The sequence below is a fragment of the Brassica napus genome, chromosome C9 (assembly GCF_020379485.1).
Source record: "Brassica napus cultivar Da-Ae chromosome C9, Da-Ae, whole genome shotgun sequence".
Lineage (NCBI taxonomy): Eukaryota > Viridiplantae > Streptophyta > Magnoliopsida > Brassicales > Brassicaceae > Brassica > Brassica napus.
In genome coordinates this window covers 43,868,080-44,010,074 of record NC_063452.1, presented here as the reverse complement: position 1 = coordinate 44,010,074, position 141,995 = coordinate 43,868,080, and the positions used below count along the sequence as shown (strand labels likewise).

At 35.5% G+C, this 141,995-nt stretch overlaps 13 protein-coding genes, 2 long non-coding RNA genes and 1 other non-coding gene across 23 annotated transcripts; 10 read left to right on the top strand and 6 right to left on the bottom strand.

The window, feature by feature from the left end:
* Positions 1-1,319: 1,319 nt before the first annotated feature.
* LOC111212721 (alpha-L-arabinofuranosidase 1-like) lies at positions 1,320-4,957 on the top strand. The gene is made up of 7 exons (XM_022714302.2): positions 1,320-1,680; positions 3,142-3,388; positions 3,476-3,530; positions 3,867-4,069; positions 4,140-4,261; positions 4,340-4,493; positions 4,561-4,957. The coding sequence occupies exons 4-7, from the start codon at positions 3,995-3,997 to the stop codon at positions 4,639-4,641; spliced, it is 432 nt and encodes a 143-aa protein (XP_022570023.1). The 5' UTR covers positions 1,320-1,680; positions 3,142-3,388; positions 3,476-3,530; positions 3,867-3,994; the 3' UTR covers positions 4,642-4,957.
* Positions 4,958-11,359: 6,402 nt separating this feature from the next.
* On the bottom strand, positions 11,360-12,844 carry LOC106423163. Its single transcript, XR_001284583.3, has 3 exons — positions 12,579-12,844; positions 12,306-12,418; positions 11,360-12,148 (listed from the first exon to the last, which is right to left on the bottom strand). It is a non-coding gene; the product is annotated as an uncharacterized LOC106423163 (long non-coding RNA).
* A 16,470-nt stretch (positions 12,845-29,314) lies between these two features.
* On the top strand, positions 29,315-36,921 carry LOC106423175 (trafficking protein particle complex II-specific subunit 130 homolog). 2 transcript variants are annotated; one of them, XM_013863955.3, is made up of 21 exons: positions 29,315-29,520; positions 29,860-30,089; positions 30,194-30,375; positions 30,704-30,887; positions 31,156-31,246; positions 31,464-31,624; positions 31,717-31,806; positions 31,903-32,064; positions 32,302-32,363; positions 32,532-32,622; positions 32,853-33,016; positions 33,179-33,392; positions 33,500-34,045; positions 34,139-34,351; positions 34,498-34,888; positions 34,977-35,067; positions 35,195-35,279; positions 35,383-35,569; positions 35,863-36,161; positions 36,247-36,337; positions 36,420-36,921. In XM_013863955.3, exons 1-21 carry the CDS (start codon positions 29,457-29,459, stop codon positions 36,596-36,598), a joined length of 3,777 nt encoding a protein of 1,258 aa, XP_013719409.1. In that variant the 5' UTR covers positions 29,315-29,456; the 3' UTR covers positions 36,599-36,921. The 2 variants fall into 2 exon arrangements, with proteins under 2 accessions (XP_013719409.1, XP_048624402.1); XM_048768445.1 differs by lacking the exon at positions 29,315-29,520 and having other exon boundaries at positions 29,905-30,089; positions 30,174-30,375.
* A 98-nt stretch (positions 36,922-37,019) lies between these two features.
* Positions 37,020-39,408, bottom strand: LOC106345789 (PAP-specific phosphatase HAL2-like). The gene is made up of 3 exons (XM_013784970.3): positions 39,082-39,408; positions 37,976-38,624; positions 37,020-37,655 (listed from the first exon to the last, which is right to left on the bottom strand). The coding sequence occupies exons 1-3, from the start codon at positions 39,254-39,256 to the stop codon at positions 37,352-37,354; spliced, it is 1,128 nt and encodes a 375-aa protein (XP_013640424.1). The 5' UTR covers positions 39,257-39,408; the 3' UTR covers positions 37,020-37,351.
* Positions 39,409-44,169: 4,761 nt separating this feature from the next.
* Positions 44,170-46,239, top strand: LOC106345790 (protein arginine N-methyltransferase PRMT10). Of its 2 annotated transcripts, none has more exons than XM_013784971.3 (7): positions 44,170-44,519; positions 44,593-44,785; positions 44,868-44,973; positions 45,061-45,250; positions 45,342-45,527; positions 45,623-45,706; positions 45,829-46,239. In XM_013784971.3, exons 1-7 carry the CDS (start codon positions 44,301-44,303, stop codon positions 46,003-46,005), a joined length of 1,155 nt encoding a protein of 384 aa, XP_013640425.2. In that variant the 5' UTR covers positions 44,170-44,300; the 3' UTR covers positions 46,006-46,239. The 2 variants fall into 2 exon arrangements, with proteins under 2 accessions (XP_013640425.2, XP_048624401.1); XM_048768444.1 differs by having other exon boundaries at positions 44,261-44,519; positions 44,615-44,785.
* Positions 46,240-49,363: 3,124 nt separating this feature from the next.
* Positions 49,364-50,579, bottom strand: LOC106350993. The gene is made up of 2 exons (XR_001271177.3): positions 50,064-50,579; positions 49,364-49,866 (listed from the first exon to the last, which is right to left on the bottom strand). It is a non-coding gene; the product is annotated as an uncharacterized LOC106350993 (long non-coding RNA).
* Positions 50,580-59,513: 8,934 nt separating this feature from the next.
* Positions 59,514-62,696, top strand: LOC111213977 (receptor-like protein kinase THESEUS 1). Its single transcript, XM_048768443.1, has one exon. The coding sequence runs from the start codon at positions 59,884-59,886 to the stop codon at positions 62,458-62,460; it is 2,577 nt and encodes an 858-aa protein (XP_048624400.1). The 5' UTR covers positions 59,514-59,883; the 3' UTR covers positions 62,461-62,696.
* A 1,484-nt stretch (positions 62,697-64,180) lies between these two features.
* On the top strand, positions 64,181-65,173 carry LOC106423158. The gene has a single exon (XM_013863937.1). The coding sequence runs from the start codon at positions 64,181-64,183 to the stop codon at positions 65,171-65,173; it is 993 nt and encodes a 330-aa protein (XP_013719391.1).
* A 1,722-nt stretch (positions 65,174-66,895) lies between these two features.
* On the bottom strand, positions 66,896-66,968 carry TRNAF-GAA. Its single transcript has one exon. It is a non-coding gene; the product is annotated as a tRNA-Phe (tRNA).
* Positions 66,969-67,107: 139 nt separating this feature from the next.
* On the bottom strand, positions 67,108-69,156 carry BNACNNG43430D. 3 transcript variants are annotated; one of them, XM_022711002.2, is made up of 4 exons: positions 68,971-69,156; positions 68,266-68,419; positions 67,830-68,166; positions 67,108-67,749 (listed from the first exon to the last, which is right to left on the bottom strand). In XM_022711002.2, the coding sequence occupies exons 1-4, from the start codon at positions 69,007-69,009 to the stop codon at positions 67,296-67,298; spliced, it is 984 nt and encodes a 327-aa protein (XP_022566723.1). In that variant the 5' UTR covers positions 69,010-69,156; the 3' UTR covers positions 67,108-67,295. The 3 variants fall into 3 exon arrangements, with proteins under 3 accessions (XP_022566723.1, XP_013719360.1, XP_013719359.1); XM_013863906.3 differs by having other exon boundaries at positions 68,266-68,460; positions 68,971-69,153; XM_013863905.3 differs by having other exon boundaries at positions 68,266-68,496; positions 68,971-69,078.
* LOC106423172 (fimbrin-1-like) lies at positions 69,083-72,132 on the top strand. 3 transcript variants are annotated; one of them, XR_007328568.1, is made up of 7 exons: positions 69,133-69,435; positions 69,532-69,791; positions 70,123-71,181; positions 71,279-71,377; positions 71,488-71,571; positions 71,657-71,742; positions 71,817-72,132. XR_007328568.1 is itself a non-coding variant. In XM_013863907.3 (3 exons), the coding sequence occupies exons 1-3, from the start codon at positions 69,349-69,351 to the stop codon at positions 70,240-70,242; spliced, it is 381 nt and encodes a 126-aa protein (XP_013719361.1). In that variant the 5' UTR covers positions 69,083-69,348; the 3' UTR covers positions 70,243-70,397. The 3 variants fall into 3 exon arrangements, 1 of the variants encoding a protein (XP_013719361.1); XR_007328567.1 differs by having other exon boundaries at positions 69,532-71,181; XM_013863907.3 differs by lacking the exons at positions 71,279-71,377; positions 71,488-71,571; positions 71,657-71,742; positions 71,817-72,132 and having other exon boundaries at positions 69,083-69,435; positions 69,532-69,705; positions 70,123-70,397.
* An 11,675-nt stretch (positions 72,133-83,807) lies between these two features.
* Positions 83,808-88,042, top strand: LOC106423185 (ADP-ribosylation factor GTPase-activating protein AGD5). The gene is made up of 11 exons (XM_013863965.3): positions 83,808-84,061; positions 84,716-84,774; positions 84,867-84,957; positions 85,375-85,429; positions 85,525-85,615; positions 85,719-85,950; positions 86,222-86,420; positions 86,579-86,748; positions 87,017-87,256; positions 87,370-87,458; positions 87,658-88,042. The coding sequence occupies exons 1-11, from the start codon at positions 84,011-84,013 to the stop codon at positions 87,827-87,829; spliced, it is 1,449 nt and encodes a 482-aa protein (XP_013719419.2). The 5' UTR covers positions 83,808-84,010; the 3' UTR covers positions 87,830-88,042.
* Positions 88,043-88,823: 781 nt separating this feature from the next.
* Positions 88,824-90,350, top strand: LOC106423159. The gene has a single exon (XM_013863938.2). The coding sequence runs from the start codon at positions 88,824-88,826 to the stop codon at positions 90,348-90,350; it is 1,527 nt and encodes a 508-aa protein (XP_013719392.2).
* Positions 90,351-98,761: 8,411 nt separating this feature from the next.
* On the bottom strand, positions 98,762-99,604 carry LOC106423160 (glutathione S-transferase T2-like). Its single transcript, XM_013863939.1, has one exon. The coding sequence runs from the start codon at positions 99,602-99,604 to the stop codon at positions 98,762-98,764; it is 843 nt and encodes a 280-aa protein (XP_013719393.1).
* Positions 99,605-101,894: 2,290 nt separating this feature from the next.
* LOC106423166 lies at positions 101,895-103,907 on the top strand. 2 transcript variants are annotated; one of them, XM_048768442.1, is made up of 2 exons: positions 101,895-103,290; positions 103,382-103,907. In XM_048768442.1, the coding sequence occupies exons 1-2, from the start codon at positions 102,759-102,761 to the stop codon at positions 103,729-103,731; spliced, it is 882 nt and encodes a 293-aa protein (XP_048624399.1). In that variant the 5' UTR covers positions 101,895-102,758; the 3' UTR covers positions 103,732-103,907. The 2 variants fall into 2 exon arrangements, with proteins under 2 accessions (XP_048624399.1, XP_048624398.1); XM_048768441.1 differs by having other exon boundaries at positions 101,900-103,290; positions 103,379-103,907.
* A 6,185-nt stretch (positions 103,908-110,092) lies between these two features.
* On the top strand, positions 110,093-111,962 carry LOC111210540 (outer mitochondrial transmembrane helix translocase-like). Its single transcript, XM_048768440.1, has 3 exons — positions 110,093-111,211; positions 111,517-111,595; positions 111,697-111,962. The coding sequence occupies exons 1-3, from the start codon at positions 111,095-111,097 to the stop codon at positions 111,768-111,770; spliced, it is 270 nt and encodes an 89-aa protein (XP_048624397.1). The 5' UTR covers positions 110,093-111,094; the 3' UTR covers positions 111,771-111,962.
* The last annotated feature ends 30,033 nt before the right edge of the window (positions 111,963-141,995 follow it).

The window sequence follows — 141,995 nt, the reverse complement described above, 5'->3', positions numbered from 1 at the left end:
ACTTTCTAGAAGTTTCTACACATTCTTTCTAAACTTACTATCTAACCAACTTCACTGTCATGTATTCTACAACTCTCCATAACATTTTAGATTATTCTTAAATATTTTACAAAATTTTTAACACTTCAGTAAAGTATGCTTAAACCTCTTTGGAATTGGCCTATTTGTACTCGACTGGAATGAGTCGTGACATACCCATTTACTTTGTCGCATGGGGTCCATCCAAGCTTGTTGATCATTTCGTTTATTTTCATTAGATAATTGAACTGGAAAATCAAAGCTGGAAAGTTTATGAATAACATTGTTGTTTTCTCCATTTGATTATCCATCATATACATTGCTTACTCTTTCTTTACCCTGCAGGCATCCTTCTGCAAGCAATCCCTCACAACAATTTAGTGTTTTGAGTACTTTTAATGTATGTATTAAGAAACATAATCTATAGATATTGTTTAGCATTTCGGAGCTCTCTGTTCTGTTCTGATTACTGGCTGCTTCCTTCTTGTATAACAAGACATCTACACTCTCTTTTAAATTTCTTTCTTTATTATATTTACTATTGTCGAACTTTGAGTTAATCTTAACCAATCTTTGATGATGGCGTTTCCTCCTGCTGAACCAAATTGTTCAAAAGAAATTGGAATTAGGTTCTTAGGTGAGACCTTTTTATTGAAAAATTCTTCTACGTTTAATGAGAAACAAAGAACATTGAGTCCAACAAGTTTCTCTTTGAAGAAAGCAACATTTATAACTTAATACTTTTTCTATGAGCAAAACAATCAGAGGCGTTCGACCAAAAAAAAAAAAAAAAAAACAATCAGAGGTTGGGGTCTGACTTGGTGAGACAAGACCAGGACAGGACATGCCAGCTATGAACCAATTTTCTTAATGTGAGCCATGAATTGTTTCTCTTCTCTTCTTCCTCCCATACACCTTCCGCTCAAAGATCTCAAGGTGAGACAACAAGCACACAGATGCAGAACTCGGTTGGTTCCACAAAGGTGGATAGTAAACTGTACAACCAGCAAAAACATAAGTGACTCTAAGTCTCTAACCATTCATAATCTCGACTCTCAGTAATATGGATGGAGACAGCTTCGATTCTATCAGTCAGAAAGAAGTTCATCCCACTACTAAAAGCAGCCTAAAATTAAATAAAACAGAACAAAATCAAAGCTTGGAGTTTTCATCTGATAACCAAACAAATAATATTCTTTTTAAAAAATCTATTATAATCAGATTCAAATGAAGCACATATATATTGACAGACAATGTAGCACTTCAAATTACAAACTACAACTCGTATCATTTAAGCAAAATAGTAACTTTTTTTTTTGTTAATTGACATGAATGTCTAATCGTACTATAAACATCACTAAAGAAAAATGTCATTGGGAAAATTCATCGTTATCGAAAAACAAAAACAGAAACAAGAAAAAAAAGGAGATGAGCAGGTGGGTTAAAATTCAGTAGTAGTCGCTTCTAATCAACATCTACTTCCACGAAAACAAGCAATTCCATCAAACGTGAAAGCAAGTTTTCCTTAATATTTTGATCCTCACTCTTAAGCAAAATATCTCGACACCTACCACAAAGCAGACATTCTTTATACTTACATCCCCTCTTCTGTCTGATCCTCAACCCATTTCTTGTCTAGATCAATCCGTTGATTTTTTCCAGGTTTGTTTCCGTTGTTCATTCACTGTTTATGTTATGGTTATACTATTCTACCACACAAAGGCTCTGACTTTCTTAACAATGAGATTTCAAAAAGAACTGAACTTTCAGTTTCTGAAGCCAATTTGATTCAATTTCAGAATATTTGAATCTTTCAGCTGAGAGATCGAAGCCACTCTTGATCTGTAACAAGCTTTTATCAAATCATTTCAAGAAAAAAATTTCTTTTTTAAAAAAAATGAAAAAGTCTCCTTGTTTTGTAATTAGCTAATGTGGCATTATTAGTCAACAAAACTTAGTTTCACCATCCTAGTATGAACCTTTAAATTCACCCCACCTTTTATGATCAATTAAAGTAACACATAGATTATTAATTAAAAATATTAAATTAAATAAAAAATAGCTACAAAAAATAAAAACGCTAATTTTAATGACGCTAACGCTTCCAGCGAAACCCTAAACCCTAAATCTTAAATTCTAAACCCTATATCCTAAATTTTAAACCCAAATCCAAATTCATAAACTAAAACCCTATATCCTAAACCCTAATCCTAGACCGTAAACCCAAATTATATACCTTAAACCCAAAAATAGATTATAAACCTAAACCCTATACCCTAAACCCAAGTCTTAGACCCTAAACCCAAACCGTAAACCTTAACCCAAACCCTATAGCATCTAAGTTTGGGGTTTGGGTTTAGGGTTTACCGTTTGGGTTTTAGGTCTATGATTTGGGTTTAGGGTATAGGTTTTGGGTTTAGGATTTACGGTTTGGATTTAGGATTTACCGTTCGGACTTATGGTTAAGGTTTTGGGTTTAGGGTATATAATTTGGGTTTAAGGTTTACGGTTTGAGTTTAGGGTCTAGGACTTGGGTTTAGGGTATATAGTTTAGGTTTATAGTCTAGTTTTTTGGTTTTTAGGGTATATAATTTGGGTTTAGGGTCTAGGATTAGGGTTTAGGGTATAGGGTTTGGGTTTAGGGGTGTGGATTTGGGTTTAGAATTTAGGGTGTAGGGTTTAAAATTTAAGATTTAGGGTTTAGGGTTTAGCTGGAAGCGTTAGCGTCGTTAAAATTAGCATTTTTATTTTTTGTAATTATTTTTTATTTAATTTAATGTTTTTAATTAATAATCTATGTGTCACTTTGATTGGTTCTAAAGGGTGAGGCGAATTTAAAGGTTCTGTTCTTGTTAGTTATGGCTTTGATATTATCTTATGCATGTATGATCCCAATTTATTGCAGTTCCAATGATGACAAAGAAAAGAAAGATTAGTGATCATATAATATTATATTATCCTAATGTGATTATCTTCCTTTGGTTGGAGACAAACTGATAAGTCTAAGCAAAAGAGAGAATCTTTTCTACTTGTAGCTCTTACCTTACTTTGAGGCTTTTTTTCTTTTCTTTTATATATAAACCAACGGCCTGAGCTGATAAGAATCCAACCTTTCTCTTATAGGAAGCTAGCTACACTTGGTTTCATTTTGCATGTGGTGAATAATGGATACTGAGTCTTGGAAGTTTCTCAGAAGTGTTTGCATACTTTCTTTCCTCCTCGGCTCTTGCTTTGTCTATCAAAGCCTCCATGTTGTTGTTATTGCTGCTCAAGAACAACAAGATACACAACCATCCGTGACTCTGCAAGTTAATGCTTCCAAAGTAGCTGGACGACTCATTCCTGATACTCTCTCGGAATTTTCTTTGAGGTTTGCTACCATAACATAACACATCAAGTTATGGTTTGGACTTTTGAGTTTTTTTTTCAATGCTAATATGGTTCAAATCATTTGCAGGAGATAAACCATGCTGGTGCTGGTGGATTATTGGCTGAACTTGTTAGCAACAGAGGTTAGAATCTTTAGCTAACTAATCGCGAGAAGCTATATCCAATGTATTTTGCTATGTTGTTCTCTAAAATAGAGAATCTCTATAGTAGAGACGGAGTCTCAATTTATTTATCTATAATAGCATTGTTCGAAATATAGAGTAGAAAATAAAGATTTTTATAATAGAGGAAAAAATAAAAAATAACAATCTCTATTCTAGAAAAAGAAATAGTAAAGGGTTCGAGTGAATTTGCTTCTAAATGATATTATTATAGATGCAGAAATAGCAATGGGTTGGGTTGAAGATGCTCTAAGCTTGGATTATTTACTTTCAGTAAAAACTTTTTGGTTTTTACAGGGTTTGAAGTTGGCGGGCAGAACACACCGTCTAACATATGGCCTTGGTCCATTGTTGGTGATCAGTCATCTATATATGTAGCTACGGACCGTTCATCACCCTTTGAACGGAATAAAATCGCTTTGAGAATGGATGTGATCTGTGATAGCAATGGCTGTCCTTCAGGAGGTGTTGGAGTTTATAACCCTGGTTACTGGGGAATGGTGAGTCTCTCTATTGTGTCAAGAGTATGAGTTAAGTTTGTTGACTTTTATATTTTCTATCTTCTCTTAGAATATTGAAGAAGGAAAGAAGTACAAGGTGGCGTTTTATGTGCGTTCGACTGGTGATATTGATCTCTCTGTGTCGTTGACAAGCTCTGATGGGTCGTTGACTCTTGCTTCTGAGAAGATCATGTGAGAAAACGCTTGCATGAGTACGTTTCTGTTGTTGTTGTTGTTGTTGTTTTTTATCTTACGTTTGTTTGAATGTAGAGCATCTACTTCTGATGTTTCGAAGTGGACTAAGAAGGAGGTTGTTTTGGAGGCGAAAGGGACGGATCATGGTGCAAGGCTTCAGTTAACAACAACCAAGAAAGGGTCACTATGGATTGATCAAGTCTCTGCCATGCCAGTGGATACTTACAAGGTTCTTTCTAATGAGATTGCCGATAAAGAAAAGAATACAAATATTCAATCTCTTTGGTTGATTGCAGGGACATGGATTTAGAAACGATCTTTACCAAATGATGGTTGATATAACACCTCGCTTCATCCGTTTCCCAGGTAAAGTTTAAGCCTAGAAAACTATATATATACATATATAAGTTATTTAATTCTAAAAATATGCCATTAATTAATGTCACTACCACTTGAGGACATATTTCTACACCACATTTATATGTAAACTAGATTAAGATCCGCGCCTTGCGCGGAATAAACATTATATATATAAATTATTTTATGTATTATATGTTCTTACATATTATGAAATAATAAATATATATTGAATAATTAAAAGTTAGTAACTATTACATATATAATTAAATTGGTGCGAACGTATAAATCAATTTTATTAATCCAAACATTTAAAAAAAAAATTGATAGGATATGTAATTAAATTTAAATGATATTAACATACATAGTATATTTTTAATATTAATGTCTATTATTTATTCAATATGGTTTATAGTTTAATTTAGAATGATAAATATACATATATATTTTAAATCTTAATGATTAATTAAATTAGACTTTTATTTATATGATTTTGTAATCATTTGTATTTTGTCATAACAAAAATTTTAAACCATGAATCGCAAAATTTGAATGTGAGACTTTTAATAGTTTTAGTAATTTATAGTCATTTTTTTTAATTCAAAATATAAAATATACAGAAAAATCTAAATTTTTATAATATGGTTATTGTGTTTTTTTAAAAATTATTTTAATAGTTTTAAATTAATAGAAGATACATTTTTTTATCAGATCTTTATTATTCAAAATCATTAATTGTCATATATACTTTACCCACATTAGGCAATTCCGTAATCTTTATTTAAGGAAATAATAATTAATAATGAATTTATGGTTAGTTTAATAAAAAGCTTATTATATAATTAGATGGACCAACCTATTTTTCTAATAATTCTAAGAATCATCCTATTGATGACATGTGGCTACAAAAAGAAGTTGTAATGTTTTCAAATTCATTAATTGTCATATATACTTTACCCACATTAGGCAATTCCGTAATCTTTATTTAATGAAATAATAAAAGACATTAATAATGAATTTATGGTTAGTTTAATAAAAAGCTTATTATATAATTAGATGGACCAACCTATTTTTCTAATAATTCTAAGAATCATCCTATTGATGACATGTGGCTATAAAAAGAAGTTGTAATGTTTCACAAATAATATATAGGGGATATTCTCTTATAGTAAGATGGTCTAGCAACTCGGATTTTTTAGCTAGAAAATCACGTAAACAGGTGTTATTGGTTTATATATTTTGATTGATTTAGAAATCCATATAGTATTTATAAATCTAAGTAAAATATGCATATCTGGAGGTTTTCCCTCGGATTTGAGTCTTTGTATTTTTAACTAAAAAATCCAAACAAATCCATTCAAATCCATTATAAAATCAAATACATTAGTAAATCCGTACGATTGAATAACACTTGATTTGATACAGAATTTATGAATCATTAAACCAATAACACATGATTTTAATACAGATTTGAAAATCATAGAACCAATAACACTAGATTTAGTTCGAATTTTCAAATCCATTAAAATACAACAACCAATAACCCCTAAATAACCAAAAAAATCTCACTTAGTATCAAATTAAACCATTTTATATATAGAAAGAAAATCAGTCACATAGCTTAATACTAGGTAATAACCCGCGCCTTGCGCGGATTGTGATTATTAGTTTCGTTATTTTTAATAAAAACACAATAAATCTGTTTAATCTGGATATCAGTATGGTTTTAAGTTATTTTTTGGTTTTTAATCTCCTAGAATATAACTATTATTTTAAATTAATTTTTATTTTGGTTTATTCGCTTAGAATGTTTGATTTTTTTAGTTTTTTTTTGTAAACACCAAAAATTACTATTATTTATTTATTTTTATGTTACGAATTTTAGATATTCGTCATGTCGAACCAATGGTTTCATATCATAGTTTGTAAATGGATAATAGTTTAAGGAAAAGAAAAAAAAATTATTAAGACAAATAATTTCACTACAATTTGGTCGGTAGTGAAAGAAGCATTAAGAAAAAAAATTTCAACTTCCAAAAAAAAATAGATATTTCGGTTGTGGTAAATACTTAGTTACAAGGTGCTCACATCAAGGTGCACATGTATGTGTAGGTAAAAGTATATAAAAATAGTTGACAAATATATAAAGATATTTTTAATTAATATTAAATTACATTTTTGTTCTAAATAATACATGAAAAATAAAATTAAAATTAATTAAAAATTAAAAAGCCCTTGACATTACTGAATTTTTTTCATATAAAGAAAAATCAATTGTATCCGTAAATACATGTTGGCACAGATCAAATATCCGGGTATTTGGAGGCATTCATGTCGATTCAATCTTTAGCTACATGGATAATCGGTGACTCTCATATCCGAAATGATTTAGAATTTTAAAGAATATCGGATTTGATCCGTAAATAAAATAAAATTTAAAAAATAATTGAAAATTTTAATAATAACATTTTATTACAAAATAAAATATTATTTAACTTTTAAAATTTTAATACCTAATATAATAAATTTAATTCATAAAAATATTGTAAAACTTATATAAACTATAATATATATATAACATATATATATGTATATATATAATTCTGTGCATATATGTATATATATGCATATAACTGATCGAATTTGATATCCGTTCCTAAAAATATTGGTATTTGTGATTTGCTTTTTTTATTGTATTTTAGTAATTGATTTGCTTTGTAGAGTTACGGATATCCATATTTTTTTGTTCAAATCAAAATGGATAACGAATCGAATCAAAATTTATAAATATTTTGTTCAACTTTATCCGTAAAAAATAAAAATAATATATATAGTTTAGTTTTTGATTCGTTATTTGTTTTGATTCGAACCGAAAAATTCAAAGTTTTATCGGAACCTTGCATGTGAGTTTTATATTAAAAAATACAAAATATATAGTGTGAATACATTTATGAATATAGTGTGAACGCGTTGGTGTGAATGTATTTATTACAATGGTTCTCCTTTAATAAATAAGGGATAGGATTTAGTATACATAAAATACAAATAAATATGCAGAACATATTATAAACATTTTAAAGTATCGATCTAAATTATATAAATGACTAGTATTGACCCCATGCTATGCATGGGAATTTTCTTTTTGTTAAAAAATAACATTGCATATAACTAAAATTACCTTTATAACATTACAGTCATTTATCAGAGAGAAAGATGAATATACATAAACAATGGATTAACACATGTTTATCAGTGTTAAAAAAAAATCACACACACATTTATGATTCATTAACCACAAACATATAAAATTGTACATGATTAATTTGGAAATGTGATTAACATCCCAAAATTTCATTTCATAATTCTTTTCTAATTTTTGGAGATGTCGTGAACATAGTTTCTGAGCTTGTTTTATCAAAAAAAGTTTCTTTGAATTATTTTTTTTTTGAAAAGAAATCTTTGAATTATTGTTTTTGAAAAAAAATCTTTGAATAATTTTTTTTTGAAAAAAAAATATTTGAATTATTTTTCTTAGAAAAAAAATTCTTTGAATTATTAATTAAAGTTTCACGGGAAAAGTGTGTTATCTAAACATATTAACTTTTTTTTGTTTTCAGATAGTTATTAAAAAACCTTGTAAATTTGTAAAACAAATCTTTGAGAAATTTTAAAATTAGTTACAGAAAACGATTAGACATTTGTTAAAAAAAATTGTAAAGACTTTAGTAAACAAAATTATCGTTTACCTGAAATATGAATGGTCAAACATTCTGCAACTCTCTCTACTCCATTCCTCTTCAACCTTTGCCAACTTTACTCAGAACATATCTCATCCAACCTTTTCTTTGATTGCTCATCTTCTTCTTGTACAGTTGTACTTTTGATTTCTCATACATGTTTGCAGCAAACTAAATTAGTTTCAACAACTGAATAATACAAAGATTGATATCTTATATTTTTTTGGTAAAAGATGTCTTATGTTTTTGTTTACTCAGATTTTGCAAACTCTTTATGAAATCTAGTGAAACTCCCGTCTCACAAAGTAATCTACGCAATGAATGATAAAGTTTCATAGAAAAAAAAAAGAAGATATGAAGAAACTGTCTGGACGATGACTGTTTTAAAAAAAAAAATTATTTGTTGAAATGATTAAAAAATTCAGTGCACAAAAAGAGATGATTTACGTGCAAAATGTTGGGGATCGTGGCTTTGATAGTGGAACAATTTACAAACCTATGCAACTTTATTTATTTCGGATGGAAATCTTAACTATATTAATAATGTATTTAATTTTGATTTTAAAATTAAATTGAAGCACAAGCCATGTGTCACAACTTTATTGGTCATGTGACTTGTGCTTTAGTATATAAAGGATTGTTTGAAAATATGTTAAACTAAAATAAAGTTTGTTTGGAATATACACATAAATTTTAAAAAATTTATAGATTTCAAAATAGTTAATCTTTCAAGTAAAAGCATTATAATTATTATCGTGACTTCATACTATCATAAAAACAACTAAATTTATAAAACAATATTAGTTAGTTTAAAATATAGAAATAAAGCACTAGAATATATAAAATATTCATCATACCAAATTAAAAGTAAACGGAGTTCAACGACATGGAAGAAAAAATAATTGATATCTATCTTCATCATTTTTATTGTTAGTTGAATATTTTTTGGTTCCATAAAATATAACCTTATTTAAAAAAAAAAATCTACATTTTACAAGAAAACATTAAAATAATTTTGTTCATTTACAAAAACTACAAAATACTCAATTAAAACTGTAAAAATTAAGAAACTAATAGAAAATTAAAAAATAAACTAAACTATTTACATAATAGTAAACAAATATAACAGAGCTTGAGAAGACATAGATTATTTATGCATCAAAGGTATCTCCTTTACACCTACACAACGACCTTAAACGAATTGAAGTATTTGAAATGGAATTTCATAATTACATTTTAATTGTTAATTTATAATATAAATAACTAGATTTATTCTTTCACTATTTTACTCGGTTCTTAAATATCATGTTCAGCCTAACATATACTGTAACGAAATGTAATCATGTTTACCACAATCCATTCATGATAATCATGAAAACAACAAGAATATTCTTAAGGATCTAAAATATAGCAAGATACAATTAGCCAACCAATTTTGGATTCAAAATTATCAAAAAAAAACATACAACGAGAGCACACCTACACATTATCCACCCAATATAATATGTTATACGTCGCGATCTATTAATAAATATACAAATATCGAAATCAAACATTATTAGTTTTAACATATACTAGACTTTGACCCGCGCGGGCGCGCGGGTGTATTTTTATTTTATAATAATAAATTTTGTGATTATTTTACAGTTTTTTAAATGTTTGAATATGTCTCGGTTGTTCATATTATTTTTGAATGTTAAACTAATCAAAATGATATGTTGTATGTACTATTTTATTGTATTTATTTACAAATCTAACTATTTAGTATGGTTGTATATATATTAATAAGTCTGTTTTTTAAACAATTGTTTCATAGCGAAATAATACGCTATGAGTTTCAAAGTTATATGAAGCAATTTAGTTTATATACAAAATAATTTAACCAAGTCGCTTTGGCCCTACTGGTAAAAGAGCTGCAGGTGGAGCTTCCGTCCTGGGTTCGAGTAGCATTGGCCCTTTAGGATCCTAATGGTTATAAAAAAAAAGTTAACACTTCGAATATTTAAGAAAAATATCAATAAAACTTAAAATATAGGTAACCGTACAATCCTTGTAAGCACAGTATAAAATCTATAAATTAATACTTGATAAATTAATAAACACTATAAATTAGTAAATTTCTTCGGTCCCTAGTTGGGTCGGTTCAAAATATGAAACAAATCAATAAAATGATAATATTATAATTTTTAGAAAATCCTATATAAATATATGGTCCCATTAAAATCATAAATTAATAATCTATCTATATACACCTTTTATATAAGTACAAACTAAACATTATATTGTTGGTTTTATATTTACAATGAAAGTGTCTCTATTTTTCTTAAAATTTCAATATATTTTGATAATGTTTAGTAAAATTATATCTAAAACCACATTAAATTCTATGAAACATAAATATATACACCAAATAATATAACAAAACAATATGAAAGTATAATTTTTAAAATGTAATTAATGTATATATGGTAAAATCGACTATTTTCTTATTTTATAAATAAAAATATTCAAAATTAGGAAAAATATAAAAAAAGAAACTTTTTGTAAATGAATAACCCTATAAATTAATAAAATACCATAGTCCCAACATTATTAATTTATCGAGCTTTTATTGTAATTTAATAAAAAATATTTGTTTATTTTTATAATTTCGAATAGTTAGTTTATACAACAAAATGATAAAATATATTGTTTATAATTTGATAATATGTATAGTGTACTTCTAAAATATTCTTGTTTTGCCGTTGTTCAACATTATTATTATTTAATGATTATGTTTTAAAATTTAACTACTTTGTTATTAGGGCGGCCGCAGCCATGTAATATATTTTGAAGTATTATTTCGTACCACGTGGCCAATTAATGAATAACGTCTATTTTTGTAAGATTTAGTTAAATACCTTTTAATTTGAAATAACAAAAAACACTTAAGATAAAAACTATTTCTTAGTTTGAAATAACAAATTATAAAAACATTTCAATATAAAAATGATTTCTAATATTGTTCGAATATAGTTTATTTTATTTTTTATATATTGCAATACATTCCATATGTTATAAACTTTCGAATTATAAGACCACGAGCAATCAGGTACACCAATTAAAAAAACCATAGCGATATTGCAGCAGAAAGAAAACAATTTTCTTCCAAATTTGAGCCTTTAAATGAAACATGATGAGTTTTGAAGAGACCTTTAGCCAAAGAACCATACTCGTGTATATCTTCAATCTAGAAACATATACTGATGAGAGACCTTCACCAAACACCATCCTCAAACGATTCTTATGACCGTCACGTTAAGAACAAACTCGCTGATTTGAGAGTTCTTTTTCATTCTCTAGATCTTACCATTCTTCTGATCATAACAACTACCAGCGAGTTCACTTTTCCAGGATCTAGAATGGTAAGATCTAGTTACTGATTTAATATACCAAATCAGAAATCCTCTGTTCCCATTGGATCTGACTTCGTGTATCTTCTTTCTCCAGCGTTGGTGTCTTCTACCAAGAAAAACCATCATCTTCATCTTCCTTGTGTGATGTTACAATTGCTGAGAATTTCTGCTTCTCCTTCAAATCTGGGAGTTCTTGAATTACTGAAACTAAGACTGTTGCAATACACCAATGATATCCTATGATTCTTCTCAACTTGCACTTCCTCTATCTTTCTCCAGTGAAATCAAAGAGCCAAAGCCCTGTGAATCCTCTTGTTGTGCCTTAAGATCGATTATTACGACAATAACTTGTGGGTCTTCTATCTTATGCCTCGTTAATCATGCCAAGACCGATCCTACGAAAAGGGAGACAATGTTAGAGATGAAGTGCATAAGATCAAACTTTAATCTAGACATATAGTCGATCCACAAGAAAAAAACTGCAGCCATTGACAATCAAATAACTTTCAATGTGAAGATAGAATGTAAACATAAAAGAAGAATCTTTCCAACCTTTCCTTGACGCTTCTTCTATAAAGCTCCATTGGTTAGAGCTTTGCAGCACTATTTGCCACACATCCATCAATGATTCTATATAGATACACCATTGGTGTGCCTCCAATCATCTACGATCAAAATCAAAACTACAGATCTTTAACAATAAGGACTAATCTTTCTATTAGAAAATTGTGTTTTTGCCCAATAAAGTCAAATCCTTTGGTGAAAACTACAATTGGATTCAGTAAAATCAAAATAGAAAAAATATGCGAAGTCGAATTAACAAACCGATTCTAATTAGGTTATGGCAAAGAGAGTTTTGCAGCATAGAGAGACGTTGATCCTCGATTCCAATCCCGTCGCCAAAAGTTCTGTTCAGTCAGGGATGGTGGCAACTGACCGTATCACGAGAGTGGAGATGGGAGCTGGCGATCCCTATTATCGGAAGCATCGATCTCTATCAATTTTTTTCTTCCTTTTCATTGGACACGGATTTTGGATCAGGCTGTAAAAATACGACGATGTTTAGATGAGAAAAGCCAAGCAACATGTTTAGTTTAATGATTAGGTCAAATATATGGTAAAAGATAAAATTGCTTCAGCAGCATTAGATTGTAATTATTTAGAAAAAATCAGGGTTAATACAATTGTGTACTCCTGTTTTAATAGATTAGATAATCTCTTCAAAGTCACACCCTAACATTATTATATACTTATCTTGCAAAAGCTTACATAAAACACAAAAAAAAAATACAATTACATACTTATATATATCACATGTAAATGATATTCCGCGCGTAGCACAGACCGACTCTAGTGATAATATAAATGAGTATTATAGGTTTGGTGAAGATGTGAGTATGTAGAGTGTAGACAATTTATCAGTGTTTGGTTTTCTTTGACTGTTCACTAATGATAAATAGTATAACAGTTTTGAAGTAATGTGTTCTTGATAATTATTAAAAACGTGATTATAGTGGCAAAGTAATGACAAAATATGTTGCTAATTTGTGACTAATTACCTTGTGGATGATCCAAAAATAATTATGCTTATTAATATGTAGCAAATTTTACAACTTTCTATTACCATTGAGAACTGATTGTTTTTGATGAATCATTAAATTATAAATACCATTTAAACTATTTTTCTTGAATAAGTTTTTGTAAGAAACAAATGCAAACCTACTAATCTCGTGTGGAATATAAGTCTTTAAACCAGTAATTTGCCACTAAAATACAACTCTTTTTTTTATTAGAGTCACAAAAAGTTGCAATAATATAGTCACTATTTTGCAACTGCACTATTTAAGTTACTAGGATCGGCCCGGGATTTACTTTACTTGTAAATGGATATAAGTAAACGGGCGGGGTTTACTTTACTTGTAAACTCGAATTTTTTTTTTTTTTGTATGATTTGGTGGGTTGTGTTTTAGGTTTACATTTGCAAGAAATGTGTATAATAGTGTTTATTGTCTAGTAGGAAATTTTAAGTGATGAAGGACATTATATCCATTTACTTAACGTTTGATGTTTTCTTATTTTTGTCACTTGTTTTTGTTTTTTTTACTATTTGTTTTCAAATATGTTTTTTTGACATTATATTATTTTTAGTTATATTTTTTTTTTGTTATGTTTTATAATGAGAACACATTTTATATCATCTTTGCATATGTCTAACTAAAATTATTTATTTTTATTATTATTATTAGAGATTATAAGGTTGTATTAGCATGATATCATTTTCATGATTGAAATGATATACTAAAAGTATTTCTGTCCTACGTGGCGCAAGCAGGAAATAGTTTTTATTTTATTTTATTTTTTGTTACGTTTTATAATGAGAACACATTTTATATCATCTTTGCATATGTCTAACTAAAATTATTTATTATTTATTATTATTGTTAGAGGTTATAAGGTTGTATAAATGATATGATTTTTATGTTTGAAATGGTATACATTTGTTAAATGTTTGCTCAAATTTTTTATATAGAGTAAGTATATTCGAGTTTTTATTGTTGTGGTTGGGTTTAGTACTCAAGACATCGATTATTTTACATTTTGTATATATTGAATTTACTTGTATTTTTAATAAAATTTTATTATTCAGTTTCAGTGTATAATTAGTGGCTGTTTTACTTATTCTATTACCTCTTATATTGTTTTCATTTGCTATACCGAGTAATACATTATTTTAATTTTAAATTTACTATAAATTTATTATGGGACAGAAAAAAACATAATATAATATATGCATTAGTTAAAAATTTAATTGAAATTCTTCGCTTGTTAACATGTTTTTGATGCTGAAAGAGAGCGAGAATGATTTCTTTCTTGAAGGGTAAGGCTAATGAAAAATAAAATTTCCTTCTATCTACTTCATGCGTCTTTTAATATGTCAGCCTCCCCGCCCATTTAAGTCGGATGGGATCGACCCGGATGATTCAAGTCGGGTGTTTTTCACCGCTCGCTACAGAAACCTAAACGCAACGTTTCAATAGCACTATTGAATTTTTTTTAGGGAAGAAGGGAAGAGAAGAGAAGAACAGAAGCATCACCCTTGGGTCCCTCTCTCTCTCTAATCATCGTCTCTATTTTCTCTTCGCTCGTGCATCTCAATCAGTTGGTATACTTGGTTCCGTGTAGAAAAGTGTTTGTGATAGATAACATCTAAGAAAAAAAGGTTTTCGGAGTTCAAGTGTAAGATTTGATTGAATGGCTATGCTCACTGAAATCGCCACCCTTGAGGAGAAGTATGTTTTGATTTTTTTTTTTGTTTCTCATCTTTTTTTGCTTGTGTCTAATCTTTTGAATTAATACAGAAAAAAGTTGAGATGTGATATTGTCTGAAACCTGACATGGAAGTCGATGAGCTCTTCCTTTTTCTCTGATTTTGATTTGGATGAACGAAATTATATACTCTTTTTGCAATGAATTTAGACTGCGCTTGATTCAGTGTTTTAGTTTGGTGTTCTTTGTCTGAATATCTGCCTTGTTCGTTGATTAAGGATCAGTTTTGATTCTGTTATATATTTTTTTGCTCTAAGGAATTAAAAAAGGAACGTTTTTTTTAAGTCTTCTTCTTTTACTTGGGGGTGAACATATCTGCTTCAGGGTGCTTTCTGGATCAGATTAATTTTTTGAATTCTGGTAATTTGGTTTAGTCTTGGATCATAGATCTCTTGATTGAAGTTAAGTAGGATTCTTAATAAGCTACAATGTGTTTATATTTGGTTTTAGGTATATCGAATTGTGTAAGAAGCATGGAACCGTACCCAACACTTCCATTTTATTTGCCTTCTTTGAGGTTTGCTTACCTTATTCTTTTACATATGATATATGTATTGCTTCTGTTTCACTGTTACTCTGTGTTAACCTTACAATTGAATCCAATCAAATGAACTTTTCAGGCGGAGGATAAAAAGTCAAGGAATCAAAGATGCACCATGAACCTTTTAGTTGACAGAGTGATGTACGATGACTTTCACCCGCTGCTTGAGTTATGCAATGAGATCAACGCATTTGAGGTAGAAGGAATAGATCTCTCTGTGAGATCCTCTTGTTCTCTGGAAGATCAGTACGTATTGTCCTTGATAAGTTCTGTCAATCAAAAACTTCATCTTGTTGATGTACACGATTGTTTTGGGAAAACCTTATGGCGGTAAGCAATAGACTTTTGTCTTCTCCTTTTCTTTTTGCATTATTTCTTAAGCTTTTATTGTTTTTTTTTCAGGGATGTCTTCTCTCAAGGCTTGAGCTGCAAAGTTTTGAATGTGAGGTCTTTGCATTTCCGTAAGCTTAACATCGTTGGAGAGTTCGCACAGCTGGACACCCTTATACTCGATTCCAACCGTGTGACTGGTTTTGGTGAAAGCTGTTTTTCTTGCATGCCGAACTTGACTTGTCTTTCGATGTGTGACACTGTTGTCTCTGATCTTTGGACAGCAAGCGCTGCTCTCTTGAAACTCCCTTCTCTGGTTTCAGATTTGGATTGGTTGCAGTGAATCTTCTACCGGTGGTGGTGGTGGCTCTTCCGCCCCCCCCCCCCCCCACGACAGAGGAATACTACCAGCATCAAGGCGGCCGCCGCGATTGGAATGCAGCCTGTAACGGTGTAAGAAATCAGAAGTTGAAGAACTCATGTACCCTAGATATCGATTCTAGAAGACGAAGACGAAATATATTAAGAAAATTAGCCCACTTAAAACGACCCGTTGACTTACTCTTTCTCATGATGGGCTTAACACAGAAACCGTGTTGAATTAAAAGCCCAAACAAATTTAAAACGTAAATAAATGAAACACAGAGTTTTGGTGAAGGGGACACGTATCGCGCTGTCAGGAGCCGACTTAATGACGTGACGTCCTACGTGGATACCCCAGGAGTGAAGCAAACATATTTTTATATATATAGATATATATATAGATAGATACTGAGACTATTTTGTAACTATTTATTTGCAACAGTAGTTTTAGTTACAAATGCGTCGTTCTTTTTATCAGTATTTTGCTATTACACTATTTAGTTGCAATCGAGTCACAAATAAGTCTAGAATAAGCAACCAATTTACTACCACAAGTTTTGGTCACAAAACTACGACCCTCTTTCAATAGTCACTTAGTAGTTGCAATTTCATTTGAATTTAGTCACAAGAGTTTGCAACTACTGATTGTGGTTTCAGATGTACGGGTCCGATTGTCACAAAGGCTGTTGAGACTTTAGAGGATTTAACAGTCCTCAAAGTTAATTTTTCTCCAATCAGGCTTTTCCTAAAATTTTGTGACTTAAAGTCTTCAAAGCCTGTAACTGTTTTTATTTCTCTCTTTTCGTTTGTTTTCTAACAGCCTAGGAATCATGACTTTTAAAGGACTGAGAAAAACTTAACTCTCTTTTTTTTTTTTCTCATTCCCAGAAAAGTGAAAGAGCATATCTACATCATTTATGTTTCATCGCAAGAAATAAATTCATTAGTACACAATTACTCTTTGATTTCTTAGTTTTTTTTTTTTTTTTTTTGACATCGAAAGTTCCATATCTTATTAAGTAACTACCAAGAGGTTGGTCTCATGAACCATCCAGCTTGGGAGTTGAGAGTTTACATGGGAAAAAATAAGACCTCGAGACCGAGCATCTTTTGCAAGGCGGTCGGCTCGGAAGTTCAGGGATCGAGGAAGAAAAGATATAGAGCAAAAGTTAAACATAGAACGAATAAGATGAAACTCATCAAACTCAGCCAACGGAGATGGCCAATTGTCTTTGTCGTCTTCTTCAAGTAGTCTGACCAGTTGGAGACAGTCCGTCTTGAAGGTCATTGTACTGTGGTCTAACTGAATAGAGGATTTCATGGCCCACAGCAGGGTTTGGAACTCTGCGTGTAGGGGGGTTAAGACTCGGTTACTAGCGAATGAACCATAAGTCATCATCCCATCCTCGTTAGTTAGAACCATTCCTCCTCCATAAAAATTATCATCTTTGTGCCAGGAGGCGTCTAGTGTGCAGGTGGGGCCCCGATCGTCGTCTTGAGGCAAAGGAGCAAGGGGGGTTTCCTCGGTATCGTCTTCTTGGGTCTGCTCGACGGCCTGAGCAGCATTCCAGCTCTCTGCTTCTGCTCGGGCAATTTGGACGATCTCTAACGGGGAGACATCCTTACCATTGAAAGCCTTGTCGTTGCGAGCTTTCCAAATGTACCATATTAAACATGGTACTGCTGCACTTATAGCATCTGGAATTGCATAGTCCTTTGCGCGCCATAGGACATGGTTCAGGTTACTATATATCGAGTCACACGGGAATAGCCCCGGAAAGTACGGTACGTCCGCTAAAGCCCAAGCTTGGACAGATGGTGGGCACTCAAAAAGCAAGTGATTGCTGGTTTCTTCTTCCGCTCCGCATCTCGGGCAGTGACGATCTGTTCCGCAGTGGCGATCAGCTAGCGAACTGCAGACCGGTAAACAGTTTGAGATCGTTTGCCAAATGAAGTGCTTGATTTTTTGAGTAGTCTTGAGCTTCCATACTTTGGCTTGAAGCACTAATATACTAGGCTCGAGGACCGTGTCTGTTCCGGAGAACTCCATTGTCTCCATGGCGAGGGAATATCCCGTTTTTAATGAGTATACACCTGTTTTGGTGTGGATCCAGCAGTAGCCGATGGCACGGGGAGAACGCATAGGCTTGAGGCTTTGGATGTACGGGATGTCGCCGTGGGCTATCAATTCGCGCAAGAGGTCGGGCTTCCAATCATTTGTAAGTGGGTTGATCAGGTCACTGACCCGTAGCGAGGGATTGAAAGTAGGGCCGCGGGGTATGGCTGGGCGCGCTGGTGTCGTTGGGATCCATGTGTTTACCCAAACCAGGGTGTTGTGTCCCGCACCAATTGATTTGCGTAAGCCAGATTTCAGGAGGGGTTGAGCAGCCATGAGACTTCTCCATACATAGGACGGGTTGCTCGCCTTTTTGACATCAATTGGGTTTGAGTTTCGATAATATCTTCCTTTGAGGACTCGTGCCAGAAGGGAGTTGGGATACTGGATGAGTCTCCAGAGTTGCTTCGCAAGCAGTGCGAGATTAAAATTTTTAAAATCGCGGAATCCGAGGCCTCCACTATCTTTTGGAGTACATATTTTCTTCCATGCTATCCAATGGAGGCCGCGATTCTCATTTTTGGTGCTCCACCAGAAGCGGGAAATAGCGCTTGTGAGTTTCCGAATGATGTCCTGGGGAAGCAGAAAGCATGACATAACGTAGGTCGGGAGAGCTTGTGCCACTGATTTAATCAGGACCTCTTTTCCACCCTTTGAAAGCAACTTTGCCAACCAGGAGTTTATACGATTCTGTAATCGGTCTTGGATGAATGCGAATGCTTGTTTCTTGCTTCCACAAATTTTCTCGGGTAAGCCGAGATATACTCCCATGCCACCCTCCTTTGTAATGCCCAGTGCCTGCTTGATTGCCGTTTTTAAGTCTGGTGGGACCTTGTTACCAAACAGAATAGATGATTTATCTATATTTAGTTGTTGTCCCGAGGAGCATCCATATGTATTTATGATTTTCATAAGCTCCGTGCATTGTGCAACTTCTGCTTTACAGAAGAAGAGGCTATCATCCGCAAACAGGAGGTGAGAGATAGGTGGGCTACCTCTTGCGATCTTCAGACCTGTGAGTGTGCCTTCCCTTTCAGCTCCTTGGATTTGAGAGATAAGCACTTCTGTGAGGAGTATGAAAAGGAAAGGGGAGAGTGGATCGCCCTGACGAATGCCTCTTGATGGGGAAATGCTGCCCTTTGGTTCTCCGTTTATGAGTACTTGGTACGATACCGAGGAGATACAGATTTTTATCCAAGATACCCATTGAGACGAGAAACCGAGTTTGAGTATCAGAGAGGGAAGCAAATTAATTAGTTTAGTTACTCACAACCCAAAACAGCAATCAAATTGTTAATGAGATATAACACAAAAAAATTTCTTGATAAATTGATTTTAATAATTTACTCAAAAAATTGATTATAATAAAAATACCACATGTATACAATAACTGAAAATATGTTATTAATAGTCAGAACTTCTAAAGTTTTTTTCGGTAGCAATCAAACTTTTACAAATATTAAAAGTGACAGTGATAGTCTTTAAAACCAAAATCTCTACATTCAAAATTTTAAAGCCAAAAGCCTAAAGCGTAGTCGTTAATAATATTTTGTTTAGGTTAATAAATTTTAATCTTATATAAAATTTAATAAAAACATAAATTTGTTGTTTCGATTTTTATTTTTATTTTTATTTTTACAATAAATAAATAAAATATGTTGTTGATAAATTTTGATCGATTTCTTGTTTTAAACTACCCAATATATTTTATGAACTTGAATAAATAAATAAAAAAGTAGATTTGCAATAAATATGTAATACATTTGGAAATGAATCATAATATACATTTATACCAGTCACAACTTCTAAAGCTTTTGATGACAATCAAGTTTTTAATTTTTTTTTTCTAAAGCAACAATTACAGTTTTTAAAGCCAAAATCTCCAAAGACATAATTCTAAAGTCAAAGCCTAAAGCGAAAGTCATTCACTACAAGAAAACATATTTTTTACTAGGGCAGTATTCGTTGTAAATTCGTCGTAAACGGGGTGTTACGACGAATTAACGTCGAAAGACGTTTCGTTGTTAAACGTCCGTCGTAACGGAGCTTTCGTCGTAAACGACTCGTTACGTTTACGACGAAATATATTCCTCGTAAAGCGCAGGGAAAGGATTCGTCGTAAACGCCACGTAAGTCTTCGTCGTAAAGCCCACGTAATTATTTCGATGTAAAGCACACGTAAATACTTTCGTTGTAAATCACTCGTAAACATTTCGATGTAAAACCGTCGTAAATATTTCGATGTTAATCACTCGTAAACATTCGATGTAAACTCCATGTAATGTTTACGAGGAGTTTACATCGTTTCTTATTATATTATTATTAATTAGTATATAATAGATTTTAATTTATATTTAATATTCAGAATTTAAAATAATTTAAATTTTAAAACGAAATATGAAATTGGAAAACATATTTTAAAAAGTCATACAATAATATTTAAATTCATAATACAAACAGAAAAATAAAAAAAACTACATATTGTCGAAGTAGTTGGTGGGGTTGCTCGGCTGTTGACGGGTTGGATCGGACTCTTGGGGATCTCGTGGTGGCATTCCAAGAGCGGCTCGTCTCTCACTCAACATTCTCTGCATAACCGGGTTTCCCACGGCCATCACGTCTAGCAAATCCTCAAGAGAGTCTAAACGAACCTGCTGGCTATCCATTTGAGCCTTCTGGCTATCCATTTGAGCCTTCATCTGAGCAGTCTCTTCATCCCGTCTCGAAGTGTATGACGAAGTTGCCCTTGCAACTTCGTTAACAGAGCCTATACCGACTATCCGTCCCTTCTTTTTAGGAGCCACCTATAAAATCAAAACATATATTAATATAGTTAATTATGTTAAAATATTTAAAATAATGTAAACAAAAATTTTAAGTTACCTCTTCGAAGATTCTGTCGACCTCTTCGGTGGACAATGTGACTGGTAATCCATCGGGAGACTCCTGGCTTAGTTGCGTCTCCCGTTCTTCAATTCGACCAGGCACTGTTCCGAAGAGTTTCTCAGATGCAGGATCCACAAAAACTCCGTCGGATGTGGCGTGAGTCATCTTGAATAGGTCAGACAGAGAAGGTAAGACTCCCGTCTTCTCGAACTACAAAAAAATTAAATTAAATATTATAAATTATATTAATTGAATATTTTAAAATATATATTTAAAACAAAACTTACAGCTTCTAGACGGACTCCTGCATGAGGTTTTTGTCTGGTTCTGTGAAGCATGGGCAAATGACCATCTTTATCCTTCGTCCTTCGAGAAGCCGAGCACGAATTGTCCTTTTTGATCGAAGAGGGGTGCTCCCAATAGGCGATGAGGCCATCCCACACATCCATCGTGAGCTCAGTGGGCTTTCCCTCATACCCGTAGATCTCCCACTTGTCCTTCCAATCAGAGACTGTGTTGCAGAGGCGTATCTTTGCCTTTGCAACGAATTCCGCCTTCACCCTCTCGGTGATTCCCAAAAACCAATGCCACTTTTGCTGAAACATAAAAATTTTGAAAAAATTACAATTAATAATAAATATTAAAAATATATATATATATATATTTAAAAGTGAAAATTTAATTAAATTTAAAAATCTTACCGCAAAACATTTAAACCACGTGATCTTAACGTGATTTGGTGTCTTGCTCCAGTTCGGGTATGCCCCGTCGTAGTAACCCTTAATCGTCGCCGAAACGCTCCGGCTAACACGGTTGTTAGCCCCAAACCTGAAAAAAAACAATTTAACCGTTACAAAATAAAAATTAATTAAATTTTAAAGTAATAAAAATTAATAACTTACCAATAAGTTCCTCGGGGTCTATCGGGGTCTAGAACATCCAAACCCTCCCGTCCAGGCTGGGCAAGCAAATCCTCCACCGTATATCTCGTGAAGGGAGCATATGAAGGCACCCGCAAATCCGGATGAACTGCACCTTCTGGGACAGGCTCAGGTGCAGCCGCTGGAGGAGGAGGTGGAGGCATCTGCGGTGGAAGAGGAGGACTCGAAAAAACTCTCTGAGAAGTCTGAGAGTCTGGAACTGCATCGGAAGACGATGGACCGGAAGAAGATGTACCAGAACCATCGCCAAACAATTGAGCATAAGTAGGTGCTGCTGGTTTCCTTCTAGGAGCCATCTAAAAAAATTTAAATAAATTTAATCAATTATGACGACATAATTAAAAAATTATTCCGTTACCTAACTAATCACCTAAACTATAGGATTCCGTCATCTAACTAATCACCTAAACTAATTATCTAAATAATCACCTAAACTAATTACCTAACTAATTAATAACCTAAACTAACTTAAAAAAAAAAAAGAGGAAAGAGAATGTACCTTAGAGGGAGAGGAGAGGAGTTTGGGAGGAATGGACGAGGCAGCCTCGTCTCGGCGTCCCAATATATAGAAAATGTTTCGTCGTAAACGCGACGTAATATTACGACGAAGTTACCAGGCCCGCGTTTTTTCATTTACGACGAAGTTACCAGGCCCGCGTTTTTCGATTTACGACGAAATTACGTCGAAACATCGGTTTACGACGAATTTACAAGACCCACGTTTACGACGAAGTTACCAGGCCCGCGTTTTTCCATTTACGACGAAATTACGTGGAATAGATAACCATTTACGACGATTTTACAACGCTTAACCCTAAACACCGAGAATGAAATCCCTAAACCCCAAAGTCACATATCATCTAACATCATATCTCTTCTCTACTACTTTGTGCTCTTTCTCCAACTTAAACTCTAAAACCCTAAAACTCCAAATAATTTTTTTAAAATTAACACAAATACATATTATATAAAACAACATTTGTTACACATACATTAGGATGGTAAAAAAATAATATTTCTTTAAACATACGTTACAATAGAGAAATACAACATCAGAGACATATATTACATCACTCTAAATCGTTTTCGTTCTCATCAATATTACATCACTCTAAATCGTTTTCGTTCTCATCACTATCATTACAATCATCATCATCGCTTCTCTCGAACTCGTCTTCACGTGCTTCATCTGTCGCATCTTCGGGAATATCTTCGTATTGAAAGTTTTGCGGGTCGATCAAAAGGATTTCATCAGTTGGTTGTTCTGGTACCTCAACTTCATTGATAGCGTCTCCTTCTTGCAAGGGCGGTTCTTCTCCAGCGACAATGCGTCCACGAGGTGTAATTTTGATAGCAGCTAACCAGTTTATCCCGGAAGTTCGAAGCCGAGGATAAGGAAGGAAGCTTACTTGCTCGGCTTGTGAAGCTAAAATGAAATGCTCAAATTTGTTGTATCTTCTCCCAAAATTGACATCCACAACACCAAATTTGTTATACCGAATCCCTCGGTTCACAACAGGATCGAACCATTCACATTTGAAGAGGACGCATTTTAGCTTCAATAACCCCGGAAATTCCACTTCAATAATCTCCTGCAAGATCCCGTAAAAGTCCGTTTCACCTTTCACACATATTCCGTAGTTACTCGTTGCCCGATGTCTCCCATACTCGTATGTGTGAAAGGTAAATCCTCGTGTGAAATACATAGGTGATGTGGTGACCTTTGCAACTGGACCTTGAACCAATTCGTGAAACCATACGGGATAATAAGGATCGTCATAATCAACCTGCAAAAAGCAGTTATTCTTAATTAATATTGAAGTATCAAAACACTTACTTAATTAATCAATGTATGAGATATATTACGTACCTGTGATTTTAACCACTTGACAAAGTACTTATCTTTACGTGTGTCCACATCAGTTGCAGATATTCCTGGTATTGCTTCTTCAACTTGAGATACAAACATGCTGCAAATTAAACAAATAATCAAGTCATACATAATCAACTACAATTCATATAATTAACATTCATAAAAATATTTACCTTTCAAAGTAACGGGTCACTGCATCCTCGCAGTTGAGCAGAATATAAGTGTGGGCACTATGTTTATCCTCTTCACAACTCCGCCCATGCATCCATGCAATTTTCAGGTAAATTATGATCCGTTTTAATATTCATCATCCTAGCTGCTAGAGACAATTTAGAGAGACCTTCTCTACAACCAGTGTAGATTGGTTGATTTGCAGCATCTAGCATTTCATAAAACATTTTTGCATCCAAATTAGGTTCTTCTACATTTCCAGTTCCATCAGCTATTGTTGTAGTTGTTTCTAAAAATGCATCACTAATCATATCTTGAACCCTATCATGATCTACCATCTGCTCATGATCTTGATGATAATTATATTCATTATGCAAATGATTCGGTTCTTCACTATGATGACCATCCTCAAAATTATTATTACTACTACTAGCTTCATTTCCCCCATAACCCTCTCCATGTTGATACCAAATGTAGTACTGTGGTGTAAATCCTTTATTTACTAAATGCTTCCATACAGTTTCACTACGTGCAAATTTTGAATTCTTGCATTTCCGACAGGGGCAGAACATCTTACCGCTTTCCTGTGTGATCGGTGTACAGCCCGCATGGTGCATGAATGTCTCTAGCCCGCTCAGAAATGCGTTCGTCACCCTCCCGTCGGAATCTTTGTGCAAATACATCCAACTCCGTAACTCGTAAATACTACCGCCACCGGCCATTTTTTTCTTAGATTTTTTTTTGAAATCTTTTTTTTCTGATTTTTTTTTCTGATTTTTTTTTCTCCCGTTTGTGTGTTGTGAGGAAGAGAGTTGTGGGAAATGACATATATATAGAGAAATTTTCGAGTTGGGTAGTTGAAATATAACAACGATTTTACAAGGAATATTTTACATGGATTTTACATGGTTTTAACATATTATTTACAACGATTTTACGACGAAATTAGGTAAGTTAAAGCACATTGAATACACGTTTTCACCTAAATATAACGGTAACATGCTTCGTTGTAATGTTGATGTAATGATTACGACGTATTTCTCATTCCACGTACATTCGTCGTAAACTTACATGGAGTTTACGACGAAATCTAGTCGTCGTAAATTTACATGGCGTTTACGACGAAAGTTAGATTCCGCGTAATTTCGTTGTAAACACCATGTAAATTTACGACGAAATATTTTCGTCGTAAATGTTCGTTGTTATGGGTACGTTTTCTTGTAGTGATTACCAATCGGACCCGTAGTTACTAAATTGATGTTTTGTGTATATATTATTTCATTGTTGATCAACGGCATTGGTCTCAGTACCGGTAGGATTGCAATTTCTTAAGGTATATGTATAATGTTTTTGATGAAACTCGACTTTAATAAATCTACTGACTAGTTATGTCCCACATGTACATGTAGGTGCACTTAAGAATTAAAAAAACGTGGTGGATTTCCTGATATTGTTTTTGCTAATTGATATGTTGTGTTTTTGACATATTGTACGTACGTTTTCTAAATCGTTTTAGAGTCTATCGACTCAAAAACGAACGGAGCAGTCTAATGAGTGATTATGAGCGGAGCAGCAGCTCAACTGCTCCCGATATTTAAGGAAACCAAGATATTATTTCGGGATTTCTCTACTTCCTCTATCTTTTCACCCTAGCTGACGACGCCCCCACATATATATTCTATCTATTTTTTTTATCTTTTATACTAGTTATGTTTACGCAAGAAACCAGACTCTATATTTTGAGATTTGCGATTTGTTACTTTGTAAGGGAGAAGGCTTCATCTCTCTCACCTTATAGAAGATTATCATGAACCATGTTTTAATTGCATGATATATTATTCAGAATTGATCTATGTGTTTTCTTGCTTCATGGCTGAGTAGTCAGCTTGTTTAGTCTAGGGTGCTAGATCCGTGAGGTAAACATAAATAAGTAATAATTTGATTGTCTTCATTCATTGTTGTTATTAAGACTTGCATTAATCTGATCATTTAGTGCATGAACCTAGGTTAACTTGTTCATCAAAAGTGTAATAGGTTGCTAGACATAATTTGAATGAGCATTGCATCCCTAACCTAATCTTTAATGATTGTAATCACATCTTGATCCAAGCGAGAGCTTAAGTATCAAGATCGATTTACAAAAGGAGAAGTTCCATGAGAGTTGAGCTGATCTATCTAAAGTGATACGAGTTCTAGACTTGTTTTAACTGATCTTGAATAATTGTTTGGCTCACAAGTGTTTGACACCAGATGAAGTGACGCTAAGCTAGCATTTTTAGCATTTTAATCATCTGAAAACATAAACCAATTGTGTTGCTTGTTCTTTATGCAATTCTAGTTTTAAAATCACCAGATTGTTTTACCTTGATATTGATCTCATAAAAATAAAGTGTAAATTGATCCTCTCGAATTGAATCTAGAAATATTACAACAACAATGCTAACTTCACAGTAGCAAAAAGCCAATTTTAGTGTATCACTAATCTTTTTGAGTTCTATAGTTATTTGGGACTTTTTAAAATAACTTCATAGGATGATAAATTGAGTTTACTTCATGAACTTTACAGAATGATATCTGTGTTGACGAAAAAGGATTGCAACTCTATATCTTGAATATCACAATTCAAAATGGAGAAGAAATTCACAAATCAATAGATTAGAAGAAAAAACAATTTTTGAACATCTTAATGCTTGGTGAATATATATCTTCTAGTTGCTATGTGATGAAAAACAGCTTTATATCTTCTTTTATAGTTTTTTTGTGTTATAGTTTTTTGTTTTGTTTGCCAAAGAAAAAAAAAGAATCGTATACCAATGGAATAGTTTTTTTTTTTGCGTGTGTTTGGTTACCGATCAAATTTAAAACAATTGTTAAAACATGATGGAAAAACAGTTTGACCAAGAAAAAAAACCAAACACATGATAAACTCACAGACATATTTTTTGAAAAATTCGTCGACGTAAGTTTAAAAATATAAATTTGTAGAGTTATGAAAATTAGAAGGAGAAAGCGAAAATAGACAAAAACATTTGTTTATCCAGAGCTCACCTAGAATGTCTATGTCTCTGGGTCTGCCAAAAAATAATTCACTATAATCTTAATTAAAAACAAAGATTAAGCACATATCTCTCAAGCTTACAATTCGGCTTACTTACATTAAAAAAAAAGAGACCACACGAGCTTCTTTTATATATAATTTTTTTATTACATATTAACTTAGTTGGATTAGATCATTCTCCCATTTCTATAATCCTATTAGGAATATTTCCTAAATATTTTCAATTTCTATAACTTCATGGAAGTAATATTTCCAAGATCCTATCAACTTTCATAACACCATAAAAAAATATTTCATTTTCCTAACATGACGTATTTGTCTTGTTATCTGAAGCAAATGTGATGAACAAGGTCATAATGCACTTTAAAGATTAAGATCTTCCTTCTTCAATGTTTCTTAAGCTTTCTCTCTCTTTGTCTCTTGAAAAACAAAGAAAACGTTTTTCAAAAAGAGTTTTTGTAAATTCATTGGAAGTGTTCTTGTGGGAATGGATAAAGTGGTTGCTGCAAAGAACCCGCCGGATGAATGTTGGATTTGCTGGGACCTCAAGTTTTTTTTTTTGTGGTGAAAAATAAGATTAAAGTGTATTGGGTTTGTCTATGTAATAAGTTCACTAATTGTTTTTATTGGATATAGATGTTTATCATAGATTTCTAATTTGAATAATAGAATCTATGATTGATATAAAACATTCTAGAAATTTTTCTCGCTTTATCATGTTCACCTCAACTTCCACAATCAATTTGAATGAAGTTTTCCATTGATTAATAATTCAGTAGTCGTTTATTATTATTCCTGAAAACTTCTTATGCTTGTATATATTTTTCTACTCTGGTTAATTAGGACAACCTGTTAGCTTACCTATTTCATTTCACTTGTGGTGGATTTCATTCTTGTTAAGGTTGAAAAAATTTTGAGCAAAAATGTACACTTATTACCAAAACTAAATATCTAAGTACTATAACATGCATTGTTTTGGTTTTAGAATCGTTGAGTTCTAAACTTTGTTCGATATACATATCAAAATACCACAGATAGATCGTTGGGTATCAAAAATGGCTAAGAAGATGGTCTTCATCAAATCTCAGCAGAAATAAGGAAAACATAATTTTGTTGTTGATTAAAGCATGGCTAAATAAGATGGTTTTGATCAAATCTCAACAAAAATAAGGAAAATGTAATTTTGACATGGTTGTTGATTAAAACATATAACTAAAACCTATCATTTTCCATACTAAACTGAGTCATTTTATAATAGAATAAGGTGAGTCAGAATATGACTAAAACGACAATACGATTATTCTACGAACCATTTCATTTCATGAAAAATACAATAAAATAAAAAGAATTGACACAAACCAAATCAAATTAGATAACAGACTTTGTAAGTAAACCACCATCCAATACTTGGTATATTTGAAGATGGAAATCTCTTTTGTTACTGTAAAGTGTATAAAAATGAATAAGAGAATGCACTTATGGACGCAAATTTGATTCTTTAATCATAAGACTAGTGGAAGCCCATTTGGTCCAGTGGTTTGATCAAGGGTTCATTAATGCTCCAGTGGTTTGACCAAGGGTTCATTAATGCTTCCACACCAGGAGGTTTGAGTTTCAATTCTCGGAGAATGCGGAATTATGTGAATTAAAGGAGAAAAAGCTTACAAGAGATCTACAACATGGCGAAAAGAGTACCGTCAAGCGTGGATCCGATAAGGCGGTTTAGGTGATGCAGTCAGACGTGAATCTTCATACGGCAGGTAGAATTGTCGGTTGTAAAATCGTGTGTAATATTTCTCATAGTTGTAATATCATAATTATCTAAAGTTTAAAAAAAAATGATAAGACTATGAGGTTCAACGAAATTTTGGACTGTTAAGTATGGGCTGTGATTGGGCCTGCAAGATTGAAGCCCACATTATTAACATTAACGGCAACATCTCGCACGTTTGTTAATGGGATTATAATGATGATAACTGTATTTGATTTCAGTAGTAGCTTTCTCGTCGAATCTGCTTCACCCTCCTCTCTGTCTATGTTCTCAAGCTAAGATCGATTCCGGATCTTATCAAAGATTCTGGCGTCGTGCAATTTCAGATGGCGAACTATTTGGCTCAGTTCCAGACGGTTAAGACTTCCTGCGATCGCATCGTTGCCGCCGGTAAACTTCTCCGATCTGAGTTTTTGCTGCTTTCTACCACTTAGCCATTTAGGATCGCTATTTTATTTCTCCTTTTACACATTTTGCGCTCTGATAATTTGCCACAATGTAGTTGAAGTCCGATAAAGAGCTGTAAATGACAATGTGATCTTAGATTCTGCGTTTTGAATTCTTTTGGGGCTTAGCGATTGACAAAATTATTGCGAATTGAGTTGTTTGGCTTCTGTGTTATGCTGAGGGCTGAGTCATGACTAGAGATTCCATGGATTATGCGTTTTTGTTTTCTCTCATTTTGATTCCGGTACCTGTGGATCCTACTTAGCTTCCCGTTTGTTACAGTCGAAGATGTGAGTGATCTGTGGCCCACGGTTAAAGGTTTGTTTGAAGAACATCAGCCATTAAAAAGAGCCTTCTTGACAAACAGGACTCGTAATCCCGTGCTCGTTGAGAACTTGCCCGTTGAGTTTATATTAACTACAGACGCCAGACTTCGGAGTCGATCTCCGCAGGAACAGTATTTGTTCTGGTTCCGAGAACCATATGCAACTATAGTTCTTGTGACCTGCGAGGTACTTGTCTTGTTATTATCTTTTGTTATGTATCCTCTCTCTTTCTTTGCTGTATTGGTCAGTATTATTACTTATTTGGTTAAGTTGTGTCTTTGACATTGCAGGATCTTGATGAGTTTAAAAACATTCTTAAGCCACGTCTGAAATTAATTGTTCAGAACGATGAGAGGGAATGGTTTATTGTATTTGTATCTAAGGTTCACCCAAGTAATGACCAAGCAACTAAATCTGTCAAGAAAGTATATGCCAAGCTTGAAGTTGATTTCAGTTCTAAAAAGAGAGAAAGGTTAGGATTGCTATTTGGGCAGTGTTTTTTTTTTTTTTTTTTTTAATACATGTGGCCAAGAAGCAAAGTTAAACCTTGCCAGATTCTCAAAGAGGCTTGATTGCTCATACTGAAATATGATTCTAACAAAAGTAGATTAGGATAAACAGTTGCAAAATAACTCTTCTCCTTCGCTAGATGCATAAACTAAACCCATTTAGCAGTAGTCACTCACGGGAATGAAGTTATCTGTAGATTAGTTACTTAAGATAATGCAGAAGGGGTAGATACTACGGCACATTTTCACCTGCTTGATCAGATTTATAATAATTTTTTCCATACTTTTAAGGTGCTGTAAGCTGGATATACATGGCCCCAATGCACATTTTTGGGAGGATCTAGAATTAAAGATTACCGAGTGCATCAGGAATACCTTGGATAGGCGCGTTCTATTCTACGAGGATGAGATACGCAAGCTCACCGAGCAGCGGTTTATGCCAATATGGAACTTTTGTAACTTCTTCATCCTGAAGGTTTTCTCTCTCTCTCTCCAATGTGACTGCTATGCAGATGATTAAATGGTTCAAAATCATGCTTCTTCCTTTCTGTAATGTGATTTTATACGGTTTTGGTAAAGTCTCTGAGATGGAGAATTATGGGCCACTTCTGTTATCTTCCATAGAAGTATGAGAAGAATTCTCATCTGCTAAGCTTAGAAATACCATCTTCGGTCCTTGCAGTCGCATTTGATGAAACTTTTCTCATTCTCTTCCAAGGTCATAATGTTCTATTCTGTCTCAGGAGAGTTTGGCTTTTATATTTGAGATGGCTCATCTTCATGAAGATGCATTACGTGAATATGATGAGTTAGAGCTCTGCTATTTGGAAACAGGTTATTTTCCTACACCTGTGTCTCTCTCTTGCTTATCCGTGGCAATAAAAATCCACGATTTTGTCTATTTGGTATATTTATTAGTGTTCTGCATTCGACAAACCATACATCTATCTTTATCTTTTAAAGCATTTGGGATCATCCGACAGACTTATTTCCTTTTCCGATCTTTTTTCCTGAAAAAGAAATAATTTGTTATGCATTCACTACGATGCAGTTAATATGCTCGGAAAACAGAGGGAATTTGGTGGATTCGATAGTGAAGATGACCAAGCTACGCTGCTGAAACCAGGAAGCAAACCATTGACACAGATTGTGCAAGATGATTCTTTTAGAGAATTCGATTTTAGACAGTATCTCTTTGCCTGTCAATCCAGGGTTAGTGTACACAAGAGCCATCATATTGATCAGTGTCCTTTATTTGCGTATCAACATTTTCATCAGCTTACTTGCATGTGTTTTTATTGCAGCTGTTGTTCAAGTTGAATCGTCCTTCTGAAGTTTCATCCAGGGGTTACTCTTTTGTTATCAGTTTTGCAAAGGCGTTGACCCTCCATGAGGTAGCCTATACTGTACTAAAGAAAAGCCTATTATCATAACTCTGATTTGTTGATTTGACCAACCTCATTTTTCCTCATCTTTCTATATTTTTGTAGAGTGTGCTGCCCTTCTGTTTGCGGGAAGTTTGGGTAATTACTGCGTGTTTAGCGCTGCTCGATGCAACTGCTTCTCATCACCATGATGGAATTGTTGCACCTAATATTGAGAAGGAATTATACCGTCTTCAGGGTGATCTCTATTCCCTCGCACGGGTTAAGGTAAAACTCTTCTTGCTTTCAAAATCCGGGGAATGAATACAACCCTTGTTTCTCAATTTGAATGGAGTTCGCCGTTGATATTTATGTTGTGAGGTGGTATAGGGTTTGTCTATGTAGTAGTTTGTTTTGTGTGATGTCCAAGCACTGTTTTGTTGTTTTGTTGGTCGAATACGAATTTAATAAGACACCTATTTTCAAGTGTTTATACCCATTGAGATGTCTTTATGTTCATTGCAGTTCATGAGACTTGGATATTTGATAGGATATGGAACAGACATAGAAAAAAGTCCACTAAACAGGTACCAGTCTATTTCTGTTATAGTATGTTCATTTTCTTGTTAATTAGAAAAATTCCTTCTCAACGACTTCTTGTGAAGAAAGGGTTAACCAGTTAGTCACTTTACCAAAACAAAGCAAGTCTTCGTTTGCTTGAACTATGTAGTGACTTCTACACAATTTTTGGGCAGTGCTTGTCTCAGTATGCTGCCTTGGCCAAAACCTGCGGTCTGGCCATCTCTTCCACCAGATGCTTCCTCTGAGGTGCTTGAAAAAGAAAAGGTATACGCTACATATTATGTTGCTTGATTGTGTTATCTGATAGCATTCTTATTGAAGCCAATCATTCTTTAGATTCAGGCTAAGAGTTAGTTGTGTTTGCATAGCCTCTCTTCAAACAGACATTATTTTGTTTTACCAGTGTATTGTAGTGGACATGAGATCTAGGTCTCCGTAACTATATTTACCATCTGTTTTTTTTTTGGAATGCTGATCTCCTAGTTTTGGTACAGACTATTCTTCAAGCAACTTCAAGGACCAAGCACTTTGGTATTCAACGGAAACCTTTACCCCTTGAACCATCTGTCCTTCTACGTGTGGCTAACAGAAGAAGGGCTTCTCTTTCTACTGGAAATATTCCTGAAATATTTGATGGCCGCACAGGCTTTACTGAAGGGTAATGATTTGCTTTTTAAATCATGTCCTTTTAGCTCTTATTGTTTTCAAATGTGTTAGCACTTGTTCTCAAATGTTTTTGAAATTCCCAGGAAGTATTGGAAATCATCACCTTTTGTTATTCTTTGAGGAACTGAAATGATATGTTTATATATTCCGACAGATCAGGTTTAGAAGCGTCTCCGAGAACACCTTCATCACGTAAAGTACAAGCACCTCCCATGTCAAGAACAAATTCTTCACCTGGAAATTTTGAAAGTCCGCTAGATAGGCCTATGAGGCTTGCTGAAATTTTTGTTGCCGCTGAGCATGCTCTGCGGCTTACCATTTCAGATCATGACTTGTTGAAGGCATTGTCATCTACTCAGGATTTCGAGGTAGCGTAAGTTCAAATGCGCAAGCCATTTACATAAGGATGGTGAAGCTTCTGATTTAAATTCATCTCTTTTTTCTATCTTCTCATGTATAAATTTTGTTGTGGCAGCATAAGTATCTTAATCTAACTAAAGGTGCTGCCGAAAATTATCATCGCTCTTGGTGGAAGAGACATGGAGTCGTTCTTGATGGTGAAATCGCAGCTGTCTGCTTCAAGCACGGGAAATATGATTTGGCTGCAAACTCTTATGAAAAAGTTTGTGCTCTTTATGCGGGTGAAAGATGGCAAGATTTACTGGCAGAAGTCTTGCCCAATCTAGCCGAATGTCAAAAGAATCTTAATGATCACGCTGGATACATGTCATCTTGTGTTAGGCTACTTTCGTTGGATAAGGGTTTATTCTCCCCCAAGGAGCGGCAAGCTTTTCAGATCGAGGTTGTCAATCTTGCACACAGTGAAATGGAAAACCCAGTTCCCTTAGATGTGTCGTCATTGATCACATTTTCTGGAAGTACTGGCCCTCCGCTTCAGTTGTGCGATGGAGACCCTGGAACTCTATTAGTTACTGTGTGGAGTGGCTTTCCTGATGATATCACCCTTGATTCGCTTAGTCTTACCTTAGTAGCCACCAACAACACCGACGAAGGCGGCCAGGTTTGCCTCCATTAGACATGAAAGTTCTCGTCCTTTTCTTTTATGAATTTCACGTTCTTAAGAACTACTGTATGTATTTGAATTGGGTTTCAGGCTTTAAAGAGTTCTGCTGCAACTGTGCTAAAGCCCGGAAGGAATACCATCACATTTGATCTGCCTCCACAAAAACCTGGTTCATATGTCTTGGGAGTTGTTACTGGTCAGATTGGGCGCTTGAGATTCAGGTCTCACAGCTTTTCGAAAGGTGGTCCTGCAGATACTGATGACTTCATGAGTTATGAAAAGCCAACCAGACCTATCCTGAAGGTAAACGATCTCCCAATATTAAGAAAATTTATTACGGATTGTGGAATAGTAGAAAATCATTAATTATACATGCATGAGTAATGATACTCTTATGCACATTTGTTTCCTTGGTTGATACTTGATACGATAGACATCTTATTCTTTAGGTTTCCAAACCAAGAGCTCTGGTTGATCTTGCTTCAGCAGTATCTTCTGCGCTGCTTATAAATGAAGCACAGTGGATTGGTATCATAGTACATCCTATAAATTACTCACTGAAAGGCGCCATCTTGCACATTGATACTGGTCCGGGGCTAAAGATTGAAGACTCATACGGCATTGAGATGGAGAGATACGTGGAAATAGATTGTGATGCTGGTGCATCAAAAGCTGAAGTTTCTGTAGAAGATAGCCCTGTCTCTCCAAAACAGGATTCAGAGGTACTTAACCTCTGCGATGGTAAAATAGTTTTCTCAGAATGGGCAAGCAATGTCAGTTCTATTCTGTGGGTCCCTGTTCGTGCGTTGAGTGAGAAGCTTGCCAGAGGTTCATCTTCAGGTTTGCAGCAATAAACTACTTTTCTGATTATCACATGTCTCTTGTCACATCCTCTTGCTAAATATATTTATTTATTTTGCGTTAACAGTCACTCCGCTGAAACAAGATATTCTAGAGGGAATGAGAACTGTAGCTTTAAAACTTGAATTTGGGATGCATCATAACCAGATATTTGAGAGGTATTGTATTTATTTCTTGTTATGACAAATCTGATCATATTTTTTTCTTGTTCCACATCAGCGGTTTGGCTCCCAAAACAGTTCCATTTCCTGATCAGTTTTCCCTCTGATTTTGTTATGTGAGCAGAACCGTAGCGGCACATTTTACCGACCCTTTTGACGTGACTACAAGGGTGGTAAACAAATGCAACGATGGCACGATGGTCTTGCAGGTAACCAACTTGAGCTCGTTTAAATTGATTTTGTTATTCTTAACCTCTCAGTCCTCTCATCACGTCAATTCAAGGTTATTAATCAAGTAATTCCTAATTACAGGTTATGCTACACTCCCTTGTCAAGGTCAACTTGATAGTTCTTGATGCTTGGCTTGATCTTCAAGAAGGATTTGTTCATGGAAAAAGTGAGGGAAGACCTACATCAACATTCTTTCCGCTTGTTGTGTCTCCAGGGTCTAGAGCAGCCGTTGTGTTCAGTATATCCCTAGAGAAGACGATGTCCTCAGGTATTCCTATTCTTCCGAATAACTATTAATTTTACTCAGTTTCTTACTTTAGATTTTACTTCTTCTCAAACACAGTTTTAACGCATCTGAAACTTGGAAGCTATTTCTGGTTTCAGAATATTACCAAGAAAGTGTGATAAAAGATACTGTAACATAGAGTCTATAGGAAGATTCACACCGTGTCAAAACTCTTGTTCTTTTCCTCCAGAAGTCATTTATGCATGTTAGCATACAAAATGACATTCGCGTACTTGTATTAACTGCGAACTGACTAATTGTTTGCACAACATAAGGGAAAGATTTGCAACTACCAGAGAGCATCCTGAATATCAAATATGAAATCAATGGTGATAGAGCCGCTGGAGCACACAAACCAGTGGATGCAGATCACTCTGGATCTGATTCTGAAAGGAGAGCTTTGGTGTTCAAGAGTGCTATCGTTTTGCAGCGTCCAGTGCTTGATCCTTGCCTTACAGTTGGATTTCTCCAACTTCCTTCTGATGGTCTTAGGGTGGGGAAACTTATTACCATACAGTGGAGAGTCGAGAGGCTGAAAGAACTCAAGGGAAGTGAAGCCGTAGAACAACAACATGTAAGTCATATCCAGATTGAGCTAGTTAATGTAGCTTCCCGTAAAAAATATCGGCTCATCAACTGTTATTGTTTATTTACACAAGGATGAAGTGTTATATGAAGTCAATGCAAATTCGGAGAATTGGATGATTGCGGGTAGGAAGAGAGGCCATGTGTCTCTCTCAGAAGAGAAAGGTAAATAATATTTCTTCTTCTCAGTTTTTTTATTTTCAAGAAATACAAATGATGATATGTTGTTTCCTTTGCTGGCTTACAGGTTCAAGAGTAGTAATTTCGATACTGTGTGTCCCATTAGTAGCGGGTTATGTCCGTCCCCCTCAGCTCAGTTTGCCGAACGTGGAAGAAGAAAACGTAAGAAGCAATCCACCGGGTCCTCACTTAGTGTGTGTCTTGCCTCCACTTCTCAGTTCTTCCTATTGCGTCCCTGTTAAGTAGAGAAGGTGGTTCATTTTTATCTTATCCGTACTCAACTCGAAGTTTCATTAGAGTATCTGCTACAACCAATATCAAAGGCGACGTATTTTATATCATTAGAGTATCTGCTACAACCAATATCAAAGGCGACGTATTTTATATTTGTATTTTTTTTTTTTGATGGTTTGCGATCTCATAGAAATATGAGAGGATTGAGTTGATGTCAATGAGGTTGGTTTTTTCTTGTATTTAAACCATGTTTGTATATGTCGATTACTGAGTTGGTCATTAGTGATCGACCTGTCGTTTCTTCTAGTAGTAACGACACTAATGATTTGATTACACGTTTAGGTAGTATTATAGGATCAGGTTATTAAAAGAACTATTTCAAAAGGTCAGGTAATATAAATCATATTGAAAAGATAAGAATCATCCCATCAAAAGTTTATTAGCAAAATTTATTGAATGAAAATCAGTACATCCAGTTTTTCATACACGAACTTATAGATCATGTTTAAATATTACAAGTAATGGATTTTTAAATTTAAGGTATACACTATTAAGGTCAACACTTAAGAAAAAATTCTCATAGCTTATGTAATAATCTAGAGAGCGTAAAATCAGAACCAGTGGAAGCAATGATGAAGGCAAACCAAAAGAGCTGATCAAAGTGAAAACTGTTTAGGATAAGGAGATCAGTTTCTTCTTTACATTTGCTTTAAGAACGTAGGCTAGATGATTCTGCATCAAACTGAGGAACGTGGCTAAGCTTATTCAGAGACTAGAAGATTCCCAACTAGCATAAACAGCACCTATAATCTTATCATGCAAAACTGTATTAGAACACGCAATGATTCCTCTGTCAAGACCTTCCAAGTAAACTCCTTTTGAGAAGTCTAACTTTCTCCCGCCCGCATCAGTCACCACACCACCAGCTTCTTCCACAATCACAACTCCAGCTGCGTGATCCCATATCTTCTCCTTGTAACTCGACTGCGCAAACTTCATGAACACTTCAGCGTCTCCACATGCAATCGCTGCATACTTCACCATGCTGTACACTCTCATAGGCTGTTTCCTGAAGAGAAGATTCGTTGGAAATGTAATATATAGAGAGACTTTTGAAAATAAAATAAAATAAACAAATACTCCCTCCGTTTCTAATTGTAAGTAGTTTTGCTTAAAAGCACGAATATTTAGAAAATTATTATTTAAAAGAATATATCATTTAAGCAATTAATTCAACCAATTATTAAAAACCTAACATTATTTCATTGGTCACACAATATCCAATAAATGAAAAAGATGCATTGAAATATGTAAACTAACTTATATTGTGAAACAAACTTTTTTTGCTAAAACTACTTACATTTAGAAACGGAGGGAGTATTAGTTTACCTAACTCCCATGCTATTGGCAAGTCCTGCGGTGAACAAGTGGTTAGAGTTTGCTCTCTCCACTGGCTCACAAACCGTAGCTAAAACCGGATCATCAACTGTCGAAGCCTTAAGAAGCGTTGCAGATTCCGGATATCCATTAGGGAGTAACGGTTGCATCCAGGCTTGACCACTACCTCTCTTTGCGTACATGACACACCCTTTCGAGACTGATCCAGCTCCAGATTGGTTGCAACCGTTACTTAAGCCCTCTTTCTTGACCGGATAATTAGGACATCCTAGTACCCCCAAAAGGACCTTACCGTCCTCAATCAGAGCCAAAGCAACCGCGTACTGATCGCCACGAACAAAACCTAACGTCCCATCTACGGGATCAAGAACCCAGTGTCTTCCCTTTGGACCTCCAGTGGAGTTGCATCGACCAATAGCTTTTAGAATGTCATCCGATCCCAAGGGCTCGTCTGGCTTTGTAAGACCGTATTTGGTAGCTTCAGACAATGCTTCATTGACTGCGTTAGAGACAGCTCCCAAAAGAGCTAAAGACTCGGCCTTGGAGAGGGAATCAGTGTCCTCTTCAGCTACAATAGAAAGGTTCTGAGTACCAAAAACCTCAGCTAAAACCCAGCTCACAATAGCTTGAACACCCCAATCTGTTAACACAACAAAGCCAAGAAACCAATATTTTCACTCTTGCACTCTGTCAGATGACACACACTTTCTCACAACTAAATTTGGCAATGTCGGTAGGAACAAACAAAACTAAGCAACAATGGACACAGAGAGCCTTCATTGAAAAATACAACAAAAATATATTTTTCGACTATTAAACTACTAATAATGCAAACAGTTTATTTGTTCAGACCTGATTACATTAGCACTACTAAACAACATAAAGTGTGGACTTTTTTTGGAACATTGGGTTTCATGTTCAATGAACAAGGGACACGTGTGAGTACGGTTATGCGTTTTAGGCTCAGTTTGGGGATAAAGATTCGCAAACATTAAGAAAATCTAGTATCGCATATTGGTTAATAACCACCCCAGAAGAACTCAAACGAATCTCGAAAACACATGACATCACGATGAATAATAAATGAAAATTTAGACCTGCGACGGTGACAGGGGAATCATCATCCTTGGACTTAACGTGGCCACCGTTACCGTTACCGTTAATGGAGGAAGGAAGACGAAGCTTCTCCTGAACTTTTACACACAGAGAAGAAGCCAGGTGCACCACACGCACCGCCGTCTCCATCTCCCTCGCTAAGGATTCCACCTCCATCGCTGGCGCAATCTGAAATTAAAGGACGGAGGAGGAGGAGGAGATAAAATTATCAAAAAGATCTCCTCCACCTTCTTCACATGCTCTCTCTCTCTCTCTCTCTCTCTATCTCCCACTACCTCTTTCTTCTCTCTTCTCCTTTTGTTTTCACAAAATAATAACTTTATCTTGTTACAAAAAAAAAAAAAAAAAAAAAACTTTATCTTTTATACTTTTTGTGGCTTTTTATAAAAACTCAAGTTCTCTTTGTCTCGTTTGAATAAAATAATAGTCTTACATATTCCGGGATTAAAACACACAATTATGTGAAGATTAAAAAAAAAAGTAACAAGAATTTTAAATTATTAGACATTTTTCATGTTTGATAAATGCCAAAGACAATAAATAATGGTGTACACATAAAAAACGCTTCTTATGGGTTACAGAAAATCTTAACTTCTGATGGGGTTTGTACTTTGCGGACTTGACTTAAAGTTAGTCATCATAGGTGAATAAAGGAACACGTGGGGATTTTTTTTTTTAAAAGTTCGAAATACTAGCCTACGAAATACCATATTTAAATACGTATCCAAAATTAACCCTTTTCATATAATTTATCTTTTCTCGTATTCGTCCATTTTCGTTTTTTTTAAATTGCATGATCTGTGTAACCTGATAATAAAGTAAACAAGTTGCTGATAAACAGACTTGGACGGCTTTTTTTCTTCTCGTCACTTCGGCTTAATAAATAGAGAAAAATATATAACTGAAGACGTCAAATGTATTCAGGCCGTAAAGTTGGAACTGTGCATGCGGACAGGGAACTCATGTGTTTTTTTTTTTTTGCTAAAAGTGTAAATATCATTAACTTGAACGAAGGTCTAATCACAATACAAATTGAAATCTGATCTGCTCGAAAGCTAATTCAGATTCTATTGGCCGCAAAAATATAAAAAACCCGTAGAACCTAGAGAGAACTAAGAGTGTTCAGAGGTGAACAACACTTAAAACTAAGATTATTGCAACAAACATTAGCTATTAGAACCTTACACAAGCATTTCTTGTACCTGAGGCTGAGCCTTAAGCATCGAAGAGTAGGCTAAAACGGTGTTGAAATGCCGACGACAAACCCGGAGATTCTCTCAAGCTGCGACGACGGAGGGCCGGCAACACCCAATCCGGTGCAAGCTGAGGTGGGCTTCGTTGAAGACAACACCAATAACCGCTCGGGAAGCTCACAACCTGACTATCAAAGCTGACCACACTTGTTTTGAAACTCAGGTATCATGGTCAAGCGCAGGCGGTCTTAAGTCCGGCCACGCGACCCAGAGATTAAGTGCAGACAACAAATCAGTCAAGATAAGCATCCCGGAGCATTGCGAAGGAGATGAAGATCTGGAGAAGTCAGTAGACACCTCAAAAACAGATGAATCCAAGTGTGAGCGAGGCTCTAGCATCATGACCTGGAGGGAACACGGCGGGACTGTCCTCGAAGAACCCTGAGTATTCAACCACCAAAGAACAATAGAAAGAGACACAAGCCACAACACAGGGACAAACCATGGAAGCTAACACTTGAAGCAAAGGAAAGAGGCCCTCAACGGAGAGCCACGGCTCCGCCATACTCAGAGAAAACGAATTCTCGAGGAGAGGCTCTAAAAAACCTTGAAGCTACTAGACCCTTGAACCGTCGGGAGGCAAGGCAGCAATGAGAAGAGAGGTAGCTACGCTCTCGAAAAGTCACCACTCTTGAGATTAAGATCTGACCCAGATCTTACGCCGACAGTCGGAGGAGGCAGAGAATCAAGGCCACCGAGAATCGCACCACCATCACACCCTCGTCTGTACTCCAGAGAAGAGAGGCACACGCCTCTAGCTTTCGATTAGATCCACCGAAGAAGAAATCCAGAGTAGCTCGACAAAGAGGAGGTAACGGCGGTCGATGGGATCGATGAAAGTGGCTGAGACGAGCAAAATAGAGGCGGAGGAGGAGACCGGCGGCGACAAGTGCCTTCGATCCCCTCAAAAACAAGATCGATTTGGTGGGATTAGGGTTTGACGGCGTCTGGGTGGAGAGACACTCGAGAGAAAACCTTTCTCTCTCTCTCTCTTGTTTTCGAATCGAATTGATACTTGGGGAACTCATGTGTTGCTGTCCATGACCATGTATAGCTATAATTAAAAAAAAAAAAAAGAAGTAAACCGCTCCCCGGCCAGAGAGAATGTTAAATCACCGGTAGCTACACGTTAGGAATATTTGAGTGTAGTTGGATTTGAACTCTGTCCGCTTAACGACGCTGGAACGCCATACTACCACATGGCGACTAATGTGTGGTTTGTATAACTATAATTAATCAGCCTGGAATTAATTTATGTAAGTAAAAACCTACTAAAAGCTCATGAACCGTCCAAATAATCGACTAATCGTACATTGGATTCTCGTTGTGGTTGGGGTCCTGGGGAACGAATGGTTCATAAACAAAATAGGATTTTTCGTTTTTTTAAGCAAGAAAAAAAAAAGATTTTCGTTATCAAGTTACTTTTTTCATTTTTAGACGTGAGAATTACAGAAGACAAAATATGTTTGGGTTGGAGATGCATTTTTTGCTCAAAAAAGTAGAAGTTCACTTTTAATGAGTGCTAGAAATGTTTTTTTTTTCTTTTTCCTTTTAATTTAAAATAGCAAAGTTGAAAATCACGATTTCTATTTAAAAATATTGGAAAAAATAAGATAAATCCCAAAAATGTTTAGATTTTAAGAATATTGCCAAGATGTTTACGGATGCTAAAGTGCAGTGAAACTTCAATTGTATCAACTATCGAGTGTTAAAAATTCTATAGCACATTTTACTGTATATATATAACTCACTTGTGGTTTAAATTTATGTTTATTAATTAAAAGAGTTCTAATTAAAGATGCTGACGCATATTTGTTGTGATTTTGTGATAAACATGGAAGGGATAAGTTAATGATTTTTAAATATTAAATGTTACTTAAAAAACCTAGTTAAGATACACCAACATTTTTGTGTTCCAATGGAGTCTCTTATTTAGGGGTTTTAAAAAAAAAATTAAACATTGTTTAATTAAAGATAAAATTTATTTATTAAACATTGTTTAATTAAACATTGAGGTCAGATTAATGAGATTCCCAAAATATTTTCAATTTCAAATTGTTTTGTGAAAAACAGCAAACATGAAAAAGCGTAAACTATCTCTATGTATGCATGAAATTCGTTTCCTAGTTTTGCAAGAACATTATTTTGATTAATGTTAATGGGAAAAATCATACAGCAGAAAGAAGCATCCAACACAAAGAAACCAAAAACAAAACAAAAAACATAATGCAGAGAGTGAAGAAACAAAAGGAGATTGACAAAGAGATACCTAACAAATATGTCCATTGCTGTAAATATGCGGATGTAGCGGCGCCGGTGGAACAAAAATAACATGCTCAACATATCCAACACACACAAGAAATTACCAAACAAATCACAACTCTAAATCCAACACTAAGCCCTTAATCACACAATTAAGAAACTTGGAGGAGAGGCCCTTAAGGTAGAAACTACAAACACTAATCACGATTTGATTGCCAGTAAGAGCATTAAAAAAAAAACTTAATGTAAATTCCAAAAAGGAGATTAGAAAACCTGTTGCTCCTGTTACCTCTATTATCCATCTTTACAATTACAGAATCAAAATCTAATACAGAGACATGTAATTGCCAGTTTACCACAACCACAAAACTGCTGAAAACAGCTTCCAAAGTTAGCCAATAATAGAACAAGCTTGTATCGTCTACCAATCTACCCCATAAGAACATATATAAGGACTAACAAGACAGTAGCAGGATGGCTTAAAATGAAATAAGTTCACATGAAGATCATCTTAATAACAACTTTATGTACAATGATCAAGAAACTATGTGAAACGTTGAATACAAATTCATACATAGACAAGATGAATGCAAAGATTCCCAATAGTTAGAGCCACGAAACAAAGCTGCAAAAGTGGCCAACACCTTTGAGTGGGGAAGCGAATCGATGGGATTTATAACGAAGCTATTAATTATAAGACCGTTTCATGTCGTGAGAAGAAGCGCAGAGGTCACCATCTCGGCCGCCGCACGATCAGGAGAGTCGAACTTCCTGTATTTGATCAGTAGTATTAGGGTTAGAGACGACTTCAACTTAAGCGGGCAGGGTAAATCTCACAAATTCGGAGTCCAAGCCCACCAATACGCGGTCCAAGCCCACAATCGCTTAAATGAAGCTGTGCGTTCAGAGGCGCTGGACACGTGTCATCCTCTCGTTCAATGACTTTCCTAGGTGGAATCCTACGTGGCGCAAAGAGGAGAGAGCAAACAGTTCTTTATAATAATAGATTATTACAATCAAATTACGAAGTTTCATTATAATCTATTTAGCTAATCTATTTTTTATCACTAAGTAACACATTAAATCATCATATAATCTTTAACTCTATTACATATGATAACTAACTAACTACAACATATGTGATAATGATAAACAGCTCCACGGATAATGATTACACGATGAAGTTCTCCCTAAAACACTTGGATCAACGGATGGTTATGTATGTACGACATCTTTGATGGACTTGCTCTCTCCGTAACAAACGAGCTCTGCCTACGGTACTTTGGAAATTCTGATAAGCTTCACATCATATAATCATATAATCCGTAAGAAATTGCATAGTCCGGAAGCTTTTGAACTTGTTTATAATCGATCTGTTTGGTATATATATATATATATATATATAGTAATGGGCTTCTTATGAATCTTTTTTTGGTTTTGGATCAGAAAAGAAGCCCAAAAGGCCCATAACTAAGTTGATGGTGCTTATGAATATCACTAGGATTGAATAGCATCGTCCAATAGAGTGATTTAAAAGAAAAAAAAAAGAAGAAGATAATTTAGACAATGATGACGTGTCAAAGTGGTAACAGAAACCCACTAGAAGACCAAAACCCAGCCTGCCGAATCATCAGTTTGCCCTAAAACCTTCCCAAATCGCTTGACCTCCTCACTAACGACGGACAATGAGGAGCGCATACAACGGCGGCGCAATGGGCGGACGTGCTGCCGGAACCGGTGGCGGAGTAAAATCGTCAGCTCCAGTAGACAAAGAAGTAGACTACGCTAATTACTTCTGCACATACTCGTTCCTCTACCACCAGAAAGACATGCTCTCCGATCGTGTCCGTATGGACGCGTACTTCAACGCCGTCTTCGAGAACAAGCATCACTTCGCCGGCAAGGTATGAAACCTTTTGGACTTTCTATATACAACAAGTCATTGGTCTCTCTCTCTCTCTCTCTGTGTAATGGAAGACGGTGTTGGACGTTGGAACAGGGAGTGGGATTCTCGCGATTTGGTCAGCTCAAGCTGGTGCTAGGAAAGTTTATGCCGTTGAAGCTACTTCAATGGCTGATCATGCTCGTGCTCTTGTCAAAGCTAACAATCTTGAACATGTTGTTGAAGTCATTCAAGGTTCTGTCGAAGATATCTCTTTGCCTGAGAAAGGTATTGTTTTTAATTTTGGTTTTGAGTATTATACATTACATGAATCTGATATGTTGTTATATGTATTCAATTTGACGGGCAGTTGATGTGATTATCTCGGAGTGGATGGGATACTTCCTTCTTCGTGAGTCCATGTTTGATTCTGTGATTTGTGCTCGTGACCGTTGGTTGAAGCCCACCGGTGTCATGTAAGTTGATTTCTGTTATTTGAAATATGCATCATAGTTTGGTTTGGGTTTGTTGTTATTGTAAACTAATAATGTTGTTACCAATAGGTACCCTAGTCATGCTCGCATGTGGTTTGCACCTATCAAGTCTAACATGGCAGATCGGAAGAAGAGTGATTTGGATGGGGCAATGGCGGATTGGGATAACTTTTCAGATGAGATCAAAACCTACTACGGCGTTGATATGAGCGTTTTAACAAAGCCTTTTGCTGAAGAGCAAGAAAAGTATTTCATACAGGTAGGTCACTTGAACCTTTTTGCTCTGTAATTTGAATGAAAACTCTTTTTTTTTTTTTTTTTTTTTTTTTTTTTTTGGGGGGGGGGGGCAGACGGGAATGTGGAATGACTTGAATCCACTTCAAGTGATAGGCACACCTACAATTGTCAAAGAGATGGATTGTTTGACAGCTACCGTCAGTGAGATCGAGGAAGTCAAATGTAATGTAACCTCAGTCATCAATGGACAGAACACAAGGCTATGTGGTTTTGGTGGATGGTTTGATGTTCACTTCCGGGTTAGTTCATTTACAGATTCTTTGTGTTGCATCATATTGGTGTGTTGTGTTGAAGAAACTCTTACACTTTGCTGTTACTTGTTTTTTTTTTTCAGGGGAGAAAAGAAGATCCAGCGCAGCAAGAAATCGAGTTGACAACAGCTCCAAGTGAACAGCATTGCACGCATTGGGGACAACAGGTACATACATACATACATACTCGGTCGAATTGTTTCGTTTGTTCAATGCAAAGTTATGCGTTTTCTCTTTCTGTTTGGCGAGAATCGAACTGATAGACTTTGGAATGATCGGAATGTGGCAGGTTTTCATTATGGCTGATCCTATAAATGTTGGGGAAGGTGATCATCTGAACCTTGGTTTGGTGATGAGCCGGTCAAAGGAAAACCACAGACTAATGGAGGTGGAGCTTGAATGTGAGATAAAAGAGGCTTCTGGCAACCCTAAGGAGTCTTTCAAGAAGACCTATTTCATAGAATGATCATTACAGAAACTCCCGTGATGAGCTCTTTTGGTGTTCTTGTATCCAATGCATGAACCCGCATGTAATGTTGTTATACTATTTGCTTCTAACTTTTTTTATGTAACGAGCAATTTACATTGGTAACTTAAAACTGTCTTTACAAGGCTGGCTGTTTTTTTAAAACAGATTTTGATAGTTTAGTAAAACTTGCTTGATTGTTAGCTTTGATTCAATCCATTTTTTTTTGTGTTTGCAGTGTTTCAAAAGACAATGATATGTATTTCATGTTTATTTACCATTGTTGATGCAAAACATTGTTTTTAGGAATTCAAGTTGATTCTCTAGTTCAGCTGCTCGGGTAAAAAAGCTAATCAAAAGTTGATTTGGGATCTGACGTTTCGACCAAAAGAAAGGGAATATGAGAGTAGTAGTTAGAGATAGAAAGAAAGAAAGAAAGAGTGGTTAGCTATATATTATTATTTTTCTTCTTACAAAAATGCTAAAGAACGAAACGCGGCCAATTAAGATTCACGGTTTCGACGTGATTGACGGTTTCGGCGTAACTAACGTTTCATTTCATTTTCTTTTAACTGAGAATTGCAATTTAATCATTTGTATCAATCAGTGTTTTAGGTATGCCGATTCAAATAGAATTTTGATAATGTATTTGTAAGTTGTTAAGCCAATAATTTTCTTACAAGTTTTACATACAATTTTTTTTATTAAATGTAAAATTGATTACAAATGTTTTACAACAAAAGTGCAATATGTTTTTGAATGTAGACACGTTTCCTAAATATTACAAAGAGAAAGTTGAAAATTTGAAATAGCTTTAGCTTCGTGTTTCAGACCAACTTTTAAATAGAGTATATATTTGTGTCTCCCATAGCTCAAGGTAGACTAGTAGAGGCGACTTCATCCGGATGTTCATTAAAATCACCAAATAAAATCATTTAAAAAAAAAAAATAGAACAATTATGGTTACTGCGAACATTTTCTCACAGTTCTCTTCTTTCCTCTACAGTTTCTTTATATTCTTTATCAAAGAATTCATATATATACCCTTCAATTTTATTATATTCATAGTTTGATAGTATCGACTATTTCTGAATACCAAATCACTAAGCTTTTCTATTTTTTTTTTCATTTTTCTTGTTTTTCTAGAACACAGAATTTTATAGATGTATTAGTACCAATTTAGCAATGAATAATGAAGTATTTTTTTGATTTGTAACATTCCAGAAAATATTAGACATATAAATATTTTCTGGTCCTTTTACTTGTTTCATCAAATTAATAATTCTTGATGTTTTAAATGTTCTGAGTCTGTTGGCTGCTTGCAGAAGAGAAGTTCGAATTCCTGGCTCCCTAGGTTTAATTACTTTTGAGAACAATATTAAATTGGAAGCACTTTCATTTTCTATCGCTTATCAAATTAACTATATGCTGCTACATATATTAGTGTTTCGATTTTTGTTTTCACATTTTAAAGAACTAGACACAATAATCAATATTACATATTCATATTGGCTTTTGAAACATATATTAAATGAAATTGATGATTTTGGAAGTGGGTCTAACATTCCGGTGAGAGCGATTATTTTTAACTAAACAAACTAGGTATGGACATAAAATTCGGAACCCGAAATCCGAACTGAATCCGAACCGAAAAACCTGATCCGTTATCTGACCTGAAACGTAAAAATACCCTAACGGATCTTGTAGGATGGTACAAAAAATATTCGAACCCGAAGTGTTATTAACCGAACCCGAACGGATAACCCGAAAAATCCGAAATTAATAGTCAATATATATATTTTGAAATATATATAAGTATTCCAATTATTAAATTCAATATTTGTGGTAATATTATATATAATAATAAATATTAAAATTCTAATAAATGCTTTAAGTACACAATTAGTTATAAATAAGTATTTTATAATTTGTTCATTGAAATAAAAAGTTTACTCTGTATAAGACAATACATATTGTTTACAAATGATGTTTGTTTTCATGATTGATTTAACATTTTATTGTTATTTTATATGTGATAGATTAATTTTTATTTAATTTAGATGTTTTTCTTTATGTTTTACTTCAAAAATTTTGTTTTTTACTTTGATTATATCAAAACCGAACTGATATAACCCGAATCCGTACGATATATGATTACTTTATGGATTTTATGATGTAATACAATTTTGAACCGAACCCGAAGTGTTATTATCCGAACCGGACCCGTACTAATAAAATTTTAGTATGAGACCTATAAGCGTAAACCCGAAAATCCGAAAACCCGAAAAATCCGATCTGAATACCAACGGGTATCCGAACGTCCAGACCTAGAACAAACCGGATATTACGTAATATATTTTCCCCGAAAATGACACATATTATCATGTTTGTCCATCGTGATTTATAGAAGCTAACAACCCACAGAATAGAGAGAAGATATCATAGAAAACTTTGATTTAATTCTGCGATACAAACTAAGCGTATAATTACTAAATAATATTTTCGACCTACTCTAAAATTAATATATGTCATAGATAGACATTTCCAATCGATTTATCCTACTAGAAGACGTTGGACCATTGTCTTTTTTTTTTTTGGAAACACCGTTGGACCATTGTCTAATCATCGAATTTATACATAATTAATGAATCTTATGAAAGATAAATTACTATAATCACACCTTACAAATAATTTCAACGCGTCTGAATATGATATTAACTTTATGTGCCGTTAAGGCCAGAAAGTTATATAATAAACGAATCTGATTTAAAAGTCTAAAAGTTAGTACGTAGTCGTCTTCTAAATTCCAGCATTCGAACAATAATAAGTTAAAAACTTTTTAAAGTAAATAATAAAGATTGTTATAGGAATCATGTGGTTCGATATAGGAACGCATGTGCAAGCACATGGTGCGACCTAACGCCTTCATCCTCTCCACTAGCATAGTATTATTTTTCTCCGGATATATATTATAGTTTTTTTTTTGACTAAAATATATATTATACTTTATTCGGCTGTGTATGCCATATGAGAACGAAAATTTTACGTCGTGTTATGATTCACAAACCCCACCCCACCCCACCCAAAAGGCTCACATGAGTACCTCCTGAGTTGATTACTTAATAGGCCGCATTTTGAGTTTAGTTTGCACTCAGAGTCACTTCTCGCTTGTGCTATACTTTCACAAAAACTGAGGCTGTTTGTTGACGAAATTGTCTTTAATGAAGAGAACCGGAAGTATGATTTTGGTTGGCGAATTGTTACGATGTAAATAGAGTTGTTTGTTGGTTTAGTTTAGTTATATTTATTTGCATTTATTAGATTTGATGTCTTGGCTTTTGTGTTACATTAATAGCCATAAGATGAAAAATAATTTTTTAATCTGACGGCTGATGTTAAAAATAAGCTTGGCATTACATGACGACAATGACATGAAATTCTTCGTCTCGTATGTGAGGAAGCTCTAGACTCTCTTTGTGACAGATTAAGTTTAGAGCGTTACTATCATACAAAGTATAACATGTTGGATGAGGTGGAGAGTCCTGCAGATTTAGCCTATGAGCGCTACTATAGTACAAAGCAGAATATGGTTGAGGAGATGCAGGAGCACACACAGCGGAAAGGTGTTCGGTGGAATTGTAGACGGGATAGTCGTGGACGAGTGAGGTGTGGACGAGTGGTGTGTGGACAGAAGAGTTGAAGACGGGAGAGTTGTGGACGTGTGAGTTGTGGACGGCTAGCCATGTAAGGGGAGTTGTGGACGTAATGTAGTGTGCCGTATTGGCTGACCACAAGGGAGACGGTTGTGGTCAGTCGCAAACATCATCGGTGGGAGACGGTTGTCAGGAATTTTTTGTCCTGCTGTGAAATCCAAAGGGTAATATGAATCTCAGAGACCGTAATCGAACAATCTAATTTATAAAACTCGAAATCAATGGCAGAATCCAGATCTAAACAATCTTAATGCTAAAAACAATACAAAATCCAACAAAAAAAAAGCAACCGGACAAATATCCCACTTTTTACTTTTCAGATAATCAAACAAACACGAACTGGACCTCAAAGTTCTAAGAAGAACATGCATCTCGAGAGGTGGTGACTTTGATAGAAATACGCAAGAATCCTACGCAAGTTTCTGGAAGAATGAATTTGAGGGATTAGAGTTTTTGAATTGGTAAAGTAAAAATATAGAAGAAGAAAGGGTCACGTGTTGTTTTGATTAACCGATTAAGAAAATGAGAAGATAGAGAAAAGAAAGAAGTAAAGTTGGTTCTCCTTTAGTTAAAGGGCAATATGGTCTTTCATACACTATAATGTGTGTTTCAAGTGGGATGTGGCTTGTGGCGTAATTCGAAAGCGAGAAAGTGACTGAGAGCATAAATTTTTCCCCGCCAAAAGCAAATAAATGCATGTTACGTTTTATATTAATAATTTTACTAGCAACACTGCTGACCGATGAAATCACGAAAATAGAGAAAACGTGTGTGTTTTTTTCTTATGGAATGGAAATATGGAACCATAATATTAATAACTTTATTTAGCTGCAAAAGTATAAAAGTAGTATTTTTTTCTATCAGAATTGCTATTTTTATATCTGGTCTTAAATAAACTTATTAAACATCAGTTTTACTTATCAAAATTTATACGTTTTTTTTAACACCAAATTTTTTATACAAGTTAAAGATCAAAATACTAAGGCACATATATTATGGATAATTTTGTTTTTCATGTTTTTGACGAATAATTACATAGAACTGGCTATGAATATTCTACTAAATTACAGAATGATTTCGCATGTTTGTAGGGGTTAAATAATCTATTTTGCAACTTTTAGTTGTTTTTAATAAAAAAAATTCTTACTGATAATCGCGAAAAGTAGCAATTTATAATAATAATATTATGTGTAACAAATTAAAATGTGTTATTACGTTAAATATTTGTTCTCTATGTGCGTCCTTGTTTCCGTTAAGACACAAAGTCACTCGTCACAGTTCTGGTTTCGTCACTCGTGTAATGTTTTGTTTTGGTAACGCAAATGCAAACGGTGCGACGCACCGTCGGTTGTGGCGCCGTCATCTATGTCTCTACCCCCTTCTTCCAAAAGCCGCGTTTGTGGGCTCCGCTCAAATTTTGAGTTTCTTTATTTATTTTAGAGTTTCTTTATAGGTACCACTGCTTGATAAGGATGTATGCGTACTAGTATTATACTCCTTTTGTAGTGTTACTTTTACGTATTAATTAACTCATTTAATCCGCTTGGTTTAGAAGGCAATTGAAGCCATAAATAGATGAGTTGAATTAACTTATTCATTCATCCGCGATAAATTTTATAGTTGAGAAACTGGCTGGTTTGACCTATTTAAACAGTTATAACTTGCTGGTTTTACTTGTACCTCTGCTACCAATTTTTAAAAAGCTATATATGTATATTATTGGGAAATCTGTTTTTTTAGAGCAAAAAAATGGTAACTATGTCCCTTTAGACTAAATTATACTACTTTATGTCATATTAGACTAATTTTTTCCAAAATGGCAGTAATGCCCTTAAAATTGTAATTTTTTAAAAAAAGATATATATTGAGTTCGACAAGGGGGATCGATCGATCCCACTTTACAAGTTATAGTGGATCGATCGATCCCGATCATTATTCAGAACAAAAAAAAACGCGAAATATATACTGATCGACCTGGTCCATTTCACTCGATCGGCGAAGGTCGATTTACACCGATCGACCGATCTGTAAGAATAGATCGATCGATCCCGTGCCGAGGAAAGAATCCCAAATCGATTTTTTTGGTTTTGTATGATTATATCCGGATTGATTCCCACTTGATTTGAACCGACCAAGCATGATTTCAACTCTTTAAACTCGATTTCTCTGGGATGAAAGTGAATATTCTCAAATATTCTCAAATATTTGAATTTCTAAAGATAGGAATTTGAATTTCTAAAAATAGGACACGCCTCTTCAAGAATTTTCCATCGACAACAACCAGTAGCACCCCTTTAAATTTGAATTTCTAAAAATAGGATATTTTTCTTTGGGATGAAAGTGAATATTCTCAAATCGATTTGTCGCTTTTTTTTGTTCCTTTTTCGTTTTTTTTTTTAAATCGATTTTTAAAAAAAATATAAAAGTGAATATTCTCAAATATTTTGTTTCCATATTTTTAGAAACTAATTTTGTATCCGTAGAATACAACTAATATGTAGAAATCAGTTTCTACAGTTTTTTTAGAATTATAGTAATGTTTAGAATTTGATTTCTACATGTTTTAGATTTATAGTAAATCTGTAGAAGTCGGTTTCTACATGTTTTAGAATTAGATTAATGTGTAGATTTTGATTTCTAAGAATTTTAGAATGGTAGGTTAAGCGCGGAATGTGTATTCTACATATTTGTAGAATACTCCTATTTACGTAGATCACGTATTCTAAGCATTGTAGATTCAATGAAAAAAGTAGATTTCGTTTTCTACTTCGTAGAATGTCATTTCTACTTCTTTTAGAACATGATCTGAAATTTATAATTTTAACTTTTTTATAACTGGAAAATATACCATTAAGTTCATATAGGTATTTTAACAAATGTTACTATTTTTCCAAATTTTTTTTGTTTGTAAAACTATTTAATAAAATTATTTTCATAAATATTAAAGGGTATTATAGGAAAATATGACACAAAATATAGATTAGTGTAAAAGGATATAGTTACTATTTTTTTGCTCTAAAAAAACAGTTTTCCCATTATTATTTTAGTATATGCTAACAAATGCATTTAACTTACTAGTTGAAACGTATATATAGTTGACAAAAAAAAAAGTTGAAACATATATAAGACGAATTTCTTTTTATCATTAATGCAAACGTTCGACTTTGATATGGTTAGAGCATCATCATTAGTTGGATATTTTAACCAAGTTCTTTCCATAAATATATATGAAAAAAGGGTGAATTTGCGAAATAGCTAAGTTTGGGAAGATAATTAAGTGCATGTCACTGATTTTGACATAATTAGGTAACTAACAATTGTGTCTCTTTTGATCCGGTTTTAACCATTTTCGTACAAGTAGCAGGTGAAAGGGAAAAAGGTAAGATGACGTAGACAAAAAAAAAAAATATGGCTAGTATTATAACAAATAATATATGGCCAGGAGTGGAGAAAAAAGAGACATCCAAGTTACATATTTATTGACCACATATGTATGTACTGAATGTTATATTCCACATTACACGAAGTAGTATAAGAGGACTAAAACCACATCCATAATCCTTAAATACTAAACACTATCTCAACTCCAAAATATTGAATCATAAATCCTAATCCAAATATAAACTATATTTAGGTGACTGAATGACAGTAAAATGAATAGATAAAATATAAGACTTTTCAATAAAGAATGCATTCCATATTAACCCAATACACAACTTTTAAATACTAAACTCAAACCAAATTTTAAAATACTAAACCCAAATATAAACCTTAATTATCAACCCTAAACCCAATTATCAAAATATGAAAATAATATAATATTAAACTAAATTCAGGCCTAGCTTTTAAATAGTATAGGGCTCTAAGACCATCTCCAAAGAAACTCTATTTTTTTCTCTATAAATTTACACCAAAATAGAGTAACTCTATTATAGTGTAACTTTTTCTCCAATAGTGTTATTCTATAATATAGTTACTCTATTATAGAGTGAAATATAGAGGAATGTCACTTTTCCACTCCATTGGAGCAAAAGTTACACTATAATAGAGTTACTCTATTTTGGTGTAAATTATGGAGGAAAAAATAGAGTGTCATTGGAGATGCCCTAGCCCAACACACAACTTCTAAATCCTAATTACAGACATAACTTTTGAATACTAAACCCTAAACTGCTATCACTAAACCCAAACCTCAACTTCTATTTTTCAAATACTAAACCCTAAATCCTAATCAATAAACTCTAACCCAAATAGAATGGAACAAAATACATAATATAGTACATATTGGTAAACAAAATAGAACATTATTTACTAATCATCAAATGGAACGATAATGATAGGGTCACTAAACTCAAACCTCAACCCTACCTTCCAAATACTAAACCCTAAATCTTAATCATTAAACCCTAAACTCAAGTATAAACCCTAAACCCTAAACCCAAATAGAATGGAACAAAATATCATATTTCTCAAATGTTGATATGGCTATGCCTTCATGGAAGGTGGTAATGTTTGCTTCAATGTCAATCTCAATCGTACATAAACTAAACCCAATCAACAAATCACTAATCAATAAATAGAATAGTACAAACTGATGAAATTATGAAATGTTTATGATTGCATGTAAGAAGTTAATGATGATCCCAACCCCAACTACCAACTACTAAATACTAAACTCTAAACTCTAAATCCTAATTACTAAACCCTAAACCTAAATAAATAGATTAAGCTAAACCCTAATCAAGGAAGTATAAACTCAAATAGAATGTATATAATATGGTTTACTATACCCAAACATTTACTTAGTAAATTTAAACCCTAGGCAGGAACCTATAAACTCAAATACAATCTATAAATTGTTTTCCAATATTAAACACTTGAAAGCACATTTACTTGGTTAGCATGTTGCATATCTTATATTCCATATAGTCTAGGTAGTATAGTAAACGAATGTTCCAAATAATCAAATTTGTCCAACACTCGAAAAATGAATTTCATATTACAATCAATCACACAAAATGACAAAGAACAGACCTATCAAATTAAAAAAACATGACATATTATTACATTTTTAAGGAGTAGTATATAAATATGTCTCAAATAGTATGGTAACCGTACATAGGTAGCTATACTTAAGAATATATACTATACTATTCATTTCACCGAATATAGTATAGACAACGAGTTCATCTTCTTCAATTCTTCTTTTTTTAGACAGGTTGATACACATTTATTTCGTTCACCATCATTATTCTTCACCACCATATAGAGATCGTCTTCATCTCCTCTCTTTTTCCCGACACGACGATGCTTTTGCCGACTCGCCGTCGTTGTTCTTCACCACTGAATCTGTAAAACAAAAACATAAACGAAAACAGAGTATGGAAACAAAAGCATGATTGTGAGAGTCAATTGTTTTGAGAAAAAAAAGAAAAAAAATGAAAGAGTTGTTGTGGGTGCTCACCGTCTACGCTTTCATCGTTGTATGTACTTCACCACTGGATCTGTAAAACAAAAACAGAAACAAAAACAGAGTATGAAAACAAAAGCATGATTGTGAGAATCAACTGATTTAAGAAAAAAAGGAAAAAAAATGAAAGAGTTGTTGTGTGTGCTCATCGCCTATGACTTCATCGTTGTCTCTTCTTTAGAACAATTGATTGTTCTTTTGATGAGAAGAAATTCAATTCAAAAAGATGTGTGAGTAGTGAAAGACCACGTTTTACTTTTTACAGTTACAAATTATTAATGAAATTTTGTTTTCTCTGTGCAGGTTTCACCGGTTGTATACAAGGGTATAATGGCATTATTATACAAAAGACACAATACATATTTGCAAACTAGGTCTTTTTGTCATACAATGAATTATAATTTGTTTGAAAGTTATACAGCTCAATCCCCCTAAAAAAATAACAGAGAGGTGAAAAACTTTTTCTCGAATGATAGACTCGACATTTGTAGAGTCTATATGAATCACTCGATATTTTTTTTTAGAAACTCCTTTAAAAAACTTTCAATTTTTATTGGTTTATTTTTTCATATAATTAGAATTTACCTAGATTTATCATAAAACAAATTAAACTAATATAATATTATGCGAGTTCTTTTGCAAGAGTTACGAATGTTTTTTTTTTTTGGGTCTAAATGTTAAAATTTATACCATTTTTTAAGAGTTTAAAATGTTGCGAAAAACACAACTTTTTAAGAGTTATGAATATTGATGCTCTTTCTTAGGTTTCTTCTACCTGCTGTCAACCATTTTTATTGACAAAAACATTGAAATCATGTTTTGGTATACGAAATCTAACTTACTAGCATTCCCTAGTTGATATTGAATATCATGACTTCTACACTAACAAGTAGACCTCCAGTATATATATGCTTGTTTCGTCAATTAACTAAGAAACAACAACAAAGTTCAGTTTCTAGCTATCATATGTACATGCTTCATTGCATTGCCACAGTAAGTTTATATAGTTACTATTTATAAGTTGAGTTTGTTAAAATGCTAAACCCATCATCAAATGTGCTATATAAAACTGTTGTTGATGATGTGGTATGTGATAACGACGTATCAAACTTTATCATATGACAAAATATATGACTAGATGTTTAACATGTATATATCAAACTGATCCAATCCAAACTTCACCACAATCACATAATATACTTTGCAAAACATTACATATAAAACACTTGTAATAAAGATGGATAATTTATTCACAAATAAATACAATTATCAAACCCAGTATGATTGAGAGAGTATGCGAGATAACAAGTTAAGTCCCGCATTGGAAATTAGACAAAGAAAAAGTCTAATATATAAAGAGATATCCAACTCTATTAGTACGAGGTCTTTTGGGAAGGAGCCCAAAAGTAAATCCATGCGGACCAGTCTCTTAGGTCCAAAGTGGACAATATCGTACTAATCGGATAATATAGAGTTGGATATGGGCTCACACAATTCCATCAATTGGTATCAGAGCACCAGGTTTGACGAAGATCGATAAGAAGACCAAAATACCCTTTAAGTAAGGACGGGACCCTTCAAGATGGAAGAAGAAGTCTGTGGAAGAGATCTAGTTAGAAGATCATGGAACCTGTGATGTTGTGGGACAAACATCTTCAAAGGAACGAGAGATGTTGTGGAGACGCATTCTCAAGGAAGAAAAAACACACGAGAAGAGTGTGACCTTTAGTTTGAGGGGGAGAATGTGAAATATCAAACAAAGTCCCACATTGGATATTAGACGAAAGAATGTCTAATATATAAAGAGATGTCCAACTCTAATTAGTACGAGACATTTTGGGAAAGAAATCAAAAGTAAATCCATGCGGGTTTGCCTAAGGCCCAAAGTGGACAATATCGTAATAATCAGATAATATAGAGTTGAACATGGATTTAATAAATCCCAACAATTGGTATCAAAGCACCAGGTTTGACGAAGATCTGCAAAAAGACCAAAATACCCTTTAAATAAGAATGAGATCCTTTAAGGTAGAAAAATGAGGTTTGGCAGAGATTAGTCAGAAGATCATGAAACCTGTGATGTAGTGGGAGAAACATTCTCAAAGGAAGCCCTGCGATTACTGGTACAAGGTGGTACCGAAGATAATTTGCCGAAGGAAACATACGAGATGAATGTGGTCCTTACCTTGACGGGGAGAATGTGAGATAACAAGTTAAGTCCCACATTGGAAATTATACAAATAAAAAGTCTAATATATAAAGAGATATCCAACTCTAATAGTACGAGACCTTTTGGGAAAGAGCCCAAAAGTAAATCCATGCGGTTTAGGTCCAAAATAGACAATATCGTACTAATAGGATAATATATAGTTGGATATGGGCTCACACAATTCCATCAGAGTAAATCCCCTCAAATCTCATATATCTAAACTTTTGTTTTTTGAATTACATGAAGTTCGGGCTGAAGCCCTAATTTCCAAGACCGAAACCACAACATATAATATTAGTTTCGTCTAAGTGGATATTCGAACTGGAGACCTCTAACACAATGGCCAGGGTCATTTGTAGTTGAGCTAATGACCTCTGGTATATATCTAATTTTTTCTAAGCTAAAATTTTGTATTCGCAATTGATTTGAGTTATAAAAAATGCTCTAATGGATCATGTAAGTGATATAAAATATATTCAAATCCGAAGTATTATTAACCAAATATGAACATGTAAAAAAATTGAAATTAAAAAAACACATTCAAAATAAGTACTTTAAATATAAAAAACTTTAAATATTCAATTACATGTACATTTTGATATGATATCTTAAAATATAAGAATTCCAAAATGTTATTAACCAAAAAGTTTGAATCCGAAATAATTATTAGTTAAAATCATAAATTATACTAAGACTTAAAATATTATTAATTAAAGGAAAATTGCCAAAAATACCACATTCATAATACTATTTTTCACGTTTATACTAACCACTTTTATCTTTACTTTTAAAGAGGAAAAAAAACATTTATAACCTTAGGGTTAACTAATCTACTTAGGGTTTAGAGTTGAGGGGTAGGTTTTTGGAATATGAAATTTATGATTTTAATAAATATATAAATAAATACTTAAAAAATATAGTGTTTTTTAAATAGATTCAAAAATAGTTTTCAATTTTCAAAAAGAAATTTTGAAAAAAAGAATTCAAGAAAAAAATTTATAAAAAGTTTGAATTTGAAAAAGTATAATTCGAAAACATAAAAAAATATTTCTATTTATTTAAATAATTATTTATCATATATATATATAAGAAGGGTATAAAAATCTTTTTGCCTCTTAATGATGATAATATTTTTGAAAATGCCTTAGTGGTAAATATGAAGCTTTAACAGGCTAAACAAAAAATCTGAATTAAAACGGGCATCCGATCAGAATTCAACATAAAACACAATGGATTGAAACAAGCGGTGGTGATAATAGTGACCCACATATACTTCAACTAGAACCAAAAGACGTACGTTTCCATTCAATATTCTTCTTATCTTTTTGGAAAAAGACTACAAAACTATAAAAATTAACAGCTAATACCCGCCGCGATTTGATGGAAGTATACAACAGACAAGAAGATAAGTTTAATCAATAATCATTATTAAACTTGAGAAGCACAAAACTAACCTTATTATTAATTCTTTAACCCTAATTTTCTATTTAATTAGTTAGGAGTCTCTCTCTCTCTCTCACACACCTCCTTTTGTGTAGGCCTAGGCCTGGGATTTTTATCCATAACCGAATATCCGAACCGGAACCGACCCGAAATGGACCGGTTCGGTTCGGTTTCGGTTCTAGGCAATTTTTCCGATGGGTATTAGTGTTAATTATCCATGGGTATCGGTTCGGTTCCGGTTTTTACCCGAAACCGAACGGATACCCGTTTAACCCGAATTCTATGCTTAAAAAACATAGATTTGTATCTTTCGAGGGTTGAACCCGGGTTGGATAGGCAAAGCAACAACTGCAATACCACTAGACTAGTTCAACTTCGTTGTATTTAATACATATTACTAATATATATACGATTTCTATTAACTTTTTTTTAAAAAATAAAATAAATAAATAAAAAACTGGTATATAATTATTTTATTTTGTAAATATTTATATAATTCACATAAGAAACGGGTACCCGGAACCGACCCGAAACCTGTAGTACCCGATCCGAAACCCGAACCGAAATTTACTAAGTACCCATTGGGTATAGAATTCATTTATCCGAAAAACCCGGACCCGATCGGATCTTATCCGAACCCGAACCGAATATCCGAAGTACCAGCCCTATGTAGGCCCTTGTGAAGGCCTCCTCCCATTTGAGTTGCTTCTCCACTGTAAGATGACAGCATAATAATCAAACCAGCCTGTAAAGAGCTATAGAGAGAGAGAGAGGGGAGAAACTTGCAGAAAGTACCACTTGAAAAGTCTCTGCCTTTTCCTTTTCTGTTCTTTGCTCTCTAGAGTTCTTGATTGGTTCCTGCTTCGTCCCAAAACACACACATTCTTGAACTGGGTTTTCCGCCATGTGAATCCAAACCCAAAGCTTTTAATCAAATACATCCACATTCTTTTGCTGCCTCTTCAAAAGCAATCTCAAAAAAAAAACAGCTCTTCTTTTTTTTGGCTTTAAGGTACTCTCACCAAAGCTACAAGATCTACAAAATGGTGTTCATCATTACAAAACCATTTCTTGTCCTCCTTCTTCTTCTTTTGTTCCTTTCTTGTTATACTTCATCTGCTTTGTTCACTCCGCCTGACAACTACTTGATTTCTTGCGGCTCATCGCAAAACATAACCTACCAAGGCAGAACCTTTGTTCCAGATTCTCTCCACCCATCTCTCGTCCTCAAAACCGGAAACTCCTCCGTAGCAACAACATCCAGCTCCAACGCCAGCATCTCGATCTACCAAACCGCTCGCGTCTTCTCCGGTTTAGCCTCGTACCGGTTCAAAATCACATCATTGGGTCGACATTGGATCCGTCTCCATTTCTCACCAATCAACTGGAACTTGAACTCCGCGTCAATCACAGTCGTAACAGACGACTTCGTCCTCCTGAACAACTTCTCATTCAAGAGCCACAACGGGTCCTACATCTTCAAAGAGTACGCAGTCAACGTCACTTCAGATCTCTTGACCTTGACTTTCATCCCTTGGAACGGTTCGGTAGTGTTCGTCAACGCGATTGAAGTCGTCTCTGTTCCGGACAGCCTCATCCCCGACCAAGCTCTGGCTCTAAACCCTTCCTCTCCTTTCAGCGGTCTCTCCCACCTCGCGTTCGAAACAGTCTACAGATTAAACATGGGAGGACCGTTGTTGACTTCGGAGAACGACACTCTGGGGAGACAATGGGAGAACGACGCCAAGTATCTCCACGTGAACAGCTCCGTTCTCGTCGTGACGGCGAACCCTTCTTCGATCAAGTACTCTGCTTCCGTGACGCAAGAGACAGCTCCCAACATGGTTTACGCTACCGCTGACACGATGGGCGAAGAAGCGAACGTAGCGAGCCCGAGCTTCAACGTGACTTGGGTTCTCCCTGTGGAGCCAGAGTTCAGGTACTTTGTCCGTGTTCATTTCTGCGATGTCGTGAGCCAAGCTCTGAACACGCTCGTCTTCAATCTTTATGTTAACGATGATCTTGCTCTCGGAAGCCTTGATTTGTCCACGTTGACTAATGGTCTTAACGTTCCTTACTTTAAAGACTTTATCTCCAACGCTTCCGTTGAGTCTCCCCGTGTGTTGACCGTTAGCGTTGGTCCTGATTCTCAAGCTGATATCACCAACGCCACTATGAATGGGTTAGAGGTTTTGAAGATTTGTAACGAAGCTAAGAGCTTAAGCGGTTTGTCTTCAGTTAAGTCTCTCCTCCCTGGAGGATCAGATTCCAAGAAAACGGAAGTGATCATCGGTTCCGCGGTTGGCGCGTTTGCAGCGGTTCTGCTAATCGCGGTTTGTTGCTACTGCTGTTTAGCCGCTTCGAGGAAGAAACGTTTGACGAGTCCTCAAGAAGGCGGTAACGGTAACGGTAACGGTAACGGACATCCGTGGTTGCCTTTGCCGTTATACGGACTCTCTCAGACTCTCACCAAATCAACAGCTTCTCACAAGAGCAACACCGCGAGCTGCATCTCCCTAGCTTCGACTCATCTCGGCCGTGTCTTTATGTTTCAAGAAATCATGGACGCTACCAACAAGTTCGACGAGAGCTCGCTGCTCGGTGTCGGCGGGTTCGGTCGCGTCTACAAAGGGACGTTAGAGGACGGGACTAAAGTCGCGGTTAAGAGAGGGAACCCGAGGTCTGAGCAAGGCATGGCTGAGTTCAGAACCGAGATCGAAATGCTGTCCAAACTCAGACACAGACACCTAGTATCCCTGATTGGTTACTGCGACGAGAGGTCGGAGATGATTCTTGTCTACGAGTACATGGCCAATGGACCGTTGAGGAGTCATCTCTACGGAGCTGAGCTTCCTCCGTTGTCGTGGAAACAAAGACTAGAGATCTGCATCGGCGCGGCGAGAGGGCTGCATTACCTACACACCGGCGCGTCGCAGAGCATCATACACCGCGACGTGAAGACAACAAACATCTTACTAGATGAGAACTTAGTGGCGAAAGTCGCGGACTTTGGTCTGTCCAAAACCGGACCTTCGCTCGACCAAACCCATGTGAGCACTGCGGTTAAAGGAAGCTTCGGGTATCTCGACCCGGAGTACTTCAGGAGACAGCAGTTAACCGAGAAGTCAGACGTGTACTCGTTCGGGGTTGTTTTGATGGAAGTGCTCTGCTGCAGACCGGCTTTAAACCCGGTTTTGCCTAGGGAGCAAGTGAACATAGCTGAATGGGCCATGGCGTGGCAGAAGAAGGGTCTTCTCGATCAGATCATGGACAGTTACTTAACAGGGAAAGTGAACCCTGCGTCGCTTAAGAAGTTTGGTGAAACTGCGGAGAAGTGTTTGGCGGAGTACGGTGTTGATAGGCCGTCCATGGGAGATGTGTTGTGGAACTTGGAGTACGCGTTGCAGCTTGAAGAGACGTCGTCGGCTTTGATGGAGGCTGATGATAATAGTACGAACCATATCCCTGGGATACCGATGGCGCCAATGGAGCCGTTTGATAATAGTATGAGTATGATGGAGAGAGGAGGAGGTAACTCCGGGACGGGGACTGATGATGATGCGGAAGATGCTACTACGAGTGCTGTGTTTTCGCAGCTTGTTCATCCTCGTGGAAGGTAGAAGATGAATGATACAACATTTGGTGAAAAAATGCAGAGACAGACATTGTTTGTTTTTGAAATTTTACAGGAAAGAAAGAGATTTATAAAAAGACTTGATTCATTCAGATGATTTATTTCGAATTTCATATAATTTGTTATGTAATATAGTGAGTGTTGATGTTTTTAAAGCAATCAAGAATCAGAATGTGATTATTTATATTTAACTGTTTTAAAGTTATTTGAATTCGTTTATCATTTTGGTGTATAACGCAATATACAAACATTCCGTTTATATTCTTTATTCTTTATGAACCTCATTCTCTCTATTAAGAGCATTGCATAAATCGTTCGACTGTGTTCAATTAGCGATGACGTCGTTCAGACTTTTAGGTACACCGTACACACGCGTGGCACGTTTGATGTATGCAGAAAATGGGCGTCAAAATGAGTTACCTCGCTCAAATTAGCTCAGTTCATGGTGAGCTCGAATTCTTTATGAGTTATCTTAGCTAAATTTATTTATTATATAAATTTCAATATTAAACTTCAACTCAGATCATCTACATCATGAATTAAATAAAGTAATTTGCGATCTAATATAATAAAAATAGAAAATAATTATAAAATTTAAATTAGAAGAATTTCAATTATATAACTCGAAATTTAAATATTAAAAACTCCAAAACATTAATATTAAATAAAAAATAAAGTCAACACTTAAAAATCAATTAAATTAAAAATAAATGATGATCCAAAAATCTAATTCGCTTGAAAGTTTTCAGATGATTCATGTTCAAGGTTTTCGTCTATTCAAATCATAAAAAAAAAATTTAGGAATATTTCATGTTAAACGATAATAACAAAATGTAGATAAATATTTTTGAGATATAAAATACATGGATAAATTTCCTAAGATAGACTTATTTAGTTTATTTTCACAAAACAACCCCCAAAAAATGACCAAAAGAAATTTATTTAAAGGGTAAATATACTTTTATACCCTTAAGGTTAATTAATCTTAGATTTGTGGTTTACAATTAAAGAGTGAGTTTTAGGCATGGGGTTTAAAATTCAAAAAATTAAAAAATTAAATATTAAAAAATAAAATTTTTTAAAATAGTTCCAAAAAGCAAATTTGGAAAAAAATTGATAAGAAAATTTCTGATTTTTTTTATAAAATTTCGAATTTGAAAACATATAGTTCAAAATTATAAAAATAAATATTATTTTCTTATATTTATATATCCATAAAGTAAATGGTAGAAAAGTCTTTTGACTATTTAATGAAATCTCTAGTGGTCAGTTTTTTTTGTTCTTTTGATGACAAAAACTTGAAAAATATTAGTTGAGAAAATTGCCCTTATACATTATCACTGTCGTTGGTCATAAAACCAAACAACCAAAATCGGGTACAGTTCATATTTATCTATAACTTTTTGGTTTTATATTTTAAATATAGGGAATAAATATCACTAATATAGAAATTATCTTTTTGCATAAGAAAAATAGAACTTATCCACGTATGTATAATAAATATAAAAACGACCAAACTCATGAATTAGTAATGTTCATTAAATATTGTTAATGTAATTCGTGATCTAAATTTACTAAGAGATACACATGTGTGGACTGATAAGTGGATTTTGGATGAAGTTCCTCGAAGACCGGTGAACAAATAACCATGTTTTGATGTCAACCTGAGAGTTTCTGAGCTCATAGGTGAAGATGGAAAATGGAAAATGGAATTACTGCAGCAGCTCTTCCCACCAAATGAGGTGGATCGAATCAAACAGATTGGTGTTGGCAGAGTGAAAGACAGAGAGATATGGGCTTTCAACAAGTCAGGTGACTACACAGTTAAAAGTGGGTGCTGGCTCCTTACAAGCGTAACGTCAAACCGTGGAGACGATCACAGGGTAGAAGATCAGGCGGTAATTGAAATAAAGAAGCTTATTTGGAAGCTACCGACGATACCAAAGATTCGTATGTTTTGGTGGCGGGCGGTGTCTGGGGCTCTAGCTGTTGCAGAACGCCTTACAGCTCATGGTATGCATGTGGAACAAACATGTAAGTTGTGTAATCAAGATGTGGAGACAATACAACACGTTCTCTTCCACTGCAGTAAGGCACAAGAACTTTGGAGAGAGTTCCGTTTACCTCTGGATTATGTCTTTCAAGACGTTTCTTTGATTGAACTCTTTGGTAGCTGTTTGAAGTTCATGGAAGCGAGTACTTTTAATCAGGAACGGCGACAAGCAATCCCCTGGATCCTCTGGACGATATGGAAGAACAGAAACAGCTTGTTATATGCGGAGACACAAGAATCGCCATCCCTGTTGGTTCAGAGAACGCTAGAGGAAGCAGCTTTATGGAATAAACTGAACAAGGCGGAGAGTAATGGAGGGCAGGTGCAGGCTGATATGGGCATGCCAAAGTACTGGTTTCCGCCAACACAAGGTATGATAAAATGCAACCTTCATGCTAGCTGGAGAAGTGATAAACAATTCATAGGAGTAGCTTGGATCACACGAAATCATCGAGGAGATGTGTGTATGCATGCAAGAGACGCACTCGTACCTACCTCGGACAAACTGGCGGCTGAAATGGAGTGTCTATTGTGGGTACTTCGAAGCCTAAGGGATCTGAGAATAGAAGAGGCCAGTATTGGAACTGAATCTCAAAAGCTGATAGATGCAATAAAAACTCCTGCTCGCTGGCCAAGATATAGGTGATTACTTCGACAGATAGAGACAGTTTGCTTGGAGTTTACTGTTATCGAGTTTGAAGTAGAGTCACGGGAGTCTAATAAGGTGGCAAGAAAGATATCTACAAGTGTTCTCCGTGATGGACGACTACGTTCGTACCTTGCCTTGGGAGGACCGGCGTGGCTTCATGATCTCATCCAGACTGAGGTTATTGGTGAACTTTGAAATCCTTCCTTTAGGATGAGTTAACCTTGGTCTTCATTGTCAGTGATGCTTATGTTTTTGATTTGTTTTCTTTAACCAGTTCTACTGGTCTGCCATGTTTGCAAACTTGAGCTAAGTTCTCATGTTCTTTGAGTTAAAAAAAAAAAAAATTAAACTCGATCATTAAATCTAATCTATTAATTTAGAATCCTATTTTATCTGCTTGTAAATGTTGTCATTAAATTTTTGGAGTCTTTCATAACTTATCCGTTCATATAGACGCTCGCCCAACATAAATTATCCTTTCATATATAACTTATCATGTTATTACGTTTTGGATTAATGGTTCAAAGAGATTATGTATCGAGATGTTTGTATTAGGTTATATTGACCTATTCCCTTCACGAACTATATACATAATACATACATATTTCATTTATGGTTAAACAAAGTTCCAAGTCGGTTGACATAGAAAACATTTAATACCAAACGATTAGTGTTCTGCATATTTCATAGAGTCTCCATTTTATTTCGGTTTACTGCTTTATATATGAATCTATTAATTATTATGACATAAATATTCATATGTTTTATGTAAATTGAATTTATATCATATGAAATCGTTTTGATTGTGTGACACCATTTTATTCCCAATTTACTTCTTTAATAAACCGGATCTAACATATTTCCAGCAAAAATATCAGTTTATAATTATAGTCTGTTTGATATGTTGCCATATCTTAAAATGATAAGAATCATTAATTCAAAACATATAGTTAGACTTTAACCTATTTTCGTTTGATAAGTTATTTAAAGAGTTATTCTTTGCAAATATTACTATTTTTTATTTTTTATTTTAAAAACATAATATAACTTGAAAATATATTATTTCTGTTTTAAAAAAATACTGAATATTAAATAGCATAATGCTATTGGTTGGTGAACCTAAGAATAACTCGAACCAGATTATACTAACACGTAATATAAAATATGTAACAAATTTATAGTTATACATAAAATATTATGTTATAGATTCTACTTACCTGTTTTGCTAACAAAAATTGAAAAAGTTTAGGAAATGTTAATTATAGCTGATTTAATTATGTTCCACGATTATTCGGTTAAATTAATTATAGCAAAATATGGTCAATATTTATCTTTGTTATTTCCCTTTAATGATTAATAAAAAATAAAACTAATCAAATATAAATCCTAACAAATCAATCTATCGGTAGCATATAAAGTTAGAAGCCATTTAAAATTTAAGATTCTGAGCATGATATGTTTATATTATGTTTTTGACAAGATTTAATGGAAAAAAAATTCTAATATTTATATAAGAAAAAGATAAAATTTACTAATTAACAAACAAATAAGTAACCGAACTACAAGCTACACATTCTAAATCGAACTCATTTTAAAATTTAATAAAATCGTAAACACTTCTAACATCATTTCATAAAAATAATCCCGCATTTTAATGCGGGTTAGAATCTAGTTCATTTATTAAATGAACCTAAAATAAAATGCATGCTCATAAAAAATTGCGGTGAGCGTGGATCGAACACGCGACCTTCAGATCTTCAGTCTGACGCTCTCCCAACTGAGCTATCCCCGCTTTTGTTTATGTTGAATTAAATAACCAAATATGGTTATTGATTTTTGGTTTATTTCTTATTAACCCTTCATGAACTTGTTGATATGCATGGATTGGTACATTAAGCAGTGTTTATTAGGTTACATATCATTAACAATGATTAGGTTAAAAAAATAATTGAAATTATAATACATGGTGGATGATACAATATACAAAAATACATTTCATAGTAATAATACAACATATGTCATCTTCACTTAGTTATTATACTTTGTAACATCGCCAACAAAAGCTATTGCTCTCTGACATTATTCTTTTTAAGCCAAATTTTGTTTTCATATGATTTCTTTACTTTCTGCAGACGATCCCGTATCCAGAAGACGCTCCACTGGTACAATCCAAGGTAGCATACACAATCTCTGACTTAACGATATCAATCTCTGCCTGTGATTCAGAGAAAATGCAAGTTTTACAGTCATTGGAGAGTAGAGACGAGGTCTTGAAGCTGTCTTCGCCACCAACCACTGGCATTGCGACTCCAGACTTAGCTGGATTCTGGAAATCTGGTTTGTAGGTTCGTCCCAAGATTCCGTCGACATTTGGTGAAAGGTTGAAGAATTTGAACTGAACTTCGAGATGTGCAAAACAGTCATCTGATGGTACTTTGTAGTCATGGATTCTGTCGTCTTCTTTTGTCACTGGAACGACATTGACCATGATCTCGGCTTTGTCTTTGATTGTCACGATCGCGCTGTTTCTCATAGTCACTCTCTCAATCTTGATGTCCTTGTTTGGTGAGTACCTGTTATAAAAGAAAACACATATTGGTTTCAAGAATCTTAAAAACATGTTTTATAACTCATTTTTATATCAAATACTAACCAGGTGAAGAGAGTTTCTTCCGGAACAGATAAGTCTTGACCATCGAAAGTGAACCTGAGATGATCGACGTCGTTGTTCCATGAGGCTGAATTTGCTGCTTCAAGAGAGAATTTGTGGGAGTTGAAGAGGAAGCCAAGAGCTTGGATCCATGTGAAGTCTCTGTCGCGACCAGCTGGTCTGTGACCGATGAACCTACCATTGATCTGAAGGTCAGAGTCAGAGACGAGGCTGAACTCTTCATTGCTCTTTCCATGGAAGTAGAACACAATGCCGTCTCCTCCAATGAACCTAGGGTCATAACAAGCTGATCCAGGTCTGTTGCAATTCGGTTTCCTCACTATACAAAAAACATATGATTCAGTACTTGAGAAATACAAAAGAGAGTGCACAAAAACATGTGTGGAAAACTTGTATGTCAAGGAACTGAAAAGCTTACTGCGGCATTGGGATTTGCAAGGGGGTCTGTCGCAATCGGCGTAGCACACTTTGTTGTTGGAGTTCATGGCGGTTGTGCTTGGACATTCCTCTGGACATTGAATGTACTCGCGATAACATCGAGTATAACGGTTGCTACAGTACACTCCAGCTGCCTTGGTTTGCAAGAATAAAGTTGCAGCTACGAGAGAAATCACTAGCAAAAGGGTTTTTGAGATCTCCATCTTTGTATCTTTTTTTTGTTTTTGATTAGAAATGGTGAGAGTTTATTGTATTAGTGATGATGATTGATGAGGGTTGGATTGTTGATTGTGAATTTATAGGAGTGAAAAGTCAAATTGCTTGCTTGAGAAAGGGGCTATTATTTTAATTAATTATACAGGTCAATGTTTAGGGAAGTGTGTGCCTTTGGACGAACTTCGCGGTGACACCATTAAACAATTGCACTTAACGTTTTAAACTTCGTTTCAAAGTAAAAGTGTGACTATTTCTCCAACTTAAGCATCGTTTGAAATTACTTTTGTTATGACTTTTTTAAGATAGGTTTTGTAGAGATGTAATGAAGACAAAACTTTAATATGTATACCTATATATAAATCTTAAAGGTAACAAAAGAAGTAATCTAACTGTTAGAAAAGAAAGTATAGACCGATCCACATTTCACGGCTTAGTTAATTGCACACACGAAGTAGAAAAAAAATCGTACCTTTCTCTCTGTTCCTTCATCTTCTTTAGGTTGCTTCATGTGAACAAAGTTTGTCTCTTTTAAACTTTGTCTCCCCGCATCGATTTCAATGTCGTTTGGGACTATCTTTGATCTCTCGAGATCATCTTTTTAGATTTTGTGATGGAGTTGTATTTGTTCTTATCTAAACCAAGAAAATGGTCGGTTCACCGAGTTTTGTCTTGTTGTAATGGTCACGTTTTCTTTGCTATATTAAGGACAAAATTTCGAATCGGTGCTTTTTTTGTTTCTTTTTTTCTTAGCCACAAAGATCAATCCTTTCAACTAGTCATGTGAAGCGTACGATGATCCGTTTACAGGGAGAATCTAAACAGAGGACTCTATGGTGATCAAAGGGAGATGTCTGGGTTCGTGGGTGTTGTCGTTTCGGATCCATGGTTACAGAGTCAGTTCACACGAGTCGAGCTTCGTACTCTCAATTCCGAGGTCTCTTCTCTTTCTCTTTCATCTTCTTCCTATACCTTACATGGATGCAATCTAGACGATGGATGATACTCATCAATCTTGGTTTTTGTGGTGTAGTTTGTATCGTTGAAGAATTCAAGTGGAAACATAACCATAGAAGATCTCCCTTCTCTATTGTCAAAGTTAAAGTCAATTAGTGCAACGTTTAAGGAGGACGAAATCAGACAGATACTGCAAGAACATGCTTCTGATAATACAAGCAGTGATGTGGGTTTTGAAGAGTTTCTCAAGGTAATATGGAGTTTCTTGGTGAACCAAGTTTCACATTGACTATGAATGTTGTTAATATTGAGACACAGGACCTGGCTGAAGGACGGGTATGTTTTGTCTGCTCACTGTTCAACACACATTAACCATTGTAATTTACTTTTTTTACTTGATCTATTGGGTAAGCAATGTTCTGACCATAGAGGTTTTTATGATGTTTTGTAGACTCTGTTTTAGCTTCTAAACTTTATGTTGCTTTTATAACATCTGAGGATTCTGAGCTAATTAGAAATGTGATTATTTTTGTGAGGATTGTTGATGCTCAGGAAGTGGTAAATCTGGATTACACAATGATGTGGGATTAATTTATTATGAGTTTACTCTTGTTTCTTTTTATCTTTGTCTGATTCTTACAATCGTGGAGCTGTTTTGTTCCTAAAGGAGGAGATGCTTCTCACGAAAACAAGCCTTCTAATGGGAAAATATCAGGTGATTCCGCTACTCCAAAGCCGTTTGGTCTTAACACAGATTGGAGAGAGTTCAGAGCAAACTTGTTTATGAAAGAGCAGGTGATATCTTGATACTTGAGGTTTGGCATCATCAACACATTCTTGGGAAGTTATGTTTATGTATGAGTCAAATGTTTTAATGGGATTTTTGTGATAATTAAAAGATGAATTTTTGCATTGGACCACATAAATGTTTGGATTTCTTAATGTTGTCTCTTAACTCACATTTACTACTTAAAAATATTAAAAAAAAAACAAGATAACCATTCTCTTAGAATTTGTTGGTTTTCATCCACGTTCAGAAAAAAGGAAAAATCATGACAACGCAAAAATTAATCAGAATACCAAGTAACGAATTAAAACGAATATATGGGACAACTTTTATCTGACAAAACAATAACTACACTAGGGTAACATGAATTTGCTAGAGAATTTATTAGCCGGCCAAATATTATGCTTATAACTCCGGAGATCTTGTGAATTATATAATAAAAATTAAAATATAATGAAAATTTAAACAAGTCAAACTTTGTATAATTTAATTCATGCATTTAGCACATGGAAAAAAATATATTGATGAATGATTTGGGTATCGTAAGAATAAAAGTGTTAGTACTATTTAAATATCTAAATTCTCCAGAATATTATGAAAATTTGTAAAATAAAAGTAAATAAGCTTTGATGGGGTCTTTCATGTTTTCCTCTGACTTTTTTCTTCCAGCTTCGTTTTCTGTGACCACAACGCGAAAATCTGATCCAAACATGTTTAAAATTGTAACAGAGAAGTGTCATCTCTTTATCAAGGAGTTTAGTGCCTTGACCGATAATGCAGAACATGTTTTTTGGAGATCATTCACCAAAGAGGACCGTGCAAAAAAATGCATGTGGGTCGGTCGATTCTAGTTTGCAGTTGAGGGGACTCGCAAACACGTTGCAAAGCAAAATATTTTCGTTGTTGACACGAAACAAAAAAATTAAGATCATACTTGGGGTTTGTATGCAGTTAATTAAACTTTTAGTTAATGTTTACAAATTCCGTTCTATTTAATTTTTAACTTTGATGTTTGATATTTCTCTGAAATTTGAAGATTTCTACAAAAGAAGAGGATTATTTAGTGGGCGCAATTGCACTTCATGATGAAACGGCACTTCTTCGTCCTGTTTTCTATGTTCCTAGGATTTGCAAGGTAATCTTTCTTCAGATATTTCATAATTTCAGATATCTCATATATCTTGTCAAATAATCTAACCCCAATTATTCTTATTTGAATATTAAATGTGTGATTTGTGCTTCTAGGTGTTTCATGGGGATCAAAATGATGTTACTTGGCTACAAAGGGATTTCCATATCTATTTGGCCAATCTCTTTGATACCTACACGGTATACACTTTTTGTGTTCATTATTTATTCGGTAAATAATGTATGCATCTATGTTGTTTCTCTGTTTTCTAAATTGGTTTTACAGGTTTGTTTGGTATTGGAAAAGCCTCAAAAGTCACTTAAGGGTTTACTACGAACTATTTTCAAAGTAAACACGGACAAGTAATACATGTGAGTGTACTTTGTGTGTGTGTGTTTTTTGTGCAGTCTCTTCTTTCTTATATATGCCAAACTTTTCATTGCAGCTTCAAGACTGGACAAAACGACCACTCTCACAAATTATGTTGCGATATGCGAGAAGCGATACACAATATTTGCTTGAGATCACAAATGTTTTGACAGCTGAGCTCAAAGAAGGTAAAAAGTATGACGAGGCTATTAGGCGGTCCAACAAAATGTGTTTAACACTATACACAAAAGGACAAGAAGATTTCAAATTAGTTAAAACAGGTTAAACTTTGTATAATTCAATTCATGCAAAAATTATATTGATGAATGATTTGGATATCGTAAGAATAAAAGTGTTAGTACTATATAATTATCTATTTTTTTTCCAAAATATTATGAAAATTTGTAAAAAAGTTCAAGAAAAGAAGCATTGATGGCCACAACGTGAAACTCTGATCCAAACATGAAACTCTGATCCAAAATATTCAATTCCTTTGTGTGTGACTGTTTCTTCCAGCTTTGTTCTCTGGCCACAACGTGAAACTCTGATCCAAACATGTCCTATATGTCTATATTTTTGGTGTTGCTTTAGTGAACACTTAGCAGTTTCCATTATCAGTTTTATTGTCACTGTGAAGCCTATATTACATATGCCCACATGGCATAATGGCATTCCATGTTCTCATAATGTTTTGTTGTGTCTCAAATGTAGATATAGCTTTGTTATTTTCATGTGTTCTTGGTAGAGGATGAGATCATCTCATCACTTAAATTTATAGGATTTATGTCTCGGATTTGTTCCCCTACCCAGATGAAGCCATTGCAGCTGAGAATCTATTCCATCTCTAGACAATCTATGTAATGAAAGTAAGCTTTAACCAAGTAAGAATCAATTATTGAGAGTGATTGGTTGAGCTGCAACCGTAGAAATTTACTTTAGAATTTAGACTTTAAGATTTTTTTATTTAGTTTAAAGGGATGTAACTTTAAAATTTCTTACGAGGCTTTAGAAAATAAGAATTTTACAGCCTTTTTTTTTGTTTTTCTAGCTCTAGCTTTATTTTTTTTATTGTAGTCTTAAAAACTAATATAAAGCATGATTGATGATTTTTAAGGCTGTAGATAAAAATTAAAGCTAAAATCACCTCTTACAGCCTAACCAATCACTCCCAATATGTATATTCTCCAGCTGTAGATGGAAACTTCATGGAATAATCAATTAGTTTAGAGGAAGAGACCTAGCAACAAATTCTAATTATGTACGATCAAAACCGTAATGTTGTATGGATCAAAATTAAAACCAAATTAATGATCCATACAACATTACGACTTTAGCAAACAAAAAATGTATAGCTTTGATAATATGCCTTAGGTAACCTTCCTATACTAGAGATTCATCGCTTGGGAAGTGAATCCATAAAAAGATGGAGGCGTGGAGCATACACCAACAAGACATGGGCCTTGTTCGGCGTATAGACTCTGCGAGTACCGGCAGCGACCAAAATATAAAACTTGTAACTGATTTCTTTCCCTTCAGTTTAGTCGCGTTCATTTTATTTAGATGAGACATACTTTAGATCGCCGATTTAATATAGCATCATCATTTCCGAGCTCTCAAATTAACTTTCAGCCGCTGGCTTCTGTTTTCTGTCTCATCAGTGTAGCAGTTTACAGTTGCCCGTGTCATTTTCTGGTCGTCCATATCGCTGCCGCAGAGTCTTCGTTCCGAACAGGGCCATGTTCTTTTGAGTGTAAAGGTTTTAAGGTGTGAAAGGTTTTGGGAAACTCAAAGCAGTCAACACACTTGTAGATTGTCGTCTCTCTCAAAGAACGTTTAACAGCAATGTTAACCGAAGTTGTGATGTAAGAATCGTGAATTTTGGATTCTAAATGTGATACTTGTTTAGAAACAAAGAAGAATGCTATTTTTTAGAAACAAGAAAGAAACCTATTTCTCCTTTTTGTTTAATTCAAGATTGAGGAACAAAGACACACATTTTTTCATAATCATTTTGGCCTCGAGAACAAAACTTTTAGGGAAAATGCAGTGAGCGTGGATCAAACACTGGACCTTCAAATCTTCAGTCTGACGTTCTCCCAACTAAGATATCCCCATAATGACAGTAACCTCTAAACAATACAAGAGAAAAAAAATGAAAACACAACAAGATAGAGCTAAATAAACCGAAAAAAATTATATGAAAAAGAAACCGTTTTACTTATCTTTTGTAAAATCTTAATCAAATCATTTATCAACAAGATAGATAGACAAACGGAATAAGATGGTTTGTAACATCTTGTCATAGTATCTCAATAATGTTGGGTTGTCAAGTAAAATTACTTTCAAGTTCAAAATGCTTTCACTATGAAGGTCAACGAAATTAGAGTTTATATATTAGTTTGTTCACTTGACCAAAAAAGAAGATCCAAATAATTATGACCTCAAATCAACATACAAAAATGATAAGTTATGAAAAACCTTTTAATCACTATATACAACAGCTTGACGTATCATGTTGACAATATTTTAAATGAAATGTATTCATAATATCATAGTTTAAATTTAAATTTTATTTTAAATAATGGTTTTTATTTATTCATCTGCAAACACTTGCTGGTTTTTAAAAGTTAACAAAGCGATTATAACATTTTTGTGATTGTTCACCAATAATCGGCACCACATGCGTTTACGGTTGATATCAACAAAACTAGTTAACTTCTCAACTGATCTCCAAAGCAGCACATTAACCAAAATGTATGTATTTGCGTACTTTCACTGAGATTCAATAAAAACTTGGTGAGGCATAAATATTTTTTTTGGTCGAAAGCGTTAACATTTGGTATATCTTTTTACCTTTTCTAAAAATTGAAAAGTAATTTTGAACTTAAGGGATTCTTGAGATATTATAATTGTGTTAAGATATGAATGATGTTTTGGTTGAAATACTACATCAGACGTAATCGTACAAAACAAACTTTGTCCCAGAGCATCACAAAATAAACATAGAATTGGGAATCAAGACAACAACTTCAAAGTGGAAACATACACATCATATGAGATGGCCATGTGGTTCATTTCCACCTTCTAGTTCTTATCTGTCTTATATGCTTGTTAAGGCTTTGATTGGTAAAACATTAACATAACATAACCACTATGCATTTTCTTACTCAATCAACAATTTTTAGAAAAACATTTTGGAATACATTTACAAGATGATAACGTTTTCCGAATGCTCTTTGCTCAATATTCTCAAATGAAGGTTTTGGTAAAACATTTGCATATAAAATATGTAAAAGTTAAAAAAAATATATTTTATTTTATTAAATAATATAAAATTATGATTATATCAAAAAAAAAAATTTGTATATTTAAAATTTTAAATATAATAAAATTTCACATTAAAAATATAATTCAATTTATATAATGATATATGATTCATTATTTTTTAATAACAAAAACACATAATAATATATATATTATAAATAAATAAATAAATAAATATATATATATATATAATAATATATATATTATAAATATATATATATATATATATATATATATATATATATATTAGTTGGAAATAAATAAACTATATACCATATATTAATTTTATATATGAATCATTTACTACTATACCAATCAAATTATTAAATACATAAATGAGAGCTTCTACATCATATAGTTTATGCATTATACTGCTTATATAGCTTACTACTACGGGAGAATTGCCAAGTGTGACTCAAAACTTGGAGTTAAACCCAAAACAATACCCCAACTTGGGTCAAATGCAAAAGTAACCTAAAAGGCTATTGAAATTACAACTATCCCCTTGTGACCAAACAAAAAAACGGAATTTTTTTTACGTTTCTACCCCTCGCAAGTCGTCTGTTTAGACGACTTGCAAATAAGTCGTCCAGACGACTTAACTGAAAGTCGTCTGGACAGTTAGTCTTAAACATAATATAAAAATTTTGTAAAAAATATTTTGATAAGTGAAAAATGAGAATTATGTAATTAACATATGTCTTAGGAGGTATAAATTAAGATATAACAAATTTCAATTGTTTTCAGCATAGATGAGTGAAAGTAGTGAGTCATGATATTCTTTAGTTTATGTTTCATCAACATATGTTGTAGTATTGTATGTGTTCTTAGGGTTAGATTTTGGAAAGCATTAAAACCGTTTTTGAAAATTTTTAAAATTACTTATGCGTGTTCATTTCTGTGTATAGTAAACACTATTTAAGTATAATTTGATTTTATAACGTGGTTAGTTAGTTAATCTAGTCATTTTAGTTTAGGGGTTCATTTTAGGGTCTAGGACGACTTAATATTTTGTCGTCTGAAAACAGACGACTAAATATTAAGTCGTCTGTTGTACATTATCAGCCAGAATAAGTCGTCTAAACCGGACCAAACCTTAAAGTTTACCAATGTACTTTTAAAGCTAACCGGATTATTTACCCAATATATAAGGTGATTTTTTCTTTTTTTGTTTCATTTTTCGCGAAATTCAGAAACCCTAACAGTTCTCTCTCAAAGGCGATTTCGAATTCCCACGATTTCCGAACAAACCATCGTTCTCAACGTCGGCTATCTATCTCACTTCATTCTCACCGTTGTCGCCGCAGCTTCTTCTAACCCTAGCGCCGCCGATTCCTCTAAACCCTAGCGCCGCCGATTCCTCTAAACCCTAGCGTCGCCGCTTCCACTATTTCCGAACAAACCGTCGCCCTCGCCACCGTGGTCACCAACGTTCTCACCGCCGCTTCCTCTAAACACTAGCGCCGCCGCTTCTTCTAAACCCTAGCGCCGCCGCTTCTTCTCTGTAAACCTTAGCGCCGTTTCTCTGTAAACCCTAACGCCGATAAGTCATCAATCTCGAGGAAAAGATGAACATAAAACGTTGTCTCTATCAATTTACTCATTCTCACCGTTTCACGTTTATTTTTTCAGATCTATAACCGCAATGACGAGTACTCCAACTCCTTCTGCGACTAATCAGGTCCGCTTTGTACTGGAAGACTTGTAAGTAATTTAAGTCGTCTGGAAAGTCTTCCAACTGGACGACTTAGTAGATGACTTAAATATAAGTCGTCCATTTGGAAGACTTTCCAGACGACTTAAATTTAAGTCGTCTACTAAGTCGTCTGGACTTATATTGTTGTCTTTGATTATTTTGCAGACAAAAAGGATGGATATTCCAGAACTCCCCCGTAGGTTATACACATCAGGGGAAGAGCCAGAAGCCCACAATAGCATTTCGTATCATACGGATAACAGCAAGTTGCATACTGCTCTTAGGGAAGCTCTTACTGATGACGAATTTGAAGAGTTCAAGGAGTCGAGTTTGGGAGTTTTCATCAAGTTCAAGGAGCAGGGATTTGGTTGGGCTTCAAGGCTGGTTCACTACATGCTCAGTTTCAAGCTGGACATTAAGAAGAAGTATGAGATGTGGTCTCTCGTTGGTCCTGAACCTTTGAGGTTTTCACTGTTAGAGTTTGAAAACCTCACTGGTCTAAACTGCGAGTACATCGAGGACCTTGAGACACCAAAATGTGACGTTACCCAAGAGATGGTTTCTTTCTGGGGGATGCTGGGAGTTCATCTGGAAGCTGGGCCAACTACTGATCAGATAATAGCAGCACTGAAGAGATGCGGGGATTGGTCCAGGGAAGATCGCAAGCGGCTCGCGTACCTCTCCATCTTCACTGGATTCATTGAAGGGAGAAAGTTTTCAACCGCTACACGATCTACTCTGGCAAGGCTAGTGATGGATTTAGAACGGTTTGAGAATTATCCATGGGGGAGAGTCGCGTTTAAGGTGCTGATGGACTCTTTGTGGAACAAAGAAATTACTGGCTGTTACACCGTGGATGGGTTTATACAAGTTCTTCAGGTCTGGGCGTACACAGCTATGCCGGAATTGGGTGCTAGTATTGGTGGTCCCAGAGCAGACAGTCCGTCTCCACCGATACTGGCTTACGAGGGCAGCAGAGGCCGCAGATCAATGAAAGCTGCTATCTTGAGTCAGGTATTTACTTCAATCCAAAAGACTGCGCAGACGACTTATAATAAGTCGTCTGGAAGGTCGTCCAGCTGGACGACTTATCGGACGACTTAATTAAGTCGTCTGGAAAGTCTTCCCAGCTGGACGACTTATCGGACGACTTAATTAAGTCGTTTGGAAAGTCCTCCCAGCTGGACGACTTATCGGACGACTTAATTAAGTCGTCTATTTAGTATTTTTTTTCAAATATCTAACTCGATTCTTCTATTTACTGCAGACCCGCGTGATCAACTTTGTTGAGAAGGACATTAGTGAAATGTGGCCAAAATGGGACTCTGATGTTGAGGACCTGCCCGCGGAGAACATCATTAAAGTCATGTATGAGCGGAGACCGTGGAAGTGGACCATGGATTGCTGGGAAGTCACTGGTACTAAGGTCTATACAAAACCTAAGGTTGTGACTCCATCGAAGAAAGCCAAAGAGATGGTTGTGTTGGAGGAGGAGGAGGAGGAGGAGGAAGACAATCCAAGACCTCGGAAGAAAGCTCGTATAGAGGCTCCTAAAGTGGCTAGTGAAGAGGCTAGAGAAGAGGCTAGAGGGGTGACCAGAGAGGATTTGGAAATTATGTTCAAGGGCGTAGCTGACTGCATGAAAGAAGGGTTTAAGAAGTGCATCAGGGAGTTTAGGAAGTTGTCCGATAGATCGGAAGCTGTGGAGAAGAAGGTTGGTGTCACCAATCAGGCTACCCCTCCACCTCTAACCAATCAGGCTACCCCTCAAGATAAACAGCCTACCCCTCTTGCCAAAGAAACCGGGGGTAGTAACAAACAGGCTACCCCTCATGCCAATGAAACCGTGGTTAGTAACAAGCCTCCTCCTCCTCCTCAAAAGAAACAGCCTCCTCCTCAAAAGAAACAGCCTCCTCAAATCAAAGAGGTTAGTATCAAATCCAGGGTTAACTAGTTGTCCAGACGACTGTAAAAGTTGTCTGGACGACTAGTTGACCCTGGACGACTTAAACGTAAGTTGTCTGGACGACTAGTTGACCACGGAAGACTTAATTTTAAGTCGTCCAGGGTCAACTAGTCGTCCAGACGATTTATATTTAAGTCGTCCAGGGTCAACTAGTCATCCAGACAACTTTTATTTAAGTCGTCCAGGGTTAACTTGTGTGCAACTTTTATTGCAGAGATGGTTGCCGGAGGATACAGCAACCGAGGCGAACTCGGTATATAAGATCTTGCCGGAGGATAAAGCAGATGGTGTCACCTCCAAAGAGATTGTTGTTGTCACTTCCACCGATCACCAACCGAGCCTCGCTTCCACCGATCAACAACCGAGCCTCGCTTCCACCGATCAACAACCGAGCCTCGCTTCCACCGAGCCAAGCGATCCAGTTTCAGAACCGAGCCTGGTTGTATTGGACAAGCGTGCAAAGAGTAAACGAGCGAAGAAACCTGCTCCCACTGTGAGATCTCCTTATACGGCAGAGAAAAAAAAAGATAAAGTGGCAGCCTATAATCCATTTCCGCCAGTAAACAAAGTTAAGTTGAAGGAACTCGCTGATTGGTTGAAAACTGATCCGTAAGTGATTGCTTTACCCATAATAGCTTGATTTAGTCGTCCAAAACTGATTGCTTTTTTGTTTGCAGTCATTATTCAACTAAGACTGAGGACAAACCACGTACATCACCAACAAGGTGGTACCACTTCCTCCGGACAGCCAGAGAATGGCTGGAAGACTGCGTAAGTCTTCTGCACACGATTTAAGTCGTCTACAAAGTCGTCCAAGTAGACTACTTTCCAGACGACTTAAAGATAAATCGACCACGTAGACGACTTATATTTAAGTCGTCTGGTAACTTCTAACTTGTTATATTTAATATGCAGCATATAGATGCTTGGATTAATGTGCTAAGGCAGAGGTATCAGGAGAACCCACAAGCTTTCAGGAGCGAGCGAATGTGCTTCCTGGATCACAACTTTTCCCAGTCTTGGAGAGAGCAGTATCAGCTCTTCAAAACATCGGAACCTGATTACAAAGGTTTAGGAAGAGTTCTACCTGGTGGGGCGTTGAATTTTTATGACGGATCAATACCTTCATTTTGCCAATCAAACAAGAAGTGGGGGGAGGACATTGATGATATCTATGCGCCAGTGAACTTGAACGACAAGCATTGGGTTCCTATTTGGATATCGATCCCTAAGAGGCACATAGTCGTCTGGGACAGCATACCTTCATCTAGTGTACCAGACGCATGGGATGCGATAATGGAGCCTTTTCTCCAGATGGTCCCTTATCTGCTTGTTGAGTGCGCAGCCACCGACGAAATACGGGTCAAATACGGGTTGGAGCCATACACATATGAGAGACCGCTGAAAGGTGTACCCACAGCCAACAATGGTGATTGTGGCGTGTACGCTGTAAAGTACATTGAATGTCATGCTCTTGGGGTCTCCTTTGACCCTAAAGACTTTGCTAGGTGCAACGCGAAGAAAATGAGGGATAATATGGCGGTGGATATATGGAAGGAGCTTGTTGATCAGCATTTGAAAGAAAATGTGGATGGTGATAAGTTTGTGGGCATGTATGATTAGATTTGTGTTTGTATTTGAACTTGTCTTTGTATTTGAACATGATTTTTTAACGAGCGAAGTATTTGTATTTCAGCTTGTCTTTGTATAGATTTGTAAATATATAAGTTGTCTGGAAGAAATAAGTCGCCTGGAAGGTTTTTCAACTGGACGACTTACAAATAAGTCGTCTAGAAGGTTTGGACGACTTATTATAAGTCGTCTGGAAGGTTTTCCAACTGGACGACTTACAAATAAGTCGTCTAGAAGGTTTGGACGACTTATTATAAGTCGTCTGGAAGGTTTTCCAACTGGACGACTTACACTGGACTTCTAAAAATAAAATACACTGGACGACTTACACTGGACTTCTAAAAATAAAATACACTGGACGACTTAGTAGAAGGTAGTCTAAAAATAAAATACAATTGAAGGGATAGTAGAAGGTAGTCTAAAAATAAAATACACTTGAAGGGATAGTAGAAGGTAGTCTAAAAATAAAATACACTTGAAGGGATAGTAGAAGGTCGTCTAAAAATAAAATACACTGGACGACTTAGTAGAAGGTCGTCTAAAAATAAAATACACTGGACGACTAAAAATTTAGTCGTCTGGACGGGTAATCAAGACTGGACGACTTAAATTTAGGTCGTCTGGACAACTAGTCAACTGGTTGTGTACATTGTGGTTTCGTATGACCAGTTTCCTTGCAGTTTGAGCATCTCCGTGCCCTGTGTTTCTTCCTGGGTTTGTGTCCTCTCACCCTAGATAGCTCCAACCAAGATTGCCATCTTGATTTCTTCGGTCTCCCCCGACCACGCTTTAGTTCTGGAGGAAAGCATTCTCGTTCCTCAATATGTTGTGACACGATAGGATATATATTCTCTGAGTATCCTGCATACAGATAATTCTTTGAGTACAGTGGACATACAAGTGTGGAGATATGCAAACCAGCATGTGTTCCAGCAACTATAGCATGAGAGCAAGGTATTTTCTCCACTCCATAGACACCACAATCACACTTTGCATGTTCCAAATCAACCACACAGTCCATTTTGCCACCTTTGACAAAGAAATGCCATCCATCAATTGGTTCGACCGTCATCGTATCCGCTATCTCTTCTCGAACAGCAAGCAAGTATTCAACACCCCCGCTATGTTCAGTTGTGAGACTCAAAGCATCTTGTCTCCTTTTCCGATACCATTTTCCTAACTTCTGCCTTATGAACTCCAGCAGGAATGTAATCGGAAATCCTCTTGCTCGCTTCAGTGCAGAATTAATAGATTCAGCAATGTTGCTTGTTTTTATGTTGAACATGTTCCCCTTACAATAAACCCTTGACCATAGCCTGACGTCGGCTTTCTCCAAATACGTTGCAAGTTCCGGGTTTGCACTCCGTATCTCAGCCATGTACCGGTCAAAATCGTAAACCGTGTGAGCATAAGCAGCCCCTTTCACCAAGTACATGAGATGTTTCCCTTTAAATTTTTTGACAATGTTATCTTGAAGGTGATAATAACATATTCCTCGGGTTGCCCAAGGAAACACCTTATCACACGCACTTTTAATGGCCTTGTGCCGGTCGGAGACTATCACCAGAGGCTTGTCATGAGATATACAACTAGCCAATTTTGTGAAAAACCATTCCCAAGAAGATACATCTTCCTCATCCACGATCCCAAAAGCCAATGGGAATATCTGAAAATTGCCATCTTGTGCGGCTGCAACTAACATAGTTCCTCCATACTTTCCACTTAGGTGAGTTCCATCCACCACAATGACCCTTCTCTGATACTTAAAACCTTTGATAGAAGCTCCAAAAGAGAGAAATAGATACTTAAATCTTTTCATAGAATCAAGTTCTATCGCCGTGATAGAATCAGGATTTGCAATGGAGATTTGCTCGAGATATGATGCCAGACGCGAATACCCTTCTTCTGCTGATCCTCTCACCAATCTTTGTGCATATAACAGTGCTCTGTATGAAGTGGTGTAATCAAGCGCCATGCCAAACATGTTCCTCATTGCATCAGTGATATGCTGCGGAGTTATCCCATCAACGATTCCAACACGATCAATGAAAAGACTAACTACATACTTCGGAGTACAGTGTCTCCGCTGAGCGATTCGGTCTCCCGCTGAGCATAAATGTTTTTCCACATACTTTGTTACCCAAAACGTGTTTGTCCCATGTTTGACACTCGCTCTGACCTTCCATCCACAATAGCTAACCCGACATGTTGCCACAACGAGAGTTTTCGTTGATTTGTATAATCTGAAAGAAAACTTACCCCTCACTGCTGCCAACCGTAGCTCTGAAAGCAGTGCACCCTTGCTAACAAAACTCTGGTTGACATAGATACTGGTACCATTCGATTTTCCTCCTTCAATAGCATTTGTCTTAGCATATGTCTTTTGGACAAATACTTGGTAGTGTTTGAACATTATAGACTACTTTATCTAATAACAAACTATTTTGCCGTATATTGTATATTTCGGCAGTTGTAGAAAAATAGACATCTCTCTAACTTGTTAAGGCCTTTAGATCTCTCTAAAAGCATCTCCAAAAAAGATATTCTATTTTGAAGTTTTCAAAACTCTATATTTGAAAATTAAATGTGTTTTTCTCCAAAATCAAAACTTCAAACATAACTTCAAAATTACTTTTATTTTATAGTATGGTCCTTTTATTTTTTTCATAATTAATTTAAATTCATAAAACTTTTATAATATAAAAATATTACAACAATATTAATTAATAATATTTTATATTAAAATAGAAATTTTTAAATAGAAATAACATAATTAATATTAAACTTCAAGCAAAATACCATATTATTCCAAAAAATTATTTTTGTAAAATGCATATATGATCAACTAGTGGATTTTGAATTACAAAAAGACTCTCTTTATTTTCAATTTGTAATTACGAACTAAAAATTGTTGAAATCGTTGATATTAGTACTTGTAAATACATTAGATCTAAACACGAAAGTAAATGAAGAAAATAAAAATATTACAAAAAGACTTAACTTCTATCGATGATATTAATACTCGTGAACACATTCGATCTGAACAAGAAAGAATCGTACAAAAAGACATTAAAACAACCATCTTTGGTCACACAAAATTCGTTTGGACAATATTTTGGAGATTTTGGATCAAATTTACCTACTATTAGTGTTGTTTAATATCTAAATTTTTGTAATAGTTATGTCTTCATGTAATTTTTTTTGGTATATTGTTGTTGTTTAATCTAGTTTTAAAATATTTAAATCTTATTTAAAAATTTTATGTGTTAAACTTAAATTTATAAAAAAAAATTGAAATATTTATGAGATTTAAAAAATTTAAAGATTGAAACGATAAACGAGAAATACATAAAATTTTCTACAGTTTATATATAGAATAAAACCAAAATCGGAAAATTGAATTTTGAAACTGAAAACAAACAAAACCGAAGGGGTAAACCAGTCACATAATCTGAACGGTCCAAAAAGTATTGACCTCTCTCTCTCTCTCTCTCTGGTCGCTCGTTCTGAAAGGGAAAGAAAAGGATCCCTATTTTTTTGAAGAGGAAGATTGAGAGAGCGGTGAATGCGGAAAAGACCGTTTTGACCTCGTCTTCTCCTGCAGATTTTATTGTTTCCTTGAGGTCTTCGCCGATTATCCTGCTCATCCACCATGAACGAGAAAGCCAACGTCTCTAAGGAGCTTAATGCCCGCCATAGAAAGGTTTCTCCAAATCTCATATCGTTTTTTTCTTACGCTTTGCGGATTCGCAGTCTTCTATATATATATATATATATATATATATATATTGTGGTTTCGATTGCCAACGGTCGATGATCGATCATGGATTCCGGAAAATCGAGATTCGATTGGATCTGTGTTTTAGCAAGGAAGCTAGAGTTCTTCATCTTCCATCGATGTGATTCTTATAGTTAGTTAGGTGAGGTGTTTTTGTGTCGTTGATCCGATCGTTCAAGCTAGAATATCCTTTTTCATCAGATGATCCGTTTCGATTAATTGATCACGATGATCGGGTTCTATCAACGTGAATTGTCCTTACAGAAGAAACATGATCACCACATAAAAGGAGATACGTTCTCGTTCCGTTTGTGTGTTTCTGTAGATATTTTTGTTATTCTATTGCTTGATCGATCTTGCAAGAATCAAACCAAGGCTTTCATTTACATTTGAGTTGTCTCTCGTGTTGAATCATGTCAGGTCTTCCATTGTCTCTTTGTGTGTTCATGGATTCAACTTATCATGATGATGATAATTGTAGCTGCTTTGCCAACTTTAATTCTTTTTGGTGTAGTCTCTTACAGATTCTTCCTTCGTTGCTTTGAATATTCCCTTCCTTGGTGCTACGTTTTCGTGCAGATTCTTGAAGGGCTTCTTAAACATCCAGAGAACAGAGAATGTGCTGACTGCAAAACAAAGTATTGTTTTTTCTCTCGCACATGTGAATTATGCTGGCTCCTTTATATATTTATTTGGCTAATACTACTTTTATATATCATTTTCTTTGCAGAGGTCCCAGATGGGCTAGTGTTAATTTAGGTATCTTTATCTGTATGCAATGTTCTGGGATCCACAGGAGTCTCGGCGTACACATTTCAAAGGTTCTCTCTCACTTTCCTTTCTATTCTACATGCTGAGATCTTAGTTATATGTTCTTGTTATTATATTAAGACCCATTCCATTTGGCTCGGATTCTCTGCATACTACTACTATCAATTTGGTTTGCTACTAGCTTTTCATATTTTCAGTTTCATCTCTGGAGGTACTTCTGTAGCTCAGAACTCTTACTTGAATGCATCAAATCTCTCTGCTTTTCTTTGATGGCCCTTCTTTAGCTAGAAAAAAAAAATGACAGTTATCCAGTTTATACGCGCACCTCAAGCAATTCTGCGCTAAAGTTCATGATTAACTTGTGCCTTCTGATTCTTATACAAGCTGATTCCTTCTGGTCAAGTCGATTTTAACCTTAGCCGCAGCATAAGTAACTTATTTGTTCTAGCGGTGCCTGATGAGTGTAGGTTCGATCTGCCACTCTGGACACATGGCTCCCGGAGCAGGTTGCATTTATTCAGTGTAAGTGTCTTTGGAAATTAATTATCTCTAGATTGTCCTTTTTATACCGAATTATTTTCGCCGTGTAAAGTATATAACCTTTTCTCTGCATGCAGCAATGGGAAACGAGAGAGCAAATAGTTACTGGGAAGCTGAGCTACCCCCAAACTATGATAGAGTTGGGATTGAAAACTTCATACGTGCAAAGTATGCCTCTCTCTTTTCAGTTTACATAACTCTCACTTAAATTGGGTTATTATCTTGCTATGCAGATTGACAATGAACTAATCTTGTTACATGACTTTTCTAGGTATGAAGAGAAGAGATGGGTTTCTAGAGGTGAAAAGGCTAGATCACCCCCAAGAGTCGAGCAGGAACGGCGGAGATCTGTGGAGAGGACTGGGCCTCTATATGAGCATGGGCACAGTAGTAGTCCTGTTAATTTATTTGAGGAAAAGAAAACTGTCCAAGCACCTAGAACAAGAAATAGTGGTTCCGCAACGAGGATAAGTCTTCCCGTGCCTCCACAAGGACCTGGTCAGGTATCAAACATACTACCCGGACGATATGGTTTTACTAAAGAAATTAGTGCCTTTAGTTATTCATAATTATCAAGAATCCCCATGCCATGATCTTATTTAGTAGCCGTAGGATATCATGGAAGTAATGCGTATGATGATTTAGATGTCACGCCTTGTATTCTTACATCTAGTAGACGACTTTGTTTCTAGTGCATCATAATCTTTGAAAGCGTGAATTTTCAATCATAATAGAAGTATTTCAAGTTTTGTTTTTCTGCTAAAAAAATGATAGGTTATAAAGCCACAGCAGAAGACAGAATCTGTAGCTGCTCCTGTGGAGATGACGAAACCAGCAGTAAATGTTCCCGCATCAGAGCCTCCAAAGGTGGATTTTGCGACTGACCTCTTTAACATGCTATCAATGGATGAGCCGACTGCAAATACCTCAGAGGCAGCTCCTGCTGATGACAACTCATGGGCTGGCTTTCAGTGTATGTATCTATCTATCTATCTATCTATCATGTGCATGACTTAAATCATATGATCGTTGTGGCACATCTTTCATATCCGTGTAAACTTTATGTTACTCTTTCTTCTCCAGAAGTTGCTTTAGAGTAATATATGAATATTCTGAATCCTAAAACTGTAGCGGCTGGAAACGGTCAAACGGCAGAGAAAAGTGTCACACCAAAGCCTGATGAGAGCATGTCTCCTCCAGCTACTGGGATCGAGGATTTGTTCAAAGACACACCTACTTTAATTGCCCAACAAACACCACAGAAAGATGTGAAAGGCGATATCATGAGCCTATTTGAGAAGGTAAATTCTGAAGTCAATTACATGCTCTTCTCATATCTACTGCTTTGTTGGGTCTGCCTTTCTATCGATTCCCAGTGTTCAAATTTTCCTTTTCGTATCGTTATTAAACCAACGAGTTACATATATAGCATGACTGGTGCTTCCAACACAAAACCTAGGTGTTGTGTCTTGTCACCGCTTACTCTGTTTTTTTTTTTAAACACTGGACATTTGCAATTTCGAAACCGGAGTTAAGTGATATAATTCTTGTGTCTTCCATCTGTTACAGACGAATATCGTGTCGCCTTTTGCGATGCATCAGCAACAGGTTGCTATGCTTGCTCAGCAGCAAGCCCTTTATATGGCAGCAGCAGCAAAAGCTGCAGGAGGCATTCCAAACGGTGTGAATCAGCAAGCTATTGCAAATGCTCTTAGTTTAGCATCCGCAAATTGGTCAAACACTGGCTACCAGGTCCCTGGAATGACTAACCCAGGAGGTGGTCAAGCTGATCTCCAGAAACTTATGCAAGTAAGTATCTCCCTTCTGCATTTGTTTTAGCTAGATCTAAATTACTATTGACCAAGCTCATGAAAAATTCTCACTGTATCTTGCCGCTCTCTGTTATATGACCGTATCTTTAGAACATGAACATGAACATGAACATGAACATGAACATGAACATGAGACCCGGACAACAGCAAGAGAACACTCTTCAGTATCCAATGTCCAGGTATGTAAATAGAACTGTTTTCTGTTTGTATCATCCATGAAGATAAAGAAACACAAAGAAGTAAACTGTTTTCTTTCATTCAATTTTGTGTTGAACTTTGAACAATAAAAGGTTTAGTGCCCTCTCGGTTTCCAACATGTGACATCTTGTAAGTATAATGTCAGAAATAAGATAATATTGGTTGTTGTTACTACTGCAGTTCCTACGGAACGGGTCAAGTTAATCCCGCGACAAACGGTATGACCCCAAACTCAACCGGTAAACCTCAATCATCAACCTCGTCCCAACCAACAAGCACCACACCAGCTTCTCAGCTAAGCAAAGACTTCGATTTCTCTTCCTTGATGGATGGAATGTTCACAAAGCATTGATCAACAGAGGCAATTTTTCTGAATTTGCCTCTTTTTTTTATTAAAAAGATTGTCTTAAATTTGTAGACCTCAAATATATACAATCATCTCTGGACAGTTTCTTTGTTAAACAATTTTTTTCTTTTGAAACTGTGTTGTAGTTTGGGTTTTGATTTACTCGGTTGCTGAAAGAGTAATAGATACGATTCTTAAAAAATAAAAGAGGTTTATCCATGTGATTATGAGAATGTTATCATATAACATTATAACGTCGATTGTTCTCCACATAACGTTTTATAGTTTTTATTATATTAAATAAAAGATCGATTATATTGTTTTTTCCCTCAACATACTTATTATCTAGACCAAAGTAAATATTCGTATTGATGCTAGTTTATACCAAAGTCCATATACATGTTAGTAAAATCAAACAAATAATAAATTGTTTAGTTAGTTAGTTAGATCAGTCATATACATGTGGTATTGAGTAAACTCTAAGACGTACCATTTTTTGGTGGAAGTAAGCAAAGACGAAACAAACGGTTCGAAAACCCTTTAAAACAAACCTTTATTGGGTAAGATCAATAAAAGGCGACGTTGATGTTAAACTTGTTATGGACGGCTAAAAGAATGTTTTTGAGTTTGGCATTGTTAGGGCTTTGGTCAAACTTGTTAGGGCTTTGGTCAAATGATCTTTATTAATAAAGCTCATCCATTTTCCTCTCCTTCACCACAATTTTTTTTTGTACTCCTCCCACCTTTTCTCTTTTTAAGATGTCGTGAACCAATGTTATACACAGATGAAGAATCCCTTCTTTGGGCTTTGAATTCTCTCTCAAAAAAGATTCCTTTCTTATTTGGGTGGAGCTTTGGTTTTATAACCTGGTCGAAAACAACGCTTGTAGTTATCTAAAAACACCGCTTGGTTTTATCTTTTTCTGATCAATCTTCTTAACTTTAAAAAGTTTCTGGCTTTATCGGTAACGCGTGAAGATCAATCTAATTTCATCTCAAGATGTCGATTGCGATGGATAAGGCGATGTTGGCGTTATCTCTAGAGGAAGAAGATGAACCCTTTCAGATGCCAAATCTTCCTCAATTCAAATCTTCTGAAAGAAATTCGCGAAGTTTAATTGGAAGGATCTTGAATCCAGATTGTCAGAAGGTTTCAACAGTTATCCTTGATATGCCGCGGCAGTGGCAGAAACAAGGGAGAGTTAGAGGTGTAGCTCTATCGAGAGAACGGTTCCAGTTTATATTTGATCATGAGCATGATCTGTTAGAGGTCTTGGAGAAAGGGGTTCATACTTCTAATGATTGGACTCTGGCTTTGGATCGATGGATGGAGTTTCCTCCTCCTGATTATCTTCAGTATATCCTAGTCTGGGTTCGAATTAGGAATATACCTGTTAATCACTATACAGAGGAGGCTATTACAGCTTTGGGAGAATTAGCGGGAGAAGTGAAGGTAGTAGCTTTTGATCCTGACAAGCCCCAACGAGAAGATTATGTTAGGGTTCAAGTTCGTTTGAATGTTTCAAGACCGCTGAGAACGTCTAAAGTTGTTAGTCTTCCGGAAGGGGGAACATCGGTGGTTTATTACAACTATGAAAGAATCAGAAAACGATGCTTTGAGTGTCAGAGCTTGAACCATGAAAAGCAAGTTTGTCCTCTTATAGTTGGAAGAAGGAGAGATCAATCAAACGAAAGGAGGGCTAAGGCTATGGAGGACCGAGAGAGTGTTCAGTCTGTGCTGAAAGAAGGTGATCCTCTTTTTGGAGTTCTAAGGGAAGAGCAGGTCGGGTTTTGTAAGTTAACGGGTAGATGGAAAATTTCTCCAGAAGTTTTAGAAGAAATGCGAAGATATCTGTTATCATCATCTGAAGCTGACAAGTGGGTGAGAATTGAAAGGGTTAGATCGTCTGTAGCTCAAGCTGAAAGTAACCCAATATCCCAAAAGACAGTTCTTCGTCTGGAAGTAGCTCCCGTGTTTACAAAGCAGCTAGACAAAGGAAAAGGAATAGTGTTTGATTTTGATCTTAACTCTCCAGGGGATGCGTCCCAAAAGGCTGGGAACCCTACAGAAAAGCTAATGGCGTCAGCTTTTAAGGCAGGAAGTAAGGGCAGTGCTTTTGAAAGATTGGGCGACCTAAGTTTGGGTGATATGGGTGATAAAAGGAGGGTTGAGGAAAGACCTATGGCTTCTGCTCCTGCTCCTTTTTCCTTGGAGTCGGGAGGTGAGACTTCTCAGGCTAAAAGTGATGTTGCAGACTCTACGGAATATGATTCATGTCTTTTGACTAGATCATCCGGGGTTTGTCAACAGAAACAAAAAGTGAGAAGAAGACCCTATATAAGGAAAAGGCAGGAGCAGAAAGCCAAAACCTCTTCAGTCTTGAATGTTTTGTATGGAGAAGGATCTAGAAGTGAGAAGATAGGGAGCAAGAGGAAGGTAGTAGTTGAGGATGATCGTGGATGCAAAGCTGCAAAGCTAAAGGAATCAAGGGTGATCCCGAATGAGGGATCGCCGCATCCAAGATAAGCATAATAAGCTGGAATTGTCAGGGTCTGGGGCGGCCTCAGGGTCTGACAATTCCTCGCCTAAGGGAGATGCGTAAAAAACATTTTCCTGAGGTGTTGTTCTTAATGGAGACTATGAATTGTAGAAACGTTTTGGTTGATCTTCAGGTTTGGCTGGGGTATGATAAGGTTTTTACGGTCGATCCTGTTGGTCATGCGGGGGGTTTGGCGGTTTTCTGGAAGAAATCTGTTAATATCAAGTTCCAGACTGTGAATAAAAACCTTTTGGACTGTTTAATACAGCTAGATTCAGTCTCTTTTGCGTCATGTGTTTATGGTCCTTCGGATTGGAGTAGTAGATGCGAGTTGTGGGAAAGGCTCTCCCGCATTGGGGTAAATAGAAAGGATGGGTGGTGTGTCTTTGGTGATTTTAATGATATTCTGCATAATGGGGAGAAAGTTGGAGGTACATGGAGAGCAGATGAATCTTTTGAGCCTTTTAATCAGATGATAAAAGCCGGAAAATTAGAGGAACTTCCAAGTCATGGTGATGGTTTTACATGGGGAGGAAGAAGGGGAAATTTGTGGATCCAATCTAGGCTTGACAGATGTTTTGGCAACAGAGCTTGGTCTCAGAAGTTTCCTTGCTCAAACCAGCTCTTTATGGCTAAAAGAGGATCAGATCATCGTCCTGTTCTTATTAAACTGATCGAGCCTCAAGAAAGTTATAGAGGATGCTTCAGATTTGATCGAAGATTGTTGGACCTAGATGGCATCAAGGACAGTGTCACCAATGCTTGGCATGTTGCTGATGGTAGTAGAATGGGAACGGTTTCGTCCAGATTAAAAGCATGTAGAAAAGCTCTAAGTGCTTTGAAGAAAAGATCAGATATGAATTCAAGGGAGAGAATCAGACAATTGGAGTTTGACTTGGAGCAACAGCAGTCGTCGCATGATCCCTCGCTATATCAGATTCATGCTTTGAAAAGAGATTTGGTAAAAGCCTATAGAGATGAAGAAATTTATTGGTGGCAGAAAAGTAATGAAAAATGGATGTATGCGGGGGATCGAAACACAAAGTTCTTTCAGAACTCTGTAAAGGCGGCCCGGGCTAAGAACAACATTGAGAAGCTGTTGAATGACAGAGGAGAGGAGGTATTCTCTGAAGCGGCTAAAGGGGATGTGGCTATTGAATTTTTCTCCAAACTTTTTAAGTCGTCAAATCCTAAGCCTTTTGATAGCTGGTTCCAAGGCATGGCTCCAAGGGTGACGGATCAAATGAACTGGTTTCTGAATAAACCAGTGACAGCTGAAGAGGTGAAGGAAGCGATGTTTTCTATTAACCCTTCCAAAGCCCCAGGACCAGACGGTATGTCAGCTTTGTTTTTTCAGAAATTTTGGTCAGTTGTGGAAGAACAAGTGGTTAACGACGTTCAACGGTTCTTCATATCAGGGGTCCTCCCTAAAGAATGGAATTATACCCACTTGTGTCTAATCCCAAAGATTCCTGATCCAAAACTGATATCAGATCTACGGCCTATCAGCCTTTGTTCGGTGATTTACAAGGTCGTATCTAAGATAATAGTGGCCAGACTAAAACCTTGGATGAATAGACTGGTGGGTAATACCCAATCTGCCTTTGTGTCTGAGAGGTTATTATCAGATAATATCACTATTGCTCATGAGCTAGTTCACTCTCTGGGTTCTTCTACTCGCATTGGAGAGGAATATATGGTGGTAAAAACTGATATGTCGAAGGCTTATGATAGAGTGGAGTGGGGCTATCTTCGGGCTCTGCTATGTGCTTTGGGCTTTCAAATTAATTGGGTGAATAGAGTTATGACCTGTGTTTCAACAGTGTCGTATTCTATCTTGATTAATGATCAGCCTCATGGCTTAGTAATGCCACAGAGGGGTTTGAGACAGGGAGATCCGCTCTCTCCATTCCTGTTTGTGCTCTGCGCTGAAGGTCTCTCACATCTATTGACGAAAGCAGAGGAGGAAGGCTCGATAACAGGAATGAGTTTTGGTGATCATGGACCTTCGGTTAATCATTTGCTTTTTGCTGATGATTGCTTGTTGGTTTGTAAAGCAAATGAGGAGCAAAGTGATCATTTGTTAAGAGTTCTTCATAGATATGGAGAGGTGACGGGCCAAGTAATCAATCCTAACAAGTCTTCAATTACTTTTGGGAAAGGGATATCAGAAGAGGTTAAGAGTAATGTCAGAAGAAAGATGGGGATGGAAGCGGAGGGTGGAGCTTCTAAATATCTTGGTCTTCCAGAATGTTTAAAGGGATCAAAGGTTAAGCTCTTTGCTTACTTAAAGGAGAGAATGCTTAAAAGAATCTCAGGTTGGCATGCGAAGACCCTTTCTCAAGGGGGTAAAGAGGTTCTCCTAAAATCTACGGCTTCCGCTCTGCCAGTGTCGGCAATGTCCTGTTTTAAAATCCCAAAAACTCTCTGTGACAATCTGTCGTCTGCTATGGCAAGTTTTTGGTGGAGTTCGCTGGAACATAAAAGAAAAATCCATTGGATAAGCTGGGAGAAAATGTGTTTACCTAAAGAGCTAGGTGGCATGGGATTCAAGGACTTGGAGTGTTTGAACCAAGCACTGTTAGCCAAGCAGGCATGGAGATTAATTCATTCTGAGGATTGCTTGATGTCTAGGGTTATGAAAGCAAAATACTTTGAGAACTTAGATTTTGCTACAGCTCCTTTGGGTGCAAAACCTTCCTATGCCTGGAGAAGTATTTTATATGGACGAGACCTACTTTCAAAAGGTCTCAAACGCATGGTAGGGAATGGAAGAAGTATGAAGGTTTGGACCGATCCATGGTTAGAGGATGAGGAAGGAAATTGTAGACCCCCGATCAGAAGGCAGAGGTTATTTGATGTGAACCTGATGGTTTCGGATCTGATTAACCCTCAGTCTAGAAGATGGGATACAATCAAAATAAATGAGCTTTTTGTTCCTGCTGATATTGCAATACTTCTCCGAAATCAGCCGGTGGTTTCAGATGATGATTCATGGCTGTGGAAATATACTAGGAATGGTCTTTATTCTGTCAAAACAGGGTACGATCTTTCCTTCTCTGTTAAGAATGAGGCCATTATCAATCAACAGAATATTCAGCCATCCTTAAATCCGTTAAAAGCTCAGGTTTGGGGTTTCAAAGCTCCACCGAAGATTAAAGTCTTCATGTGGAAAGCTATATCAAATGCTTTAGCGGTTAATAACTGTCTGGCAGAGAGGGGAATGAAATGTGATGAATGTTGTCAGGTGTGTGGTTTGGAAACTGAGTCTGTCAATCACGTTTTATTCTCCTGTACTTTTGCCAGGCAAGTCTGGGCGATCTCAGGTTTTCCATCACCACCTGGAGGTTTTACTGACACCTCTCTATTTCAGAATATGAAATACCTATTTTCAACTATACAAGATAGCTCACAGGTGGTAGAAATTGTTCGAGTTTTCCCTTGGACGCTGTGGTATCTATGGAAGAATAGAAACTCTTTGTTGTTTGAAGGGTTTCTCTATGATAGCATCCAAATTTGGAAGAAAGCAGAGGACGAAGCTTCACTCTGGTTTGTAGCTCAATCATTGGGATCAGAAGGAAAGGGAGTAGGGGTGGATTCAGAGCAGAAGAGAGAGGTTAAATGGAAGAAGCCACCAAGACATTTTTTCAAATGCAATATAGGCATGTCTTGGTCGAAGACAAAAAGGTTGGCAGGAGCTGCGTGGGTGCTCCGTGATTCAAATGGGGTGGTGTGTTTGCATAGTCGTCGAGCTTTTGGATCGGTGGGATCAAAAGATGAGGCTTTCTTTTTGGCTTTCCTATGGTCATTAGAAAGTATGATCAGTCATAGGATCTTCAAGGTTCACTTTGCGTTTGAAGGAAGGGTCTTGGTTAATGCAATAAATAAACCAAAAGCTTGGCCTTCTTTCAATTTTAAAGTGAAAGAGATTATGATGCTGCTTGTGAATTTTTTGGATTGGAAGGTTATGTTTGAACTTCCTGCAGCTAATAGGGGAGCGCGTCTAATAGCTCAGAGTGTTGTGAATCAGGATAGGTTTCAATCGTATGTTGCGCTGGGGCAACCAAGGTGGCTTTCGGTTTTGTTTGAAATAGAACGTGAGTTTAGGTAGTTTATGATCTGATTTTCCTTTATAAGGATTTTTCAAACTTTTGTGATTATGGAAATTTCAGATGGAAAAAAAAAAAAAAAAGATGTCGTGAACCACTTCTATTGTAGATAAGATTGCTAAATCATTTCTTATATTATTCACAGTTCAAAGAACCTTTACACGATAGTTGTCTTCATCCATAATAGCAAGTATTCCGTACTCTACGATAGTTTAAATCTTTTATAATGTTTGATGTAAGCGTGAACTAGAAAATCTACTTGAGAAATTGTGATCATTTTGTTAAAATCCTCGCCTGGTCAATGTTAATATCTTTTAGTTGCGAGTAGTACACTGGATTTGTTGATATTAGTGTGTGTTTACATTCTTGTCTCCTTACGTGGATCGAGTATCACCTTGATCTAATGAAAACCTAATAAGATAATCCAACACATGAGAACACGTACGTCGGACTTTAGGCTTATACATTTGATTATTAAAAACAAAAATACAATGTCGGTCTTCTACGGAGCTTTGGAAAGAAGTTTGAGTTATATTTATGTATTTTAAATATTGGAAGATCAATCAGTGTGAAGCACAAAATACAAAAATGGGTCGGTAGAATTTTGTTGTGCTTGTTGACCTGTAATGCGATATATATCTTTCATGGGTTTGAATTGTCAAATCAAATCTACTATTAGCATGTGCATATGCAGTGTTATGAAAACAAAATTAAACGCTAGAGTCGAGAATGAACGTATGCATCCATCTCAATTATTATTAATTTTAGATCTGCATGTCCTTATCTAAAGCACTATATATATATACATAAATATCATTGTTCTTCTCGTTATCACTTCGAATTTCAACAATTATTTTTATAATGTCAATGAAAATAGCATACGATACGTAAATATCACAACTCAACAGTAACTGCTTTTATTATTGGCTCTTTCTTTTTAAAACAATTATTGATACTTTTAGTCAAAAAAAAAAAAACAATTATTGATACTTTTAAACAGTAAAGAAATCAGAAATCAAGGTTTCTTTTTTTACATTAACAATGTTTAATTAATTAAATGAATAGATCAAATCGTCAAATTAGCGAACCTCAGTATCTGGACGGCCGGTAAGACTCACAACTTAACAAGTTAAAATTTGAAAAACCCATGTCCAACCCGGTTCCATAACGGACCTAGACGGACCAAATATGGGGGTCTATAACCCCTTTGACACCCCTACGCGTGGTTACTAAGAACAGCATTATTGGTGTCCCTAATTTTTAGGTCTTTAGATTAGTTTAATCTTATTTTGATGTTAAGGACAAAAGTTAGGGACAATCCAAAATAATAGGATTATTGGTAGGACTTTTTGGTGTATCTTAGCAAATTAATTATTTATTTTAATTAGTAATGATATATAAAAGATAAATTTAAAATAAAACATATAACATTAAACTTGAAAACATGAGAAAATTACAAAGGTGAAAAAAAAAATTACAAAAATGATAAAAAAGTAAACAAATATTTTATTGAATTCATATAAACTTAAACATTGTAGTTATTTGGGAGATGTCCAAATTTAGTCCATATATTTTCAACCAAATTTTCTTTTAATTGTTGATGGCCTTGTCTATCCCGAACTTCTGCTCGACGACCCATTGTATTACCGAAATTTGTAGTCCTTCTGACTACAAATGTAGGATCACCATCTTCTCCTTGTTGAAATTCTGAAGCGTTAAGCTGAGTGTATGAATCTCGTTCATCTTCGACAATCATATTATGGAGTATGATACATGCTCTCATAATATTTCTTTTTTTTAATCCCATAAATTAGATGGATTTCTAACAACAGCGAATCTAGCTTACAGTACTCCGAAGGCACGCTCAACATCTTTTCGGACGGCTTCTTGGTTTTTAGCAAATAAACAAATTTTTGGACCTTGTGGGAGTCGGATAGATTGAATAAAAGTTGCCCATTTCGGATAAATACCATCGGCAAGATAGTAAGCCAAATGGTACTCCCTTCCGTTAACATAGAAATTGACTTCCGGAGCGTTTCCGTTAATAATTTCATCAAAAACAGGTGATCGATCAAGAATATTAAGATCGTTCATAATACCTGGAGCTCCCAAAAAACGCGTGTCATATCCAGAGATCAGATGAAGCTACCGCCTCCAACACAATTGTTGGTTTTCTGGTTCCTCGTGAATACATTCCTTTCCAAGTGGTAAGGCAATTTTTCCACTCCCAATGCATACAGTCGATGCTCCCAATCATTCCCGGAAATCCCCGTTGTTCTCCAATTTGGAGTAGTCTTTGCAGATCTTCCGGTGTGGGACGTCTTAAGTATTCGTCGCCAAACAAGTGGATTATTCCAGCGGTAAAATGGTGCAAACATTTTCGAGCTGTTGTTTCACCAAGTCGTACATATTCGTCAACTATATCAGACCCACCACCATAAGCCAGTTGACGAATTGCTGCAGTACATTTTTGAAGGGGTGATAGACTAGACCGTCCTGTTGCATCTTGTGTTGGTTGAAAATACGGTACTTCTGTGGAGAGACGATGCACAATACGCATGAACAATGATTTGTTCATCCGAAACCGTCGCCGGAATAAATGGTGAGGGTATGTTGGAATGTTGCTAAAATAATCATTCCAAAGCTTCTCGTGGCCTTCTTCCCGGTTTCTCTTGACAAAAGTACATTTTTTTCGCTCTTTTGGTTCTGGAAAAAAATCAGTGTTTTCGAGAAAATCATCAAAGATGTTATTAAAATCATCATTATCGTCATCTTTGTGGTAATGATAATGGGATGAGGAAGCCATTAAAATTTATTAAAGGAGAGAAAATGTTTTAAAATTGATCATTGGAGGGGTGATTTCAATATATGTTACGAGGAAAGATGATGATGTATTTATAGAACATAAAAAAAAATCTTGTGATACATGACGTATACAACTTGTGATACTAAAAAACAACACATGTGACTTTTGAGTACTTCTTGTATTGTAGATGGTACATCTTGTGATACTAAAAGCTTGTGATACTACACACGAGAGCTTGTGAGACTACACACTAGAGCATTGATTTTTTTTTTAAAGAAATTGGGGTCTTGTATTATAGCCTTTGATATTTTGGCTCTTGAAAGGACTACACACGAGACACGAGAGCATTGCTTTTTTCTTTGATATTATGATCTGTTAGCAAAAGAGTTCATTTACCATAACACATAAGACTAAATGCCGAGAAAGAGTTCATTTAATATAACACATAAGTAGTGCAATACAATTTTAAGAGTTACACATTACAAATTACACATGAAACAAATTACACATGAAACTCTTACACATGCGTTTAAAGAGTACGTACAAAGAGTTCTAAATGCCGAGAAAGAGTTCAAAGAGTTCAACAAAGTATTAAAAGCCTAGAAAGAGTTCAAAGAGATCACCACTAAAACCATAACTCATTTGATTTACTTAAACATGAGCAGCATACCTATTAAAACTAATACCAAAACCATTCCAGCAACAAAGTATTCAAAGCCATTGGTGAACCTTGTATTCTTCTTAGCTAACTCGCTAACTATCTTCTCTAGCCTAACCACTTTCTCCTCAGATTCATAGTCAGTCAACAAGGTTAGAGTTTCTACCTTTTCAACCAATTGAAGTGTGTGTCTATCCCTGGCTCTCATCTCCTCCATAACCGCCACATCCCACCACTTCCATACATGACACTCTCCATCATCAACATTATCACAAGTGTAGTATCTTCTTCCCGGATCGTTCCTACTGTAAGATGTGGCTATAACAGGTTGACTACCACAGTAGCATGTCTGCGGAAATCCGAACTCAACTTCGGGTTGAGGAGGGTACTGAGCCGGGGCACCATAATTGTAGCTTATCTCAGCTTGGTCTCGACGTATAAGATCATCTGTCTCGCTGTATGTACAGTCAGTTGTCTCCCCACCACACTCCTCTGATTCAGAAGGCTGCGTGTAGCTATAGTCAAGGCCCATGTCTACCTAAACCTGGAAAACAAAATAGATGTGTGTAGCTATAGTCAGTTCAAAGTAAAAATAAACAGATGTGTGTAACAGATGTGTGTAGCTATAGTCAGAAGGCTGCGTGTAGCTATAGACAGTTCAAAAATAAAGAAAGACATGTAAAAGCAAACATAAAGTAAATTCATCACGTTAAAGATAATACAAACTAAGGCTCGAATGCTCAAAGCCGACAGGGAAAGAGTTCAAACAACATTTAAAAGGCATAGTTTATAAAGTAGAAACATAGAAAGACATAGTTTTATTGCTCAGAAATACTCAGCGAGTAGCTTATTCTTGACAACTTCTTCAGCTTCAGTCAGTGGGTCTTTTTTGGCTAGGAGAGTGTCTAGTATGGCCAGCTTAGACAGCTTCTCCTTCATCATGATATCCTCCTTCTTCATTTCCCAAATGGTCGAATACTCAGCAACAGACTTCCCTTGACCATTATTCCTTTTAGCTTTAGCAGCCTTTACACCTTCAGGACGGATGTCTTGATCACCATGACACGTGCTTGAAGTTTCGGAAACTGTCTCACCAATTTTTCTCTTTGAACTGCCAGTGGGTTTAGGTGTGTTGAGGTTAAGCCATTTCTGTTCATACCTCAACACACACCACGCATGCTCAAGATTAAACTTCGAGTGCTGATCAGCGTAGTAGATCGCATGAGCCATCTTGAGAACATCTGTTTCATTCTGACCAGAACTGATTTGTCTTTCAGCTGCAGCATATGCGCCACAGAACTTGCTCACTAGATCATTGATTTTGTGCCACCTTTGCTTGCAATGGAGATGCTCTCTTGTTTTACCACCCTCTCTAGCATGTGGAATAGCTGCGACATATTCGCCTACTCGTTTCCAAACACTCCCTGACTTTTGATCATTTCCAACGATCGCATCCTTAGATGTGTTCAGCCACCCGCTGATTAGAACATCGTCATCGGATGGGGTCCATTTCCTTCTCTCCTTACGGTCCACAGGTGTGTCTTCAGATTGAGTTCCAGCGTCGGTTTGTTGTGAACTAAACTGAGGGAAACTTTCATAAGGAAAGTTTTGACTGTTAAGAAGGCCCATATAACTAGATGACTGACTATATGGATTCCTTGAATCCATAGCTATTAGAACAGGGGAAGAGAAGAAAAACCGGAGATAAACCGGAGAGGAGGGGATTGCGCAAACAAGAGAGAAAGAAGATGGTGGAGATATATGGTACAATGAAGATGGTGGAGATATATAATAGGTGAAACTACAGAGAAGTAATAAGTAGACAAGACCATTAACGCTAAGAAGTAATAAGTTACAACTATAAACTCTAACAAGCAACACATAAACTACACAGAAGTAAAGTAGACAAGACCATTAACACTAATAAGAAGTAATGAGTTACAACCAAACACTCTAATAAGAAGTAACGACCGAACCATAAACTACTTTCAGTAATGACCGAACCATAAAATCTGACAGGCAACACATCGAACCACAAAGCTAGTAACAAGTTATTAAATATCAGTTTACTTTTACGCAAGTATAACAAGCTCTTTTGCATTTCACATGTATATGAACAGATTTAGTCAATCAAAAATATGAGAAGAATTATGAACAATTAGCATAAACGCATGAACAATTCTGTTTACTCAATCAAAAGAATTCACAAATGAGAAATAAGGCATTAAAACCAACCATACAATGAGAAAAAAATTACAAACCATCACAATCATGAAGCATCATCACAACAAAAAAAAATATCAGTTTACTTTTGCGCAAGTATAACAAGCTCCTAATGCATTTCACATGTATATGAACAGATTTAGTCAATCAAAACTATGAGAGAATTATGAACAATTAGCATAAACGCATGAATAATTTTGTTTACTCAATCAAAAGAATTCACATATGAGAAATTTAGCATTAAAACCAACCATACAATGAGAAAAAAAAATTACACACCATCACAATTACAAACCATCACAATCAGGAAGCATCGTCACAAAAAAAAAAAAAAAATCAAACCCAGACGGAGATAGATCAACTCATCAATACTAAGCTCTATATCGCACAAAAAAAAAATCAAACCGAGACGGAGATAGAAGAAACACAAACCTGGTTTCGATTGGATCGCCGTCGAGAGAGAGAGAATAGGGAGACACCAAGAATGATTTCCACACCGAAACTCGTCTTTCCCCTACAAACACGATGCATGCAACGAAATCGTCACAACAGATACTAATCAAACCCACATATAGATCGACTTTTAAATCGCAAAACAGAGGACAGAGAAGAGCACATACCTCGTCTATATTCGATTTGGCGGAGAACTCTTCGATTAAACGACTGATCGGTGTCGTCGCGTCGAAAATCGCCGTCGTCGCGTCGAAATCGCCATCGAAATAGAGAGAAAGGAGTCGAGACCAAGATTATTCGAAACCGACCTTCGTGTTTCCTCTACCCCTTTCGGTTTTCCAATCAAACCGTGCCACGTGCTCCTTAAGGACGAGGTTGGACACTTCTTAATTAACCCACGTCTCTCTTCTATTCTCTTATTTTTGATTTATTTTTCGGCTCGTTTCGCCTAAGGACGGCCTGCTGGGACGCCGATAATGTTGGCCTAACTAGTAATCACCTATGGCTACGGTAAGATATATGCGTTTCTCATCATGCACCATCATCGGTAAATGGTAAGCCGAGAAAAACAAAAGACCACCTTCTGATTTGATCTTAATATTGAGATCATTTGGAGTGGTTAAGAGAAATAACTCACAAACATCAAATATATATCTCTTATTACATATATTTCTCAAATATTGTTGTAATGTTAGCCTGTTAGGTAAAGGCCCTGTTCTAAAACTCGCCCGCCTGGGCGAGTATGCGGACGAGAACGCGTTGTGCGGTGAGCTTCCGTGGCGAGTTGGACATGATCGGTGCCATTATCCGGCAACCCGAGTTTTGACCGCATAAACCGTAGTTTAATAGTAATCGGCGATTAATTATCTAAATCCGCGTAGTATAAATCGTTAAAATCACCAAAACCAAGTTGTGATTTTGATTTGTCAACTCCAATAAAGATCAAATCGAGACTAAATGATCCTGAATCAAGTCTAATCATTCGTAGAAGTGCAAGATATGGTGACAAGATAAAAGAATTGCAGGAGTAAAAACCTTAAGGATATGAAGAAGATAATGATAATTACGTAAATGCCATTCTTTTAAAGAAAAAAATAAAAATAACAAAATGAGCTGTCGAACTTGACACATATTGACTAATCTATTTGTGTATTTTTTTTTTTTTTTTTTTTTTTAGTTTTAATAATATTTTTATTTGTTTATTTGATCTAAAATTTTATAAATATCATTTATATTCATAATTTTGATGAAAATTACACTATATTAAATTTATATATTCTATTTGTCTGTTTTATACACTCTTAAACATGAAAATGTATTAATGTTATACACAATTAAAGATTAACATGTTTTATAACATAGTAAACCATCTAAAAATTTCGTCCCGCATAATTTCTGATTAATCTTCGATTTTTTCTTTAGGCGCTAGGCCCAATCCGACCGCCCGACTAGCGCGTTCCCGAACAGGGGTAAAGGTTATAACTTCAAGCGAACGCATCAAACCCACGTGTAACTCAGATAAGCCTCCATCACCATACCTTATGTAAAGGACCCACTTGCGATTCTGTGAAAAGCCCACACAATAAGGACCACATTTATATTTAATTTCACAACTTTTTCTAATATATATATATATATATACACATTCACCTAGGCTTCTCATTTTGTAGATAAGAACCACCGAACCATAGCTCCAAAGAAACTCCCGAGGCAAATGAGATCACTCACCATGCCGATTCTCCTCCCTACCTCTTCCTTCAAAACAACAGCCACCGTAATCATCGCCGGCGTCTTTTCTTTAGCGGCGGCTGTTAGTTTCACCGTTCCTTCAGTCTCACATGTCCAGTACCGGTCCTAAGTTTTGCCAGGCCCCATTCAAAAATAACATATATATCTATTTTTTAGTACACAATTTAATTTATTATAGTAATTATATATTTTTGAAAATGAATAATGATTAAAACGACTTTTATTTGTTTTAGTATATGTATTTTATATTTTCTTAATTGATTTATTAATATAATATTTATTACTTTGATATGTTTAGATATTTTATTCTAACTAAATCTACAAAAGTATCACATTTTTATACAATTTTACAATTTTTTTAGAAATAAAATGAAACCACAAAGTAGGCCCCATCCCAATGTATCATGGGTTTGGGGTCAAGCCCGGCACTGCACATGTCATGGCGTCTTGCTTTCTGATCTTCCACGATAACACAGTCTTCCTCGTAAAGCCACCGTATCTTTACTTAGTCACCAACTGTATCATCGTCTCCATCGTCGCTACGTCTAAGCTCACGCAGAAAGCGTCTGCCCATATCGATGATCCTGAGTTCTCTGATGTAGTAACGCCGGAGACGTTAGAACCGGTGCCTTCTGATATAGATACCGGTTACTTAAACGTGGCGCACGTCGTCTCTTATACCGGATTTGAAGAGAACGATGCACCACTTGAAGATGTCCCCGAAGTCAACAGTGATGATAAAGTGATAGTGGATAGTCAACAAGATCAACATGCAGAGACAGAGAAGCCAAAACCGAGTAGTGCCTCGCCGGAACAGGAATCGAAGGTGCCAAAACCGAAGAGTGATTCTCCGGCGGTTTCCGTTGTGAAGCCGTTGAGGAAACCGCCGAGATTCAGTCAACAAAGATCGCTTAAAAATATTGAAGAAGGTATATATATTCATTCATATGTGATATGTCTCGACGGATAATTTATGGTAGGGGCAAATGCGTAATTTAATAATTTCCAAAATTTCAGCAGGAGGTGGTGGAAGTAAAAAGTCAAAGGACTCGAGGAGGGAGGACACGCTGGAGACGACGTGGAAGAAGATAACGGAAGAACGCTCGACGCCGTTAAAGAAGCACTTGACTAAATCCGACACGTGGCAAGAAAGGTCGCACGTGCAAAAGAAGGAGAAGTTGACCAAGTCTGTCAACTTAAATGAGGCGGAGACGACGTTGAAGTTGAAACGAGAGCCGTCGCCGGGTCAGGAAGAGCTGAACAGGCGTGTGGAGGCGTTTATCAAGAAGTTCAACGAAGAGATGAGATTGCAAAGATTAGAATCTTTGGCCAAGTATAACGAAATGGTTAATGGAGGGACTCGTTTGTAATATTCTTGTTTTTCTTTTTAGCTGTCGATGGAAAGGAGACTTGAGAGGCTTTTTTGTGGTCTTTCCAAGGGACAAATCTAAGAAATAATGCAAAGAGGAAGACAAAACAATGTGTATTTATGCCAAAAAGGATGTGTACTTATGTGTAGTATGTAATGATTGTTATATTTCTATTTTCTATGGCGTCAAAAAAACACATTAGTCGCGTTGTTTAAAATAAACACCAAGAGCATGATTAACCCGGATTCTTGGAAACAGTCTTAACTTCTGCTGAAAACTTCAACCTAAGAATCTGGGTTAATCATGGTCTAATATGTGAACAAAAAATGGACTAGTTTGAGTTGTGAACAGAGACCAGAGAGACTAGTTGGATAAATATTGCGTAAACTTGGTGCATTTCTTCCGGCTTACCCCAAAGAACTTTGTTGTACGTGAACCAAAGTTTGAACATACTCGATTAATTTCTTAGCAAACAAAAAATAATTGACGAGTAACTAATGGGCATATATATTATTCATGATCATGATGTTTCAGTCGTATACATATATCATTCCCATAATGTCTAGTGAGGTGTTGTAAACCTCAGATTTACCGCAACACACTATAACTCTATTCTCCCCATCGACCGCGAAATTGATCCCATAAATTTAATACACTGGTGAGAAAAGGGTGGCGACGTAACGTTCCATTGATAGGAGCTTGCTTCCTGATGAGGCCCCAGTGGCAGTATTCTCAAGTTTAGTTGCCATCATTCAATATATTTGTGATATACGCCAGTCTCAATTAGCTCCCATACAAAGTCGTTGTTGCTCTCTTTATCCTTTATATACTAAAGCGCAACTCGTCTGGCGAATCAGAAATCGACATATGACATAGTTTTGAATTTTTTTTTAAATAAAAATCTATACGTCCTAAAGTTTTCTAAAACCGTAAAAAACATAAATTCCCTTGATTTTCTCTTTATCGCCACTACCACATTCTAATTTCAAATAAAAGAATTATTATACTTAAATTTCAAGTTCATATCCCTATATTTTTTCACACGACCTCAAACAGTTTTAATTCTTATATAATTTTCAAGCAACTGATTTTGTTCTCCATCTTCTTCTTCTATTTTTACCGTAGCTTCTTCTTCATCTTTCTTTTTGTGTGTTTGAGTGTAACAAACAAAAATTACACAAGTTTATGTCTCGCTTTTATTCAAAAAATTTTATTCATAAGAAGGAAAAAGAAATTGAATAGGCATGTTTTCAAAAAGAAATTATGAATAAAGGCGAGACATAAACTTGTGTAATTTTTTTTGTTACACTCAAACACACAAAAAGAAAGATGAAGAAGAAGCTACGGTAAAAATAGAAGAAGAAGATGGAGAACAAAATCAGTTGCTTGAAAATTATATAAGAGTTAAAACTGTTTGAGTTCGTGTGAAAAAATATAGGGATATGAACTTGAAATTCAAGTATAATAATTCTTTTATTTGAAATTAGAACGTGGTAGTGGCGATAAAGAGAAAATCAAGGGATTTATGTTTTTTACAGTTTTAGAAAACTTTAGAACGTATAGATTTTTATTAAAAAAAAATTCAAAACTATGCCACATGTCGATTTCTGATTCGCCAGGCGACTTGCGCTTTAGTATATAAAGGATTCTGTTTGCATGATTCGGGCTGAAGATGGTATTTAAGAGATTCATATTTCAAAACTTCTTTTTTCAAAAAACGAAACTCAGACTTTGTCAACAACTTAGAAAACCGTAGGTATATCTGAATCTACTATGTATAAATTGATATTTGCAAATCTGTTTGTTATTTTTTGACTATTTCCTAATATATTTTCTTAATACATAGCATATTCAACTATTTTACAAATCTGTTTATGAGTTTTTTTTTGATAAAAATCTGTTTATGAATTTATTGTATACAAATTGACTATTGAATTCATTATGTCTTATCTTTGATGTTCCAGATTTTTTTGGACCGTAAAGGTAGAAGAAAGAGATGGAGAAGAATCCCAACATGTTTTGAGAAAAAAAGAAGAATCCCAAAAAAAAAAAGAATCCCACAGGTTCAAAATAATATCTTTTTTTTCTTTTATCAAATTGAGCATTTATATTTCTATCGTATTCCAAATATCAAACTTAAGAATAACTATTTTCAATACAGTTTAATGTTTTTGTAATTTATTTTAGCTTCACTTTATTATATTAAAAATAAATCTATTTATATTTTAAAGACAAATATAAATAAAATTAAATGGATCAAATGTAGTAAGTTTTAACTATATTTTTATGCGTAGTTATATATTAATTTGGTTTCCGTAAAAAAAAAAAATTCAGGAAAACATAAGAATTATACTTTACGCATCTAATTGTTTTGTTTGAACGCTATATTTCTAATTCTAGATTTCCATTGTATTCGGCCCTAGCAAAATGACTTATAAAATATAGCTCTGATAATAAGCAGAATATTAGAATTTGGCAAAATAATTTAAATGCAGTAAAAACTGGTATGCACGGACGATTACACTAGTTCATTAATAAAGCCAAAACATGACAAGAATGAAATATTAACCAGAAGAATCACACTTCCAATCTCTCTATAGAGGAATCAAAACTTATTATAATCTCAGTTAGATTGTGATGACCATAAGCAAGCCAATAAATGTTTCCATTCACAAACATATGATCTTTCTGACGATAGATCCTGCTAGGAGTAGGATTTACTGAGAGCATACACATTGGTTACCTTGTAGTGATTTATTGGTTGGATCCACCTGTTTTCCCCTTTACAGGATTCCAAAACACGACTCTATTGTTATGGTACATAGCAACAAGCCTTCGCAGTGAAAGAGGTTGAGTATATCGACTACGTCTATAAAATTTGAATCATCGTCTATCTTACTAAAGTTGGAGTACCAATATGAATTAACCATTAATAACTTTTTAACTACACATAATGTCACTAGAAACAAACTAATCTTAATTTTTAGCATTAATTATTTTAGCAAAAACTTCTTTAAAAATACAACCGATTAATTTGATTTATTGTCAACGTTAATGATTGTTTCAAATGACAATATATTTAATAAAAAATTTGTTAACGTAAACAATTAATTAATTTTATCTATAATTTATTATATATATATATAAATTAATACAAATAATATGATAAAAAAATAATATAAAATCATTTTTACCATTTAGTAAATATTTAAACAAATAATTTTTTTCCTATTAAAAAAGTAGTGCGTTTATATTATAATAATTACTATTTTAAAAATTTTAAATATTAATGTACATGAATAATATAAAACTGACATAAAAATAAATAACAATTCAAATAATAACTTATTTATTGTATTACTAATAATTTTGGTAAGTATAAAAGTTCGAATTGAAATACAAAACAACATTCAATAGTGTATATAATTAGTATATAATAAAAAGCAAAATAACATTCAATACAATAATAATTCAATGCTAATATCACAATATTTATGTACAATAAATATATACGGTATGTTTTTAAAAGTTAAAATCAACATCCGCATCAAAATCTAGTGGTCTTTAAAGCGGACTTTCCTTTAAAGCTAAACTAGATAGCGCGTGATTATCTATTTCTTAAATATATTATTTTATAACATATTATATTTATAATATTTATATTTTATAATTGTTTTTTTTGTTATATGTGTAGTAGTTGTTTTATATATTTAGGATGATATGTATTGAGATATAAATATAATAATATATATAATGACTCGCATTTTAAAGCACGAGATTTGTTTCTTTTGAAAATTAAATATTTGTTAATTGTAACCTTATGTGTTATTTGATAACTAATGTTTTTAATAGTGTTGATGTTTTATAGTCATACAAAGTAGGGGAAATTTTACTTATACACTTTTTTGGGTACCACTAATCAAGTATACCACCAATCAATGGACATTTTCACAAATATCACATTCATTAATGTGTAAAAGACTATACTACACTCACCTAATTTCAACACAACTTCTTCTCTCTCTTCCCGTCAAGATCCATCATCTCTCTCATCCGTCGAAATCCATCGCCTCTCTCCAACGAGATCCTTCATCTCTCTCAAGCAGCCGGCGACAAACGGATTTCAGAGAACCGATATTCAAAAGCTACAAAATTCTCGTGGCGGTACTCGCGACGGCAGCGAGATAAGTTCTTCTCTCTCATGTGTCACGATGTCTTTCTGGAAAGATCATCCGGTGATGACGAGTTCAAGATCATCTCTCGCAGGCGAAAAAAGCAATCACACTACACGATTCAAAATGTCGGCTCCTCTTCCAAATTCTCAACAAGTATGTTTCCAATTTGGGTATTTTTTGTTTGTTCCAAGTTATTTTTTATTTTCTTCTTTTTATTATAAAAAAATGAAAGATGGTTGGTTCAGAAATTTTCATTTCCCTAGTTAGATTTAAGAGAAAGAGTATCGATAGCGAATATTGAGTTTTCGAAAAATTATAACCCTTTATAAATCTGGGTTTAAGTAATTTTAAGATGTGTGAACTCGAGAAGTGTTGCTTGTATTATCCTATATTCTCTGTTAGATTGTTGTTGAAATACTTGAACATTAAACTGTTGCTTATATTATCCTATATCACCAGCCCCGTTCAATAGATCATGAAGCCATGGCAAACATGAAGACTGAGTTTATGGCTTTATCGGATAGATTTTCTACTGATCGTAAGTTGAATCCTTCACCTTTCAGCCCACTCTAGTGCAGTCTACAACATGCTCTACTTGGATACAGTAGTTTTTAAATGAGTATAATGGTTGCTTTGTAGCGAATGTGAGGGTGATGGTACTTTCTGCAACAAACAGACCATCAGAGCTTGATGAAGCAATAATGAGGCGTTGATATACTAAAAATGAATCCTTGCTACTGTCAAGTTAACAGTGGTAATTGTAGTAATTTTAGATTCAATCCAGAGGACCAATTTATTCTTTACTCTTTTTAGTTCAACGTTTGATGTGGTCATCAGATCAGCAACTGAACCGGAGGTCAACCCAAAGCCCTACTCAACCAGCCAAGGCGCCAAGCAGAACACATGTGCACTAAAAATGCCGTATCTTACAAACCATGAGGGTTTAAATCACGAGATAATTTTTCATGGACTCTAAACTCAAGAAGGAGTCCAGCCCATTTGGAATCAGTCCAAAATATTCACGGAGTAAGAAGTTATGAATTTTACAAGTTAGAGGTTTTCCAGCCCGTCCATCTGCGAGTACCCGACTTTAGAAGGAGATTTAAGCTCAAGTAAGGAGCGGCCTGAAGCAAAGCCCATCATAGGAGTCAAGAGGAGTTTATTAGCTTTCCATAAAGCCCAAGATCAGGAGAAATGGCCACGGAATTATGAAGTTATGATCCAATCTCCAAAACCAGTCAATCCAGTTCTACACTTGCCTCAATTGGAAGCTAACCGGTTCAATCAGCTTCAAACCAGACATTGGCGACCAGGAGATCATTTCAACCAATCAGGAAATATTCTAGGAGTCCAGGAGGAGTTCTGCAAGTTCATACCATGCACCAGCAACCATTGGATCATGAGGATCCTCATTTACTCAAACCTGCCTTATTTGGAGCAAACCGCCATTAATGTCCAACAGCTCTTTTCTCTTCAGATCAGGCACGAGATCATAACCTATCAAGCACCCAGGAAGGTCCCAAGGAAGCTCTCTTATCCATTAAAACCGTCCAGGTTCAAGAAGAATCAAGTTTCTCACTTGGAGCCAAAATCCCATAAAAGGCTCCAACGGCTAGTTTTTCGATTTTGTTACTTTGCTTGATTTGTTTCCTTTTCTATTTGTTTTAGAACGTTAGGACATTTGTCTCTGAGCCTTTTATAAGCTCCTAGACGTCCATTGTAAAGAGCACCCTTAAACACCAAGTTAATAGAAAGTTTATTCAGTTTTACCAAAGTTGTTCTTTGTATAAAATAACGGTCTTTAGGATCCAAAGAGGGATTCTTTTCTGTCTTATTGATTTCGTGAGTCTAGTTTGTTTGTGCAAATCAAACAAGCTCAGTACACAGATTGAGAGAGTCAATCACTTTGATCCATCATTCCATCAGATTGAGAGATTCAATCAAACCTTCCTCCGCAAATCCACTTCAGTTCATCATCTAATCAAGCTGAGAGTGATACACATACAGCAGCTTGATTCCATCCTATCCTTTGTTTATTTATCTTGTTTTATTATCATTATCATCATCATTTCATTCGTTTTCATATTTTTTTCTGTTTGCATCATAAAAACTCTAAACTCATAAAAATCGGTTCTCTTTGTTTTCAGGTTTAAACCTTGGTTCCACCTTTTTTAATAGTAAATATTTAAACAAATAATTTTTTTCCTATTAAAAAAGTAGTGCGTTTATATTATAATAATTACTATTTTAAAAATTTTAAATATTAATGTACATGAATAATATAAAACTGACATAAAAATAAATAACAATTCAAATAATAACTTATTTATTGTATTACTAATAATTTTGGTAAGTATAAAAGTTCGAATTGAAATACAAAACAACATTCAATAGTGTATATAATTAGTATATAATAAAAAGCAAAATAACATTCAATACAATAATAATTCAATGCTAATATCACAATATTTATGTACAATAAATATATACGGTATGTTTTTAAAAGTTAAAATCAACATCCGCATCAAAATCTAGTGGTCTTTAAAGCGGACTTTCCTTTAAAGCTAAACTAGATAGCGCGTGATTATCTATTTCTTAAATATATTATTTTATAACATATTATATTTATAATATTTATATTTTATAATTGTTTTTTTTGTTATATGTGTAGTAGTTGTTTTATATATTTAGGATGATATGTATTGAGATATAAATATAATAATATATATAATGACTCGCATTTTAAAGCACGAGATTTGTTTCTTTTGAAAATTAAATATTTGTTAATTGTAACCTTATGTGTTATTTGATAACTAATGTTTTTAATAGTGTTGATGTTTTATAGTCATACAAAGTAGGGGAAATTTTACTTATACACTTTTTTGGGTACCACTAATCAAGTATACCACCAATCAATGGACATTTTCACAAATATCACATTCATTAATGTGTAAAAGACTATACTACACTCACCTAATTTCAACACAACTTCTTCTCTCTCTTCCCGTCAAGATCCATCATCTCTCTCATCCGTCGAAATCCATCGCCTCTCTCCAACGAGATCCTTCATCTCTCTCAAGCAGCCGGCGACAAACGGATTTCAGAGAACCGATATTCAAAAGCTACAAAATTCTCGTGGCGGTACTCGCGACGGCAGCGAGATAAGTTCTTCTCTCTCATGTGTCACGATGTCTTTCTGGAAAGATCATCCGGTGATGACGAGTTCAAGATCATCTCTCGCAGGCGAAAAAAGCAATCACACTACACGATTCAAAATGTCGGCTCCTCTTCCAAATTCTCAACAAGTATGTTTCCAATTTGGGTATTTTTTGTTTGTTCCAAGTTATTTTTTATTTTCTTCTTTTTATTATAAAAAATGAAAGATGGTTGGTTCAGAAATTTTCATTTCCCTAGTTAGATTTAAGAGAAAGAGTATCGATAGCGAATATTGAGTTTTCGAAAAATTATAACCCTTTATAAATCTGGGTTTAAGTAATTTTAAGATGTGTGAACTCGAGAAGTGTTGCTTGTATTATCCTATATTCTCTGTTAGATTGTTGTTGAAATACATGAACATTAAACTGTTGCTTATATTATCCTATATCACCAGCCCCGTTCAATAGATCATGAAGCCATGGCAAACATGAAGACTGAGTTTATGGCTTTATCGGATAGATTTTCTACTGATCGTAAGTTGAATCCTTCACCTTTCAGCCCACTCTAGTGCAGTCTAGAACATGCTCTACTTGGATACAGTAGTTTTTAAATGAGTATAATGGTTGCTTTGTAGCGAATGTGAGGGTGATGGTACTTGCTGCAACAAACAGACCATCAGAGCTTGATGAAGCAATAATGAGGCGTTGATATACTAAAAATGAATCCTTGCTACTGTCAAGTTAACAGTGGTAATTGTAGTAATTTTAGATTCAATCCAGAGGACCAATTTATTCTTTACTCTTTTGAGTTCAACGTTTGATGTGGTCATCAGATCAGCAACTGAACCGGAGGTCAACCCAAAGCCCTACTCAACCAGCCAAGGCGCCAAGCAGAACACATGTGCACTAAAAATGCCGTATCTTACAAACCATGAGGGTTTAAATCACGAGATAATTTTTCATGGACTCTAAACTCAAGAAGGAGTCCAGCCCATTTGGAATCAGTCCAAAATATTCACGGAGTAAGAAGTTATGAATTTTACAAGTTAGAGGTTTTCCAGCCCGTCCATCTGCGAGTACCCGACTTTAGAAGGATATTTAAGCTCAAGTAAGGAGCGGCCTGAAGCAAAGCCCATCATAGGAGTCAAGAGGAGTTTATTAGCTTTCCATAAAGCCCAAGATCAGGAGAAATGGCCACGGAATTATGAAGTTATGATCCAATCTCCAAAACCAGTCAATCCAGTTCTACACTTGCCTCAATTGGAAGCTAACCGGTTCAATCAGCTTCAAACCAGACATTGGCGACCAGGAGATCATTTCAACCAATCAGGAAATATTCTAGGAGTCCAGGAGGAGTTCTGCAAGTTCATACCATGCACCAGCAACCATTGGATCATGAGGATCCTCATTTACTCAAACCTGCCTTATTTGGAGCAAACCGCCATTAATGTCCAACAGCTCTTTTCTCTTCAGATCAGGCACGAGATCAGAACCTATCAAGCACCCAGGAAGGTCCCAAGGAAGCTCTCTTATCCATTAAAACCGTCCAGGTTCAAGAAGAATCAAGTTTCTCACTTGGAGCCAAAATCCCATAAAAGGCTCCAACGGCTAGTTTTTCGATTTTGTTACTTTGCTTGATTTGTTTCCTTTTCTATTTGTTTTAGAACGTTAGGACATTTGTCTCTGAGCCTTTTATAAGCTCCTAGACGTCCATTGTAAAGAGCACCCTTAAACACCAAGTTAATAGAAAGTTTATTCAGTTTTACCAAAGTTGTTCTTTGTATAAAATAACGGTCTTTAGGATCCAAAGAGGGATTCTTTTCTGTCTTATTGATTTCGTGAGTCTAGTTTGTTTGTGCAAATCAAACAAGCTCAGTACACAGATTGAGAGATTCAATCACTTTGATCCATCATTCCATCAGATTGAGAGATTCAATCAAACCTTCCTCCGCAAATCCACTTCAGTTCATCATCTAATCAAGCTGAGAGTGATACACATACAACAGCTTGATTCCATCCTATCCTTTGTTTATTTATCTTGTTTTATTATCATTATCATCATCATTTCATTCGTTTTCATATTTTTTTCTGTTTGCATCATAAAAACTCTAAACTCATAAAAATCGGTTCTCTTTGTTTTCAGGTTTAAACCTTGGTTCCACCATTTTTATCAATTCGTGAGTTACCCCCCCCCCCCCCCCTGTGCCTACAACATTTTGGTATCAGAGCTTAAGCTCCTGACTCAGGTGATATCTATTTTTGCATCTCATACTTGCTTGCATTTGTTTTTCCATTCATAAACCGAAAGTCCATAAAAACTGTTTCTTTTTGTTTCAAGTTTTGTTTCTGCATATTTTTGTTCTTGCTGTTCATCATAGTTTAAAGCCACGAAAAAAAAAAAAATTTGTTTGATTCATTTAAAAATCGAAAATCTCAAAAGAAAGTGTTTGCATTCATTAGTTTCCATAAAAGAAAATCCCATAAAAAATTATGTTTTGAATTTGATTCCTTTTCATTTGCATTCATAAATTCAAAAGCCAAAAGAAATCATCCTAGTTATTGCTTCATACCATTTCTACTTGTCCATTTCGTGATTGCATCAGAAAAGAAAAAGAAAATATTTTAAAGCTTTAGTTTATATCATTTGCATATTTAATTGTTGCATTTCATCCAAAGAAAATTCAAAAAAAAATTCAGCATTAGTTTGCTTTCCATATTTTCTTTTCATTTGTGTTAATTGTCATTTATTATTGTTTCATTTCGAGATTTGCATTAAGAAAACCAAAAGAAAAATCATTTTGCATAATTTATTTCATTTCGGTTCAACATTGCTTATTTTCTCGGTTTAGTTTTAATTAGCTTGCATTTTGGTTCTTATTCTGATCCAACCATAAATTCCCTATTCTTCACTTGATCTTTGTTATTGCTTGCAGGAAGAAATGGAAGAATTAGCACAAAGCCAAGCCTTATTGGCCTCTCAAAAACAACCGTTGGCTGCTATGAAGGGTGTACAAGATCAGATTTCTCAGCTGGAGAAAAGAAACAAGGCACAAGGCCAACGACCACAGCAAAGAGAAAGAAGATTTGGAGATGCACTAGATGCTGGCTATGTTGAGCCCAAGCCACCAGATCCTTCATGGATCACCAAACACCAAACTTCTTATACTCATGAATACTCAAATAATTCTTATCATGATTATAACTCTGCTGATGATGTTAATATTTATTCTTTTTCAGGAAGTAGTTGGTAAAGTGAGTATCTAACATGGGAAAGAACCATGGATGATTGGTTTACATACTATGGCGTGCCAAAGAAGGAGAGGCTAGCTCATGCCATCAAGCAACTTTCCGGAAAAGCTTACTCATGGTGGAAAAGAGTAGATAAGACACATGGTAAAAGTCCAGAAGAGGTTGTCACCAACTGGGAAGATCTTAAAGATGTCATGATCAGGAAATATGTGTCATCACGTCCCTCACCAGAAGTCAGAGAAAGATACCCAAGAAGGTTTTCAAGCCATGGGTATAAAGAGGCAAAGAGAAGAGTACCAAAAGAAGGCCATAGAAGCTTGTTCCATCAAGACCAGATTCGGCCAGACAAGAGGTCTACGGTTTTCTATGATCAATACCAACCTTATGAGGTCCCAAAGTCCATGGAGAAGAACCTTTTCAGCCCAGACACATTGGCTAGACACAAAGAAAAATCAGACAAACCAATTCTTCAAGGAAAGGCCAAGGTAAGTCCTATACTTGATAAATTTGTTTATAAATCATCTCCCACTGGTATGAGTCACTTGTCTTTGTCCAAGAATGTTAAGACAGATCCTAAGGTCCAGAAAGATACGAACTCAACATCCTTGTTGGAATCAAAAGCTGTCCATGACTTAAGGAATAAAGAGATTCCAAGCCCAAAGAAAGAAGAGACAACAAGCCAATGTAAGTCTTCTAACTCTAAAAATTTAAAAGATCAGACATGTTATAGATGTCATAAAAGAGGACACTTTGCTGTAGTTTGTCCAAGTAAACAAGTATTGATAGAGACATCACTAGAAAAGAAAACAGATTTATCTTTGAAAAGTGATAGTTTTATTCAATATGATTTATTGGTTCCAAATTCTTGTATAATGCACTTGTCTTTGTCAAAGGGTGTTGTAACAGGACTTAAGGAGCAAGAATTTAAAGAAGAAGAACCACCAGGCGTGACTCTTGTGATTGACCAGAAGATTGTTCAAGAGACAATGCAGTCCATATTGCTTAAAGAAGCAAAACCAAAACAATACCAAGGTAAGGCTTTAGAATCTCAAAAGAGAATGAAAGCTGACTTGCTCTATCTTGGTGCAGATTATACAGTTTCGAGGTCGAAACCTTGTCAAGAGGGAGGGGATGATGTGGTCATCAGATCAGCAACTGAACAGGAGGTCAACCCAAAGCCCTACTCAACCAGCCAAGGCGCCAAGCAGAACACATGTGCACTAAAAATGTCGTATCTTACAAACCAGGAGTGTTTAAGTCACGAGACAAATTGTAATGGACTCTACACTCAAGAAGGAGTCCAGCCCATTTGGAATCAGTCCAAAATATTCAGGGAGAAAGAAGTTATGAATTTTGCAAGTCAGAGGTTTTCCAGCCCGTCCATCTGCGAGTACCCGATTTTAGAAGGAGATTTAAGCTCAAGTAAGGAGCGGCCTGAAGCAAAGCTCATCATAGGAGTCAAGAGGAGTTTATCATATTTCTATAAAGCCCAAGATCAGGAGAAATGGCCACGGAATTATGAAATTATGATCCAATCTCCAAAACCGGTCAATCCAGTTCTACACTTGCCTCAATTGGAAGCTAACCGGTTCAATCAGCTTCAAACCAGACATTGGCGACCAGGAGATCATTTCAACCAATCAGGAGATATTCTAGGAGTCCAGGAGTAGTTATGCAAGTTCATACCATGCACCAGCAACCATTGGATCATGAGGATTGGTTTGATCCTTCAGATTGGTCTGATCGGCTGTTCCGCATCGGGTATCCCAAAATAGCATCTTTCTTCATGGATCTCTCTTCTTTGATCTTTCAGCTGTTCCAAACCTGGAATGATATCAAATAGGCACAAATTAGGACTGAGATTTAGCTCAAAGCACACATATAATGGTGTTAGAAATATCATATATCAATTCGCCCAGACTTAGATCCTTGTTTGTCCTCGAACAAGGTCAAGCCTTAAGATTAGGGAGAAAGGTTTGAAGGAGTGGGAACTCGCTTGTTCTCAATAACCATACTCTTACCACACATCTCTGAACCATACAAGCTGTAGACTTAGACCGCACACCCTTACCAGAACACCCACGATCGCTGTTTGAGAATCAGCTCCATACTCTCTATCTCATACCTGAAAAGGTCACACTATCGAGACAAAACTCCTTAAATATCAATTAAGAACAGCGTGAGCTTCTCATTACAGGCACTATTCAGGGTAGACGGGTTAATAAGGAACATGCTGTTTTATGGTGGAGCTGAGAGTGTTTAGGGGCTACTGTATTTGAGTGTATGCAGGGTATCGCGCAAAATAGCAAGAGAGGACGGATCTATTGATGTCCACAACCCTTACTCGTTTCTGCTTCACGGATGTGGTTGTTCGCCACTTCGGGTCAATCATATGACTGTTCTCCAGCTCTTGACTTCTTTTCTTATTCCTCAAAACTCGGTACCAACTCCTTGGTCAACCCTTCCCAGTGGCGTGTATCTTCCGAAGTTACCTTCCCCATCTCCATCATAAAATAAATAAAAAGCATACTGTATATATATATATATATATATATTTTTTTTTTTTTTGGCTGACAAAATGGATGGGGTTTCGAGGGAAAGGTATCGGGGTGAATGTTTTGCGGCCACTGGTGGTCTATCCTTTTGTTTCTCACGGGTCGCCATTGTTCCTCGGGTTAGATCATGCACCCTTGACTGTTCTTCTTATTGGGGCTTGATCTTGTCAACAGTTCTCATTATGCTCGCTCTCTCTTCTCTGAATGTAAGGCATTAACGAGTAAGGGGCTGCGTCAATCATATCCTCTCCGACCTTTTTGCACATATCTGCACATATGACATTGAAGAAACAGAGTGCATGAGGGTGGAAATAAAGGCTTAGGTGCAAGGTTGGAACTAGCTAAAGATGAGCTAGCCACTCAGGATCAGCAAGATTGGTAAAAAAGAGTAAGAAGTCCTGAGCGTTGGTCTCGTTTCCCTGATCTAGTGTCCATAACAAGAAAAATTTCAGTCAAGATTAGGTTCAAGTTAGGTGGAGTTGAGTCTACCCAGTGTAACCTGATCGGATGAGAGCTTTTGGAGAATCAAATCAGATAAGTCAGAGGGTGTTCCAGGTCCAAGTGTGGGTTTTTCATCACTGCTAAGGTCGCTGGATAAGAATGTTAGAGCACGAGGTGGTTAAAAGAATATATCACAAGGTCCTAATTCCCACAAGAATTTTAGCTGACTCGATCCTAAACTGACTCAATAAAACAAACATGGAAATAAAAACATAGAGAAAAATATCAGCACACAAGTGCTTCCCTCAAACTTAGTTCACACCATCCCTGGTGTGAAACCAAATCGAGGTCGGCTAAAGAACAACACAAATCATAAACATAAGAAAATAAAGAGTTCAGGTGGATAGAACAATGGAATAGAAAGATCCTTGAGGACTTAGTCGGATTCTCCGCTCTCGGCCGGATCAAACGAATGCCTGTTGCGCGAGCGATGGACCGCTTCAGTTGAGGTTGCTGTTCCCATTGGCTCCTTGCTGGGACGGTGTGTTCCTGGGGTTTGCGCTTCCGGTGATCTTCGCTGGTTGTGTTCGCCGATGCAGCCACCGGTGATGAGGTGTAGGATCCGTCGCATGAGACTGTTGTTCTTGCGCTGCGAGTCAACCATCCAGCGGCGGTAAGCCTGATCATCCATCACATCTACCAGCTCCCCGAGGTCATAAGATGGGTCAGCGTCCGGGGTGATGTCCTCGACATCATCCATGTCCGCGTCAGGCGCAGCGGCGCGAGGATCAGTGTGTAGGAGCACTGGTGATGGAAGGAACTGTATGTTGTCGAACTCGCTGAGCTTGGTGATGTCGTGGTTTGGCAACTTGGTGAACAGCTGGGTACCCTCCTTGTCAAAGAAACTGTAGGTCTCTTCATCACACATGATGTGGCATGCCATAAGGTACTTGATGTCAAGGTACTGAACCTCTTTGTTGACGTTGTACTTGCTGAGATCAATGCCGAAATGCTTGAAGAGCGGTGTGAGCAAGCTACCGCTTCTGTCCTTCTTGTTCGAACCGTGCATAAGACACTGCCGCCTCTCGCAGATCATGGTTATGAAGTTGAAACCGGGGTTTGTCTTGACCTTCTGAATTGGAATGCTAGACCCATAAGCTCGGATTTCATCCTCAATACCAGCGTACAGGGTTTGCAGCTCCCCGTTGGTGACCTTCGAGGTCAGATCCTTAGCTAACAGGAGGTTTGAGATGATCTTTGCAATGACCCGAAGCGTCGGGTTCCTGATCTGCGACTGGTAAGCCTTTCCGGGTGTGAAGTTCCCATTCGCAATGCAATCCCAAAAGGCCTTAGAAGGAGAGAACTTTTTCGCCACCTCTACTCCTTTCGGTTCATTGGCTATCTCATAGATCTCGTTGAGCTTGTCGAGGGATAAGGAGCAGTACTCTCCATCGGCCATGAAAGAGAATGAGCAGTTGGCGTAGGAGGGTGCATTGGAATCCTCGTACGTGATCCTGGCGGTGGCGAGCACTTGGCGAGCAAGGTCTGGGTAGAGCTCATGTGCTGAATAGCATAGAGGAACTATCCCTATGGCGTGTAGCGTCTCGAACACATCCTCGTCGATCCCAAGATCATCCAGAGTCTCCGCGTGGCAGAAACGAGTGGGTAACATGTCAACCCGAAGGAGGGTATTGTAACGCGCTGCTGTTTCCCTATCCCATCCCTCGCAGTTGAAGTCCAAGAGCAATGGGCTGTTAAGATCAATCGGTTCACCTTCTTGTTCACGGGACATGGGTAGGTCGCAGAGGTTTGTTGTTGTGCCTGCGGGGGTGGCGTACTGCTCGTGAAGGTCTCTCTCGTTCTCTTGGCTGATTGCTTAGTTCGTGCCATCTGCAAGGCAAACAAAATAAAGCTTTAGTTCTATTATGTCGCATAGAAGAAATGGAATTGAATAATTTTCATCTCTCCTTATGCAAACCGCAAATGCCTTGAAACGACAATCAACATATCGAAAACTCAACCCAATAACTCCATTCTACTATTCACAAATCGAATCCGAACAGTCCTATCAATCGCAAATGTGAAATGAATCATGAGTTCATCTTCTAAATCGACCCTAACAACAGAAGGAAAAATTGAAATCAAGTAGTTCTCAACAAGAATCAATCTTTCAAGCGGTTAGAATGATGAATTTTGCAAACCGAGTTTTGCGATTTGGATGGCGATTGTCGAGCCTCTTACCTGATGAAAATGGTGAAATGGACTGCAAAAACAGAGAGAACTCGAAAATCCAAGCGAATGAGAAGCAAAAATCACTTAAAATGGAAGAAGTTCTAAGCTTTGGTGGTTGCTTAAAAATCGCAAGGGGTGGGGAATAGTGTACGGCGGACTGAAAGAGGAAAGTGGAAGGGTGGAGCCTTAAATAGGCAAAACCCTAACTACCCCCATTTAATTCCTTTTTCTTTTTATATTTATTATTTTATTTTTTATTTTTTTGGGTCTAGAACACTTACCTGGAACAGGCCAGAGGTTGCTCCACCAAGAGAACAGGCCTTCGGTTGTTCCGTAGAAGCGTTCGGTTTTAACCTGTAATCTAATTTAAGAGAAACACAATAGATCATAGAAAACAATATATACACTCACCAGTGGGTTGCCTCCCACCAAGCGCTTAGTTAAAGTCATTAGCTTGACTTGGTTCAGCTGATCAGGCTGATGTGGGATCGCTTAGGAGAATCTCTTCACCCTCTGCGATTGTGGAGTCAGCAAGGTAATGCTTGATGCGCTGACCATTGACGACGAACTCGTCTCCCTTTCTGTCCAACAAGAGAACAGCTCCGTAAGGTCAGACTTCCTTAACAGTGAATGGTCTGGACCATCTAGATTTCAGTTTGCCTGGGAACAGCCTAAGTCTGGAGTTGAAAAGCAGGACCTTGTCGTTTGGTTCGAAACGTCTAGGAATGATCCGCTTGTAATGGTAGGCCTTGGTCTTCTCCTTATAAATTTTAGAACTCTCATAGGCAAGGTGTCGTATCTCTTCAAGCTCGTGGACTTGGATCATGCGCCTCTCAGTTGCTGGCTTGATGTCGAAATTGAGCAACTTAACCGCCCATGCAGCCTTGTATTCGAGCTCCACTGGGAGATGGCAGGCCTTACCGTAGACCAGGTGATAAGGGGTTGTCCCCAGCGGTGTTTTGTAGGCTGTTCTGTAGGTCCAGAGAGCATCGTCCAGTTTAAGGCACCAGTCTTTGCGCGAGGTATTGACAGTTTTCTGAAGAATGTTCTTGACCTCCCTGTTGGAAACTTCAACCTGACCACTCGTCTGGGGATGATAAGCAGTAGCTAATGGGAACAAGGATTTGTGAATTTACATTTTGCAACATCCCTTATATACTAAAGCGCAAGTTGCCTCTCCAATCAAAATCTGATACGTGGAAAATCAGTTTAAAAATTAAAAAAAAATAATTGACATGTGAAAAAGATAAAAAACTATAAATAAATAATTGATTTTTTCTCTGCGGTTCCTATTTTCTTTAGTCTAAATATTAACTACCTATTTATTATTTTTCTTAAAAATTTTAAGCTATGTTGGTTTATATATTTTCCTTATTTTCTTCAGCATCTTTTGTATAATCCTCTATATGTTAAAGCACAAGTCATTCAACCAATTATATGATGCCACATCATTTAAAAACAAAAGCAGAATTGTTTAAATAAAAAATGAATAAAAAATAAAATATTGCACATTATGTACGTTTAGATATTTACAGGAAAAAATCAAATATATTTCATGTTTATTCGCCACTCGCCACGATCACCCGTCACCACACCTCCATGATCACCACTAACCACCAATTTCCTAATAGCTACTACAATTTTTGCATTTATAGTTGTTCCATGTTACAATACGACTGCCTTTCAATAGAGAACATTTTTTTTCTCTAAAAACAATTTATAAATTTCTATTCCACAAACCTCCATCATGCATCCTGATATCTCAGAAGAAGCCATTGTTGTTGAACTTCAAAAGATGTGTAAAGAGTAAATAAATTTAACAGTCTAACGAAAAAACTATCAAAAACGAAATCCAGATATAAGTATTGAATTTCACTAACTTTTTATCATAAAGAAAGTATGGTATTTTGTATTGTTTCTTTCAGATTGATATTTTTTTTATTTGTTCTGGCACCAAAAATAAAATAAAGTCATGATGATGACATCTATAAGTTCATTATTTTGTGATTTATGTTGAAAGGTTACTTTAATAACAAGTATGTAATTCTTTGTTTATTTACCAAATTAATATATTTTTAAATTATGTATAAGTAGAGTAACTACAATCAGCTTCCTTAGTGAGCTCTAATAAAATTGAAATACGAAATTTTTACACCCCAAACTAGAAGAGACTTTCAGAGTTGAAGTCAAATGGGTTTTCCATACTTATATTATGAATTTCTGCACAAGAGGTCAAATGAATTCCGGGTAGATTGTGTATTTATAAAATAAGAAGATAATCTGTGGAAAGTCGAGTTTTTGTTTTCTTTATTTTTCTCGTGCACATGTAATTACACACTAACAATTTACAATGCATGAGTCAGTTCCTGTATATTTGATCATAATGTTCACGAGCATTAAATATCTAACTGTTTAAGAGAGCCATAATAAAAAAGTTACACAAAACTTGCAACCAAGTAATATATTTAAAAAAACTGAATTTGAGAAAAACATTATTATCACTTTGTCCGTCCAAAAAAAGAGAATGGTATTATTGTTCTAATAGAACGTCAAGTATATGATGTCTACAAATATTGCAATAAGTAAAAGAAAACAATATTGGAATACGTTGAGTATCACCAAATTTACCATTCAATAAACTTGGCTACAAAACATACTATTTTAACATAATAATTCAATTATTTTATTTTCCCGTACGCAGTACGGGGTACACCTAGTATGATATAAGGCAATAACACATGAAAGAAGATAATAATGAAGAGAAAAGGAAAGATGAAGAGCAAATAAGAGTTTATAAATCATTTATAAAAGTTTATAAAACAATTTGTAAAGTCTATAATCTATTTATAAAGGTTTAGAAATTATTTGTAAAAGTCTCTAATCCATTTATAAAGGTTTATAAAACAATTAATAAAGTCTATAAACCATTTATACATGTTTATAAAAATGTTATGAAAGTTTATAAACAATTTATAAGGGATATGCATACAATTTATAAGGTTTATTGGTTTATGAATCACTTAGAAAGTCTCTTAAATCATTTATAAGAGGCTATAACAATTTATAAAGACTTATAAAAACAATTTGTAAGAGCTTGTAAAATAATCTTTATAAGGATATATACATAAATAATTAATAAGAGTTTATAAATCATTTATAAAATTTTATTAAAAACAATTTATAAATTTTATAAACCTTTTATAAAGGTTTACAAATTAATTTTAAGAGTCTATAAACCATCTATAAAGGCTTATAAAACAATTTATAAAGTATATAAACTATTTATAAATGTTTATTACAAAAATTATAAAAGTTTATAAATCATTTATAAGGGTTGTGTATATAATTTATAAGGTTTATAGAGGTATATACAGGTTTAGAAATCAATTGGAGATCTTAAATCAATTATAAGAGTCTATAACCATTTAGAAAAGCTTATTAAACAAGTTATAAGAGTTAATAAAATAATTTTCTAGGGTTTATAAAGGTATGTAAATAATTTATAAGAGTTTATAAAATATTTATAAAAACAATTTATATGAATATGTTCTAAACAACCAACTTCGTCAACTCTTTAATGTTGTTCAATTCAGTCTTAGAATGTGTGAGTTTCTCTCTACAACATTAATCATGCAGTTATTTACTAAAAGTTAAATTTGTTCCAATTTTTTTAGACCTTTATAAAATATAAATCTGGATTTCAGGATATTGTCAAAAGTACAACTCGACGATTTATAAGTCTTTATAAAAAAGTTTTTAAACAAGAGTTCAAGTAATTTTAGGATTTGCTTCCTTCTGTTATCCAAAAAGCAAATAAGGCTTAGTTGGACTTGTTATTTGAATAATTCTGGTTAAGATTAAGATTTTCGAATAGTGAACACTGCATTTTTACAGAATTATGATTCCTTATATATCTGGATTTCAGGATATTGTTAAAAGTACAACTCCACGATTTATAAGTCTTTATAAATAAGTTTTTAAACAAGAGTTGATCACATATGTCTATAAAAAACATATAAATGTGTGAACTTGAGAAGTCTTGTGAGGAATGCTAGGCAGAATAAGTATAAGGAACTCAAAAATAATTTATAAACGTTTATAAACTGATTTATAATGGCTTACAAGTTAATTTTTCTAAAGTCTCTCAAAAAGACAATCAACACAAAACGGTATATCTGGTGAAAGAGCCACGTCCTTCAGCAAGTGATATATTGCCTCAACCCTCTTTGTAGACTGTACAGAGACCATGCTTGTGATCAGAATCAAACAAGCTCATTTCAAGGTTTAGTTTTATAAATACTACTACTTACCTTAACTCTTGTGGATGGAGAAGAGAATGTGAGAAGCACCAAGATCTCAAATGAAGGAAGTGGAATCAGCGGCTCGCCCTCCCTAAGAGCTCCATCTACAAGTATGGTCCGAGCCCTTGGACGCGACAGCATCCTAATTAAGATGTTTGCAGAAGATGAGAGAGAAGAATGTATTAAGAAGCTAACTCTGCAACTTTTATAAAGTGTTATAAATATGTAATTCTTTGATCGCACAAACCACGTTCTTGTTCAGAGTCCCTCTTGCTTCTTCAAACAGCTCACCAACCTCGTCCATCGCAAGCCAATCACATATTATTCCTACGCATCAGCACTCACTTCCAAAAACAAGATTCAAAACTAATATGCTTTCGTAACTCAACAAACTCATGCTCCATCTCCACTGCTTCTTTAGATATTATACACAAAACAAGACATAAAAAATGAATCTCATAAAGTACCAAACAGAACGTTACATTACCAAAACACCAACCTTCCACCTCATATATTACACATACTAACCTTGCTAGTCAAACTACAAATAGTAGCATTGTATTACCTCAAGAAATTGAGGTACTTGATATGCATATCACCACACATATTCTCCACAGCATCCTTTAAATCCAAAAGCTCACAGCACACCTTTGTAATTCCCTGCAACATTACTAGATCAACCGAGAGAAGAAGTAATCATGGAATAATCTTACTCTTAGGTTAGTAATTAAATATATGTTAAGCTCTATGTCTTTTGATTGCTAACAAATCAACAGTAAGATTCGTAAGGACCCAATTTATAAGGTCTTATAAATTTGAGATTTGAAAACTTCATGAGAAAAATTTCGTCTTCCTTTCCAGAAACAGATTGATTTTGATAAACTAAGCTACAATTACAGAAAGAGACGAAAATCACCATCTATTATCCTCTTACCTTTGTTAGCGTTTCTTAGGCATAGGGAAAGAGATCATCTTGTTCGTCTGAGCTTGTAGAGTCTGTCAGGTTTGTCGGAGAACTCGTCATCGTTAGATCTCGCCGGAAAACTCGTCGTCAGATCTCGTCAGAAACTCTTCAGCGTTCGTAAATCTCGCCGGGAACTCGTCTTGTTCGTTTGAGCTCATCAGCGTCGTCGGATCTCGACGTACAACTAGTCAGAAATTTTGCCGGAGAACTCCTCAGCGCCGGAGAACTCGTCAACATCGTCTGATTCGTCGGATTTGATCACTGGTATCGTTCATTTTGGATCTGAGATTTGAAGAAATCTTGGGGAAGAAAATAATTGTTTTAGGTTTAATTAGTTAGGGGTATAATGGTATTTTGCCTATTAACATTTTAATGGTAAAGTTGGTTAAGGTAGAAATGAAATAGGGTACAAGGAAAATGGTATTTTTGGCAAATCTCCTACAAAGTAATTCTAAAAATTGTTTTTTAAAAAGAGTTCCTTGTATTAATATTTTTAGTTTATTGTAAACTATTAAATCCCAAATATCCTTTCCGTAGCATGTTTTAAAAGGTGATTAAAAGAAATACAAATAAAAATTTGAATCCATTTTTATGTTTTACTGTTTTTAAATGAGTTTTATGTCAATAAAAATCAAGTATTTAAATGAGTTTCGGTCTATAAATTCGTGAAACCCACCCACAAGTAATCTAGCTTCTTCGATGGTCTTACCAACCAAAAAAAAACGAAAGTAATAATAAAAGATTATATTCAGATTTTTGGCATGGCTAAAGTGCTAATACAATGTAAATAGTATTTATGTCATAAATTGATTTTAATATAGATCTTTGAAGTGTACGTAAAAATGATTATAATCTTATTGGGTTTCTAATAAAATCGAAATGGGCTTGAAAATCTCAGGTTTTTTACTGTCTAAATGGGTTTGGAAATTCGTTTTTAAATACTTGTTTCTGATTGGTGAAAAGATGTGGCCGAAAATAATTTAAAATTTTCAAAAAGGTAATAGCAATTTTTGTAATTAATTGGAAAAATCAGAGGCATATTCCTAAAAAAAATTCTACTTTAATAGTATAGATCGACTTGTGACCTTCACTGCTGATGGGCTAAATCTTTTGAGAGGCCATACAAGTCCTTCACTGCTGATGGGCTAAATCTTTTGAGAGGCCAAAAAATATTATTTGCCCCTCTTTCTATCAGGGTTATCTTAAACCCTACCTCACTCTCAACCTGGAGATCGCATGCACTAATTGAGTGTTGGGATGATTCTTTCACGGGCCTAAACTTTTGTGTTTAAAAGCCTACGAAACAACCTAACAACTTGGAAAGGCCTAGATGTTTTCCTTTTAATGTTTTCAGTATTTTTTTTCCGTTACTTTATTATTGTAATTGCCAGGAAAACAATATATAAATTTTTGGGCAATTTAGCTGGAAAACCATGAATCGAAACATAATTAGGAAGTCATGCAAAAAATAAGTTAATTAGGTACTCAGATAAAGGCACCAAAGCCAAGTTACCCTCTTGTCCCCTAGTGATGTCGTTCATGTAAAGTAGAAAGCGACGTTTGTGTTTACCGATATTCCAACTTGTAGGTCAAATTCAAAACTCACAAACGGGCGCATGAATTACACATGGAAGTAGTTGCCCTATAGATAAATTGCTGAGTATATATTTATACGTTTTGATCCTTGAGTTGACCAAAAAAAAATTATACGGTTTAATCCTAGAGTTGGGTGTTTATAGTATATTTTTGCTATCACAAAATTATACGGTTAGGGTTTTTAGATATTAAATTTCTGAGTAAAATTTAGATTTTCAAAACTATAATCCGGATAATTGAATAAAATTTATGGCATTTTTCGTTAGGAGTGGACATTCGGGTACCTATTCGGATTAAAGTTTGGATCTATTCAAGTTTTGAGTTTTTTGGGTCAAAGATTTCAACCTCACTCGAATATTTTTAAATTTTGGTTCGGATTCGGTTAGGATCTTTGCGGGATCGGTTCGGGTACGGATAAACTCATTTAAATTATTTTTACAATTTTAAAATTCATTATATACTTTAATTTTTTCAAAATCTATAAACGAAATAATACATTATATATAAATTTGAATAACATACGTTAAAATACCTAAATTTAACATATAAATTGGATTAGATTGAATATTTAGATATGAAATCAATAGATATATTAAGTATTTTTGGTATTTTGAATATACTTTACTTATTTTAGATATTTAATTTTGACTATATGTATGTACTTTCAAGTATATTAGACAACTTAAAAGTATCTTATATACTTAGGATGTTTTTAATATACATTAAATATAAAAGTAATTAATATATTTAGGTATATATATATATCAATTTCGATTTTGTAAGTACCAAAATTTTAAACCTGTTCGGATATTTAATTATTTTCGGTTTGGGTTCGATACTACTTTTTGGATCAGATTCGGTTTGGTTCTTCGGATTAAGGTTTTTGCCCTACCACATTCATGTCTTTGGGTCAGATTTTAAATAAAATTTCAGGTATTTTTTCAGGTGTTTAAATAGTTTTGAATTTTTCTAGGTTTCGCTTATTTTTGGGATTTTCTTGTCTTTTTGGATTCAAACTACCCGGACTGATCCAAAACCATTATGAACAAAACAATAGCAAGTATTAACGGTTCCTAGACTACTAGATTTGACAGGACCCGAACCGAACACGAACCAGTAAATTGTAATGAGTTTTTAATATGAATTTGTACGTTCACCACTAAAATGATAACCAATCAAAATTTCCAAGTCATATTATGTTTATAAAAAAGTAAAAATAATCAAAATATCAATTGAAATTGGAAAACAAATATTGACGTTGTTAGCGTCATTAGCAAAATCCTAAACTCAAGATTCTAAACCATAAACCCTAGGAGGTGAACCCTAAACCCTAGATGGTGAACCCTAAACCCTAAACCTTTGGCATGAACCCTAAACCATAAGCTTGAACCCTAAACCCTAGGGGGTGAACCCTAAACCCTAAGCCATAAAACCTAAACCCTAGAATTTAGAACTTAGTTGACGGTGTTAACAACGTCAAAGTTTTTTTCTTTCTTTTTCTTGGTAAGTAATACTATTTTCTAAATTTTTTACTTTTCTTATAAATAGAATTTGACTTGATAAATTTTTATTGGCTATCTTTTTAGTGAATGCACATGTTCGTCTCGAGGGTGAACACAAGAAAAAGTTAATTATAATTATTCTATTGAATCCAAATATCTAAAACCTGGAGAATCTGGACCTAACAAGATCCGACACAAACCTGACTCGAAGATCTGAATGCCGAAATTTAATACTCCCTCCGTTCCCGTATAAAAGATTTTATAGAGTATTCATACATATTAAAAATATAATAAATGTTTATAATTAAATTTATTATTTAGTTTACTATACATTTTTCTAATAAATATCAATCAATAGTATTTAACCAATTCAAATATTTTCAATTAATGTTTTTAAAAAGTATATAACTTTTCAACATTAATTACTAAAAATACTTTAATTTTTGTAGAAAACCTATCATTTTGGAACAAAAAATAAATCTAAAAGTTTTATTTTTGTAAAGGAGGGAGTATTAATCATATCTGGCCTAATTAGCTCGAGATCTCTAATGTCGTCATTTTAATATTAATCATTTAAAGAAAAACTCTGTAGATTAGAAGCTCCGATAAAATTGTGTCCTCTCTCTCGATTCAGATTAACATGAATGGCGTTATAAATAATCTTTTATTCAGAGGAGAGAGAGAAGCATGAAAGATGATTAAAAGAAAATATGATGTCATATCTTCAGCTATATAGGTTCTCCACATGTCGGAAGTATAGTAGAGATAGGGGAAAATATTGGGATTATGATTTTGTCAACAGTGCATATGCCAGTTAGCTAAATAATGTTTGAAACATAGACACCGAGTGCAATTGCCCAAAATTTTATTGATATCACATCGCGCAATGAGTGACTTTATAGTATCAAGTAAGTAATATTTAAAGCATATAAAGTCAATTGTCATTTTCTATTTAGCTGATTTTACCAAACTTTGCAACAAAACCAAATTTGCAAAAGACACTTTGGCCCACTTTAGGTTTCTACTTTCTTGCAAACATCACTCGCAAGTATTAAAAATAAAAGTTGTGGTCGACATCGATTCGTGGGGACATTTTTTAAGATATGCATGGATAATGGATTGTGGAGAGTGTCTTATTCAACATCTAAATCATATTAACTTGAACGATACAAACTACATACATACGTTTCTTCCTTAATCTATTACGACGTGTTGGTTCTAAGAAGTTTAATAATTGTCATATATTTGATATCAAAACCAGAAAGGTTCAACTCTAAAATCTTGAGCTCACATGTAGCATGTGAATGTGATAATAGCTACATCAGAATTTAAGTGAGCATATGATGCGTATAACGTGATCATAGCTTTGATTTCTACTATGATTTTGTCTTCGAATCGTTCCTTCTTTGATTTTTTTTGTTTTGAAATACCTTCTTTGAAATTATATATTGATCTGCGTAGAAACATTACTGATACTCTATTGTCTGATTTAAATAATTACTTTCAGACATTTTTGGTCGTTACTGTTTTGGTGTAGTGGATCAATAGCTAAGACGTTAATTCATACTTGCATAATCATGCATAATTGAAATTAGTCCAGTTAGGCATATAAACATTAACTATATAATATCAACTACAACCACATAAGTAATTATTTAATCATCCATTAACTTCTACTAGGTAAATAAGCGTGGGGGTACGTACTCAAATCTCTTAGTACACAAAGAAGTTATAAGAACAACTTTTCTTATTAGCTTTAGAAACTACTCAAAACTAAAGCTCTCAATATGTTTCTCTCAGATCATATAGAACACCTCTTCATTAGACCTATATTTATATGAAAGACAATTCCCTTTAACATGTGGGATATGGAAAACACAAACATAATCTAAATAGAAACTTCTTTTTCCTATTTCTAGGTTTCCTTATTGTGTTTATCTTAACATATTAAACATCTAATAATATGTTAAGTTTCCACAAGCTTGGAATTATCCAACATTCACCCCCTTAATTCCAACTTGAATTAGGGAGATCAATTTCTTGAACTCCGATTAAGCTCCTCATTTGCTTGAACATAATCCTTGCTAATGGCTTGGTAAGGATCTCGGCCTTCTGCTCAACACCCGGCACATGCTCCACTTCGATCTGCCCGTTCTCCACACACTCACGAATGAAGTGATACTTCTTGAGTACATGCTTACTCCTTCCATGGAAAACTGGATTCTTGGTTAGAGCAATGGCTGATTTGTTGTCGATCCTAAGCTTGACTCTCTCGCCTTCTTTGCTTAGTATCTCACTCAATAATTCCTTGATCCATATAGCTTGCTTCGTTGCTTCTGTTGCTACCATGAATTCTGCTTCGCATGATGACAATGCAACCGTCTGTTGCTTCTGCGACGTCCAAGTAATCAGTGATGAACCGTAGTAGAATGCATGTCCTGACGTGCTCCTCCCGTCATCGAGATCAATGTTGTGACTGCTGTCACTATAACCAACGACACTCCTTGGCCCATCTCTCTTGAAGAACAGGCCGTAGTTTGTTGTTCCTTTAACATACCGCAATATGTGCTTGATGGCTTGTCCATGAGAGTCTCTCGGATTGTGCATGTATCGGCTAAGAACACCTACTGCGTAACACAGGTCAGGTCTTGTGTGAAGCAGATACCTCAAACATCCTATGATTCCTCTGAACTCGGTAGCATCTATCTCTCGCTCATCTTCAGCTTTTGAGATCTTCAAATTCGCCTCCATTGAAATTTGAGTTGCGTTACACGCTTCCATCTTTGTGTCACGCATGATTCCTTGAGCATACCTCTCTTGTTTTATTCTGATTCCGTATGCTCCTTGAATCACCTCTATGCCAAGGTAGTACGTTAGCTTACCTAGATCTGACATCTCGAACTTCTTAGACATCTCCTCCTTGAATTTCCTAATCACCTTAAGTGAAGTTCCTGTCACAAATAGATCATCAACGTAGATGGCAATAATCAAGACGTCTCCTCCTTCAGTCTTGCAGTACACTGATGGTTCCTTCGTGCACTTCTCAAATCTCATCTCCTTGAGAACCTGATCGAGTTTCACATTCCATGCCCTGGGTGTCTGGCGTAACACATGCAAGCTCTTGTGTAGCACACAAACTCGATCCTCTTCTCTTTTCTTCTCAGAACCAGTCGGTCTATCTACAAGCTCCCATATCTTGTTTCTTGTGATAGATTTCAACTCGCCTGTCATAGATTCAATCCAATTTTCTTCACAAACTAGATTGAGCTCATCTGAGGCTAACTCTCCTCCTCTATCGGTGCATCCTAGACTGAACATAGCTGAGGCAACCTCTCCTCATCTATTGGTGCAACCTAGGTTGAATACAGCTGAGGCAAACTCTCCTCCTCCATCGGTGTGAAATCTTTTGAACCGATAGAATGCCTCACGATGATTTGCTAGCGTTGGTGGTGCGATCCGTCCACACAAATCTCCAAGCAATAATCCCAATGGCTTTGATGTGAAAACCATGGCCTTAGTCGGGAATGAGTCTATGATTTGCTTCTCTGCAAAACATGTGTCACACACGGCTTCTCCATGTGTTACACTCGGTAACGAGTGTCTAATATGCTTTTTTGCTAGACATGTGTTACACACGCCTTCTTCGTGTGTTACACTCTGCATTCCGACGATCATCTCCTTCCTTACCATGTTATTCATCACTCCATAGCTTATATGTCCTAGCCTAGCATGCCACCTCCATGTAGGATCTACGTCCCTGACATGTAAACATTTCGGGTAGCTTATCTCCATAGGGGTCTTGTAGAGACGGTTTGGAGATCTTGTCACATGAACTAGCAACCTTCCATGCGAATCTGTGAGCGTTAAGTAGACATCTTTCATGTTAACCTCACATCCGTTTTCTGTTGCTTGCCCAAGACTCAATATATTGTGCTTTAGATCGGGTATGTAGTATATGTCCTTGAGTGCCTTCTTCTCTCCAGTCTTGCACACAAAGGTAACCACACCCTTTCCTACAATGTCAACACACGATCCATCACCAAACTTCACCTTCCCTTTGGTGTTGAGATTCAAACTCGAAAAGAACTCCTTGTTCCCTGTCATGTGATTGCTCGCTCCATTATCCAAATACCAGACACTTCCACTGCCTTTGTCGATATCAAGATTCTTCGGAATCACCTTATCTTCGTTCAAAAACACCACCTCGTGTACATAGAGTGCATCAGCCTCTTCTGTCTCGTTTAGGTTGGTTTCTTGATTCTTCTCTGTCGTTTCGGGACAGACAGTTGCGTAGTGACCAGGCTTGTCACATCTCCAACATATCAGCTTTGAACGATTCTTCTTCGAGTTGTTATCTTCGGTGTGTGACGCACGGTTTTGGTTGTGTGACCTACCTCGACCTCTGCCTCTACCGTTCCGTCCTCTTCCTCTACCACGGGAATTCTCATAGCCCCTCTGACTATGCTCTTCATTGTTCGAAAACATCAGTTTCCCTTGGTCTTCTTTCTGAGTTTCTTCTCCTACACGCTCCTCGTACGCCTTAAGCCTTCCAACTATGTCTTCAAACCCCGTCGAGTTGAGATCTAGGACTTGCTCAAGTGATGCTACGATCTGGATATACTTGTGTCTTGGAAGACCCTTCAAGAATTTCTTGACCATCTTGGATTCTTCTATGTTTTCTCCCAACGAGGTTGCTTTGGATGATAGGCCCGATATCTTCCCCGCGAAGTCATCGACCGTATCTGCATCATCCATCTTCAACCTATCAAACTCCGTCATCAACGTCTGAAGTCTCGCCTCCCTTACACGATCAGCTCATAGGTGTCGCGACTTGATGGCATTCCAGATCTCTTTTGATGCGGTTTGTTCTCCCACCTGGAGAATCAAAGTCTCTGGAACAGATTGAAACAAAAGAGCTATCGCAACATCGTTCTTCTTTTGATCATCTGAACCGGGTTCGATTGTGTCCCACACTTCATGAACACGTAGTAGAACCTTCATCCTCATCGACCAAACTGTGTAGTTTGTCGGTGACAACATCGGACATTGGATGGATGTAGATCCAAAGTCCTTCGTGCGTGGAGCTCTAGTCACGTCAGCCATCTTGCCGTCGCGATCTCTTGTTCACAAGCACCAGGATCTTAAGCTACAACTTAAGCTTAGATCGAGTCTCCAACCTGAGGCTCTGATACTAATTCAAATCTCTTAGAAACACAAAGAGTTATAAGAACAACTTTTCTTATTAGCTGTAGAAACTACTTAAAACTAAAGCTCTCAATATGTTTCACTTAGATCATATGGAACACCTCTCCATTAAACCTATATTTATATGAAAGACAATTCCCTTTAACATGTGGGATATGGAAAACACAAACCTAACCTAAATATCTAAATAGAAACTTCATTTTCCTATTTCTAGGTTTCCTTATTGTGTTTATCTTAACATATTAAACATCTAATAATATGTTAAGTTTCCACAAGCTTGGAATTATCCAACACGTACTAGCCAATTAGTTTAGGGGATAATTGCAAGGAACACAAAATAGTGGGCAATTTGGGGTTTTGCGTTTGGCAATTTTTATTAAAGCAATAAAACAAATTGACGTTATAACAAATAGAGTAAATCATTAAGATAGTGAACAATCCAGATAAATGTTTTTTCGTACTGTATTTCCGACTGCAACATGCCATGTGAATACATATATTAGCTTGGCGAACTTCAATATATGTAAGTAACCCGTCTATTGGGTAAAAACCTTGTCTCCTCCGTGAACATAATCAACAACTAGAGCTTGCGTCCGTCCGGATATTGGTTATTTTATTTTTATAAATTATATTTATTTTTCATGATTAGTGTTATATATTTTAGATATGCTATCATATAATTAGTTGTATTCAAAAGATTAAGATTGAATCGGGTAATATAATTATTTTTGGTGCAAATATTCCGAACCCGTTTCAGATACATTGGTTATTTTGATATTTTTAGGTTCCTAAACATCAGAACCGAACCATCTAATCCCGGGAGGACCCCACTCGAAACTCACACAGAAATTTATAATATCCAAACAGAGTTTAATTTCAAACTAAAAAAAAATTGATACCTGAAAAAAACAATCCATACCTGAATGGATATCCGAGTGTCCATGCATAACTGATTCTATAAATAAATAAAAAAAACTCTTTATATGTGTTTGACTAAATTAAATTAAATAGAAAAATGTTTTTTATTTACTAAAATTGTTATATGGTATAAAAAATTAAGTGACAATATATGTAATATGTTTTTATTATTTGATTTAAGTTATTATTTTGTTTACATAAACTATATTTTTGAATTATGTGTTTGGCTATGTAATTTTTTACCAATTAAAATTAAGATAAAATAGTAAAATAGACTAAAACAAATTTTAACCATTTGCAAAACCCGATTATTTTACATTTCGATTTTATAATTGGTACAAAGTTAATGTTGCTTAACTAATAAATAAAAATCTATAATATTGTTATTATTGTAATATAATTAATGATGTGATGTATTGTTAAAGTAATATTATTAATAAATTAGTTAAGATGAATGAAAATAAGGAAATAAAAGATGTAATAAAGATGTTGAAAATAAGGTTAGTTCTATAAGTGAAATTATTAAAAGGACACTATACTTTTTTTTATACTGTTATCTATATTTTCAGAAATTCTCATTTATATTGTTATCCATGTTCCAAACAATACTAAAAAGTACTTCAGTTTTAATAATATAGATGTAAATAGTTCCAAAAAAAACAATGTAAAAAGTTCATATTTTATTACTCTAGTTAATATCGGATAGACGGATACTACATGGGAGAACCTTAATTAAATTAATAGGTCACACTATGGAAACCCTAATTAAATCACTTTAATCTCGGATCAATATAAGAACAATCAACTTACCAATATACAGCAAAACCTCTATACGTTAATAATGTTGGAATTTTGAAATTTTATTAATTTATAGAGATACTAATTTGCAAAAATTCTCTTATTTAATCTTTTTATTTTAAGATATATTTATTCTAAGATAAGAAAAATATTTTATTTTAGTTTATAGATATTAATTGTTATTTCTTTAAATTTGACATTTGTATTAATTTTATTATATTATTTGGTGTATATAATATGTATTGTATAGAACTTAAATGTAGTTTTAAATATAATATTACTACATCTCATCAAAAATATATTAAGTATTAAGAAAATATAATGATAATACCATTGTGAATATAAAACAAACAATATAATAATAGGTTCTTACTTATTTAAAATGTCTATATATATAAATTATTAATTTATAAATTTAATGGGATTATATATTTACATAGAATTTTTTAAAAAATATTATCTTATTATTTTATCGATTTGTGTCAAATTTTAAACCAGCATAAGTTAAATTTATTAATTTATATAAATTAATAATTTATCGAATATTAATTTATAGATATTCTATTTTTTTATTTAACCACTTCTACTTTTCTTTTCTTTTTTGAAAGGGTCACTTCTACTATATTAATCTCAGTATTTGCCATAACCCGTAGGTCTGTGACGGATCGGGTATCCGGACAATTTTAAGATATCCGGATCCGGATCCTTATCCGGCGGATCCGTAATTTTACTATCCTTATCCGGATCCGGGGTTCGCGGATATCTGGGTGTCGGATATCCTTTTAAAAATTATAATATCCGGCGGATATCCGGATCCGGATTTGGATCCTTAAAATAAATAAAAAATAATATTAATATATATAAAATATTAACAATAATTTAAAAATAAAAAAAATATATAATTTTTTTAATTATTTCTATGTATAATATTACAAAATTTACATAAAATTTATATATAGTATTATAAAAATGAAAATTTATTAAATAAATTAGTTTTTATACATAGATATTACTATTTTTGAAGTAATTATTAATAAAATTTACGGATCCGGATATCCGGACTAAAAAATCAAGATATCCGGATCCGGATTCGGCTTTGACGGATCTAACATTTTACTATCCGGATCCGGATTCGACCTCTCCGGATATCCAGATTTTCGGATCGGATCCGGATCGGATCTCGGATCGAATTCGGATCTCGGATAAAAGTCTCAGACCTAATAACCCGCCAATGGTTCTACAACATTCACACAGTCACGTATATGGAGTTACCGACTAGGCGACTGTACACAGACGCCGTACGGCTTCAACCATCACCACATGTGCGTAATGATTAAAGGTCTTAAATCCACTGGTAACTGTTTGCAATAAATTAATTGTTAGCCTGAGTTAATTTCGTTTTCGAACACGAGCACAACAAGAACAACAAAACAAGGAAAAAAGGAAGAATGTCAGTGACTTTAGGACAAAAGGATCGGGATCGACATGAAGAGACATGAGTGTAAATGAGGACATTCCCTTGTGAATATGTCAGAAGATATATTTAGAATTTTAGATATTACTCTCCATCATCCTCAATGATGCTACGCATTTAACTTTTTTTTCCGATAAAAATGTAAAGATTATATTACCAATTTTTCTGTTTTTGATAGAAATTACACGCAACAACTAGTAGCAGAAATATAATAGTAAAACTAAACATAAGCTATAATACAAGATCTAAACCTCGAAAGAGGAAAGCAGGAGCATCCAGTTACTGGAGGACAGCTACACATTTAACTCATTGCCTAGAATTGTACTTTTTAACTTGTCTACACTTTAAAGGAAAATAAACAAAATAATATCCTTTTATAGCTTTTTGGAGCATTATTACTGATGAAACTTTTAATTTGGGTTTCAACATTATTATTATAACAATATTTAAGTAATTCAATTTTAAAATTTGAAAATAGATATATCATTTAAAAATGACATGTATTACTCAAATTTTGCTGAAAATCTTTTAGAATTGATTCATTTTTTTCTCTCTTTTGAATATTTTTTTTATGAGAAACTTTTTTAGAAACTATTAATGCTGATTTATTTAGTAACAAATAAATTTCGCAACACTTAAAATGGGAGAATTCTAAATTTACCACAAAAGTGATACTACTTTTCAATTTAAAAGATAATATTTTCTTTAATATCTTAATTTTGTATTGAAAAAAACTAAATTAACCCTTTTTAAATCATTTATAAATATTTAAGAATTATTTATTCAAGTTTATAAATCTAACCCCACCCTCTAATTATTAAACCCTAAATAATAATCGATAAATTATAAACTCAAATATGAATATATTTTTGATTAAATTTGCTTTTGAAAAGTAATCTCCAATTTATGGTATTTCAAGAAAATTCCCAAAAATAAAACAGAAACTGTTGTAGTTGTGTTTTATTTATTTTTGGGTCTAACCAACCCCAAATTAAGTAGAATTATGGTTGTAACTGGTATAATAAAATGGAATAAGTGGAATCGAATAACAAGAATGGAATACTAAGAAAAATGAAATACCATCTATTCCATTCATTCATGATATAAAATTATAGTAGAATGATTTGTTTTGAATTTTCTTTACTTTTTGTGGAATTAACGGAATGAGCATTTTGTTTCATTCCATACACATGATATTTTTTGGTGGAATGAAAGAAATAATACAAATGATATTTTTTGGTGGAATGAAAGGAATAAGACATCCAACAGTATTTCATTCCAAAAATTAACAATCTAGTTGCAGCCTATATATATAAATTAAAAGAGGGAAAATAATTTACAAACAAAAATTAAGACTCAGTTTCTTTGGGTCAAAGGTTTTGACTTTTGAACATTGACTTGTCTTGCACACATATATAGTCGCAGCACCTATAAAAAGATGCATACCGGTTTGATTGTTGCCGTCGGGTTGGTAAGAAAATGTTGTAGCTTAGAAATTCTGTAAGTTTAAAATTTTGAAAAATACAAATGCATGCATGTAGCGGAATTAGAACGGAAACATTATCATGAATGGTGATGATATAATGTGTCTCGACATAAAAACCTGATAAAATATATGTAGATATATATCAAATTTCCCATGGAAAAACGCGCTTTTATAGCGATTCTTAGGCGATAAGGTTTTCTTCTTCTCGCCGCCGGTGACGGTGCCTCACGCGCCGAGCTGAGAACTCTCCCCCTCTTCGGTCTCCATGGATTCACCCTCTCCGTCTCTGTGCGAACCTCCCTGGCCCCCAGACCTGTGTGTCGTTCATCGTGAATCTCCCTCGTCCGATTTAGTTCTTAGATCTCCTGTTTTTCTTCACCCGGAAGCTCCTCCGTGTCTCGAAGATGGACCACCGCAACAAATCTCACCGTCGATTCAAGTTATGGCCCCTACTTCTTCGCCTTCTCCGGCCTTGTGGGTCTCTAAATTGAAATCCTCCTCTCACAATCTAAAGAAGATGGCTTCGCCAACCTTTTCTGCGGATGGTACTCCCATCGTCAAGGCACCTGACTCAGTAGTTTTCCGTCCTTCTCAAACTTGGAAGGGTTACTTAGTGGCCCAATTCCATGGTACTCCACCTTCCACTGCAAAAATCTTTTCGGATCTTAACCCAATATGGGGTAAGCAAGGCAGAATCAAAGTGAAACATCATTCAAAAGGAGTGTGTATGATTTTTATTCCATGTGAGGTTACTAGAAAATGGGTGCTTGATGTTGCCTTTTGGCACTCTGGAAACTGCTCCTTCACAGTTACAGAGTGGTCTCCAAATATGGTTTTATCCAAAATGAAGCTCGAGTATGCTCCAGTGTGGATCCTATTTAAAAACGTTCCTTCTGAGTTGTGGTCTCTGGAAGGGTTTAGTTCTTTTGCTACTGGAGTGGGTTTTCCAGTCCAATCGGAGTTTCCAAAGCTCAAACCTTACACAAATGGTATTGTCAAACTGAAGGTTGTAATCAAATTGGATGGGAAGAAATCAAAGTTTGTCAAAGTAGTTGACAAGATGGGAAACTCAGTTAATGTATACGTTGAATATCTGAAGCTTCCGCCTAAGTGTGGGTTGTGCTCTGAGTTTGGACACTTCGACCTTAGATGTCCCACTGCTTCATCCAGAGTTTTGCCTCCAAGGTTGTCGGATCAAGGCTCTAGCGCTGGAAATGATCTTCAAATTCCTCTTAGCTCTACCAATACACCTTCAAAAAACGCTCCTCCCTCTCCTCATGTGTCTTCTGTTGCTGATACGTCTGTTGGGGTTTTGAGGAAGTCGGTCAGCCTTCCAAGTTCTCCGGTTGGTTCTGTTAATACTGAGACTCATGCTGGATCTTCTAGATGGATCCGGGTAGGAGCTAAATCTCCTTCTTCTAAGGCCCGGAGGAGCATGTCCCCAATCTCCAAGGCAAAAATTCTTACTTCTGCTCAGTTTAGTTCAGAGGAGGAATTGATTTGTGCTGCTCAGAAGGTTCTTAGGAACCGACTCGCTGATGTTGTAATGGATATTCCTCCCTTCGCAACCGCTGCGGATAGGAAAATTTTCAGAAAACATCAACGTCATACCTTCCGCAGTCTGTGTGAAGATGAAGGTGGTACCTCCGGTTCAGGTTCATCTGTTAATAAATCTCAGGATTCCATTGCTTTTGGTTCTATTGAGGCTGTGCTTCCCAAGCAAGCCTCAATTTTTTTGGAGGCTTAGTGCCTCGTTGCCCCGCTTTTTTGTCATTCCATGAAGTGTTTTTGTTGGAATATAAGGGGCCTTAACGGCAATAATCGGAAATTAAATGTGCAGAGGTGGATTCGCACCAACCGGCCTATGATTGGCGGTTTTTTGGAAACTCATGTGAAGCAAGAAAATTTGAATAACCTTATCTCAAGCTACTTTCCTGGATGGTCTTTTGATTCAAACCATAGTCCGGAAGCGGAAAATGGACGTATTGTGGTAATTTGGAACCCGGCTCTCTCTGTTATGGTGTATTTGAAGTCTCCACAGATTATGGTGTGTGGTGTTTTTGACCCAGTTACGCAGACAGCTTTCACGGTTGGATTTGTCTATGCTTTCAACGAGAGAAGTGACAGAATCTTTCTTTGGGATTCTATTCGGCAGTTATCAAATTCATCAACTTTGCGAAACTCTCCTTGGATGATTCTAGGAGATTTTAATCAGGTTCTTGCTGTCTCCGAGATATTTTCTCTTTACCCAGTGGATATTTCTGTTGGTGGAATGGTGGAGTTTCAGGAATGCTTAAATGATAGCTATCTCTATGATCTCTCGTATCAAGGATGTTTTTTCACCTGGACGAACTGTAGTCCGACTGATCCAAAGTCCAGGAAGCTGGATAGAGCCTTGATTAATGAAGCTTTTCAGGATAAATTCCCCAATGCAAATGCGGTATTTGACCCTCCAGGAAGTTCTGATCATTCCCCATGTATTGTCACGATATCACATGACTCGCACCGTAGAAGATCAAGATTCATGTTCTTCTCCTTCTTTGCCGGTCATCCTGATTATCAGCAGCTACTGTCTGAGGCATGGACTCCTTCTGGTCGGGCAGGCTCCGCTATGTCTTCTCTCTATCAAAAGTTGAGAGCTGCAAAAATGATCTGTAAATCTCTCAATCGATCTGCCTTTAGTGACATCGAAAAGAGAACGAAAGAGGCTTTTGATGACCTTCAGCGCATTCAGCTCCTTTTGCTTACTGATCCAACTCAGGCTTTGTTCGAAGATGAAAGAAGGGCTCGGGATTCATGGTTGGTTTTAGCAGCAGCAGAACAGAATTTTTTCAGGCTTAAGTCAAGAGTGCGTTGGACTAGTAAGGGAGATCTCAACACTGGATTTTATCACAAGTGTGTTAAGGCAAATCTCTCCAGGAACTTGATCCATTTTCTCACAGATGCAAATAATTCTCGGGTTGTTGATATCCAAGAAATGAAGAATTTGGCGGTCAGTTTTTATTCTCTGCTGCAGGGTCGGTCTAATGTTGCTGTCACTCCGTATACGGTAGATCAAATCAGATCTATTCATTCTTTTAGAACCACCCCTTCGCAGAATGAACGTCTCTCAGCTATTCCCTCGGATGAGGACATAAAAAATACTCTTTTTGCCCTGCCTAAAGACAAAGCTCCGGGACCCGACGGGTTCTCGGCAGAGTTCTTCAAAGCTTCTTGGGACTTAGTGGGTGAGGATTTCACTAGAGCAGTGAAGCAATTCTTTTTGGAGCCTGACATGCAGAGACAAACGAATGCCACTGTCATTTCCTTGATCCCAAAAACGCCTGGTGCCTCTTCTTTGTCTGACTTTCGACCTATTTCACTTTGTAATACTGTGTACAAAGTCATTGCAAAGTTGTTGGCTGCGCGGCTGAGGATTATTACTCCTAAGGCTGTTCAAAGGAACCAAGTGGGTTTCATCAAAGGAAGGCTATTATGCGAGAATGTTCTCCTCGCCTCAGAGCTAGTGGCAGATTTTCACAAGAGTGGAGCAACAACAAGAGGCTGTTTGCAAGTGGATATTACTAAAGCATATGACAGCATTGAGTGGGATTTTGTCTTGAATATCCTTCAAGCTTTCGACTTACCCCCTATTTTTATCTCTTGGATAAGGCAGTGTATTACCACCCCATTTTACTCAGTGTCCTTAAATGGAGAACTAGCGGGTTTCTTTCCGGGAAAAAAAGGATTACGACAAGGAGATCCTATCTCCTCTTCACTCTTTGTTATGGCCATGGATATTCTATCAAAAGATCTAGATACTGCAGCCAGAGAAGAGAAATTTGGTATCCATCCTAAATGTTGTAATCCTTTGGTTACCCATTTGAGCTTTGCCGACGATCTTCTCATTTTTTTTGATGGCTCTTCCGAGTCCTTGAGAGGTATTATGACGGTTCTTAGGGATTTTCAGAGAAGATCAGGGTTGGCGCTGAACCTTAGAAAAACTTGTGTTTTTGTTGATGGAAATAATTCGGAAGCAGCATCAGCTCTAGCATCTGATTTTGGGATTGTGCAAGGATCTCTTCCTGTTAAGTATCTTGGAGTCCCCTTATCGCCTCATAAGCTGAGACGCCAGGACTACCAACCTTTGGTGGATAAAGTTAGAAGCCGGGTTTCTTCATGGACGTCTAAACGGCTCTCTTTTGCCGGCAGGCTACAGCTGATTCAATCAGTT

What these genes read in the sequence shown, in the direction of transcription:
- LOC111212721 (XM_022714302.2), top strand. Translation starts at nt 3,995, where the DNA reads ATGGATGTGATCTGTGATAGCAATGGCTGTCCTTCAGGAGGTGTTGGA. An exon ending in CTTGCTTCTGAGAAGATCAT is followed by an intron (nt 4,262 to 4,339) that starts GTGAGAAAACGC and finishes GTTTGAATGTAG; the next exon opens with AGCATCTACTTCTGATGTTT. An exon ending in TGCCAGTGGATACTTACAAG is followed by an intron (nt 4,494 to 4,560) that starts GTTCTTTCTAAT and finishes GGTTGATTGCAG; the next exon opens with GGACATGGATTTAGAAACGA.
- LOC106423175 (XM_013863955.3), top strand. Translation starts at nt 29,457, where the DNA reads ATGGCGAACTATTTGGCTCAGTTCCAGACGGTTAAGACTTCCTGCGAT. An exon ending in GTAACTTCTTCATCCTGAAG is followed by an intron (nt 30,888 to 31,155) that starts GTTTTCTCTCTC and finishes ATTCTGTCTCAG; the next exon opens with GAGAGTTTGGCTTTTATATT. An exon ending in AGGCGTTGACCCTCCATGAG is followed by an intron (nt 31,807 to 31,902) that starts GTAGCCTATACT and finishes ATATTTTTGTAG; the next exon opens with AGTGTGCTGCCCTTCTGTTT.
- LOC106345789 (XM_013784970.3), bottom strand. Translation starts at nt 39,256, where the DNA reads ATGGAGGTGGAATCCTTAGCGAGGGAGATGGAGACGGCGGTGCGTGTG. An exon ending in TTCCCCTGTCACCGTCGCAG is followed by an intron (nt 38,625 to 39,081) that starts GTCTAAATTTTC and finishes TTGTGTTAACAG; the next exon opens with ATTGGGGTGTTCAAGCTATT. An exon ending in GCCAATAGCATGGGAGTTAG is followed by an intron (nt 37,656 to 37,975) that starts GTAAACTAATAC and finishes TCTTCTCTTCAG; the next exon opens with GAAACAGCCTATGAGAGTGT.
- LOC106345790 (XM_013784971.3), top strand. Translation starts at nt 44,301, where the DNA reads ATGAGGAGCGCATACAACGGCGGCGCAATGGGCGGACGTGCTGCCGGA. An exon ending in TATCTCTTTGCCTGAGAAAG is followed by an intron (nt 44,786 to 44,867) that starts GTATTGTTTTTA and finishes TTTGACGGGCAG; the next exon opens with TTGATGTGATTATCTCGGAG. An exon ending in AAGAAAAGTATTTCATACAG is followed by an intron (nt 45,251 to 45,341) that starts GTAGGTCACTTG and finishes GGGGGGGGGCAG; the next exon opens with ACGGGAATGTGGAATGACTT.
- LOC111213977 (XM_048768443.1), top strand. Translation starts at nt 59,884, where the DNA reads ATGGTGTTCATCATTACAAAACCATTTCTTGTCCTCCTTCTTCTTCTT.
- LOC106423158 (XM_013863937.1), top strand. Translation starts at nt 64,181, where the DNA reads ATGGAATTACTGCAGCAGCTCTTCCCACCAAATGAGGTGGATCGAATC.
- BNACNNG43430D (XM_013863905.3), bottom strand. Translation starts at nt 68,488, where the DNA reads ATGGAGATCTCAAAAACCCTTTTGCTAGTGATTTCTCTCGTAGCTGCA. An exon ending in TTGCAAATCCCAATGCCGCA is followed by an intron (nt 68,167 to 68,265) that starts GTAAGCTTTTCA and finishes TTTTTTGTATAG; the next exon opens with TGAGGAAACCGAATTGCAAC. An exon ending in GAAGAAACTCTCTTCACCTG is followed by an intron (nt 67,750 to 67,829) that starts GTTAGTATTTGA and finishes CTTTTATAACAG; the next exon opens with GTACTCACCAAACAAGGACA.
- LOC106423172 (XM_013863907.3), top strand. Translation starts at nt 69,349, where the DNA reads ATGTCTGGGTTCGTGGGTGTTGTCGTTTCGGATCCATGGTTACAGAGT. An exon ending in TTCGTACTCTCAATTCCGAG is followed by an intron (nt 69,436 to 69,531) that starts GTCTCTTCTCTT and finishes TTTGTGGTGTAG; the next exon opens with TTTGTATCGTTGAAGAATTC. An exon ending in GTTTTGAAGAGTTTCTCAAG is followed by an intron (nt 69,706 to 70,122) that starts GTAATATGGAGT and finishes TTGTTCCTAAAG; the next exon opens with GAGGAGATGCTTCTCACGAA.
- LOC106423185 (XM_013863965.3), top strand. Translation starts at nt 84,011, where the DNA reads ATGAACGAGAAAGCCAACGTCTCTAAGGAGCTTAATGCCCGCCATAGA. An exon ending in GCAGGTTGCATTTATTCAGT is followed by an intron (nt 85,430 to 85,524) that starts GTAAGTGTCTTT and finishes CTCTGCATGCAG; the next exon opens with CAATGGGAAACGAGAGAGCA. An exon ending in CTCATGGGCTGGCTTTCAGT is followed by an intron (nt 86,421 to 86,578) that starts GTATGTATCTAT and finishes CTAAAACTGTAG; the next exon opens with CGGCTGGAAACGGTCAAACG.
- LOC106423159 (XM_013863938.2), top strand. Translation starts at nt 88,824, where the DNA reads ATGTCGATTGCGATGGATAAGGCGATGTTGGCGTTATCTCTAGAGGAA.
- LOC106423160 (XM_013863939.1), bottom strand. Translation starts at nt 99,604, where the DNA reads ATGGATTCAAGGAATCCATATAGTCAGTCATCTAGTTATATGGGCCTT.
- LOC106423166 (XM_048768441.1), top strand. Translation starts at nt 102,759, where the DNA reads ATGTATCATGGGTTTGGGGTCAAGCCCGGCACTGCACATGTCATGGCG. An exon ending in GCTTAAAAATATTGAAGAAG is followed by an intron (nt 103,291 to 103,378) that starts GTATATATATTC and finishes CCAAAATTTCAG; the next exon opens with CAGGAGGTGGTGGAAGTAAA.
- LOC111210540 (XM_048768440.1), top strand. Translation starts at nt 111,095, where the DNA reads ATGTCTTTCTGGAAAGATCATCCGGTGATGACGAGTTCAAGATCATCT. An exon ending in CTCTTCCAAATTCTCAACAA is followed by an intron (nt 111,212 to 111,516) that starts GTATGTTTCCAA and finishes CTATATCACCAG; the next exon opens with CCCCGTTCAATAGATCATGA. An exon ending in GGATAGATTTTCTACTGATC is followed by an intron (nt 111,596 to 111,696) that starts GTAAGTTGAATC and finishes GTTGCTTTGTAG; the next exon opens with CGAATGTGAGGGTGATGGTA.